The sequence below is a fragment of the Zonotrichia leucophrys genome, unplaced genomic scaffold, assembly GCF_028769735.1.
Source record: "Zonotrichia leucophrys gambelii isolate GWCS_2022_RI unplaced genomic scaffold, RI_Zleu_2.0 Scaffold_105_152488, whole genome shotgun sequence".
NCBI lineage: Eukaryota > Metazoa > Chordata > Aves > Passeriformes > Passerellidae > Zonotrichia > Zonotrichia leucophrys.
This window is the reverse complement of record NW_026992310.1, coordinates 714-144,137: the sequence shown is the minus strand read 5'-3', so window position 1 is coordinate 144,137 and position 143,424 is coordinate 714. Positions and strand designations below refer to the sequence as shown.

At 50.6% G+C, this 143,424-nt stretch overlaps 1 protein-coding gene and 1 pseudogene across 1 annotated transcript; one reads left to right on the top strand and one right to left on the bottom strand.

The window, feature by feature from the left end:
• Positions 1-54,741: 54,741 nt before the first annotated feature.
• Positions 54,742-127,548, bottom strand: LOC135460817 (uncharacterized; annotated as a pseudogene).
• Positions 127,549-140,167: 12,619 nt separating this feature from the next.
• LOC135460818 (zinc finger protein 239-like) lies at positions 140,168-141,076 on the top strand. Its single transcript, XM_064737755.1, has one exon. It carries the CDS (start codon positions 140,168-140,170, stop codon positions 141,074-141,076), a length of 909 nt encoding a protein of 302 aa, XP_064593825.1.
• Positions 141,077-143,424: the final 2,348 nt, after the last annotated feature.

Genomic DNA, 143,424 nt, shown 5'->3' with positions numbered 1-143,424 from the left:
GCGTGGATTTTAAAGAGCCAGCCGGCCATTAACAGCCACAGGCCCCCGAAAACTAACTACAGCCCTTTCCCCTGGCAAATAAAACTCCCCCGCCCCGCTTCTGGCTGGCAGATTGCAGGAGACACTTGCCTCTATCAAACCAGCCCGACTCGGCACTGGTGCCACCTTTCATCTGGGAACCATCCTGCGTATCGTGGATTTTCAGGAGCCAGCCGGCCACTCCCAGCCACAGGCCCCCAAACACAAACTACGGCCCTTTTCCCTGGAAGTAAAACTGACCTGCCCATCTTCTGGCTGGCAGATTGCAGGAGCCACTTTGTACTATCATACCTGCCCGACTTGGCAGTGGTGCCACCTTGGGTCTGGGAATCATCCTGCGTATTGTAAATTTTCAGGAGCCAGCCGGCCACTCCCAGCCAAAGGCCCCCAAACACAAACTACGGCCCTTTTCCCTGGAAAAAAAAATCAGCTGCCCCGCTTCTGGATGGTAGATTGCAGCAGCTACTTTGTACAATCATACCAGTCCGACTCGGCACTGGTGCCCCCTTGGGTCTGGGAAGCATCCTGCGCGGCGTGGATTTCCAGGACCCAGCCTACGACTGCCTTCCACAGGCCCCCAAACAGAAACAACCGCCCCATTCCCTGGAAACAAAATTCAGCCGCCCCGCTTCTGCATGGCAGATTGCAGGAGCTACTCTGTATTATCAAACCATCACGACTTGGCACTGATGCTACCTTTGATCTGGGAACCATCCTGCGTATCGAGGATTTTCAGGAGCCAGCCGGCCACTCCCAGTCACAGGCCCCGAAACACAAACCACGGCCATTTTCCCTGGAAAAAAAACTCAGCTGCCCGGCTTCTCGATGGTTGATTGCAGGGGCCACTTTTTACTGTCATACCAGTCCGACTTGGCAGTGGTGCCACCTATCATCTGGGAATCATCCTGAGTATCGTGGACTTTCAGGGGCCAGCCGGCCACTCCCAGCCACAGGCCCCCAAACACAATCTACGGCCCTTTTCCCTGAAAGTAAAACTGACCTGCCCATCTTCTGGCTGGCAGATTGCAGGAGCCATTTGTCTCTATCAAACCAGCCTGGCTCGGCACTGGTGCCACCTTTCATCTGGGAACCATCCTGCGTATCGTGGATTTTCAGGAGCCAGCCGGCCACTCATTGCCACCGGCCCCCAAAAATATACTGCGGCCCTTTTCCCTGGCAGTAAAAATGAATTGCCCATCTTCTGGCTGGCAGATTGTAGGAGCCACTCTGTACAATCAAACCAGCCCGACTTGGCACTGGTGCCACCTTTCATCTGGGAACCATCCTGCGTATCGTGGATTTTTAGGAGCCAGCCGGCCACTCCCAGCCACAGGCCCCCAAGCACAAACCACGGCCCTTTTCCCTGGCAAACAAAACTCACCCGCCCTGCTTCTGGCTGGCAGATTGGAGGAGCCGCTTGGCTCTATCAAAGCAGCCCGACTCGGCACTGGTGCCACCTTTCATCTGGGAACCATCCTGCGTATCGTGGATTTTCATGAGACAGCCGGCCACTCCCAGCCACAGGCCCCCGAACACAAACCATGGCCCTTTTCCCAGGCAAACAAAACTAACCTTCCCATCTTCTGGGTGGCAGATTGCAGGAGCCACTTCCCTCTATCAAACCAGCCTGACTCGGCACTGGTGCCACCTTTCATCTAGGAACCATCCTGCGTATCGTGGATTTTCAGGAGCCAGCCGGCCACTCCCAGCCACAGGCCCCCAAACACAAACTACGGCCCTTTTCCCTGGAAGTAAAACTGACCTGCCCATCTTCTGGCTGGCAGATTTCAGGAGGCACTTTGCTCTATCAATCCTGCCCGACTTGGCACTGGTGCCACCTTGGGTCTGGGAATCATCCTACGTATCGTGGATTTTCAGGAGCCAGCCGGCCACTCCCAGCCACACGCCCCCAAACACAAACTACGGCCCTTTTCCCTGGCAAACAAAACTCACCCGCCCCGCTTCTGGCTGGCAGATTGCAGCAGCTACTTTTTACTATCATACCAGTCCGACTCGGCACTGGTGCCCCCTTGGGTCTGGGAAGCATCCTGCGCGGCGTGGATTTCCAGGAGCCAGCCTACCACTGCCTGCCACAGGCCCCCGAACAGAAACCACGCCCCTTTTCCCTGGCAAACAAAACTCACCCGCCCTGCTTCTGGCTGGCAGATTGGAGGAGCCGCTTGGCTCTATCAAACCAGCCCGACTCGCCACTGGTGCCACCTTTCATCTGGGAACCATCCTGCGTATCGTGGATTTTCAGGAGCCAGCCGGCCACTCCCAGCCACAGGCCCCCGAACACAAACCATGGCCCTTTTCCCAGGCAAACAAAACTAACCTGCCCATCTTCTGGGTGGCAGATTGCAGGAGCCACTTGCCTCTATCAAACCAGCCTGACTCGGCACTGGTGCCACCTTTCATCTGGGAACCATCCTGCGTATCGTGGTTTTTTCAGGAGCCAGCCGGCCACTCCCAGCCACAGGCCCCCAAACACAAACTACGGCCCTTTTCCCTGGAAGTAAAACTGACCTGCCCATCTTCTGGCTGGCAGATTTCAGGGGGCACTTTGCTCTATCAATCCTGCCCGACTTGGCACTGGTGCCACCTTGGGTCTGGGAATCATCCTACGTATCGTGGATTTTCAGGAGCCAGCCGGCCACTCCCAGCCACACGCCCCCAAACAAACTACGGCCCTTTTCCCTGGCAAACAAAACTCACCCGCCCCGCTTCTGGCTGGCAGATTGCAGCAGCTACTTTTTACTATCATACCAGTCCGACTCGGCACTGGTGCCCCCTTGGGTCTGGGAAGCATCCTGCGCGGCGTGGATTTCCAGGAGCCAGCCTACCACTGCCTGCCACAGGCCCCCAAACAGAAACCACCACCCCATTCCCTGGAAACAAAATTCAGCCGCCCCGCTTCTGCAGGGCAGATTGCTGGAGCTACTCTGTATTATCCAACCATCACGACTTGGCACTGGTGCTACCTTTGTCCTGGGAACCATCCTGCGTATCGTGGATTTTCAGGAGCCAGCCGTCCACTCCCAGCCCCAGGCCCGGAAACACAAAACATGGCCCTTTTCCCTGGAAACAAAACTAGACCAATCTGGGACTTTTTTACCTACTAAAATTGTTTGCATAGTCTGGTCATTATAATAGATTTCTACAAGGAATTTTTAAAATCTTTCTTAGAGTTCAGAAAGTCCAGGACTGAGGTCTTTTTCTTCCCTTATCAATTTTGCAACCAAATTGATAAATAAAGACCAACTCTTTATTTTTCTTTTTATCCCAAGTAGATAATTCCCATTCATTAATCCATTTTGTGGACCAATATTTGCCATTCTGATATAAGTTGTCACTTCTTTACAATAGACCTTCTGTGACTATGTTGACATGTCTTGGGTGATGATCCTAACTGGTCTTAGATACACATAGGGGGAAATTTCCTCAGCCAGTGTCAGTCCTAAGCATGCGTATCAGAAGATCTTTCTATAGCTGGGAATTTTCCCATGAAAGGGATTCAGTTAGGGAAGAGACACTTGTCCCAGAGTTTTACATTCTTCTTGAACACTGCTTAAGGAACATGGATCCCATGTCCATTTGGATCTCTGTCTGCACAGAACTTTGTCATGCCAGTGCTTGAAATGCATCTCGAAGAGAATTCACTACACAGAATGAATGAGAGTGGTAGGGCTCAGTGGGGCTCACCAGGCCCAACCCCCCTGTTAAAGCAGGATACCTAGAGCCTCTTGCCCGGAATTCTAGCTGGGTGTACTTTTAATGTCTTCTAAGATCCAGGCTTCAGAAGCTTTCTGGGCAGTCTGTGCCGCGGTTCTGTCACCCTCACAGTAAAACATCATTTGGTGATGTTCATAGGCAATCTCCTGTATTTCAGTGTGTGCCCACTGCCTCTTGTCTTTTCACTCAGCATCACTTAAAAGACACTGGTTCCCTCCCTTTTGCATTATTGCTTCCCGTATGTATGTGTGCAGCCATGTAGAGAAATGTAAAAAACCTCCCTGAAGGCCACGCAGACAATATTCCCTTCATCTACCAGTCAAGTTGATTCATCAGAGGTGTTGAAAAAGTTGTTCAGCATGAAATTCTCCAGGAAAATCCATGCTGAGTACATTGCTTTGTCCTCCTTCATATGCCAGGCAAGGCTTTCAGGAATAGCTGCCCCATCAACTTCGTGGGGATAAAAAAGAGGCTGGCTGATTTGTACTTTTCCGAGTCCTCCTAATTGTCATTTTTGAAGAGGGCAGTCTTTTGCTTTCATGCATTCTTAGCTACGGAAAACTCCATACTTTCGTCTTTAGCGTTTCTTGTCCTCTCCAAATTCGCAAAAAGTTTTTCCACTATGTCTGGCAAACAGAATCTGGGTCAGGGCTGAAAACATCTCCCATGGTGTTGTACATGTTGCAGAGAAGTCTGCAGAGTGTTTTGCAGGAAGAAAAAGAAAGTTGTCCAAAACACCTTCCAACCGAATGTTCATGTGTTTGGAAAAGCTAGGAGAGTAGTAAGGTACTGTTTTCTATCAGTTTGCAAGCTGCGCACACTATCCCAGTGTTGTGCAGCTTCATTCTTCACCTTTGGAAAGCAGCGGCTCACTCCGGCTCCCGGAGGCGAAGAAGCGGCTTCTTCGCGCAAAGGCGATTGTGCCGGTCACAGTGCACTCCAGTGCGGCGGCTTCTGCCGAAATGTGCCCGGGACCGGGCCATAGCTCCGGGGAGCTGCGTACCTTTGTCTTTAGCGTCTTTTGTGGTCTACATCATTGCAAAAATCTTTTCCACTATGTCTGGCAAGGAAAAACTGTGCCAGCATAGAAAACATCTCCCATCGGATTTTACATGTTGCAGCGAAGTCTGCAGTGTGTTTTGCAGGAAGAAAGAGTTCCAAAACACTTTCCAACAGAATGTTCATGTGTTTGGAAAAGGTGGAGAGCGGTAAGGTACTGTTTTGGATCAGTGTGCAAGGTGGGCACACCATCCCAGTGTTGTGCAGCTTCATTCTTCAGCTTTCAGAGGCAGCCGCTCACTCCGGCTCCCGGAGGCGAAGAAGCGGCTTCTTCGCGCAAAGGCGATTGTGCCGGTCACAGTGCACTGCAGACGGCGGCTTCTACCGAAATGGGCCCCGTATCTGCTCATAGCTCCGGGCGTCTCTGTACCTTCCAATTCCGTTTTTGGTCTTGGCAATGCAAATGGTTTACTTGCAGCAGTAGGACGGGACAGTGAACTGGACTTTTTGCTTTTACAGAGAAGCTAATGAAAAAGTTTCACCAGGATCAGAGCAGGTTGCAAAACAAGAAAATTGTCATGAAAAGAAGCCAGCCTTGTCCCCTTAGATTTGCTAGCTGTGTTTGAACAAAATGAAATGTGTCAACTCGGTGTTCCTTGGTATCACATCAGTAACAGGTACTTCAGTTGCTGAATTTCTCTCGTCAAGTTAAGAAGAGAATCCAAGGAATTGTGATTTCATGCTCACAATTCACCCTATGGTGCCGAAAGGTGAAAAAGGGGTGGAAGGTGCACGGGTCAATTAACTTGAATGGCCTATGTAAATCAGCGACCACTGATTTCCTGAAGGCTTCAACAGGTCAGTTGCCTATATTTTTCTTGGAATTGTTTTAACCTTCGGTCATGTTTTTCTTGGGATTCTTTTACCCTTTCCCTATTAGTTCAGCCTTTGGTCTCCAGCCTTTGCTGACATTTCAAGTATCTCGGTAGCCTGGAAATGTGTTGTCATAATTGCTGACATCATTATTCCCTTCAAAGGGTTGTTTGCCTCAAGTCTCAGTTTTGCTGGTTTTCTGCTAGTTGATTGTCAGAGGGCAGCAGGTGTTGTGTAGGAGCAAGTACACAAACCCATAGCGTGCTTTTCTTTTGATTTGGCCTGTGTAGCTAATGGAATGACTGAACATCTGTGAGAGGCTTTTCTCTCCCCGTTAGGTTTCACTGGAAGGGCAGATGCAAATCGTCTACCTGAAGTCTTGGCACAGAAGAAAGTAGTGGTTTGTTGCTGCATCTAGCTAGAAGCTTACAAAAGGAAGGCCTTGGGCTGAGGCCCATTCCATTGGCTAAGTAGAAAAGGACTGTGGGAAGGTGAGGCAGCTGAATTAGAGGTAGATCAACAAGTTCTAGAACGGTCGTGTGTTCAAAGCCTGGTGTATGGTGGTTGGTTGAATGGTGTTTGTTATGGCTTAAAGCTATGGAACTGATAAAGGCAAAGTTGCAAGAAAGCAGCTCTCCTTTGCATCTTGCTGGGGACTCTGCTTCACCAGGGACCCTCAACTCCAAGTTTGCCAAGGAGATGATCAGTAGGACTGTTGCAGAGCTGCTGTGTGCATCTGAATGGAACGGCAGAGAGTGAAGCGCTGGACATTTCTGGCTTTAGTACGATGCTGCTGCATTGGTGCCAGTTTAGTTGGTTTTCCATCAGTGGCCTTTCTGTCTAGAAGTACACTGCCCAGTGTACTTCTTTCCTAGTCTTTCTAGCATGTGATGCCATTTCCTTCCTGTTGTTTTCATACCTTCCTTCAGTTGAAAGGATGATACAATCTTTACATTTTGAAGATCCCTGTTAGGAAACACTATGCAAGAGGAGTCATCGCTCCCTTTTCTTCTGCCTCCTTTGTCATTTTCAGAGACTCATTTCAAATTTCTGCTAATGTCAAGAGGAATACTGAGATTACCTAGCAGGGTTGGCACTCTCAGCTGCTTTCTTCTTTCATGCTGCTTCATACTGGATGTGACTTAAAGGCCTCGTTTTGTCATCTGCATTCTGCTGTGATCCAAAGCTAAATATTCCAGGCGTGTGAACACAAAAAGAACTCCTAGGCTTTTGCAAGAACTAGCCCAGAAGGATTTGTGTTCAATTTGATCTCTACAGTGTTTCAGAAAAAAGGAGATTGTACTGTCTTCGTGTGTACTCTCTTCTTGTGCTCTCATGCCTTGCATGTCCTAGTTAATCTACCGGCGTGACTCATTTGGCATCATCTCATGGTACAAATTCTGCATAGTTTCGTGTCCTTACAAATCCCAGTTGCCAAGGAGCCTATCTGACCATTCAAGGGGCAAAGAATTGTAAGGCTGGCAAGTTCAGTTGCTGAAACTGTAAGTCATGCCATATCAAAGTGACAGAGGAAATCCATTGATCTAGGACTTTCAGCTGGACACCTCTGAGAATAGCAGCGTGTCAGCAATGACACAGCCATCTTCCATGCTGTATTCCAGAAAGAGGAAAGGGACACCTTCAATGATTAATATGTTTGGCATGAGAAAAACCCAAGAAATGCACCGGAAATTACTTTAGTCAGATAAAGTGCGTTTCTTTAGTGAGAATTTTGCACTTGCTCTTTCTTGTCTGCGCCTCTACTTTTCACAGAAGACAGGGGAGCTATTCGTTATTATTGTTCTTTTGTTTTCTTTTGTTGGCCTCCCTCTTTCCACCTGCAATTAACAAATTTGCCTTTCTTTACTGGCTTCTCTTACTTTACTACGAGAATTTTACATTAGGTCAACTTACATAATGGTCAAAGTTCTCAGACAGTGGAGAGAAGTAGAAGGTACAGAAAAAAGAACAAAACAAATCCAGAAAAATAGACAAATTGTAACAGTCTTCTGTGAGAACTTTAGGACACAAGATTTCTTTGAACTGAGCAACGCAGGGGATATTTGACGCAGTAAAATCAGGCCGATATTGCACTGGAGCAAGCATGGGTCTGGAAACCATCCTGCGTATCGTGGATTTTCAGGAGCCAGCTGCCCTTACCAGCTACAGGACCCCAAACAAAAAAGATGGCCCTTTTCCCTTGAAAAAAAACTCAGCTGCCCCGCTTCTGGATGGCAGATTACAGGAGTCACATGGTAATACACGACTTGGAACTGGTGCCACCATTCATGTGGAAACCATCCTGCGTATCGTGGATTTTAAGGAGCCCGCTGGCCACGCCCTACCCCTCCCTCCAAAAAAAAACCCGCGGCTCTTTTCCCTCTAAACGAAACTAACCTGCCCCGCTTCTGGACTGCTGATTGCAGGAGCCACATGGTTCTATCAAACCAACCTGACTTGGAACTGGTGCCACCTTGGGTCTGGGAACCATCCTGCGTATCGTGGACTTTCAGGAGCCAGCCGGCCACTCCCAGCCACAGGCCCCCGAACACAAACCACGGCCCTTTTCCCTAGCAAACCAAACTAACCCGCCCCGCTTCTGGCTGGCAGATTGCAGGAGCCACTTGGTACGATCAAACCAGCCCGACTTGGCACTGGTGCCACCTTTCATCTGGGAACCATCCTGCGTATCGTGGATTTTCAGGAGCCAGCCGGCCACTCCCAGCCACAGGCCCCCAAACACAAACCACGGCCCTTTTCCCTGGAAGTAAAACTGACCTGCCCATCTTCTTGCTGGCAGAGTGCAGGAGCCACTTTGTACTATCATACCTGCCCGACTTGGCAGTGGTGCCACCTTGGGTCTGGGAACCATCCTGCGTATTGTGGATTTTCAAGAGCCAGCTGGCCACTCCAAGCCACAGGCCCCCAACACAATCCACGGCCCTTTGACCTAGCAAAGAAAACTCACCTGCCCCGCTTCTGGCTGGCAGATTGCAGGACCCACTTGGCTCTATCAAACCAGCCCGACTCGGCACTGGTGCCCCCTTGGGTCTGGGAACCATCCGGCGCGGCGTGGATTTTAAGGAGCCAGCCGGACATTCCCAGACACAGGCCACCAAAAAAAAACCACGGCCCTTTTGCCTGGCAAAGAAAACTCACCCACCCCGCTTCTGGCCGGCAGATTGCAGGAGACACTTGCCTCTATCAAACCAGCCCGACTCGGCACTGGTGCCACCTTTCATCAGGGAGCCATCCTGCGTATCGTGGATTTTCAGGAGCCAGCCGGCCACTCCCAGCCACAGGCCGCGAAACACAAACCACGGCCCTTTTCCCTGGAAATAAAACTGACCTGCCCATCTTCTGGCTGGCAGATTGGAGGAGCCACATGGCTCTATCAAACCAGCCCGACTTGGCACTGGTGCCACTTTTTATCTGGGAACAATCCTCCGTATCGTGGATTTTCAGGAGCCAGCCGGCCACTCCCAGCCACAGGCCCCCGAACAAATAACACGGCCCTTTTCCCTGGAAAAAAAACTCAGCTGCCAAGCTTCATGATGGTTGATTGCAGGAGCCACTTTGTACTATCATACTCATCCGATTTGGCAGTGGTGCCACCTAGGGCCCTGGAATCATCCTGCGTATCGTGGATTTTCAGGAGCCACCCGGCCACCCCCAGCCACAGGCCCCCGAACACAAACTACGGACCTTTTCCCTGGAAGTAAAACTGACCTGCCCATCTTCTGGCTGGCAGATTGCAGGAGACACTTGGTACTATCAAACCAGCCCAACTCAGCCCTGGTGCCCCCTGGGGTCTGGGAACCATCCTGCACGGCGTGGATTTTCAGGAGCAAGCGGGCCACTCCCAGCCAGTGCCCCCGAAAACAAACCACGGCCCTTTTCCCTGGTAAAAAAAATTCACCCACCCCGCTTCTGGCTGGCAGATTGCAGGAACCATTTGGCTCTCTCAAACCAGCCCGACTTGGCACTGGTGCCACCTTTCATCTGGGAACCATCCTGCGTATCGTGGATTTTCAGGAGCCATCCGGCACCTCCAAACCACAGGCCCCCGAACACAAACCACGGCCCTTTTCCCTAGCAAACAAAACTCACCCGCCCCGCTTCTGGCTGGCAGATTGCAGGAGCCACTTGCCTCTATCAAACCAGCCCGACTCAGCACTGGTGCCACCTTTCATCTGGGAACCATCCTGCGTATAGTCGATTTTCAGGAGCCAGCCGGCCACTCCCAGCCACAGGCCCCCAAAAACTAACTAGGGCCCTTTTCCCTGTAAGTAAAACTGACCTGCCCATCTTCTTGCTGGCAGAGTGCAGGAGCCACTTTGTACTATCAAGCCATCCCGACTTCGCACTGGTGCCATCTTAGGTCTGGGAACCATCCTGCGTATCGTGGATTTTCAGGAGCCAGCCGGCCCCTCCCAGCCACAGACCCCCAAACAAAAACTACGGCCCTTTTCTCTGGAAGTAAAACTGACCTGCCCATCTTCTGGCTGGCAGATTGCAGGAGACACTTGGCTCTATCAAACCAGCCCGACTTGGCACTGGTGCCACCTTTCATCTGGGAACCATCCTGCTTAACGTTGATTTTTAGGAGCCAGCGGGCCACTCCCAGCCACAGGCCCCCGAACAAAAAGTACGGCCCTTTTCCCTGGAAGTAAAACTGACCTGCCCATCTTCTGGCTGGCAGATTGCACGCGTCACTTGGCTCTATCAAACCAGCCCAACATGTCACTGCTGCCACCCTTCATCTGGGAACCATCCTGCACGGCGTGGATTTTCAGGAGCCAGCAGGCCACTCCCAGCCACAGGCCCCCGAACACAAACCTCGACCCTTTTCCCTGGCAAACAAAACTCACCCGCCCCGCTTCTGGCTGGCAGATTGCAGGAGCCACTTGCCTCTATCAAACCAGCCCGACTCCGCACTGGTGCCCCCTTGGGTCTGGGAACCATCCTGCGTATCGTGGATTTTCAGGAGCCAGCCGGCCACTCCCAGCCGCAGGGCCCCAAACACAAACCATGGCCATTTTCCCTGGCAAACAAAACTCAGCTACCCCGCTTCTGGCTGGCAGATTTCAGGAGCCACTTGCCTCAATCAAACCAGCCCGACTTGGCACTGCTGCCAACATTCATCTGGGAACCATCCTGCGTATCGTGGATTTTCAGGAGCCAGCTGGCCACTCCACGCCGTAGGCCGCCAAACACAAACCGCGGCCCTGTTCCCTGAAAACAAAACTCACATGCCCAGCTTCTGGATGGCAGAATGCATGAGCCCCTTGGTACTATCAAACCAGCCTTACTTAGCACTTGTGCCTCCTCGGGTTTCTGAACTATCCTGTGTATCATGGATTTTAAGGAGCCAGCCGGCCACTCACAGGCACAGACCCGCAAACACAAACCACGGCCCTTTTCCCTGGTAAACAAAGCTCACCTCACCTGCTTCGGGATGGCACATTGCAGGACCCACTTGATACTATCAAACCTGCCTGTCTTTTTACAGGTGCCACCTTCGGACTGGGAACCATCCTTGCTATCATGGATTTTTAGGAGCCAGCCGGCCATTCCCTGACATAGGCCCCCATACACAATCCATGGCCCTTTCCATCGGTAAAAAAACCTCACATACCCCGCTTCTTGATGGCAGCTATCAAGAGCCACTTGGTAATGTCAAACCAGCCCAACTTAGGACTGGTGGCACTTTGGGTCTAAGAACCATACTGCATAATGTGGATTTTCAGGAGCCAGCTGGCCACTCCTGGCCACAGGAGCCTGAATTCGCTCCCTATATTCAGACGCCGGATGGCCACTCCTAGCCACAGGCCACCAAACACAATCCTCGTCCCATTTCCCTGGCAAAAAAAACTCACATGCCCACCTTCTAGATGGCAGAACTCCGGAGCCCCTTGGTACTGTCAAACCAGCCTGACTTAGCACTGGTGCCAAAACCTGCGTTTAGGAACCATCCTGTATATCGTGGATTTTAAGCAGCCATTCGGCCAGTCGCAGTCACAGGCACGAAAACACCCAACAGGGCCCTTTTCACTGGCAAACAAAACTCACATGCCACGCTTCTGGACGGCAGATCGCAGGAGCCACTTGGTACTATGAAACCAGCGCGACTTAGCACTGGTGCCACTTTGGGTCTGGGAACTATCTTGCGTAATGTGGATTTTCAGGAGGCAGCTGTCCACTCCCAGCTACAGGCCCGCAAACACACCCCACGGCCATTTTCCCTGGCAAACAAAACTCACCTGCCCGCTTCTGGATGGCAGATTGCAGGAGCCACTTGGTACTATCAATACAGCCTGAATTGGCACAGGTGCCACCTTGGGACTGGGAACCATCCTGCGTATGGTGGATTTTCAGGACGCAGCCGTCCACTCCCAGCCACAGGCCCACAAACACACACCACGGCCCTTTTCCCTGGCAAACAAAACTCACCTCGTCCGCTTCTTGATGGCAGATTGCAGGAGCCACTTGGTACTATCAAACCAGCCTGACTTAGGAGTGGCACCACCCCGGGTTTCGGAACTATACTGCGTAGCGTGGATTTTAAGGAGCCAGACGGCCACTTCCAGCCACAGGCTCGAAAACACAAACCACGGCCATTTTCCCTGGCAAACAAAACTCACCCGCCCCGCTTCTGGATGGCAGATTGCAGGAGCCACTTGGTACTATCAATCCAGCACGACTTGGCAAAGGTGCCACCTTGGGTCTTGAAACCATCCTGCATAATGTGGATTTTCCGGAGCCAGCCGGCCACTCCTGGCCACAGGCCCCCAAACACTCACCTCGGCCCTTTTCCCTGGAACACAAAACTCACCTCGCCCGCTTCTGGATGGCAGAGTGCAGGAGCCACTTGGTAATATCAAACCAGCCCGACATGGCTGAGGTGCCACCTTGAGTCTGGGAACAATCCTGCGTAGAGTGGATTTTCAGGAGCCAGCTGGCCACTCCCAACCACAGGCCCCCAAACACAACGCACGGCCCTTTTCTCTGGAAAAATGAAACTCACCTGCCCTGCTTCTACATGGCAGATTTGCCAATGTTTCTCTGATTTTCTAAAGGTGCCAGTAGAGGCTTTTTGATTGTTTGGAGCTCCTGATAATCTCTTGCTGTTATTTCTCCAGTGATCTCAGCCAGAGGACACAAACAATTGTAATTTCTTTTAAATATCTCCTTGAGAGAGTTGTTTGGGGGATGGGAGCAGGGCTTGTCTGTCCTGCCTGGTACAGCCCAGGCAGGGCTTTCCCAGCCACATTCCACACTCCATTTCCCAGCTGGAGCCCCTGGTTCCTATGAGTTGTGCTGCCCCAGCCCCAGGGACACTCTCCTTTTTTGCCCATTCCCCCACAGTCTCTGGGCAGGGATGGCCTCAGTGGGGGCTGCTGACATCCTCAGCACCTTGGAGGCTGCTGCTGAATTTTCCTGCTCCAGAGGCTTGTTCAGCCTTCAGCTCTTCAATGCAGGAATTCAGTGTCCCAGGGCTCATTAACATTCACAACACCTGAACAAGCCAAGCCTCTGGGGATAATTTGATTTCAATTTTCAAATTCTTTGTGGTTAAGTAGATCTCAGTAGGGTATTCAAAGTGAATATATTCTATTTTAAAAGACAGTGAGAAAAGATTGTTTAGGTCCTGTTTATGTTTGTTTTCCTGTTAATTATTGATATGTGCAGTCTTCATTTGACTTGCAGTTGGAATGGATATGAACATCAAGACCCTTCATGGCTGACAATCAATCAGACTCTGTCCCTACCCCCACCCCACCATTTCCCCCAGTCCAAGCCCTGGCACTCAGAGTAGCCTTGTGCAAATCTGAGCTCCCTCCAGCCCAGGCTGCACCTGCAGCTTTCAGCTCCTTGGCTCCAGCTCCCACCTGCTTTCCTTGCAGAAGGAGCTGCCTGAGACACAGAGGGATGTTCATTTCTTGCCAGCCAAAAAGCCAAGGGAAGGCACAGCTCCATCAAATGCATAAGTCATTCCTCTGCTGGATATTAAGTCCACTTTCCACAGCAGACAGCCTCAGAGCAATGGAAAATACCTTCTGTGCCCAGCAAAGATCCCAATGTCCCCTCAAACCCTCACTGCATCAATTCTGCCCAGAATTGCTCTTTGCACCCACGAGTCACAGGCTGAAGTCAGGAGCTCCTTCCATGCCCGGAGGGAGAAAAAGAGAGAAAGTGGATGAAGAGCTCTCCTGTGCAGAGCCAAGGTCCAAGTGTCCCTGCAGTGGGAACCACAACTCATCAGGTTTGTGTCCTTTGGGCTCAGGGCCTGGTGACACTCAGAGGCACAGAAAGATTTCTTGCCAACAAACACAAGTTGAACATTTGAACAGTTTAATAACCATCACAGCTCTTCCATCAGCTCTATGGGATGTCCCAGCAGTATCTGACATGTCCACTATCTGCAAAGGATTCTTGTAGAGGAACAATTTTAGACATAGATACAAGAAAAGGTAATTCTGTGATAGATATAAAGACAATTAAGGTGTCGCCTTATGTGATATTTTTATAAACTTCAGAAAATTTGGGCAACTCCCTGAAGCTCAAAACATGAAACAAGTTAGTTGAGAGGCACTTGAATGACCAGGGAGCATCTGGTGGAGGAAATCTGGGACCAATGGGAAAAACAAATATCCAGCTAATCAAGTGAACAGATGTCCTTAGACATGGCAATTAAACCAGGAGAGATGGAAGCACTTGATGGAAAAGAGAGAGATTAAATATTATACAGATTATTGGTGACAGAAGTAGATGGGAAGATCAGAATTTCTTCTCCTGCCATCAGTACACTTCCAGGAAACCCCTTTTCTGGTGGGAAAACATTGCCATTCCTTAAGAGTACTCAAATGACCCAGATAATAAAGATTTGCTTTTATATTATGAAACTAAAAGGTATTAAAACCTGTGCCCCTTTCCTGACAGAGAGCACCTGAGGGAGAGCAGAGCACCTTGCAAGCTGCAGGTCCCTAACAGCCCCACAGGGCTCCTGTCCCATCAACATCTGCTCTGTTCCAGTCTGAAACAGGGCCCAGCATGGTGCCGGGACCATCAGAGAGCTGAGGTGTGTGCTGGAATTCAATGCTCTCCCCATTCCACAGCAGCCCTGCATTTCCCTCCTGCAGCCTTGGTCTCCAGCCCAGCCATGGAGGCTCTTTGGGCTCTGCACTGTTGCTGCAGCCTCCAAGGGCAGCTGAGCTCTGCCTTTGGCACAGTCAGGCCTGGCCAGCGCAGGCCATGCTCAGCAATTGCTTGTGTGTGCCCAGCCTTGCTGTCAGCCCCGGCAGTGGCCGCGTGGCCCCTTTGTGGCCCTGTGCTGGCCCAGCCATGGTGGCCCAGCCCCTGTGCAGGCCCAGCCCAGGCCAGGAGCATTGCGGCTGGGAATGGCCACTGTGCCGTGGTGCCCACAGCAGCCTTGGGGCTCTGTGCCCCATGGCCTCCCTGCTGGGCAGCCTCTGCCAGCTCCTGCAGAGCCCGTGGCACCTGTGGGGCTGCACAGACAGGCCTGCCCTGGGCTCTGAAGCCTCTGGGCCAGCAGAGAGGCAGCCAGGGCTGGCCATGGCCGGGAACAGGCCCTGAGCCCCGCAGGAGGATGGAGCTGGGCCCCAGCCAAACTCAGCCCAGGCCAAAGCTGGGCTCAGCAGCCAGGGCTACCAACACATGGGCACAGAGGCTGGCGCTGACAAATGTCCTGGGCCCCCTCCCTGCTCTGTCCATGCCACCAAGGGCACAGAGCAGCCTCTTCTCTGGGCCACTTGCCTGTTTGCAATGCCTTGCACAGGTGCTGGCCCTGCCCCACAAGGTCTGGCCTTAGTCCTGCCCCTGCACGCTCAGCCAGGCTGAGATGGACACTGATGGTTTCTGGGCCAGGCTCTCTGAGCCCAGCCCGGCTCCCTGCAAGCTCTGCCAGCTGCCCTGAGCTCTGGGCAGCACCAAGGGCCTCTCTCCAGCCCAGCCCAGCCACCTCTGGCCCCACAGCTCTGGTCAGGCCAGGCTGCTCTGGGCACTGCCCCACGGCCTCAGCCCCTGGCAAGGGCACAGCAGCAGCTGCAGCTGCCACAGAACTCAGCCCCAGCCATGGGGGAAGATGCTTGGCCAAGGCCAAAGGAGGCTCCCTGGCTGCCCTGCTCCCCTCGGGCTGAGGTGCTGAGAGCTCTGCAGCCCCTGCTGCCATCCCATCTGCCCAGGGCAGCACAAGAGCTGCGGCCTTGGGGCCCTCAAGAGCTGCTCCTGCTCCACGCCCAGGGCCCATCCCAGAGCTGGGGCAGCCACAAAGCTCTGCCCATTTCTCTTCATTCCTACTGTGATAAGAATAGTATAAAATTTTTTACAAAGTGGTTGCATATGCATTTATTTCACCTAGATACAATGTGAGACTCTCTTCTTACACAATTTGTCTGGGTCACACAAGCAGGAGGGATAATTAAATTGAAGGGAGTGGATAAGAGCATTTCTTTTATTATAACAGAATCAGAAGCAGAAAGCAATTTAAAATATATTTAAGGGCAGACTTGGCCTCTCATGATATGCACTGAGAGCTTCTGACAGAGGAAAGCAGGCCTTCTGTGGCTTGTTCTGGTGGGTTACCTCTTCTGAGTCCATGTGCCTACCAAGCCACTCTAGCACTCCCCTCCTTGGCTGCACAGGGGAGAGAAAATGTTATGGGAGACTGTGGTGGTTTGACCAGGAAGGAGTGGGAACTCTGGGAAGCTGTGGTCAAACCAATGAAGGTTTTGGGTTTGAGACTGGCACCCGGTGTAGCCAGTGGGGTTTGGACACACCTCCGAGAATACACAGGGGTTAAAAGCAGGGCACTGCCCTTGGCACTCTCTCTTGGGACATCGCGGCGAAGAGGTCAGATCTCTCCCCCGTCCAGCCCGCTGCTGCTGGGCGGGGGAGGGGCAGCCATGCGGTAGGCCCGGGGCCTGGACAGAGATGGGGGTTGAGGGGGCTTCGAGGATGGAAGGGTGGAAGATCCCAGAGAGTCAGCCCTCGGGCAGCCAGCCCCCCCCCCCCCCCCCCCCCCCCCCCCCCCCCCAGGAGGGAGAGAGAGAGAGAACCGGCGACACCGAATGTGATAGCAGCCGGCCCAGGAGGAGAAGGGGGGAGGAAGAGTGCCCGGCCGGAGCGGCAGCGTGTGGGCAGCGTGTGTGGGAGTGCCACTCCGGGACAGATAGAGACTGAAAACTTTTAACCCTTTCTTTCATGATTGGGGCCTTGCAAAAAAATGCTAATCCTCCTCGAAGCTGAATAAGAAGGGAGATAAGAGATGAGAGGAGACAAGGACCTGGCCCGAAGAACGTGGAGATGATTGAATGGGGAGAGATGATTTGGAGTGGCCTTTTGGCTGGACTTTTCTTGTGGCCATGGACTCAGTTGTTCCTGTGACACAGACTGCACTTAGGGGGAAGCAGTGGCTCAGAAACCAGGAGGGTTCATTCGTGAGGACCCCCCGGCCCCAGGGGGTTGGAAAAATATGGGGGGGACAGATGTCCCAAAGCAGAGACTGTGCCTTTTTGGAGTGAGACAAGGCATCCTTGAAAGACAACCCTAAAAGCAGCTCTGGCCATGCGCAGTGGTGAGAGCACTGGGCATGGAAGGAAGATGTCACAAGCGGCAAAAGGACTTTTTTCCGGGCGGTGCCGAAGTGACAAGGAAGCACACGAGGTTTCAGTGTGTTTCCAGGAGAAGCCTATGGAACAAGAAGGACTCCTTTCCTCTTCATGAACTGCAGTTTGAGTATACTAAAGTGTGGGGCCAAGGCTGGGCAGTGATTTGGGAGAATGTATCGGATTGGGAAAGTCAGGTAGTGGGGAGGGGGAAAGTGGTTTTTGTAAGGTTTTCAATTTTTTTTTCTTTTCCTTATGGTCTTTCCCTATTTTCCTGTAGTTTAGGTAATAAAGTGTTCTTTATGTTTAAGTTGGAGCCTGTTTTGCTTATTCCTGGTCACATCTCACAGCAGACATCAGGGTGAAGGCAGTTTCATGGGGGGCACTGGCTCTGTGCCAGGCTCAAACCATGACAGAGACAAATTGTGGACTGAGATAAGGCAGTTTTCTATAGGAAAAGGGGAAGTTTTTACAGGCACCAGCAATGAGGAAAACCCCAATAATTTTATTCTCTTCTTCTGTCAGCAAGTGATGTTCAGCCACTTCCCAGGATGCAGAACTTCAGCAGGTGGAGTGGTTTATCAAGAAGACAAACACTGTAAATAGGAAATGCCCCCTATTCTTCCTCCTTCCCTAGCTTTTATACCAGAACTGGTGCCATACATTCTGGAATATCCCTTTAGTTAATTTGGGTCTCTGGCCTGCTGTCCCTTCCCAGGACCTGACCCACTTGAAACCCCTTGAGGGAAAGAGACATCTGAGAGACGGCAGGAGCCAAAGCAGGGGTGTGTTTCCAGCTCCTTTGTGGCTCCCAATGCAAAGCACTGTGAGGGCTCTTATGGGACAATGAAAAGGCTGAAAAGCAGCCAGTCACAGCTTTCCTGAGAGATTCCTTGAGTTGCTGGTTCCTTGGGCTGTAGATGAGGGGGTTCAGGGCTGGGGGCACCTCCGAGTACAGAACTGACCCTGTCAGATCCAGGGATGGGGAAGAGATGGAGGGGGGCTTCAGGTGAGCAAATGTGTCAGTGCTGAGGAACAGGGAGACCACGGCCAGGTGAGGGAGGCAGGTGGAAAAGGCTTTGTGCCATCCCTGCTCAGAGGGAATCCTCAGCACAGACCTGAAGATCTGCACATAGGAAAAAACCATGAACACAAAACAACCAAAACCTAAACAAAAAGTGACCACAAGAAGCCCAACTTCCCTTAAGCTGGAATGTGAGCAGGAGAGTTTAAGGATCTGGGGAACTTCACAGAAGAACTGGCCTAGGGCATTGCCATGGCACAGGGGCAGGGAAAATGTATTGGCTGTGTGCAGCAGAGCATTGAGAAAGGCACTGGCCCAGGCAGCTGCTGTCATGTGGGCACAACCTCTGCTGCCCAGGAGGGTCCCGTAGTGCAGGGGTTTGCAGATGGACATGTAGCGGTCGTAGCACATGATGGTGAGAAATGCAAATTCTGATTCAATGAAAAAGGCAAAGAAAAATACCTGTGCAGCACATCCTGAGTAGGAGATGGTCCTGGTGTGCCAGAGGGAATTGTGCATGGCTTTGGGGACAGTGGTGCAGATCATGCCCAGGTCGCTGAGGGCCAGGTTGAGCAGGAAGAAGAACATGGGCGTGTGCAGGTGGTGGCTGCAGGCTACAGCGCTGATGATGAGGCCGTTGCCCAGGAGGGCAGGCAGGGAGATGCCCAGCAAGAAACAGAAGTGCAGGAGCTGCAGCTGCCACGTGTCTGCCAATGCCAGTAGGAGGAAGTGCCTGATTATTGGAATATGAATCCCAATATAACCAGTTAGATTGTGCCTGGGTCAGTGTGACCCTCGCTGCTGAGCCAAAGGCGGCTTCTGTGGTGCTTTACCCCAGAGATACCTCGGCTGCTGGAGATTGCAGCGGGGCACAGGCGCAAGTCCAGGCTTGTCAGGACTCCGTTTACCTCAGGAGAGAGGGCTTCTGGCGATGGTGAAGAGAAGAAAGGGAGGATTCTGTTGGAGGGTTGCCAGATGTTTATTCCATGGTTACAGAGGTCTGAAGCGGGGCAACTGCTGCCAACAGAGTACCAGCCGCATGGTCTGATTAACCTTATAAGCTCGGGGACAGGGGAAGGGGAGGGGACAGGTGAGCCACCAACCAGGTGAAAGGGGCAGGGTCTCAAGGGAGGATGACACTTAGACAGGCCAATGACCTCTGGGCATAGGGGCATCTTTTGAATCTGACTAATCACACGACGCCTTGCTGGAATCTTAAGCCTGATTGACAGGACTCACTCAGCAAGGGGGCGAGGGGGAAGGGAGAGGGTATAGGCACACCTGGGAAGGGACCCGGAAGTTTAAAACAGGACATTGCAACACACCGCAACACCTGATGGAGCTGCTGTTGGACATTTCTTCACTCTGGGCATCATGGGCTGTTGAAAGAAGACACTGATAAGCTGAGAAAGAATGAATTGTGTTATACTTATCCTTTTTTATTATGAATCCCCTCAAAATTACTTCCATTTTTGGGGCACTTTGCTGAACTTTTTTATCTCTGAGCTCAGGTTTAGGCTGCTGGCTCATCTTCAGCATTGCTCTCTGCCAGAGCATCGGGAACCAAGAGGGAAACCAGGGCTCTCTGTGCCCCAGTGAAATCAGACCTACTCATCCCAGACAAGTGCCCTTTGCTCATTTCACCTCTCTCTGTTTTAGGGTGATTGCACTTATAATTTGATTGAACAATATTGTGCAATTTTTGAACACTCCAGTTTAAAAATAATTATCTCCAAATCCTTCTCTCTTTCCCTGTGCACCTGAAAAGGAAGGGATACCAAGGGTTGGTCTGGCTCTCTGCTGCCTGGAGTTGTGCCTACTGGGAGCTGTTTCTCTCTATCCAAGCTTTGTCCCTGCCAGTGCTGCCCGAGCCCAGCCCAGCCCTGGGGGTTCAGCTCTGCCCTGCAGACCCCTCCCAGCACAGGGCACGGCCCAGGGGCATCTCCCTGGCACCAGGGCCTTAAGGCAGGGCAGACAAACAGAGATGCTTCAAACCAAGGTGCTGCTGCTGCTGTCTGTAGGAAGAGGAGGCTGAGGAAGCACTGTCTGAGGGAGATCTGAGCCCCATCTGCTGATGCCCAGGGTGACAGTGCAGGAGTCTCAGTGACACAGCCAAAGCTGACAGCCCCTTTCCTTTCCCTTGAGGAGAAAGGTGAGAGCAGCCCTGGCCATGCAGCACCATCTCCACAGCAGGAGGAATCTGCCCTGATGGGGGTGGCTCCTTCCACCTTCAACTTCTCCCCTGCAGCATCCATGGGGAGCTGCCAGGCAGGCTGAGAGCTGCCCCTGGCAGGTGGCACATGCCCTGGGCTGGCCAAGAGCCCTGAGGACTGCAGGAGCTGCTCTGCAGGACAGCCCTGGGCAGCCCTGGCTGCAGCCCCAGCTTCACCTGCTGCAGCCGTCCCTGGCAGCAGGAGCCGTCCTGCCCTGTCCCTCTGATGGTGCCCAGGGCAGCCCCGCTCTGCAGCACATCCTCCTCCTCCTCCTGCTCCTCCTGTGCCACAGAGAACATGGGAGAGTCCTCCTGACACATCCCCCAGGCTGTGGGGTGTGCTGCCTTCAGGAGATCCCTCCAGGAGCACAGCGGACATTGCCCTGCACCCACACACTCACCATGCAGAGGGCTGTGAAGATGTTTCCCCGAGTGAAGTCTCAGCTCAATGTCTTCCCAATCCTGATTGCCTTCAGCCTGTCTCTGCCTGCCTGCTGTCCCCTCAGTGCCTGCAGGCAGAGCCCTTAGCCCTGCTGGGCTGGGAGAGAGCTGTTCCTGGGAAGAGCTGTTCCTTTAAAGCTCAGCAGCACAGACACAGCACAAGGACTTTAATGAGCCTGTAGGGGATTTGGTGTTGTTTACATCAGACTCAGCCCCTGAGAGTGTCTTCAAAAAACTTCTCAAGAACTCAAAATTAAATTTAAACTCTGAAGTTTCTAAAAGTTTTAATGGGTCCCACTGAAGAACGCAACTGGGAAAGTGCCCCCAGGTTCCAGTTAGAGCAGAACACTGGAGGCAGTGATGACAGCTGGGGACAAACAAGGCCAACGTGCTTCTGGTGCTGAGCAAAGCTGGATGTGTTTGAGGAATGCAAAGGGCCAAGGCCTGAGCCCCAGCCCCTGGCCAGGCAGATCCTGTCCCTCCCTCCTTGCTCAGGGCTCTTCCCGGGATGGGCACTGGCATGTGGGGATGTGCAATGGCAAGGGCAGGAGCATGGGGCGGCCCCTGCCAGGCTGCTGAGCAGGGACAAGGAGGCAATGAGGCCCCAGCCCTGCAAGGGTCACTTGTCCCCTCGTGACCTCAGGCCCAGGCCCAGCAGCCGTGGCCAAAGTGCTGCCCGAGGTGGCTCTGTCAGGGCTGTCTTGCAGCTGCTGCCCATCCCTGTGCCCTGTGCAGCCCAGGCTGTCCCATGGTGTCCCTGTCCTGCGCCTCTGTCCCTGCAGGCTCTGGGAACAGGTCCCCCTGTACGTTTTGGACACATTCTTTGGCATATTGGAATGTTGTCCAAGTGTGATGGTGGTCACAAGGGTTTTCAGGGTGAGAGAGAGACAAGAATGTTGAATCCATGTTCAGAAGGCTTGATTTATTTTTTTATGACATATATACTATATTATGACTATACTAAAAGAAATAGAAGAGAAAGTTCCCAGAAGGCTAGCTAAACTAAGGACAGAAAAGAATGAATAAAAAAGGTCTGTGTCCCGGCAGAGAGCAAGAGCAGCTCTGCCATGAGTGGTCAGTAAATACAAATATCTACAGGAGACCAATCATGGATCCACCTGTTGCATTCCACAGCAGAAGATATCCATTGTTTACATTTTGTAAAAAAAAGAGGCCACAGCTTCTCAGAAGGGAGAAAAATCCCAATAAAGGATTTTTCAGAAAAGATGTCTGTGACACACATGGATGGCTATAGGAGACCAAAGCATAAATTCTCATCCCTTTTTTCTGAAACTATAGGATCATAAGTCCCTATACTATCCTTTGGTGGTGTTAATTACAATGAAACTGACCTTTCTGAAGAGAAGGGTGTCCTTCTTTGTTCGTAATATCCAATAGAAATATAAAAATAATTAAGAATCATTTTAGGCATTGGAATTCATGACCATGGCACTCCAGAAAGGGGCCTAGGAAGAATCCATGTATTTTTCAGTACAAGTATTGTTCTGGAACCATGAAATATAACTGAAGAGGACAACTGGAAAGTGACTTTGTCCTGCAGCCTTATGGTGCTTCTTTTTTAAGAAATTCATGTGTAAAATTATAACTAATCTTATGTCACCTGTATTTTTAGAGGGAAAAAGGGGTCATTAAGGGTAGCTAAGGCCTATCCATAAGACATTCTATAAATGTTCAGATTATTGAGCCCCAAAGGATAAGTTATCATGGTATACCATGATAAAGGGTACCTTTATCAACATCATATGGATCACTGTTTATCTGGCCCCAGCTCCTCCCGGGGCCCACGGAGGACACACCTGGCTCGGCCACTCCCTCTGCCTCCGCTGCGGCTTCCCCGGCCCGAGCTCCACTGCTTGGCAGCGCAGCCGCCGGCCCTGAGCCACTGCTGTCCCGTTCCCGGGAGCGAATGCCTGGGCATGGCGAACCCTTTATTAAATTCTCTTTGTCCAGCTGCACAGGGGAGTGAGTGAGCAGCCCACATGGATGCCTGGCATTTGGCCTGGGTCAACCCACGACACCTTGGTACCACAGGGGTCACAATGGACCCTTGGCTCTATGGGGTCTCATTGGTTCCATCAGGCCCTGCAGGGCCACCTAATTCAACAAAGCCTCAAAGTTTCACAGTGGTCTCCAGGATTCCAAGGGGCCCTGCAATGTCAAAATGGACCTTTAGATCCCTGGGGGCCCACGGTGTCACAATGGACTCTGTTGGTTCTATAGCTTCACAATGGCCCCTCGGTTCCATGTGTCCTGCACTGTTCCATGAATCCTTAGTTCCATGGGGTTCTGTAGGGTCACAATGGTCTCCTTGGTTTCGTGATGCCACAGCTGCCATAATTTCCATGGTATCACAACTGTCCTTGGATCCTAATAGGCCCTAGAGTGTGACAATTGCTTCCATGATACCCTGTAGTGTCACAATGGTGTCCATGATTCCATCAGGCCCTGCAGTGTCACCGGGGAGAGTTGGTTCAATGACACTCCACACTGTCACCACGGCCCTTTGGTTCCACAGAGCCCCACTGTGTCACTGTGGTCCCTTTGCTTCCAGGGCTCAAAAGTGCCAGAATGACCCTTTGGTTCCATCAGGCCTTGAAGTTTCAAAATGGTCTCCATGGTTTCATGTGTACCCCCTGTGTCACAAGAGACTCTTGGTTCCCTGAAGTTCTCCAGTGCTACTATGGGCCCTTGGTTCCAAGAGGTTTGGTAGAGTCACAATTGACTCCTTGGTTCCATGAAGCCCTGCTGTGTCACAATGCCCATGGTTCCATGAGTGTCCATGGTGGCACCATGGTCTCCTTGGATCCCCAGTATCACCATAGTCTCCTTGGTACCATCCAGGTCTTGTAACAAGAGATAGGGAGCCATTTTGTGCCTTAGATGAAAGGCTGCAGAACTCATGGTTGTGAGGCTGTGTAACTGACAAGAAACAAAAACCACCTGAATCTGAACGCCAAATATCATCTCAAGTACCTTCAATCCCAGCCTCGACAGAGGTAGAAAATACAAACAGAGATTCCACACGAAATCAAAAACAGGGACCATATTTGGAATGCAGGCAAAATGCATTCAAGTGCATTCGAATGGACTCACTATGATCGGGAGGTGATGATCCCCTATTCCAAGAGTGAACTTAACAAGGGCTAACTATTGAAGGAACTGCAGAGAACCACAATATAGGAAAAGCAGGTGCCATATGTAATTCTGGGATAGGCAGACCAGAAAGCAAGAGCAGGTGAGCCAGTGCAGTCGCCACCCAGAAGATCACATTCACATGCTGTGGGCAGCAACCCCATCAAGCCATGCCACCATCCTCTGGTACAAGGGGGGTCACGATGGTTCATTTCACGGACCTCAGGGTGCAAAGACACACAGCAGGGGACTTTCAGTATTAACCAAAACAAATGCACCTTTTATTGAGTGCCCACAGCAGATGCAGCAGAAGGATTAGAATGGGGATAAAGGATAGAGAGACAGAGAAAAGGAGGGGGGGAATAGCTGCCAACAGAGGGATGAAATCCTCGTGGGCCAGCCAATAGTTCCGTCTGGTCACGTCAGGGAGAATCTCAAAGCCTTTGGTTAACTCAGGGCTCTTTTATAATCTACCGCCTCGAGGGGAGCAGGATGGCACATGGAGGGAACAGCGGAGAATAAATCCATTGAGAACAGGCACAGACAGTCCAGTTCTGAACAGCACAAACAGGTGCCAGCAGTGAGCGGGGCCTTTCCCCTAGGAACCTGACTGGTTCCTAGGGGAAACCTCCTGCTTCCCATGGCAGACATCCCACTCCAGTCAGGCCAGCACTCCCGGGTTAGAATTTTAAGGGTCTAAGTCTCAGTCCTTGGGGAGGGCTTCAATCTCCGTCCTTGACGGAGATTGACGTCCTTGTGAGGCAGATGAGGGATCTTTGGATCGTCTCTTACAGACTGACATCGCAAAACATAAAAATAATTATTCATCTCCCCTTAAACGAAAATTACTGAATTGATAAAATTATAATGATTTTTCTTATTTATAGTATTGTTATGTTTGCCCAATTATCCCATCAAAAACAAAACAAATAATATTTAAGGTAGCAACAATTTTAATTGAATAGTTTAGAAAATATATAAATAAGGGATAATTTGGTTCAAATAATAGCGCATAAGCAAAAACAACCGCGGGGTACGGAGGGCAGGGTTCTTGACCCTTGCCACTTCACGTACGAGCTTGCCAAGTAAAAGTCACCCCTTATATGCCATGTGTCAATTCCATCTCCTCCCATTTTCAGTTCGTCACTTTTCTGCCTCCGCCCTCATTACCACCTTTACCACGCATACACCACCACTCGGTTTGGTGATCGCACAAGTCTTTGGGGGTCGTCACTGATGAAGGCCCTGTAGTCTTCTTCGTTGTCCTTTAATTCACCTTTGGGTTACACATGCGCACCAAGCCAGTACAATGTAAGCCAAGACTAACATATCACTGCATCTACATATCAAAACAATAAGTCCCTTATAATTAGCATTTCTTGGACCCAACCAGGTTCTTGGTCATTTTTAGCACCGGTATCTTCAGCTTCTTTCCTGTGGTCCTTGAGAACATCTGCTGGGAAGGGGGGGTGGGTGGAGCCCCTCCTCTCCCTCTCTTCTTTGGCATTACAACTTTAAACTATTAACTGTTTATTATTCTCAAATATTAATTACTGCATCAATATTGATTACTGTTTCAATTTTTATCAGCACGAATCATACCTCTTTACCACACTGACACCCAGTGCCACATCCAGGCTTTGTTAAACACACCCAGGGATGGTGACTCCACCACCTCTCTGTGCAGCCATTCCAGAACTTTATCACCTTTCTGTAAAAACTTTTTCCAGATATCCAACCTGTATTTCCCTTGGTGCAGATTGAGTCTGTGTCCTCTGGTTCTGTCAGTGCTGCCTGGAGAAAGAGCCTGTGGGAACCCAGGAAATTCATCTGGTTGTCCTGAATGACCCAAGACTCTGTCAGGGGGCTCAGAGGCCTTGGCACAGAGCCCAAGACCCCTGTGCCTTTGATTCAGCCCTTGGAAAAAACAATTACCAACCTTGTATGAAGAATGACAAGCCGCAAAATTTTAAGTCGAATGATAGTGAATTTATCACAGAGTGGAAAAATAGATTTTTGGTGGTTTTAGAATGGGGGTTCAGGAAGCAAGATGGAGGAATCTGGGCTTGTCCAGCCTTTCTCGTTCTTTTCCTTGGCCTCCATCTTCTGCTGTGATGTTGGCACTTACAGATTGGTTTAGAGTAGAAGCTCACTGTCTAACATAGGTGATAGGTACTGGGAAGTAACTGTAAATAGTGTATACACAGTTTTTAGAATAAAGACATAACAGCACGTTGGGGCAGGCAGAGTGCTTCTGAGTGTCCTGCTGAGCAGATCTCAGCAAGTCAGAAGAAAGAATTTTATAGATAAGATACAATAAACACCCTTGAGCCTGAGAACTGAAGAGTTCTGCCTCATTCTTTGAGCACTGGGCTGGGAAAAGAGACTTTCTAACACATCTCAGGGTCACTCTGAGCAGCGAGAGACCCTGAGAAGAGCCCAGCCCCAGCTGAGCACAGGCACATTTCAGGAGCTGTGCAGAGTGATGGGGGAAGCCCTGAGCATCCTTTTCTCCAGGCTCAGCACCCCCAGCTCCCTCAGGGCTTCCTCACAGGGTTTGTGTTCCCAGCCTCGTTGTCCCCTCTGGATGTGCTCAGTGTCCCAAAGTCCTTCCCAAACTGAGAGGCCGGGGCTGGGCACAGCACTCAGGGTGTGCTCTCAGCAGTGCCCAGTGCAGGGGCAGAACGACCTCCCTGCTCCTGCTGGCCTCACCATTCCTGATCCAGGCCAGGAGCCATTGGCCTCCTTGGCCACCAGGGCACTCTTCTGGCTCATGTCCAGCCTGCTGTCACCAGTACCTGCTGGGAAGGATGAAAGTTTGACAAGAAAGTGTCACAGATATGTGTGCTTGGCAGAAAGATTTTTGCATGTAGAGTCTGATAAAGGAATAGAGATAGAAGCATATTTTGATATAGAAGAAAAGAATTGCTGAACCACTCTTACTGGATAACCAAGGAGGCAAAATGTGTGTTAGTAAGAAGAGGTTTTTCTGGCTGAAACCCACCTCAGAAAAGATGTTTTTACCAAGCAGAATGATAGCACAGGCAAACGAGTCAGCAAATGTTGCAAGTAGAAAATAGGTCTCAGAATTTTCCACTGCAAGAAAACTGAAAAATATCTTCTAGCTTAAACTGTGATGTCCAAAATTTTACTGATTGGAGAATAGTAACATGAATATGGTAATTATAGTAGTTATGACAGGCTATAGATAAAAGTTAAGGTATAGATTGGTTTTACGGTATGAAAATGCTCAGCAAAGAAAAGTATCTAATGCATTGTAACCAAAACCAAAGGGTATCCAGGCCTGCCTGCAGCTGTAGCTGACAGCTGTAGGCACAGCTCTGTCACCCACAACCCTGGACTGCTGTAACCTCTTGAATGGAATAAATTGCATTTTGTACACAATAAATTGCATTTTGGATGGAATAAACTGCATTTTGGATACAATAAACTGCATTTTGGAGAGCCCTTGGAGTCCCACATCCCTCATTTTGGCTCTTACAAGTACCCCCAGCTCCCTTTCTGCTCCTGAACACACAGACAGGCTCATTTCATCATTTCCTGGCATTTTCCCTCTTTATACCTCTGCCATGTTCCTGGGAAAGTCAGACAGCTGCACACAACAAAAGCTGATACTTTTTGGGATTTTTAGCAAATGAAGCCAAGCAGGGATCTGATTACTAAAAATTAACAGAAAGAAAGGAAAACCTGGGTTGGGTCCCAGGAAAATGCCAGCTATAAGAGATTTATTCCTTTGATGCGTAAATATAATATTATGTTCATTTTGGCTTGTATTATGCTAGCTTGGTGCACATGCGTAACCCAAAAGTGAATTAAAAGACATCGAAGAAGAAGAGAGCCTTCATCCACAGACGACCCCCAAAAAGGGGTGCAACCAGCAAAACGAGTGGTGGAGCACGCGCAGTAAAGGTGGTGATGAGGGCGGGGGTAAAAAGTGTGATGAATCGAAAATGGGAGGAGATGCCATTGACATATATATGGCATAGAAGGGGAGAATCTTCACTTGGCAAGCTTGTACGTGAGGTGGCAAGGGTCCAAGAACCTTGCACCTCGTGCCCCGTGGTTATCTTTTGCTTATGCCCTATTATTGGAACTAAATTATCCCTTATATTTAATCAAATTATATTGTCAATATTTCAAGTGTATCCAATTTAATATATTTTCTAAACTACCAATTTAATATATTTTCTAAACTATTCGTTAAAATTGCTGCTCCCTCTAATATTGTTTGGTTTTTCTGATGATAGGATGATTGGGCAAACATACCAACGAGCACAAAGCCTTTATTTCTGCAAGCTCAGGGATGCTGGGGAGATCTTTGCACCATCAGGCTGTGGTACAAGGCTCTGGATCCTCCAAAGGAACACAGCTAGCTCCCTTGAGTGGGAGAAGGCACCGCCTCAGTTGCAGCCCTGGGTGCCTCTTGTGGGCCAGGGCACGGCCCTGGCTGTAAATGTGTTGGGCTGCAGCACAGGGCCAGGGCGGAGCTCAGAAGCCTCATCAGAGCCCAGGGCCGCGGCCCTTCCCTGCCGGAGCCCGAGCCTGGCCTGGCCCCGCCCGGCCAGAGCAGCCCGGCCTGGCCGCAGGGGATGGGCCCCGCCCGCCCGCTGTGCCCGCAGCCAGGCCCAAGGCTTTGCAAGAGGCTTTCTCCCAGCTTTGCAAAACCTCGGCCAAGTGACCCTTTGCTGTGCTGAGAAGAGTAAAAATCCCCCTCAAATGTAACCCCGCTGCACACCTCATGAGGCATCCCTGCACACCTTAGGAGAGGCCATCAATACTCCTTTGTAATTCATGAGAGATCACTGCACCCCTCAGCAGGGACCCCAAAATATCCATGCCTGCCTCATGGGGCCCAGGACCAGATGATGCCAGGGAAGGAAATGTGCCCTCAGCTCAGGGACGCTCAGCATGGGCTCCCCCAGCCCTCAGGACCCCGCCGCTGGTCACCGCAGCCCCTGCTTGGCTCCTGCCTGCCCACACCGTGGGCATCCCCGGCTGCTCCTGGCCATGGAGCTCGGCCTGTGCTGGCTTTGATGGTGCTACCACCTGGACAGATCTGTAACAACTCCATTTCTTTATTAAAACATCAAATGCGGACCAAGCCTGCCCTGGCAGACAGGGGCTGGCCAACTTCAATCCTGGCTGGGGAACAGGACCAGGGGGCTCAGGGGCAGAGGCTCTCGTTTGGGAGGGGTGGGTTTTGGGAAGGGCTCATGATGGTGCTGGAGCCATGGCAGGGCAGAGAAGGGCACACATGCAAAATTCGGATAACAGGTTCAGAGCATTTTACCTGAGTTGTTAGGCTCCTCTTCTAGAGATGCACGGGAGCTCCTGTGGGGAGAGAAGGTGGCTGAGGCCCCAGCAGCCAGTGGCACACAGGGACCCTCCTGCACAGCAGCACCCAGAGCTGGCAAGGCTCCCCAGCATGGCTGGAGCTGCTGGCACAGCTTGGCCCAGCTGCACAGCTGTCCCTCAAGGCCCCGGCCAGCAGGGCACGGCTCTGGGAAGGCTCCCTGGCCAGGGCCGCGCCCCAGAGCACCTCCACCTTTCAAGGGCAATCTCGTCCCTGCTCTTTCTCCTCCCCACCGTGCTTTCCTCTGCCCTGTGCCCCTGGGGCTGCTCTTGGCCAGGCAGCCTCAGTGGGAGCCAGCACTGGCTGCAGCCCCAGCGGGCCCCCCAGGACAAGGCCCAGCAATTAGGAGGCCAATGAAAGCTCTGAGCAGCAGCAGAACCCTCAGCAGAGTTCTTTGGACAACATGGACTGGCCACACCTATAATGCAGCCTCACTGAGAATGTTTCCTGTCTGAAGTAGACTTTCAATTGAAGCTGTTTGAGGGAGTGGTGAACTAAACCCTCACCCTTTTCTCTTCCAGCAAGTCCAAATTCGAACAGAGCATAGGATGAAGATCATCTCTAAAATAAGCAGGCCTGCCAGTAACGCCAGCCAGAAGCCTGTTCCCTTACAGAAACCATTTCCAAGGCCCTGCTGGGAATCAAGAACACGTGCTGTGGTTCCAGCTGCACCTGTGGGAGCAATGGGGAGCGTCAGCCCGTGCGGTGCTGCACTGCTGAGCTGGCAGCACGGTGGATGCGGGCAGGACGTTCTCCATTTCCCTCAGAGCTGGGGCCAGCAGGCATATTGCTGCCCCTTGGCACAGGCTGTGCCACCCAACAAAGCCCAGCAGGCCAGGAGGAGAGCCCGGGGGCAGCACAGCTACTTGGGCAGTCACTGCTTGGAGGGACAGGGGCCAAACCCATCCCTGAGCAGCCCCTGCCAGCCCTGGCCCTCCCTGCCCCGTGACAGCTCCCCAAGCCCCAGGGCACAGAGTCAGGCCCTGTCAGGACCCAGTGCAGGCCCTGCCCAGCCAGGAGCCAAGGCTGGCTCTGGCCCTGGGGTCATGGCAGGGCTCCCGCTCGCGGCAGGGCTCCTATGCCTTGGGCCTCTGGGCACTCAGGGCCAGCTCCAGAGCAGCTGCAGCGGGAGGGACATTGATGCACGAGTCCCCTTTCCCCAGGGCTGTGAACAAGCTCCAGAGGCGCCTCCAGATTTGGCTGCGGCCAGGCTGTGCAAGGGCAGGCCCCAGTGGAAGAGCTGCAGCCACACAGCCCTGCCAAGGGCTGAGCCCAGCTGAGCCCGGCACAGCAATTACCTTCTGAGCCTGTGCCCATGCCCATGCCTGTGTTTGGCTTGGCCTTCCTTCCTGCAGCAGGGGCTGTCAATCGGCCTCTTCTTCGTTGGGGAAACACCTCCTTCTGTCCTGCCTTTTGGCCCATCACTTGAGAAACAAAATGTACACCTTAACAGACGGAACAATTCTCCAATAATTTGATGGCATGTTCAGGACGTCATGCTTATGCCAAATTGGGTAAAATCAACAAATCATCTAGGCTTTTTCTGCTGGGCCAGGGCCCACCCTCCTCCAAAGAGCTGCCAGTGCTGAGCAGAAGTTGTGAGTGGATCATGCAGGGCGAGGGCACACACGTGCATGGCTCTGTTCTGGCACCTGCAGCGATGCCCCCCTGGCCGAGCTTTGGGCTCTGTGCTGGCAGCTCTCCCAGGGGAAAGGCCTTGACCTACCCTCACCATCTCCCAGAGGCTCAATCCTGAACGTGGGCTGGGAAGCCAGATCACCTTCACCAACAGGTTCAGCTGCAAAGAAAGGCAGGACACAACAGCTCCAATGGCACTGCTGAAGATTCTCCTTCAGGCTTGAGTGGCAGTGAGGGCACCTGGGTGATTGGTGCCCTCCAAGGCACTCCCTAGGCTCTGCCTTCCACTCAGGAGCAGGGCCAGGGGGACCTTGTGCCTGCAATGGCCCCACACTGGGATGGAAGGAGCCCCTTGTGGGGCAGTCGGGGCAGAAAGGACTCCCTGGAGCTGCCAGCAGCTCCAAACCCAGCCCCAGGCAGGGCCAGGCCTTGGCAGTGGCAGGAGGAGCAGCTCAGGCTCCCTGGGGGCAGCAAAGGAGCTGAGAAAGGCTCAGCCCCGGGGCACAGCCTTGGGCCTGGCCCCTCCCCGTTCTCCTCTTCTCTGTGGCTGCACAGAGCACACAGAAGGACACAGTGGCATTGCACGTGGGAGGAGGATGGACAGCTAAATGCTCATTCCTCCCACTGACAGGGATCCTGTGGGATCCCTCAGGGCTCCAGAATGGAGGAGGGCAAGGTTTCCAGAACTGATCAGCCTTCAGAGGAACTTAAGGAAACTGGCTCATGAGTGAGCTCTTGCCACACTGGCACAGATTATTCTGTCAGGAAAGGTACATTCAGAACCTGCCTCCAACATCTGGCAAGGTCTTCAAAGCACGATTCACCAGCATTTCCAACTACTCCAAGTCATCATCCCAGTTGAGAAGGGAGCACAGATGCTACAGAACTATTTGCATGGTGTGCTGGGATCCCCTTCTCCCTTGGGGAATTGGGCACTGCAAGGGGGTGGGGTAAGGCTGTGGGAGCCTGTGCCTTCTGGTCACTCTCCACGCTCTTTGCAGGTCCTGTGCAACATGCCTGGAGGGGCAGCAGGAGCAGCCCAGGGCCCTGGGGCTCTCTCCCTCCCACACAGGAAACCCTCACTAAATGCTTGAGGAAATCTGCAGTGCCACAGCTGTCTCTCCCAACCTGCGTCCCTCCCTCCTGCTGGCCCACCTGCCCCTGGAACAGCTCCCACAGCCCACAGGCACATAGCCAGGCCCTCTCAGGACACACTGGAGCCTTGCTCTCCCCCTCTGCCCTTTCCCCACCATGGGCACCCCGTGCAGCAGCTCCCAGGTTTCGGGACGTGTCTCCCATGGAGAGAACCCAGCAGGACAGCTCAGTTCCCGAGCACCCTGAGCCTGCTCAGGATAATTCCTCTGGGCTGTGCCCATCTTATCCGGGCTGTGCCCGCAGTGCCAAGCAGCAGAGAGGGCAGTTCAAGCCTCAGCAGGGCTCAGGCCCAGAGGCACAGCAATTACCTCCTGTGGCTGTGCCTGGCATTGCCTCGCTTTCTGCAGGAAATGCCACCTTCCATAGAGCCCCTCTGTCCATCCCTTGAGAAAGGAAGAGGCACAGCTGGATCAGATGGAATCATTGCACATCCAGGAGGTGGCCTCTTCAGGAGGCAATACTTGTCCAAAACATGGATAAGGATCAGGAAAATCCTGATCCTCCCTAACCATTGGGGCTGGCTATGCCCCTCCCTCCTCCAAGCAGCCACACCTCAGGATGTGACTGGGGACCAGGAAAATGCAGGGGATCCCTGGTGAGTTTGGGCTGCGTAGCAGCTGATGCCCAATGCCTTCCTGCAGAGGCTGGGGAGAAGCTGCAGCCAGGCCAGGCTGGGAAACAGCCCTGCAGGGCATGGAAGCAGCAGCAGGGCAGCGAGGCTGCCATGGATCCCTTCCCACTGTTCCGGGCACGGCGTGTCCAGATGTGCAGCCAGAGCCCTCGGCTGCTGAGCCCCAGGACAAGGCTGAGGGAATGCACCCACCATCCCCTTTGAGCAGTTCTGTCACAATGTGCTTCAGGATGTATTTTGGCCCATGGTGGGGAAAGAGCAGAGGGGGAGCGGGGCTGCCATGGATCCCTTCCCGCTGTTCCGGGCTCTGCTCTGACATGGGGGACCCTGGTTCACTCTAGGATCTCTCCCAGGTCTCCTCCCAGAGCTTCATCCCACAGCTCAGCCCCAAGGGCCAGACAGGTATTAGGAATTTCACAGCCTACCATTGGTGACTCATAGTCAGAATGCACAGGAAAACTCTAGCTGTGTTTCAAAATACCAGATGCTGTGTTGTTTCCTTCCCACTGCAGATTTCCCATTGCCCCAGCCTCAGCCCCTAGCAGCCTGCCTGGATGTTCTCCCCACGCCGCTTCTGCAATCCCACTTGTCCATGTCCTCCTGGTTCTGTGGGCAGCTCTTTGCGCCACTGAGGCCCTGTTCCTCCTTTGTTTGTGAGGATATCTGAGTGAGAGATGATTCAGGGGCTCAGCACCAAGGCCTCCAGCAGCAGTGGTCAGTTCCTGAGCGCACTCGAGGGCCACAGGCAGCTGCCCATGGCTCTGGCAGGAATGTGAAGGGGAGGCCGTGCAGGGGAGCAGCCCCCATGGCCCAGCCCTGCCCATGGGGGTCTGCAGCCCGAGGGGATGGAGCAGCAGTTTCTGGGGTGACAGAGCCAGCAGCTGGGCACTGCAGCACACACTGCACACATCTACTGCAGCAAGATGTTAGCAATATTGTGTATACATCCACTCCAAACTGAAAAATTTCAGGCTAAGTGGAGCTTAATTTCAGAGGCATTAAAGAAGAATTATTACAGCTGCTTGCCTGGCTGAATTTTGGAACATTATACTTTTTTTTAATACTTTGTAAAAACAATCTCTGAGTCTGGAAAGGGAGTTTTTCAACCACAAGGGTTCTTGCTTCACTCCAGGAAAAATGTAATTCAGTATACAAGGGAGATTTTCTCTTCACATATTGCTGATTTCTCATGCTGCCACTCATTAGTAGAGAGGAAATAATTTGTCACTGTTTATGTTTGATTTTTGTTTGGAAACAGTAGGGAAAAAATGTACCCACTGTCAAGATTTGGTTCATGTGGATGAGTTATTATTTCAGTTGCCTAAGTTGAGGGAGGAATTCACAGAGGTTATCCCAGGCAGAATCTGGTGCTTGTGCCATTGGAGTCTGGAGTGGGCGCTTTCCTAGCACAACTCACCACACTGAGCTGCTCGGCATATCTCATTTGTTTTCTGGTTTTTACTACTAAGAGCAGCCAGCATCATTTACCAGTAACTAAAACAGATTTGTTGGTTCCTCTGAATCAACTCAAACTGAGGGTTGGAGTTTCTCCAGGTTTCAGCCTGGAGAAAAGGAGGCTCAGGGGGAGCTTCGTGGCTTTCCACAAGTCCCTGACAGGAGGGTGGAGCCAGGTGGGGCTCTGCTCCCATGGGAACAGGGACAGGACAAAAGGAAGAGGTCTCAACTTGCACCAGGAGAGATTTAGATTGGAAATTAGGGAACATTTCTTCTTGGGAAAGGTTGTAAAGCATTGGAACAGGTTGCCCAGGGCACTGGTAGAATCACCATCCCTGGAAGAGCTCAGAAGACATGTTGATGCGGGACTTGGGATGTGGTTTAGTGGTGAACATAGTGATGGTGGTGCTTGATGGTTGGAATTGATTATTGTGAAGGTCTTTCCCAACTTTAAGGATTCTCTGATTCCATGATTCTAAACAACCCAGTGATAACATAATCTAATCTCTCTTGGTGTAAATGACTTGGTTCACTCTCTGATGTTTTCTCCACATCCATGTGCCAATGCATCTTCCAGCACATGGAAGGAACAAACCAGGTGTGAAGACTGGAGAAGGAAAATGAGCCCATATCACTTCCTTGGGAAGAGAAGGGAAGATCTGGCAACTTCCAGAGGGGAGGAGAAATAGAAAAAAAGGTTTGAGAAGCTGAAGTAGTGGCAGAGGTACCAAGGAGAAGAAATAAGAGGTGAGAGAAATGGTGGCTATGAGTTGCAGGGCAGGCAGAGGACACCAGTGACCCAAACAGTTTGGCACCTCCTGGCCATTAGGCAGCTGACCCCAAAAGTTCATCTCTGCTCAAAGGGCATGCACGGCCTCGCCCACCCAGGACAGGTGCAGGAACAGCATGAGGAAATGGGAGGTGAATGTCATAAACAACCTAAATACTGTCGTGCATTTCCAGCAGGTTTTGCAGCCTGTACTGAGCATCCCAGTCCTGGCTGCACTGTTCCCAGACACCAACACCATTAGATCAGAGGGAGCTGATTTAATCAGTTGTTAAAATAATCAAATCATTTCAATTTGAAGTCAAGTCATTTGAATGATATGGACCATTTAAACCTTGCTACTCACAAGGCAGAAGATTGGGCTGAAGCCAGAGCTTTGAGGAGCAGTCAGACAGGGACAGGTAGAGCCAGGGAATGATAACATGGCACCCACCTCAGTTTGGGAAGAATCATTTGCCCAGCAGGAGCCCAGCTCCAAAGCAACATCCCTGAAAACTCTGCATCATAAATAGCAGGGAGTTCATTCATACAGCAAAAGATTTCCTGGCCCTATTTACCCTTCCACGTTTGCTGCAGCTCTTCATTTCAAAAGCCATGTGAGTACCCTGTGCTGGAAGGCTTGTCCTTCCCCTGCTCCTGGTTCTGCACCAAGATGTTCTCTGTTCTGCTGCTGACCAATGCATCTCCTGGCTCCCGACCACTGAAGGAAAAGAAATCTATTTACAAGACACAAACAGCTTTGTGTAAATCACAGCCATGGGCTGCCAATTGTGTGCTCTCCCAGGCCAGCAGTGCCTCCTTCCCCCAGCACAGAGTGCTGCACTAGCGCAGCTCCAGGCACGTGTTGCTATTAGGTCATGTCACCAGGGACTGGAAAGCACCAGACTATGCCCTGTGTCTTTAAAATCCAGATGTGTGATGATTATCTCATGATAGCCATCATAGATCCTGTGGTAATGCTATTTCTAATCATTTAGCCTTCATGAGTTCTTAGGCTGGGATGAGCCCATGCTCCGAGCTGGAGCAAACTGTGTATTCGGGTCTACTGTGCGAAACAATCATTGTGGTCCTAGTGCTGCCTCCTCCCTGAAAAGATGGAGCTGTTACATTCTCCTGAGTCCACATGGTGGAACCAGGTAATTTCTAGTTGGGAGGATGTACAGCAATGCTCAAACCACTAATATCACTAAATATAGTTGCATGAAATTAAAGAAGAATACCCTTACTTTCAATTATGTGAGATGCACAGCTGTGTTTCATGTCAGGTACAAACAGGCGAAGTATGTACTTGGGAATGCGAAATGTGTGGACATTGACAATGGGAGAGCTGTGAATTCTAATAATAATTGAGGAAAATAAAGCATGGAAAAAGGCCTTTGAATCAATCTATTGTTTGCAATTAACCCTGGTTGATTAAGGAGCATTGGAATTAAGGTGTTAAAGATGTTGCTTTTTGCTTGCATTTAATCCATAAAAAGCTCTGCAAAAATAACCTTTTGAAGGATAATTTTAGAATATTACTTGTATCCTTGAAACTATGGCTTTGAATATATATAAAGGAAATATGCTTATCTCATGCCTATTGAAGCAGAGAAAAAGAGCTTGAGAAAGGAAGATGAACATCATCTCAAGGGTTTATGGTTTCAACCGAAGGGAAGCTGAACATCACTGTTATGAGATTTAGAGTCTCTGCAATTAAAAGGTGGACCCACATGTGGGGAGCTGGACCCCACCAGATGGGATTCGTCTTTCTTCTTTTGGAAACTGGACCGTCACCATCTGGGGATACTCCTTTGAGAAACATCCTGAGAAATTAAAATCACAATAGTGTATAGAATTGTGATGTAATAATTTTCGAATAAAAATTGCTGATGAGTAAAAGATTAGAAATAGAAAGTGCTGAAAAAAACTGATGAGTACCCCTATAAATACCTATAACCATCAATTATCGGTGTGCAATTGGAGGGAAAACATCTCCCACTGTACCCAGGGCTGTATTGCTCATACTTTACCATATTAAACAATAAATTGATTGCTACTTGAATATTGGCTGAGTCAAGCTCTAATTCATAACAATGACTCAGCCTTGTCTGTCGCGGCTCAGCTGGCTGCGCTGCTTGAGCTCTGTAGAGAGCTGACCCGGGAGGCTCTCTTTGCTGGGGCAACCTGAGCCAGCAGGGATTTTCCTTTTCTTTAAAATTTTTTTTCCCTTTCATTGCATTTTTTATCCTTTGTATAGATAAATATAGAATGTGTTATAATAGAGATAAATAAGAAAAATATAGAATGAATTATAATATACAGACTTTAAGGAGATTTCTTTCCTGCCCAGGGTCCGCAGGGCATAGGGGAGGAGGGGAAAAGGTGCTTGTGCTCAGCCAGCTGCCCAGGCATGCAGTGCTGCAGGGAAAATGGCCAGAAGCCCCTTGGCCTGTGGTGGCTCTGCTGAAGCCTTTGTGCTGGCGACAGAGCAGCTGGGCAGGGGCCGGAGCTGCGGGGATCCCTGTGAGAGCGGAGCCTGGAGATGGCCACAAGCCCTGTGCCAGGCAGGAAGCGCCATCCGTGTCCTCCTGCCCGTGTGCTGCTGGCTGCCTTGCTGAGGGCTCCCAGGTGCCCCTGGATGGGGCTGCTCTGGAGCTGCTGTGGGGCTGTGGCGCTGCTGCCGGGCAGCTTGGCCGGGCTGGGGCAGCCCCTGAGGGGATGGGGCACTGGCAAGCCCTGGGCAATGGGCTGTCAGAGGCCACAAGCAGCCCCCCGGCAGCCGCCTTGATCCTGACAGAGTTGACTTGCAAGACGGATCCCGGGCACTCTGGAACTAACAGCATCAGTATTGTTGGAAACCCAGATGCAGGGAAATCTCAGACCTTTGGTCTTGTCAGCAAAGCTTAGAATTAAACACAGGATTTGATTGGAGACCTTGGAAACGGCTTCCAAACTTAGGTGCTAGAAGCGAGAATGCAGATTTCTTGTTTATAGCAGAGACACGGGGAGCAAAGTTGAAGTGGAGGAAAGTTTAGCGCTTTAGAGTTCAGGATCCAGAAAAAATCAAATCAGTTACAATGGTAAACAAGAAGTTTAGGATGCAGTGTTGTAGGTTTGTGTGTCATAGCATGATTGGCTAAGGAGGCTTACACTGTAGCATGATGTGGGAACCCAGGAAATTCCTCTGGCTGACTCTGTCAGAGGGCTGAGAGGCCTTGGCACAGAGCCCAAGATCCCTGTGCCTTTGATTTAGCCCTTGGAAAAATCAATTACCAACCTTGTAGGAAGAATGACAAGCCACAAAAGTTTAAGCAGAATGATAGTGAATTTATCACAGAGTGGAAAAATACATTTTGGAGCATTTTAGAATGGGGCTTCAGGGGGGAAGATGGAAGAGTCTGGGCATGTCCAGCCTTTCTCCTTCTTGGCCTCCATCTTCTGATGTTGGCACTTTTAGGCTGGTTTAGAGTAGAAGCTCACTGTCTAACGTAGGTGATAGGTACTGAAAAGTAACTGCAAATATTGTACACGTAGTTGTTTTTAGTATAAAAAGATAACACTGCCCCGGGGCAGGCAGAGTGCCTTAGACTGTCTTGCTGAGCAGACTTCGGCACGACAGGAGAAAGAATTTTATAGATAAGTGTCATGGTTTGAGCCTGGCACAGAGCCAGTGCCCCCATGAAAATGCCTCACCCTGGTGTCTGCTGTGAGATGTGACCAGGAATAAGCAAAACAGGCTCCAACTTAAACATAAATAACACTTTATTACTTAAACTACAGGGAAATAGGGAGAGACTATAAGGAAAAAGAAGAAAAAGAATTGAAAACCTTACAAAAAAACCATTTTCCTCCTCCCCACCACCTGACTTTCCCAATCCAATACATTCTCTCAAAACAACTGCCCAGCCCGGCACGACACTTTAGTATACTCAAACATCAGTTCATGAAGAGGAAAAGGAGTCCTTCTTGTTCCTTAGGCTTCTGGAAACACACTGAAAACCTCGGATGCTTCCTTGTCACTTCGGCACCGCCCGGAAAGTCCATTTGCCGCTTGTGACATGTTCCTTCCATGCTCAGTGCTCTCACCACCGAGACATGGCCAGAGCTGCTTTTAGGGTTGTCTTTCAAGGATGCCTTGTCTCACTCCAAAAAGGCACAGTCTCTGCTTTTGGGACATCTGTCCCCCCCATATTTTTCCAACCCCCTGGGGCCGGGGGGTCCTCACAAATGAACCCTCCTGGTTTTGAGGCACTGCCTCCCCCTAAATGCAGTCTGTGTCACAGGAACAACTGAGTCCATGGCTGCAAGAAAAAGTCCAGCCAAAAGGCCACTCCAAATCATCTCTCCCCATCCAATCATCTCCACAATCTCCGGGCCAAAGTCCTTATCTCATCTCATCTCTCATCTCCCTTCTTATTCAGCTTCGAGGAGGATTAGCATTTTTGTAAGGCCCCAATCATGAAAGGAAAGGGTTAAAAGTTTTCAGTCTCTGTCTGTCGAACGGCTCCCACACACGCTGCCCACACGCTGCCGCTGCGGCCGGGCAGTCTTCCTCCCCCTTCTCGCTGGCTGCTCTCCTGGGGGGGGGAGGGCTGGCTGCCCGAGGGCTCGATGTCTCTTGGGGCTCCTCCACCCTTCCATCCTTGGAGCCCCCCCCCGAAGCCCCCTCTGTCCAGGCCCCAGGCCTTACCGCATGGCTGGCCCCTCCCCCGCCCAGCAGCAGCGGGCCGGGCGGGGGAGAGATCTGAACTCCTCGCCCGACGAGGTCCAAAGAGGAAGTGCCAGGGCAGTGCCCTGCTTTTAACCCCTGTGTATTCTCGGAGGTGTGTCCAAACCCCACTGGCTACACCAGGTGTCAGTATGAAACCCAAAACCTTCATTGGTTTGACCACAGCTTCCCAGAATTCCCACTTCTTCCTGGTCAAACCATGACAATAAGATACAATAAACAACCTGGAGACCGAGAAATGAAGAGCTCTGACTCCTTCTTCGACCGCTGGGCTGGGAAAAGAGACTTTCTAACTTATCTTGGGGTCACTCTGACCAGCTAGAGACCCCAAGAGCATGAGTCCATAAGATGAAATATTGGAGATTGGGTCCAAAACACAAATATCCTTGTTGGCTGTGTCTTCTTGCCCAAGAAATCCTTCAAAGCTCTTGTAACTACAAGTCTTGCGGCCCTGTGAGCCATGCAGGGGAGATGTGGGCCAAACTCACCCTTTCTGTCTATGTAGAAAAGAAGAAAAAGCAATGGCATCATCTAAAAAATTCAGAGGTCTGCTCTCTAGCTTGTTCCAAACTCCTTCAAATCCGCCAAAGTGGGATTTAGCTCCAAAGAGATGACAAGGACTCTTAGTGCTGCCTCTTTGACTCCAGAGCGGCTGCTTTAGAATCTTTCACTTTACCCTGGGTAGTTATGTGCCAGCAATGTCTCATTTGAAGAAACTTTCCAAACTGACTTGCATGGAGATTTGTTTGAAGGGTATTTGAGGAGAAAAGCTCCCAGCAGAGGTCTGGGCTTTGGTCTAGCTGTGTCCCCTGCTGATTGTGAAGTGTGCCATCAGCTGCAGGGCTTTCTGGGCTGAAAATATCATCAGGACACTTGGACTTGCTCTTTTTGGCCTATAAAAGCTGGATTTACTTTTGGGGCAAATTTGGAGACCTCATCTCTGAGGGGATGGACGACCTCGGATTTTCCCAGTGTCTGGGAATTGTTCCCCAGGTCCTTGGTGTAAAATCAGGCTCCCCAGGAAGTGCAGAACTGCAAGATGATAAGCAATTTAGGCAATTGATGATGCATCTTTCTAAATTGCTCTCCTTTCTCTCCTTTTGTGAAATGCAAAGCTGTGTTTTGTGTCAGGTACATACAGGTAACGCGTGTATTTTTGATTGTGATATGTGTGGAAACCGAACATGGGACACTTATAAAGATGAATTCTAATAATAACTGAGGAAAGTAAAGCTTGGAAAAAGGCCTTTGAACCTATCCTTTTTTTGCAACTAACTTTTATAAGTCTTAAGTTGATTTAGGAGCCTTTGAATTTAAGCTTTGAGGATGTTGCTTTTTGACAGGAACTTTCTGTTTGTAGCTAAGCCTTAAAGAGTTTTGCAATAATAACCGTTTGAAGTATAATTTTAGAATATTGCTTGTAGTACGGATCTTTGAAACTATAGCTTTAGAATGTATAAAAAGGAAACATGCTTATCTCACACCTGGACCAGACAGTGAAAAGCAGCTTGAGGAAGGAATATGAACATCAACTCAAGGACTAAAAATTTCGACCAAGGGAAGCTGCACATCACTGTTATGAGATTTATAGTCCTTGCAATTGTGGTAAATAGGTATGATTCGTGCTGATAAAAATTGAAACAGTAATCAATATTGATACAGTAACTAATATCTGGAAATAATAAAATAAGTTAAAAATAGTAATGCCAAAGAGAAGAGGGAGAGGAGGGCCTCCATCCCCCTTTTTCCAGCAGATGTTTTCAAGGACCACAGGAAAGAAGCTGAAGATACAATTGCTAAAAATGACCAAGAACCTGGTTGGGTCCAAGAAAATGCTAATTATAAGGGACTTATTGCTTTGATATGCAGATGCAGTGATACGTTAGTCTTGGCTTGCATTGTACTGGCTTGGTGCGCATGTGTAACCCAAAGGTGAATTAAAGGACAACGAAGAAGACTACAGGGCCTTCATCAGTGACGACCCCCAAAGACTTGTGCGACCACCAAACCGAGTGGTGGCGCATGCATGGTAAAGGTGGTAATGAGGGCGGAGACAGAAAAGTGACGAACCGAAAATGGGAGAAGATGGCATTGACACATGGCATATAAGGGGTGACTTTCACTTGGCAAGCTTGTACGTGAAGTGGCAAGGGTCAAGAACCCTGCCCTCCGTACCCCGCGGTATCTCTTGATTATGCGCTATTATTTGAACCAAATTATCCCTTATTTTAATTGAATTATATTGTATCCAATTTTATATTTTTCATTTTAACTATTTAATTAAAATTGTTACTACTTTTAATATTGTTTGGCTTTTTTTTTTTATGATGGGATAATTGGGCAAACATAACAATTTTGGTGCCGATACCCCGGGAGACTCTTCTAACTCCGGGGAGGTGGATAGCTTCTGGGAAGGAGCTCCCCACCAGACTTTTAAGTGGTCCCAAGGTTAGAACACTCTGCCTTGGGAAAAGAGAGGGGTTTTTTTCATAATAACGCATAAGCAAATTCGTTTTTAAGAGCGCGCAAAAAAGGCTCCCATCAGACTGCCGGCTTAGGAGAGAGAGTACCCATAGAAAACTGCTTTGTGCACGAAGACCCTCGTGAGAAAAGGAGGCTGTGAGTATCATGGGGTTTTGGGTCGGGGGGCAGCTGTATGCATGTGTGTGTAAGTGTGTGTGGAGTGTCTGAGACGGGGGCTGGGCAGTCCCGGACCCCCGAATTGATTGGGACCTCCCAGTACCGTGTTTTCGCGTTCACCGTGAGGAGACCGACCGGAGAAGGAGGGAAGCGAAAGAAAAGTGAATGAGTGGGGACCCTGTGGGGGTTTGACCCAGGGGGAAGGAGGGGATCCCTGGTCCAGGCACCTGTGGGAAGGCCCTTGGGCAGGAGGGATTTACTCAGTAGGGAGACTGAGAAAGGGAGTGAATGAATAGGTTCAATTTCCTTGGAGGGGTTGGTAGCAGGCAATTTAGTATGTGATTAGATGGTGAGAGGACAGGGCTAATAGATTTAGAAAGAGGGAGAGATGAGTGGAACAAATAGATTGCAAAGGGAGAAATAGGAGTGAAACAAGTAGATTGAAAAGGCAGTGTGACAGAGTAGTAAGTGAGGAAGTTGAGCCACGGGGTGAGTGTGGGAAACTAAGACTCTCCTGGTACCGGGGATTTCTTAGTTTGTTGCCGCCAGAAATGGGTCAGGGAAAAAGTAAGTTCCTTGACCCAGGGGCTGCGAATTTTGTGAAAAATTCGCAGTGGTTTGAGGTATCTTGGAACCGTGAGGGGGGTTCTCAGGGGGGGGGTGTTCCTCAGGACAGCCCACTGGGGATGATAATGCGGTTCTGGGATGAATGGGAATCCCGAAGGGAAGAAAATCAAGAAATTCCAAGGGCAGTGCCTAAAGGACATAATATAGGAAAAGTTTTGAGTGAGCATCAGAAAAAAAAAATATGAATCACCGGCAGAATGGTTAAAAAGATTAAAAAGAGACTTGCAATTATATTCAGGTATAGATATTAATACTGCAGTAGGGCAGGTTTTGTTAAAAATTCCGTTTGTGACTGGATCTTGCAGTGACATTAGGAAAAAACTGGAAAAATTAGAAGATTGGCAGGACAGGGGACTGCAAGAGTTACTGAGAGAAGCACAAAGGGTGTTTGTAAAGAGAAATGAGAAAAAGCAGAAAGCAGATGCCAGAATTTTGGTGGCAGCAGTTTAAGAAATGCAGGCAGCTTTGAATACAGAAAAATCTGCAGGGAAAAACAAACTACAGATATCAGGATCTTTTTTAGGAACAAAAGACCTGTGCATTTTTCCCGCCACAAGAAGAGACACTTAAAAAAATCTTGCCCCACTTTGAAGGGTGCGGGACCCACCTGTTTTTATTGTCATAAAAAGGAGCACCTGCCAAAAAAATTGCAGAAAGAAACAGCAAGATGAGAAAACTTCTCAGGAGAATCAGAGAGGGCATGAGCTTTGTTTCATGAAGAGGACCGAATTACACCCAGAAGAGGCCTTTGTAATAAAGCTAAGAGTAGGTCCTCAGAGTGAAGAAGTCGTATTTTTAGTCAATACAGGAGTTTCTCGGTCGACAGTGACAAAATTACCCCAGGGATGTGAGATAAGTAGTGAGCGAGTTTCAGTAATCGGAATTACAGGAGAGGCTTTCCCTGTTCCTGTAATAAAAGGAGTGCAAATTGAAACAGATGACAAATTTGAAGTAAATGATCTATTGTTGATAACAGAGGCTGAGAATAATATGTTAGGCAGAGATCTAATAATAGCCTTAAATTTACAGATAAAACCCTGTGAAGGAAAACTTAAAATTTATTCTTTAACTGAAGAAGATAATCTAGAAATTAATGACACGGGTTGGCATTCAGGTGAAGTGGGAAAAGTTTAGGGTAAAGGAGTCTGGTCCCCTTAGTCCCTCCTGGTTAGCACGAGCCTGTGAATTTTATATATATTACATTGTGCACTATTAATACTAAAACGGCAAAAAGGGACTATTTATACAGACTCCAAATATGCTTTTAGTGTAATACATACATAAGAAAAATTTGGAAGGAAAGGAGGGGACTTATAAACACTCAAAGGAATGGGTAAATCCATGGGGGATTGATAATTCAGATACTTGAAACTTTAAAAGGCTCAAAGAAAATAGCAGTAGTTCATATAAAGGAACACCAGAGAGGGAGGGATATTAGAGTCAGAGAAATAATTTGGCTGATAAGAAGCAAAAAGAGCACCCCTAAAAAAGGGAGATATTAAAATCATGACCTTATAAAAAAAAAAAAAATAAAAGAAATTCAGCAGGAGACACTTTCCCTACTTTCCCTTCCGCTAGCAGAATTGGCAGCTATAAAGAAATTAAGAGCAACATTTAAGGAGGGAAAGAAAGTTTTTCCTGATGGCAGGATTATGATGCCAAAAAGCAGTGGCAAATTAGATTTTAGATAACTTGTATAGACAGACACACTGGGAAACAAGGGCCTTTTGTGATCACTTTTTAAAATTTTATGGGTGTATAAGGATATTTGAAATTGGAAAATAAATTACCCAGGAGTGTCTTACCTGTTAAAAGGTAAATAAAAAGGTGTTAAGTAGCCCTCCCTTTGGAGGATGCAAAACAGCCTACAGGCTATTTGAAAAAAATCCAGGTTGATTTTATAGAATTGCTGAAAGTGGGTCGGTGAAAATATTTGTTAGTTATAATAGATCAGTTAACTCAGTGGGTTAAAGCATTTCCAACAGCTCAGGCTACAGTTCAAACAGTAGCTAAAATATTGTTGGAACATGATTTATATTAACCCTGATTTATTAAGAAGGAACTAAGCATCCTGGAGTGGCTGTGGACTGCAATTCCCTTGATCTCAGAGGCAGAAAAACACCGGTGGAAAAAGAATAAAAGACTTTCAGAATCGGTGGGAACAGCCTAAAAAGATCGAAGGTCTCCTCCAGGATCACCCACCAGCAACATTATTAGAATTGATTACAGAACTGCAATTCCAGAAACTGAGATTGGTAACACCTGTTGTTAAAAGAGCTCAGAGACAAAAATGTTGGGAGTGCAGTAAACATGGTTTAGGGTGTCATCCACGGATATGTATTGTTTGCACACTCTGCTTTAACTCAAGGTGGAAAGTAACTAAGAAAGAAGAGAAGGAGAAACAATTGATTTGCTTGCTTTGCTATAATTATGTATTTAGTCAGCTAATTATAGAACACATTGCTAGTAATTTTTTTTTGATGCCTTTGAGACTGGGAGACGGAACCCTTCCAGCAGCAATTAGGATAATAGGGAACTTAGATCAATTGGTTTTTGCTATATTGTCTATAGCACAAATAAGAGAAGGAGCAACTCATAATATTATAGATGAGTGTCTCAAAATTAATAGTTGCTGTGGAGAAGAAGTTTATATACCGCATAATAGGCACATTGCAGGGGCATATTGGTGCTGCGAGTTTGCCTATTGGAGGCAGTGACTTAATGAACTCCCCGCCCTTGAAGCAGAAAATAATTAGAAAAATCTTATTGTGGTTGGCACATCCCGGAAATTTTGGAAAATACAGGTTTATGGTATTCTGGCCTAATCTTTTCACTGTTCTTTTTGTTTTAATTATTGCTTCTTAACCAGCTAGAACTGGGAAATGGCATTTAAAAGGAGACAAGCAAACTCTGTGGGGCTATGGGTACCAAGGAAACTAAAAGCACCAGTGACTAGATCCCGGGATATTACCTTTGCTACCGAGAAGACTGGTATCTCGGCCCTTGGTTGCAACCCAAGGGGCCTTGAGAAAGGTAGAAAGGTGGATTTCCTAAGGATTATTTTCACTATGATCATTCTGGTACGCTTGGCAGTTGGCCAAAGCCAGAAGGCCACACTGGACAGAGTTTCGGCAATGAAAAAGCAAACAGGGCAAAAACCAAGTCCCAGCAATTTCAACATTTGTGACTATTGCTTTCAACCTGTGTGTATTAAGGACAAGGTGGAATCTGTGTTTGTAACACACCTGTATGTTAGTTCTGCCTGCTACAATTGCAGCAGTGTTATAGAGGTTTGTATTAAGGAAGAAAAGATGTATTGAGTAGAGAAAAATTTGAGATATAATGGACGAGCTCCTTATCCCCATGGTGATCAAATTTGTCCTCAATATGAAAGATGCATTTATTTTAAAAGAGATGCTAATGGAAAGGATCCAAGTATTGGCATGGGAAATCGGGCACTAAAAGAAAAATTGAAAGAGAAAATAAAACAAGAAAAAGAAACAAAGGGAAATAGAGAAAAGAACAGGAGAAAAGAGTCAACAGAATTGGCTGAATTGTATAAACAGCTAAAACAGTATTGCAACGATTGGGATTTGCCAGCCTCGAATAAGAATCTGTTTGTGGGATTGATGCAAAGGATTGCTATAGAATTGGAATTATTCACATGTGGGATTTGTGGAGGTCTAAAAATGGCTGAAAGATGCCCATGGAAAGGTGAGAGCTTAGCTCCAGAGCAATTTTTAAAGTGGAACCACACCCAAATTTCTGGAACATTGAAGAGACCTGAAGGATGGATTTTAAGTCATCAGGCAATTGGAATCATTTGTATAACTCAAGAAGGAAAGAAATTTAATAAAGTAGTAGGGCATACTCCTTGTAAATCCACATTGGTTGTTAATATAGATAATTGTTTAAAAATGTGGCGACCAGAAAACCCTGCTGGATATTGGGGACTCATATTGCGCATATGTAACCCAAAGGTGAATTTAAGGACAACGAAGAAGACTACAGGGCTTTCATCAGTGACGACCCCCAAAGACTTGTGCGACCACCAAACCGAGTGGTGGGGCATGCATGGTAAAGGTGGTAATGAAGGCGGAGAGAGAAAAGTGACGAACCAAAAATGGAAGGAGATGGCATTCACATATGGCATATAAGGGGTGACTTTCACTTGGCAAGCTTGTACGTGAAGTGGCAAGGGTCATTGAACTCTGCCCTCTGTACGCCGCGGTTGTTTTTGCTTATGCACTGTTATTTGAACCAAATTATCTCTTGTTCATATATTTTCTAAACTATTTAATTAAAATTGTTACTACTTTTAATATTGTTTGGCCTTTTTATGACAGGATAATTGGGCAAACATAACAAAAGAAAGGGCAAAAGAGCTCAGCATCCGCTGCTTCAGACCCCCAGGGCACAGGCCTGCATCTCCACAGGGCACCAAGTGTCTGGGCAGCAGCCAGTGGCCGTGGCTGTGGGCACAGAGCCTTACATGGTCAAAGAGTGGCAGGAGCGCCTCAGCCAGCTGCAGGGCCATGGGAGTGGGTATTGGGGCACCATTATGCAGGAGCAAGTATCTGAGTAGAAGAATGGTCATCCTGATCATGTCGCTATCCTGAGGGGCTACGGGAGAAGCTGGAGAGCACAGCCCAGCCCTGCGCTGCCCAGGCAGGGAGAGCCCCGGCATGGCCCAGGGGATGGAGCAGGGCCAGTGCGGGGTGTCTGCCCGGCCCCTCTTCCGTCCTGTCTTTGGGCACGTCCCCAGGGGATGGCAGGCATGGCATGGCATGGCATGGCATGGCATGGCATGGCATGGCATGGCATGGCATGGCATGGCATGGCATGGCATGGGGCCAAGCTGGCTGCAGGCACCAGTCCCACAGTCAGGCTCTGCCACTCACCCTCCTGCGGTGGCTGGAATGGCACCACCTCCTCGGTCTCCTGTGATGGGGCAGCTGCAGGGCCTTCTTCCTCCTCCTCCACCCAGGCCAGCTTGGGCACTAGTGGGGGTCTCTGCTCTATATCTTTGACTGGATTTGTGGCTATTTGAAGGAGAGATGCCTTTCACTGGTTTTTCTTTTGTATTATTGCATGTATTTTCGTTTTGGTTTTTTCCTAATAAATTGTATTTCTGACTTGGCGTCTCTCACTGGTTTTGCTTTCAAACCAGAACATAAATTTTGGCACCCAATGAGAGGCAGGAGATACTGAGAAAAGTCAGAATTAAAATTTTGCATTGCAGAAGCCACCTATTCGCTATGATGCTCAACATGTTTATATGGGTCTTATACCTAGCTCTCTATATTTTTCCGCACATAGGGTATTATCTGCCAATTATAATGCTCCTGTGTAAACCAGGGTATGGTTTACACAGCAAGAAAAATTGCTTTTTTGGTCTGTTATGTCTATTGCATGATTACCTCCAAGGCTATTAACATAATTTGGAATATGTACTCAATTTTGTTTGCTTGTCCTAATCTAGGCTGCTATGTCTGGGGCCTCACCAATTACACCCCGCTCCTGGGCGGAGGGGTAAAGAATTACTTTTTCCAGCCTACTTTTTCCAGCCTCTCAGGCTTGACACGGCAGTTTTTGAAAATGCTAAGTTCTCTCTGGATGACAAGGACAGCATAATGTTGTTAGTTCTGCTTTGTCTTTTCTAAGCCTGCGACATGCTTAGAAAAAAAACACTACATGGTGTGGTGCAGCATTTTCTCGAGGGTGGGGAAAAGAGAAGCAAAGCAACAGTGTCCATGTCCGCACAGAATGCCACAGAGGAGGAAAGAACCAAATGCCAAACAACAGCATCCATGTCTTTGCAGACTGTCACAGCTGAAGAAGAAACCAAAAGCAAAGCAACAATGTCTGTGTCTACACAGACTGTCACAGAGGAGGAAGAAACCAAAAGTGCCATCAGTGTCTCCACACAGATCGTCACTGAACCAGAACAGCCTGAACCAGAAGCAGTTGCCCCCGTTGAGAAGAAGAAATCAAAGAGCAAATCAGTCTGCACAGTGACTGATGAGGATGTGGCAGGACCCTCACACCCAGTGGAAGAGACAGAGCCAGAAATCATCACTCGCTCTCTATCCCTGGGTGAGCTGTGTGACCTGCGGAGGGAATTCACCTGCCAGACGGACAAGTCCATCCTGACCTGGCTGCTCCCATCTGGGATGCTGCAGCCAATGACACCATTCTTGATGGAAGTGAGGCCAGGCAACTGGGATCGCTGTTCCGGGATGTGGTCATTGACCAAGGGATCGGGAGAACACAAGAAACTTTCAGGCTCTGGCAGCGACTGCCTGTGAGTGTGAGGGACAGATGCCTTTGTAAAGAAGGCCTCCAGGTACACCAAGGAAAATGGAGCACAATGGAACTAGGTATCTGATGCCTGAGAGGACTGGCTGTGCTGGAGATAATTTTCTCAGAAGACAAGAGATTTCATATAAGCCCACATTGTGTCCAGTGCACATTGCAAATGTGGTTGAGATTTGCACAGCTTGGACCAGAGATGTACTCCCGCTACCTGGCACCACTACAATGAAGGGAAGGTGAGGACTGTGGGAACTCAGCACATCTCTCCAGATGTCCAGAGTTGCCAAGGACCCTGTTGGGGGCCTTGGAGAACCTGGCATGTGGCCACAGACTGTGTGTGTCAATGAGGGTCTCTGCTTTTGGTGGCTTTGAAGGAACTAAAGGATCTTGCAGCAAAGTTTTCTGCAGAGATGCCCTTTTGTTGCCTTCTCGGGAGCTGCAGCAGCAATGTCTGTGTGCACAGCTGGGGCAGATCAGTGCTGGCACAGCAGCTGTGCCCAGCAGCAGCAGCACTTGGTGTTGCCAGTGCTGCTGTTGTGGCCCTGCCCCACTGCCCTGGTGGCCCTGCTGTTGCTGCAGGGCCTGAGTGCTCTCGGGGCCGGGCACAGCCCTGGGGGTGGCAGTGCCGGGGCTGCAGCAGGGACAGGCCATGGGCACTGCTGGGGCAGTGCTGATGCCTCAGCCCAGGGCCTGGGGACTCCAGGCTGCTTGCCCAGGCTCTCTCAAGAACACACCCAGGCCAATGCTCAGCACAGAAAGGCCCCATGAGCAGCCCCAGGGTGGTCATGGGCAGGCTGGGGACAAACAGCATGGCTGAGGCTCTTCAAGGGCCCTGGGGGAGACGGGAAGGAGCATCCATCCCCAGTGCGCTGGACCAGGGCAGCGTCCCAGACCGTCCTCATGGAGCTGCCAACAACATCCCCCCTCTGCAGCCCTGGCCTCTCCCCCAGCTCACACAGGTGCCCCATCCTTGCAGGCACAGACACGGCAGCACTGGCTCAGCAGCCCCTGTTTGCATTGCACAGAGCAGGGGGAGCACCCCCATGTTGTTGGTGTGGGGACATGAACCTGAGGGAGCACAAATGCCATCAGCCCCTGGGGCCAGCAAGGGATAGAGAACTCGAACACCTTCCCCCAAGGCTGGGGCTGAGTCCTGTGGCAGCTGCAGCTGCTGCTGTGCCCTTGCCAGGGGCTGAGGCTGTGGGGCAGTGCCCAGAGCAGCCTGGCCTGAGCAGAGCTGTGGAGCCAGAGCCAGCTGGGCTGGGCTGGAGAGAGGCCCTTGGTGCTGCCCAGAGCTCAGGGCAGCTGGCAGAGCTTGCAGGGAGCTGGGCTGGGCTCGGAGAGCCTGGCCCAGAAACCATCAGTGTCCATCTCAGCCTGGCTGAGCATGCCAGGGGCAGGACTCAGGCCAGGCCTTGTGGGGCAGGGCCAGTGTCTGTGCAAGGCATTGCAAACAGGCAAGTGGCCCAGAGAAGAGGCTGCTCTGTGCCCTTGGTGGCATGGACAGAGCAGGGAGGGAGCCCAGGACATTTGTCAGCGCCAGCCTCTGTTCCTGCTGGCTGATGTGTTCCTGTCACACTGTGACAGGAAGATCCTTTCTCTGCTTCATTGCTCAGGGCTCTTCCCGGGATGGGCACTGGCATGTGGGGATGTGCAATGGCAAGGGCAGGAGCATGGGGCGGCCCCTGCCAGGCTGCTGAGCAGGGACAAGGAGGCAATGAGGCCCCAGGCCTGCAAGGGTCACTTGTCCCCTCGTGGCCTCAGGCCCAGGCCCAGCAGCCATGGCCAAAGTGCTGCCCAAGTTGGCTCTGGCAGGGCTGTCTTGCAGCTGCTGCCCATCCCTGTGCCCTGTGCAGCCCAGGCTGTCCCACGGTGTCCCTGCCCTGCGCCTCTGTCCCTGCAGGCTGTCGGCATCCCCCGGCTGCCCCACCTGGCTGGGCCCTTCCATTGCTGACAGCTCTGCCTCCTGCCTGCCTTTGCCTGCCCACACAAGGCCTGTGGCTGCTTCAGACTTGTCCTGGTTTAGGACAAATTAGGGGAAATCTCCAAAAGGGAACCCCCCAAAACAAAACAAACCTCCAACCACCCCTCCCCCAACACCGGGTTCGGGAAGGAATTTCTCGGAGGAGCAAATTGGAAAACAAAACCTATTTATTTACAAGTAACAAAAGAACACTCCCCAACACAAGAAAAGAAAAGAGATCAGACTGTGTTGTGAAGGGTGCTGAGCTTCTCTCACAAGCTCCGGGTGTCCTGGAGCTCTCAGGTCAGGTCCGGAGCCGGTCCAGTATCTTCAGGGGAGGGTGAGAAAGAGGGAACAAAAGAAAAGGAAAAAAAACAGCGCAAAAAGCAGAAAGCAAGCAAGCAAGCGGCTAGCCAAGCCAAGCAGCCAAAAGCCAAAAGCGAAAGTGCCTGGTCACACACTCCCTCCTCTCTTCCCCGCCCCGCCGCAGCAAGACGGCTGGGGGTGGGGGGGCGGGGAGAGAGAAAAGGCACAGCTGCCAGGCACAACACACGATATTGGGATAAAGGCTGTCACCCCACAACACTCCACCCCTTATCCCATATCGTGAACATACAATAAAAAACTTTCATTTCACTTACTCACACCTTTGACACTTACGCATTCCTCTCATCTTATTTGCTCAGACCTTTGACACTTACAGTTTCCTTCTGTCTCACATTCAACAAACAATGACATTCATATATGAGTCTCATCCCACAATCAGGTCTCCCTGAGGTACACACTGTGTTGTTCCATCTTTCTGCATTATCCACCATGTATAACCTGGTCCTTGAGCAAAGACAATCCCACGGATGGGTTTGTCTGTACTCGAGGCAGGGTTGATCCATACTGTCTTTCCCAACAAACCTCTGACATGGTCCACTGGGGCTTTATCCCCATCTACTATATGAAGGAGCTCAGACTGAGCAGGACCCGCTCGGTTGGTGGAACCTCGAGTGTTAACTAACCAGGTAGCCTTTGCCAAATGCTGCTCCCAGTTTTTTAAAGATCCCCCACCCAATGCTTTTAAGGTGGTTTTTAACAATCCATTTTACCTTTCCACTTTCCCTGCAGCTGGTGCATGATAGGGAATATGGTATACCCACTCGATGCCATGTTCCCTAGCCCAAGTATTAATAAGATTGTTTTTAAAATGAGTTCCATTATCCCACTCAATTCTCTCGGGAGTACCGTGCCTCCAAAGGACCTGCTTTTCAAGGCCCAAGATAGTGTTACGGGCTGTAGCATGAGACACAGGGTAGGTTTCCAACCATCCTGTGGTGGCTTCTACTATGGTTAGTACATAGCGCTTGCCCTGGCGGGTTTGAGGCAGTGTGATGCAATCAATCTGCCAGGCCTCTAGACCACCGCCCCCCATACCAGAGGGGCTTCACTTGCTTGGCCTGCTAATGGCAGCGCACGTCTCACAGTCACGAATAACCTGAGAGATACTGTCCATGGTTAGATCCACCCCTCGGTCTCGTGCCCACTTATAGGTGGCATCTCTACCCTGGTGGCCTGAGGCATCATGGGCCCATCGTGCTAAGAATAACTCTCCCTTATGCTCCCAGTCGAGATCTATCTTCAACTCCCCTATCTTTGCAGCCTGATGTACTTGCTGGTTGTTTTGCTGCTCTTCATTAGCTCTACTTCTGGGGACATGGGCATCTACATGGCGAACCTTCACAGGTAACTTCTCTAACCAAGTAGCGATATCTTTCCACTCTTCCGCAGCCCAAATTGGTTTTCCTCTGCGCTGCCAGTTGGCCTCTTTCCATCTCTTCAGCCATCCCCATAGAGCGTTGGCTGCCATCCAAGAATCGGTATACAAATAGATCCTTGGCCACTTCTCTCTCTGCAATACCTAGGGCCAGTTGAATAGCTTTGATTTCAGCAAATTGACTGGATTCACCCTCTCCTTCAGTAGCCTCTGCAACCCGTCGAGTGGGACTCCATACAGCTGCTTTCCACCTCCGTTTCATCCCTATGACGCGACAAGAACCATCAGTGAATAGAGCGTAACGTGTTTTTTCTACTGGCAACTGATTGTATGGTGGAGCTTCCTCAACCCGGGTCACTGGCTCTTGTTCCTCATCTGCGATACTAAAGCTTTCACCTTCGGGCCAATTTGTAATTATTTCCAGAATCCCAGGGCGATATAACTTCCCAATTCGAGCGTGCTGCGTAATGAGGGCAATCCACTTACTCCAAGTAGCACTGGTGGCATGGTGGGTAGAGGGAACCTTTCCTCTGAACATCCATCCCAGCACCGGTAGTCGGGGTGCCAGAAGGAGTTGTGCCTCTGTACCAATCACCTCCGAGGCGGCTTGGACTCCTTCATAGGCAGCCAAGATCTCCTTTTCTGTTGGAGTATAGTTATCTTCAGACCTCCTGTAGCTCCGACTCCAAAATCCCAATGGTCGGCCTCGGGTCTCGCCAGGTAGCTTTTGCCAAAGGCTCCAGGACAGACCATGGCTCCCGGCTGCAGAGTAGAGCACATTCTTCACACCTGGTCCCGTCCTGACGGGACCAAGGGCTACAGAATGAGCGGTCTCCTGCTTGATCTGGACAAAAGCTTGCTGCTGCTCAGGGCCCCAGTGGAAGTCATTCTTCTTGCGGGTAACCAGATAAAGGGGTCTCACAATCTGACTATACTCAGGGATGTGCATCCTCCAGAAACCTATAGCACCTAAGAAAGCTTGTGTTTCCTTCTTATCAGTTGGTGGGGACATAGCAGTGATTTTGTTAATAACATCCGCAGGAATCTGATGCCGTCCATCTTGCCACTTCACCCCCAAGAACTGAATTTCTCGGGCAGGTCCCTTGACTTTGCTCTTCTTAATGGCAAATCCGGCTTCCAGGAGAATATGAATTATCTTCTCTCCTTTCTCGAACACTTCTATTGCCATGTTCCCCCAAACAATGAGGTCATCAATATATTGTAAATGTTCTGGAGCCTCACCCTCTTCTAGTGCAGCCTGGATCAGTCCATGACAGATGGTAGGACTGTGTTTCCACCCCTGGGGCAGTCAGTTCCAGGTATACTGCACTCCCCTCCATGTAAAAGCAAACTGAGGCCTGCTGCCAGCATTCTGCTGCCAGGGGGATGGAGAAAAATGCGTTAGCTATATCAATGGTCGCGTACCACTTTGCTGCCTTGGACTCCAGCTCGTACTGCAGTTCCAGTATGTCCGGTACAGCCGCACTCAGTGGTGGAGTCACTTCATTCAAGGCACGATACTCCACAGTCAATCTCCATTCTCCGTCAGATTTTCACACGGGCCAGATAGGGCTGTTAAAGGGTTAGTGGGTTTTACTGAGCGCCCCTTGGCTCTCCAGCTCTCGGATCATCTTGTGGATGGGGATCACGGCATCTCGATTCGTCCGGTACTGCCTGCGGTGCACTGTTGAGGTGGCAATTGGCACTCGCTGCTCCTCTACCTTCAAGAGTCCTACTGCAGATGGGTTCTCTGATAGTCCAGACAAGGTATTCAATTGTTTAATACCCTCTATCTCCACTGCAGCTATTCCAAAAGCCCACCTGAATCCCTTAGGATCTTTGTAATAGCCATTCCGGAGGAAGTCTATGCCCAAAATACACAGAGCCTCTGGACCAGTCACAATCGGATGTTCCTGCCACTCCTTCCCAGTCAAGCTCACCTCAGCTTCCAACAAAGTCAACTGTTGTGATCCCCCCGTCACTCCAGCAATGGAAACAGGTTCTGTCCCCACGTGTTCCAATGGCATTAAGGTACACTGTGATCCAGTGTCAACCAATGCTTCATAGTCTTGTGGCTCTGATGTGCCAGGCCATCTGATCCACACCTTCCAAAAAACCCGGTTCTCCCGTGCCTCTTCCTGGCTGGAGGCAGGGCCCCTCTAAGCCAGATTGTCCTTCTTTCCTTGGGCATATGCCTTAGAAGTTCCTTCAAGGGGATCGGACATGTCATCGTCATCATCATACTTAACATCTCGGTTACGAGCGACCGGAGCTGCTATCTTTTTGGTGATACTTTCTCTTTTCTTCAAATCACGCACCCGTTGTGCCAAAACAGCGGTGGGTTTTCCATCCCATCTCCTCATGTCTTCTCCAGACTCACGCAGAAAAACCCATAACTCAGCCCATGGGATGTACCTTCTCTCCCCATCAAAGGAGCGCCAGCGTTGGACACCAGGGCCTCTAATTTGTACAGCTGAGATTTGAATAAGTTCCTCCTTAATCTCTTCCCAGAATTTCTTATGATTCTTCTCTATTTTGTCCTCTAGTTTCTGCAGTCGGGTTTCCACTGCTGCAATTCTGGCATGAGTTGGGCCATGCACAGCATCTGCATACGCTTGAAGCTTCTTTGCCATATCGAGCACAGTCTCATATGTATCATCCTGCTTCATTATTGCTAGGGCAGAAGCGTATTCAGGTGGCCCAAGTCGCACAAGTTTCCTCCACATTACAGGAGTGCATGGTACCAGGTCTGGATTCCTAGTTGTTGTGTCATCTGAGAAAATGAGCTCTCCCACCACCATCTCTCTCAGGCGTTGGATCCCCTGTTCTATGGTCTTCCACCGTGTCTGCTGCATATAGAGATCATCTGTACACAGGTATCGTTCTGCTACGCTTCTTAGAACCCGTTCCCAGAGGCTGTGAGGGTTAGCCCCCCTCATCATACCTTGATTTGTCGTCTGTAATCCTTTCTTAGGCCTCTGAGGTCCTTCAGAGAAAAGGAGTCAATATTAGCTCCAGATTCTGTGCCCCTTGATGTGGCCTCTGATTTTGGTGAGGGTCCTTCTCCTGCATCATTGTCATCATCCTCCACCTTTCGATTGGTCGCATCATCCTCATCATCCTCCACCTTTCGATCGGTCTTGCCTTTACACTTTCCACCTCTTGTATTAGCTGCAACAGCCATGGTTTGGGGCCTATTGTCTGATTCAGCTGCTAGCCTGGAGCCTGGGATGTTAGCTGCAGCCTGGGTCACTGGGATAGTAACTAACTTATCTCCCTGTTCCCTTTCTGCTATCTGCTGCTCCACAGTATCTAGCAGAGTACGGTAAACAAACGCCAAGGCCCAGCTCACTGCAGTAATCCTTTCTTCCTTAGTATTACCATGGCACTTCTCCCTCAAATACTTTGCCACCTCGACTGGATTCTGAATTTGATCAGATGGAAAGTCCCAGTCTATAGGATCAGAAAATTCCTTTAAAGTCTGGCCCATATCCTCCCATTTCCCACTCCAGTCAAGATTTTTCCTGCTTTGTTTTACTCCTGAATCAGGAGTCTGTCTAACCCCTCTAGAAATCTCAGCTTTCATTTTATATACACTCCAGACAGTATAGAAAAGGCTTAATAAATTAAATGCCAGAAAGATGGTTTCTTTCAAACTCAGGGGAAATTCAGTATTTTCTAATAGAGATGTCAACAATTTGGAGGTAAAGAAGGAAGACAAAGGCTGAAAAACCCCTTCCCCTTCTTCTCCCCAAACAAACTGACTACACAGCCATAACAACAATCCATACATTCCTGAAATAAAGTCCAGCATTTTTATCCGACACATCATCACACATAAGACCAGCACAATGACTACTCTGGTTAGTGCCCCCTGCTTACAAAAGCTACTTATTAGGGACAACACCAGAGCTATTTTTGGGTAAGGAAATAACCCTAGGGACCACAAAGGTATTAAAACTTCAAAAACCCCTTGGGACCAGAAAAACCGGCAGGCTTCCACTCCAAATGACATTATGAATCACCAATATGCCCACAAAACAACCAAAACCAAAATATTATTGTTATAGGTTTTTTTTTCCACTGCTTTTGGCCTCCGTTTCCCGGCCAACGCACCAAAAAATATACTGTCCTGGTTTAGGACAAATTAGGGGAAATCTCCAAAAGGGAACCCCCCAAAACAAAACAAACCTCCAACCACCCCTCCCCCAACACCGGGTTCGGGAAGGAATTTCTCGGAGGAGCAAATTGGAAAACAAAACCTATTTATTTACAAGTAACAAAAGAACACTCCCCAACACAAGAAAAGAAAAGAGATCAGACTGTGTTGTGAAGGGTGCTGAGCTTCTCTCACAAGCTCCGGGTGTCCTGGAGCTCTCAGGTCAGGTCCAGAGCCGGTCCAGTATCTTCAGGGGAGGGTGAGAAAGAGGGAACAAAAGAAAAGGAAAAAAAAACAGCGCAAAAAGCAGAAAGCAAGCAAGCAAGCGGCTAGCCAAGCCAAGCAGCCAAAAGCCAAAAGCGAAAGTGCCTGGTCACACACTCCCTCCTCTCTTCCCCGCCACGCCGTAGCAAGACTGCCGGGGTGGGGGGGGGGGGCGGGGAGAGAGAAAAGGCACAGCTGCCAGACACAACACATGATATTGGGATAAAGGCTGTCACCCCACGACAAGGCTCCTTCTGGGGGACCTGCTGCACCACAGCCCTGCCCTGGCAGGGATATTCCTTTGTTTGGTGTCTGGTCTGGACCCCACCTTGGCAATAATTCTTCCTTTCTCCAGATGTTCACTACTATGTCAAAAGGATTCACAATCTCTGATACCACCCTTCAATCCCTCCCAGGGCTCTCCTCTGCTGTCCCCAGTCTCCATCCCACTGAGCACAGAGCTCCTGTGTCCCTATACAGTGGTCAATTCCTGATGCCAGGAGCACCTGGACAAGAGGGACAGTTCTTTTCTATAGGAAGGAAACCACAGAACCCCAGGGTTTGAAGGCAGATGAGAGGCAGTCACCAGAGGCCAAGGCCAGCCAGACATGTCTGTCCTTACAGATTTTGTCTGAAAGCAACCTTTGGATATATGGGGAGTTTTGGGGGTGGAATTCCATTTCAGCCATGGGTTGCTGGAATGGAATGACAGTTCTCCATAGGAAGGAAAGGGCAGAGCCCCAGTGTTTCAAAGGCTGATTACAAGTGGCCCCAAGGAAGCCAAAGCCAGCCAGACCTGTTGTCAGGGAAGAATCCTTGGAGAGACAGAATTTGGGAGGCCAAAACCCACTTTTGTCTATGGGCATCTGGATGAGAGGACAGTTCCATAGGAAGGAAAATATAGAGCCCCAGAGTTTCAAATGCAGATGAGAGCTGGCCCTCGGGAAGCCAAGGGAACCTGAACAGTCCTGGCAGTTTTTGTCTGGGATCTGTCCTTGGATATAAAGTATTTCAGAGGCTGATTCTAAATTTTGGCAATAGATGCCTGGACTTGAAAGACAGCTTTTTTCATGGGAAGAAAAGCACAGGCCCTCAGTGTTTTGAAGGCAGATGAGAGGTGGCCCCCAAGAGGCCAAGGCCAGTCAGAGCTGTCTATCCTGGCAAGTTTCATATGGGAATAATCCTTGGATATAATCAAATCCCAGAGGCCATCACAGAAATTGCCTCTGGAGTGTCAAATCAAATTAAAAAATCCACCAGGAGAAATAGAAACCAGAATTTCTTGACTCCCTCCATTGCTTCTTCTGAGCAGCAGCAGCAGGAAACGCAGATGCCCAGAGGTGTTTTGCACTGCTGCTGCCCTCAGTTGAGCCCAGGCTCTGCCCAGTCCCAGCGGGAACCTGAGCCCAGCCCAGGGAGCTCAGTGCAGGCGGGGCCAGGCCCAGAGCCCCGGGCATGGCCACCCATTGCGGGGCAGCGGCGCAGATGGAATGTCCTGAGGCCCAAACCTCCTGCTCCTGCCACACAGCGCCAGCCTTCTCCCCCTCCTCCTCCTCTCCCAGCACGGCACAAATTCCAGCTCAGAGGAGGCTGCCCCAGAGAGGGCTCCGGCTCCTGTTCCAGCCTGAATGTCCCTGCAGAGCAACAGGGCATCTTTCAGGCACTTCCACAAGCTCAGGTTTCTCACTCCATGGGGAATCTGGGATGCAAATGGCCTTGCTAAGAAAGACAAAAGCCAAGGGAATGGATTAGTTGATATTAGAAAAAGATCACCTTTCTTCCAGGCAAGGTTCACCCCCGTCATTCCCTGCATTTCTCCTTTTCAGATTCTTTCAGCTGGCTGCTCTGAGAAGTCCGGCTTGTTCTGGTGCTTATCATGAACTGATTGTGCTCTTGATTTAAGCACCAAGCACCAGATGTGGAATCACCTACATTGAACTCAGAAACAAACTCCCTCTGTCAGAGCATTTTCACATTCCAGATAATTTTCAAGATTTCCACTGACAGGTTGGAATGATTATCACACAACTCTCCACTTGTGGCTGCAGGCTCTGGAGATTCTTTCTCTGCATTCAGCCAGGCTTGTACTCCCTAACAATTCCTGGTACCACCTCCTGTTTTCTTAGCCTAGAACAGTAACAATGAAAACCTTACCCATGGCAAAACTTCCCATTCCACCAGGAAAAGAAAGGACAAGTTTTCAAGTCCCCAAAACCTTTGTCCTGCTTTGTTGCAAGAGTCCTGCTGCATGCACAGTGTGGAAAGCCAAGAGAAGCTGCAGGTGGTGGCACATCTTGTGACAGGAGCTTGACTTCATTCTCCAGGAAAGGTTCTTGAAAAGAGCAGACAGGATTGCAGAGAAGATTCCTGGAAAACTGAAACAGCCTGAAATGAAAATTGAAAGAAACAATCCAAAATATTTTCCTCAATTTATTTCTATGCTCCCTTTTCCATCTTGCACTACTTTCCCATCCAGTTAATTCCAAATGGATCTCACCTCTGAGATTGGTGACTTAGTGAGTTTTAGACACTCTAAAATACCATGAGCTACACACAGTTTACCTTCCCCTGTTTTGGTTGGAAAGCAATGCTGGAGCCATCAGTGCAGTGCTTGGGTCAGGCACGAATCCTGCAGGCAGGGAATGTGCCCCGGCAGTGTGTGACCCTCAGCTCAGCAATCCTGCAGGCAGGGAATGTGCCCCAGCAGTGTGTGATCCTCAGCAGGGACAATGCTCAGCAATCCTGCAGACAGGGAATGTGCCCCGGCAGTGTGTGACCCTCAGCAGGGACAATGCTCAGCAGCGTTGCTGTGCTCGGTCTCCATGGAACCATGCCAGGAGCAGCTGCTGACCTCAGAAGCCATCGCAGCCCCTGCCCTGCCCCAGAGCCCCTTGGCAGGGTGGGCTCCTGCCCTGGCTCTGTGTGCCAGGAGCCGGCAGCGCTGGGGGCAGGGAGCCCAGGGAGGGCACAGAAACGCTGAGTGAGAAATGCTGGGGCACAGCGAGATGGGCGAGTGCAGCCGGCCAGGGCAGAGGAGCAGCACGCACAGGGGGCACAGCCTGCAGGACAGATTGCCATGGGGAGAAAACAAAAAACTTCGCAGAAGGGTGGAGAACAAACTTTTAGTTGCAAACTTCAGAGAATTATGTACTTGGGAAATCTTAAACAGCATTGAATTACAGTAAATCACTTGACGGAGATTCACAGTCAGTCTTGGATCTCAGCTGCTGTGAGCTCTGGAGCCATGGGATGCATCAGTCACACCCGTGTCACAGCCTGACCTGCTCTGGTCCGTCTCCCAGGTGGGGTTTTCGGGGTGCCAGGGGCTTGGCAGCCACTTTGGGGCTGCACCAGAGGCTGCAGTGGCTGGGGTGGGACAGTGACCACCCCACCTATGCAGAACTCCCCCTGCCCCCAAACACACACTGGAGATGTCTGGGGCCATTCATCATTTCTCTGCTCTCCAGCACTGAGGCAACAGACTCTGGCTACAGCTCTGAGCTCGTGCCCAAGGCAACCACCCCTGGCAATGGGGCTCCATGGAGCTGCTCTCAGGAAACCCCCAAGAGCCGGGGAGTGCCCAAAAAACACCTCAGAAATGTGAGATACCTCAAAATCTCTTCAGGAATGTGGATTATTCAAAAACTCACTCAGTGATGGGCTCCCCCTCCCTTCATCATCCCCAAACTTTGGCTGTCTCATTCCAGACCCCAACCCACCTCCCCAATCCCAACCCCAACTCATCCCACCACTCCTGGACATCAAGACCCCCTTCCCAAGCCATATTTCCCCCATTTCCCACCTCCCAAACCCCATTCCACCCATCCTGCCCCAACTAATGCCCATTCAACTCTCCTGATTTGAAGACCACTTTGCTCAATCCCCTTCCAACCCCATTCCACACCAAAGATCTGTGGAACTGAGGAATTTTGGGGTGGTTTTGAGTAGTTTTCAATGCTTTTGAGGTGACAGATTGAACCCTCTTGCCTCTTTCAGTGCCAAGAAAGGGAAACAAGTACACCAAATACCCCCCAAACCCCCAAATTCTCCCAATTATCTCCCTGAATTCCAGAATCCCCTGAAACACAAGTAAAAAGTGAGGCTTTAGATGCCTTTGATGAATTTATTGATTTTTACTCCAATTTTCTCTGTTTTAAAGAGATGAAGATGAATCCAAAGAAAATTAGGGCCAAAATAAAAGAATAACCAGCCCAGTGTCTTCCCAACATGGATCACAGGGAAAGTGGGTAGGAACAAAGTGTAATTGATTGTCAGCCATGAAGGATCTTGATTTTCATATCTATTCAGACTGCATTTCAAGGGGTTAGGGGTCAATATCAATTGGACATTGCTGATACCAATCTATAAACAAGAAAAGAAAACTGGACAAAACCAGTTCTCTCTGCTTAGTTTTCAATATACCGTATTCACATTAAATACACCTCTGAAATCTGACTAATTAACCACAGAAGAATTTAAAATTTCAAATTTTCACAGGGGTTTTTCTTGTTTAAATGTTTTAAACAAATGTTTAATAGCCTTTTTCACTGAATTCCTCAACTGAGTAGCTCAAGAAAGAAGAGGCCTCTGGAGGAGTAAAATTCATCAGCAGCCTCCAAGTGGCTGAGGATCCATACCCATCAGAGCAGCAATGAACAGAAATGGGCACAGCTTTGTGGCTTCCCCAGCTCTGGGATGGGCCCTGGGCCTGGAGCAGGAGCAGGAGCAGCTCTTGAGGGCCCCAAGGCCGGGGCTCTTGCGCTGCCCTGGGCAGATGGGATGGCAGCAGGGGCTGCAGAGCTCTCAGCACCTCAGCCCGAGGGGAGCAGGGCAACCAGGGAGCCTCCTTTGGCCTTGGCCAAGCACCTTCCCCCATGGCTGGGGCTGAGTCCTGTGGCAGCTGCAGCTGCTGCTGTGCCCTTGCCAGGGGCTGAGGCCATGGGGCAGTGCCCAGAGAAGCCTGGCCTGAGCAGAGCTGTGGGGCCAGAGCCGGCTGGGCTGGGGAGAGGCCCTTGGTGCTGCCCAGAGCTCAGGGCAGCTGGCAGAGCTTGCAGGGAGCCAGGCTGGGCTCAAAGAGCCTGGCCCAGAAACCATCAGTGTCCATCTCAGCCTGGCTGAGCGTGCAGGGGCAGGACTCAGGCTAGGCCTTGTGGGGCAGGGCCAGCACCTGTGCAAGGCATTGCAAACAGGCAAGTGGCCCAGAGAAGAGGCTGCTCTGTGCCCTTGGTGGCATGGACAGAGCAGGGAGGGGGCCCAGGACATTTGTCAGAGCCAGCCTCTGTGCCCATGTGTTGGCAGCCCTGGCTGCTGAGCCCAGCTTTGGCCTGGACTGAGTTTGGCTGTGGCCCAGCTCCATCCTCCTGCAGGCCTCAGGGCCTGTTCCTGGCCATGGTCAGCCCTGGCTGCCTCTCTGCTGGCCCAGAGGCCGGCAGAGCCTGGGGCAGGGCTGTCTGTGCAGCCCCACAGGTGCCACGGGCTCTGCAGGAGCTGGCAGAGGCTGCCCAGCAGGGAGGCCATGGGGCACAGAGCCCCAAGGCTGCTGTGGGCACCACGGCACAGGGGCCATTCCCAGCCGCAATGCTCCTGGCCTGGGCTGCGCCTGCTCAGGGGCTGGGCCACCATGGCTGGGCCAGCACAGGGCCACAAAGGGGCCATGCAGCAGCTGCCAGGGCTGACAGCAAGGCCAGGCACACACAAGAAATTGCTGAGCATGGCCTGCGCTGGCCAGGCCTGACTGTGCCAAAGGCAGAGCTCAGCTGCCCTTGGGGGCTGCAGGAACAGTCCAGAGCCCAAAGAGCCTCCATGGCTGTGCTGGAGACCAAGGCTGCAGCAGGGAAATGCAGGGCTGCTGCGGGATGGGGAGGACATTGAATTCCAGCACACACCTCAGCACTCTGATGATCCCAGCACCATGCTGGGCCCTGTTTCAGACTGGAGCAGAGCAGATGTTGATGGGACGGGAGCCCTGCGGGGCTGTCAGGAACCTGCAGCTTGCAAGGTGCTCTGCTCTCCCTCAGGTGCTCTCTGAGAGATCCAATCCCAGCTGGGCACCTCAGGGCACAAGTGGCACAGCCTGTTCATGGGCACACAACTGATGTCTGCCTGGAAAGGGGCACAGATTTTAATACCTGTTAGCTTCTAATATACAAACAAATCATTATTATGTGGATCATTTAAGTACTTCTAAAAATGCCAAGGTTTTCTCACCTGGAGCAGGAATTTCCTGGATCTACTGAATTCTTCTACTGATGGCAGGAGAAGAAATACTTATCTTCCTCTCTATCGTTGCCCCCAACATTCAGTGTAATATATCATGACCCTCTTCCTTCTGGTGTTTCCAGCTCTCCTGTTGAAATGTGATATGGCATCTAAGGACATCTCTTCCTTTAGAGCAGCTATATCTATGTCCTTCCCCTTGCTCCCAGATATCTTCCTCCAGATGCTCTCTGGTCATTCCAACACATCTCCTTTGAGTGACACCATGCTTTGAGCTTCAGGGTGTTACCCAATCTTTTTGAAGTAAAATAAATTTCAGATTGGACAACATCCTAATTGCATTTATATCTATCACAAAATTACCATTTCTTATGCCTTTGTCTAAAACTGTTCCAGAACAGAAATCCCTTGGGGACAATGGACATGTCTGATGTGGCCAGGACATCCCAGAGAGTTGAGGGGAGAGCTGTGATGGTTATTAAACTGTTCAAATGTTCAGCTGGTGTTTGTTGGCAAGAAACCTTTCTGTTCCTCTGAGTGTAACCAGTCCCTGAGCCCAAAGGACACAAACCTGATGAGTTGGGGTTCCCACTGCAGGGGCTGCACTTGGACCTTGGCTCTGCACAGGAGAGCTCTTCATTCCCTTTCTCTCTTATCCTTCCTCTGGGTATGGAGGGAGCTCCTGACTTCAGCATGTGACTCGTGTGTGCAAAGAGCAAATCTGGGCAGAATGGGGGCAGGGAGGGTTTGGGGGGCCTTGGGATCTATGCTGGGCACAGAAGGTGTTTTCCATTGCTCTGAGACTGTCTGCTGTGCAAAGTGGACTTAATATCCAGCAGAGGAATGACTTTTGCATTTGATGGAGCTGTGCCTTCCCTTGGCTTTGTTGGCTGACGAGAAATGAACACCCCTCTGTGTCTTGGGCAGCTCCTTCTGCAAGGAAAGCAGGTGGGAGCTGGAGCCAAGGAGCTGAAAGCTGCAGGTGCAGCCTGGGCTGGAGGGAGCTCAGATTTGCACAAGGCTACTCTGAGTGCCAGGGCTTGGACTGGGGGAAATGGTGGGGTGGGGATAGGGACAGAGTCTGATTGATTGTCAGCCATGAAGGGTCTTGATGTTCATATCTATTCCAACTGCATGAGGAGGTACCTGAATTCAATGTCAATTGGAGACTGCACATATCCATGCATTAACAGGGAAAAGAACCTAAACAGGACCAAAAAAAAGTTTTCTCACTGTCTTTGTAAATATAATACATCCACTCTGACTGCCCTTCTGAAATCTGTCGAATTAACCACAAAAGACTTGTAAACTGAAATATAATTATTCCAAGAGTCTTGGCTTGTTAAGGTGTTGTGAATGTTAATGAGCCCTGGGACACTGAATTCCTGCACTGAAGAGCTGAAGGCTGAACAAGCCTCTGGAGCAGGAAAATTCAGCAGCAGCCTCCAAGGTGCTGAGGATGTCAGCAGCCCCCGCTGAGGCCATCCCTGCCCAGAGACCGTGGGGGAATGGGCAGACAAGGAGAGCGTCCCTGGGGCTGGGGCGCAGAACTCTGGGGTGCCACTGGAGGCACCAGTGGGTACAGCTGGGAAATGGAGTGTGGAATGTGGCTGGGAAAGCCCTGCCTGGGTTGTGCCAAGCAGGACAGACAAGCCCTGACTCCATGCCCCAAACAACTCTCTCAAGGAGACATTTAAAAGGAATTCCAATTGTTTGTGTACCCTGAGTTGGATGCACTGGAGAAATACTGACAAGAGATCTTCAAGAGGTTAAACAAACAAACCGCCTTTACTGGGAACTTGGAAAATAAGAGAAACTTGGCAAAAGGTTTAATACAGCATGTAATCAATCAAAAAGACTTCTCAAAACATTACTTTGACCCATTCAAGTTCACAAACTCCTATCTCATTTAATTTTAAGTTACTCAAAATTTGCAAGAGTAAGGAATCAGAAGACACAGAAAGAGAGAAAGAGAAAAAAGATTTAGAGGAGCACACACAGAGCTACCAACTCCTGCATTCAAGCACAGTTCAGATGGAAATTCCAAGAGGAGGTAGGGTCAAGATGTGTGCTTGCCTTTTGGTCAGCCCTCAATATCCCTTAATTATCCTGGGCCCTTCCCCCAGGTGGGACTTGGGCTCATTTGGTCTCTCAGGAGCTGGGCTGGGGGCTGCAGAGGTGGCTGTGGAGCATTGCCTGTGCTGTGCCAGGGACTGGCAGCCACTGCTGGGCTGGGATGGAGGCTCTGGGGGGATTGGGGTTCCAGGAAAGGGCAATGTTGGGCTTACAGGGCCTGGCAGGGCTGGACCTGCCCCTTCCTCCACCTCATACAAAATGTTGTCAGCCAGCAATCTCCTCCACTTTGTCACAATAGACAATGTTGGAGGTCAAAATCCCAATTCTGGCCATGGGCACGTGGATGACAAGAGCAGTTCTATTCCATAGCACAGAGCCCCAGTGTTTGGAAGGCAGGTGAGAGCCTCACTGGGCAAAGGCCAGCCAGACTTGTCAGTAAAGGCAGATTTTGTCTGGAAGCATTCTTTAGACATAGGGAATTTTGGAGGTGGAAGCCCAATCTTGGCCATGAGTGCCTGGAGAAGAAGGACAGTTCTTTCCCATGGGAAGGAAAGCTTGCAGACTTCCCCCGTGTTTTGAGGACCAATGAGAGGTTACCCTTGTGAAACCATTGCCAGCCTGTCATGGTTTGAGCCTGGCACAGAGCCAGTGCCCCCCATGAAAATGCCCTCACCCTGGTGTCTGCTGTGAGATGTGACCAGGAATAAGCAAAACAGGCTTTAGCTTAAACATAAAGAACACTTTATTACCTAAACTACAGGAAAATAGGGAAAAACTATAAGGAAAAGAAAAAAAATTGAAGACCTTACAAAAAAACCACTTTCCTCCTCCCCACTACCTGACTTTCTCAATCCGATACATTCTCCCAAATCACCAACTGCCCAGCCTGGCACCACACTTTAGTATACTCAAACTGCAGTTCATGAAGAGGAAAGGAGTCCTTCTTGTTCCATAGGCTTCTCCTGGAAACACACTGAAACCTCGTGTGCTTCCCTGTCACTTCGGCACCGCCCGGAAAAAAGTCCTTTTGCCGCTTGTGACATCTTCCTTCCATGCCCAGTGCTCTCACCACTGCGCATGGACCAGAGCTGCTTTTAGGGTTGTCTTTCAAGGATGCCTTGTCTCACTCCAAAAAGGCACAGTCTCTGCTTTGGGACATCTGTCCCCCCCATATTTTTCCAACCCCCTGGGGCCGGGGGGTCCTCACGATGAACCCTCCTGGTTCTGAGCCACTGCTTCCCCCTAAGTGCAGTCTCTGTGTCACAGGAACAAACTGAGTCCATGGCCACAAGAAAAGTCCAGCCAAAAGGCCACTCCAAATCATCTCTCCCCATTCAATCATCTCCACGTTCTTCGGGCCAGGTCCTTGTCTCATCTCATCTCTTATCTCCCTTCTTATTCAGCTTCGAGGAGGATTAGCATTTTTGCAAGGCCCCAATCATGAAAGAAAGGGGTTAAAACTTTCAGTCTCTGTCTGTCCCGGAGCTGCGGCGCTCCCACACACGCTGCTGCTCCGGCCGGGCACTCTTCCCCCCCCCCCCCCCCCCCCTTCTCCTCCTGGGCCGGCTGCTATCACATTCGGTGTCGCCGGCTCTCTCTCTCCCTCCTGGGGGGGGGGGGGGGGGGGGGGGGGAATGGCTGCCCGAGGGCTGCCTCCTTGGGATCTTCCACCCTTCCATCCTCGAGGGCCTCCTCACCTCCCATCTCTGTCCAGGCCCAGGGCCTACCACGTGGCTGCCCCTCCCCCGCCCAGCAGCAGCGGCTGGACAGGGGAGGGAGATCTGACTTCTTCGCCTCCACGTCCCAAGAGAACCTCCCAGGGCCAGAGCCCCCCTTTTTAACCCCTGTGTATTCTCGGAGGTGTGTCCAAACCCCACTGGCTACACCAGGTGTCAGTATCAAACTCCGAACATCCATTGGTTTGACCACAGCATCCCAGAATTCCCACTTCTTCCTGGTCAAACCACCACACAGCCAGACTTGTCCTGGCCATATTCCTATGGGGACAATATCTGGATATAAGGAAATTTGGAGGTGAAATCCTAATTCTGGCCCTGGGTGCCTGGAGGAGGAGGAGAGTTCTTTTCCATGGCAAAAAAAAGCATGGAATCCCCGTGTTTCAGCAGCAGAAGAGAAGAGACCCTCAAAACGCCAAGGTCAGCTGGACCAGTCAGGTGGCTCCTGGGAGGCCAAACCAGCCAGACCTGCTCTGTGTTCCCTTGGTTTTTTGGGGCCCTATAGAGCCACAATGGTACCTTGGATTCATGAGGCCCCACAGTGCAAAAATGGTGACATGTTTCCATAGGGTCCTACAGTGTGACAATGGTCCCTTGATTATAGGAAGTCCTTTGGTGTCACAACGGACACTTGGTTCAACGCGGTCCCACAGTGTCACAATGGTCCCTAGGTTCCAGAAGGCTCTGCAATGTCACAATGGTCCAAATGATTCCATGAGGACTTGCAGTGTCACAGTGGTGTCTGCGGTTCCCCAGGCCCCTACAATGTCATGACTCCTGTGTTCCATGAGGCCTGCAATGTCACAATGGACTTTTGGACCCGGTGAGTTTGCAGCATCACAATGGTCTCCTTTGGCTCCACAGTGTCACAGTGGACCATTGATGACAGGAGACCCCTCTGTGTCACCCTGACACTTTGGTTTCATGCAGCCCTGCAGTGTCACAAAGGCCTCTTGGTTTCACGAGGCCCCAAAGTGTCACAATGGTCCTCTTGGTTCTGTGGGGACCCTCAGGGTCACAATGATCTTACTGGTTCCATGCGGCCTCACAGTGTCACAATGCTTTGCTTATTCCATGAGCCCTCATAGTGTCAAAACAGTCTCCATGACTCAATGAGTCCCCTCAGTGTCACAATGGCCCCTTGGTTCCATGACACTCCACAGTGTCACAATGGCCCCTTGGTTCTATGAGGCTGTGAAGTGTTTTAATGGTGTCTCCATGGTTCCATGAGGCCCTGCAATGTCACAATTGACCTTTGGCTCTATTGAACCTTGTAGTGTCACAATGACCCCTTGGTTCCATGGCACCCCAAAGTGTCACAATGGCCTCCAGCGTTCCATGAGGCCCCGTGGTGTCACAAATGGATCCTTCATTTGATGGAGCGTCTCAGTGTGGCAATGATCCCTGCATTTCATGGAGTCACACAGGGTCAGTACAGTCCCCTTGGTTGCATGAGGCCCAGCAATGTCACAGTTCTCTCCATGATTCCATGAAGCCCCACAGTGTCACAATCGTCCCTTGGTCTCACAGGGCCCCCAGTGTCACAATCATCCCTTGGTTCCATGGGCCCTGTGCTGCTGTATTACCCCCTCCCCTTCTCAGGCTGCCCTGCCAGCTGAGAAATGCTCCTTGGGCCTCAGCCTTGGCCAGGATCCCCTGGGCTCAGCTCCTCTGCAGCTCATCAGATACACTGTCTGCTCCAGGCACTGCTGCTGCCCAACCAGATCCTGGTTCCTGTAGGAGCAGCCCTGGGAACTGTTTTTGTTCCCTCCGTGGCACAAGATCCCTGTTCTCACACTGCCAAAGAAAGCTGTTGGTGCCAAGTGTGGCCAGGATGAACCATTGCTGTGACTGAACCGCCTCTCTTGGGGCCCTGCAAACAGCGCTCCAAAAGGAGCCCTTGGAGCTCTCCTGGGCCAGCGACTCCCTCTGAGTGGGGCCTCTCCCAGCCGGGAACTCTCCCATTTGCTGCACTCGGGGATCCCCAACAACGACGGAGCCTGAACAACCAGAGAGCCTGGGCCGATCCCCCCACTAATCCAGGCTCGGCCCTTTGTCCTTTGCTGGGGAGATGCCAAAGGATCCTCAGGGAGCATTTCCTGCCCACTGGGGAATTGCTCACAGGTGCCTTGCACTGACTCTTTGTGTCTGTGCGCACACAGGAGTGCCTGTGCTGGGGAAATGTGGCAGAAATGCTGCTCTCTGAGGGGTTTGAGTGCCTTGGATAGCTGAGTCAGTCAGATATCCAGATAGCTGTAAGTGAGGTTAAGTCATGAGGTCTAAGCTAAGTTCGATTCTCCTAAGAGCTGATCTTTTGCAAAATTGTTACATTTAATTTAAGTTATTAGATAAGTTAAATATTGTTAAGTGTTATTCCTCATTGAAATGTCTAAGTCATAGGTTATAAGTAAAGTTAAATACTGTTAAGTTCTATTCTTTTGCTATCATAGGTTATAAGTAAAGTTAAATACTGTTAAGTTCTATTCTTTTGCTAAACTTTGATGTTTAAGGTATCGGTTACATTTAAGGTGTAAGTTAAGTCCTGTTAAGTTTGAGGCCAGTTAAGCTTTAGGCTATATTCCTTTTATCCTTGCCCTCACTCTCCTTGTGTCACACACACAGAGGGACATTTCTTGGTTCATTTCTGGTTTGACTGCCTGGATTTTGTTTGGTTTTGTTGTTGCTTTGTTTCCTTGGTGTGCCGGAAGTGTCCAGTCAGGAGCAGAGTGACTCTTGGCAAGGAACTTTGTACTGCTGTCCCTTAATATTAAATCTGGGTTTTGCTGATCCCTTGCCAGGGATTTTTCTGCGCTCTCAAGTCCTCGTTCCTAAGAGGGTGAAGGAGCCCTGGCCCAGGCTCCCCCACGGGGGACACGGGGACACTGCCAGGGGGTCCCTATCCCCCTGTGCCACCCCCAGGGCCCTGGCCCCCCGTCCCCGTGTCAGGCTCTGGGGTCGATCTCATGGAACATTCTCTGGGGGAGGCTGCGGGGCTGGGGGACCTGGGGGGACCCCGCTGTGCACAAGCAGGGTTGGACTGCTCTGGGGGGAACTGTGAGGGGAGCTGGGGCACAGTGACCTCTTCAGTGACCTCACACAGCCCCTGTGATGTCATACTGACCCTGTGATGTCGCACTGCCCCTGTGATGTCACACAGCCACCTCTGGGATGTCAGCCAAGAATGTCAGGCAGTTGTACTGTGATGTCACAAAAGACTCTATGATGTCAAAAAGCCACAATGTGATGTCAGAATGTGTTCTGTGATGTCACAACCTGCTCTATGATTATTGGAATATGTATCCCAATATAACCAGTTAGATGGTGCCTAGGCCAGTTCTGACCTTCGCTGCTGGGCCATAGGCAGCACTGTGGTGTTTTACCCCAGAGATACCTTGGCTGGCGGCAGAGTGCAGCGGGGCACAAGACACGACTCCGTTCTCCTCAGGAGAGAGCTTCTGGCGATGGTGAAGAGAAGTAAGGAGCGGATTCTGCTAGAAGGTTGCCAGATGTTTATTCCATTGGTACAGAGATATCTGCACTGGGCCACTGCTGCTAACAGAATGGAGGCCGCATGGTCTCATTAACATTTTAAACCCAGGGCAGGGGAAGGGGAGGGGACAGGTGGGCCACCAACCAGGTGAAGGGGCAGGGTCTCAAGAGACTAGGGACACCTATCACACGACGCCTTGCTGGTATGTTAGCCTGATTGACAGGGCACACTCAGCGAGGGGCGAGGGGGAAGGGAGAAGGTAAAACAGGATATTGCAACACACCACAACATCTCCCCCTAGTTTTGTTTAAAAAGAAGAGGACTGTGTTTATGGTGCACAATGATTGCCAAACCATGGTTGGTAAATCAGTTCTTCTTCTACAGGAGGGTCAGTGTTTTCCACTGAGGCCTCTAGGTCATCCACTGGAGCACTGAGGGCTTCCAAATGGTAGACCTCAGGAGGGGGAGATGAGCTTGAGATTAACTTGAGAACCATGCGTCTGATTACTCCAAAAACAATGCTAAAAACTACAATAACTACAACTAAAATGAACAGCACTAAAATTACAGTTTTCAGAATAGATCCCAACCAGCCCGAGAGTCCCCAGCCATTGAAAAGTCCACTCAGCCAGTCGTCAGTTTCTCTCTTGATGTCGTTCACCATAGTTTTCATCTTGTCAATTGTGGCATGGACATTCTCTGCCTTTGATGACAAGTCGAGACAGCAGAGTCCTTCAAATTCTTCACAGCGATGGTTGTGCAGAAGGAGCAGATAGTCTATGGCTGCCCTATTTTGAATGGTGGCTTGCCTGGTAATTTCCTCATCTGATAAGAGGTCACTCAGGGCAGTAGAAGTGAGGTTTGCCTGTTTTGCAACCCAACATTCCAATCGGCCTAATTCTCCCATAGTTTTTGCTGCCGAGATCCACGGCAGAAGGACTGTAATTGCAGTGGCCTTTAGTCTGGACCAGTGAACAATTTCTGAATTACAGTCAGGGTCTAATTGCCTTAGGTCTCTTTTTTTGATAGCCAATGTATGTGTGTTGTTTTTAGTTTGCCAATGTATTAGGTTTGTTCGATTTGGTGTTAACAGGCTCAGCTTGCCAAATGTACACGGACCTCCGAGCAGACGAGGAGGGAGACCTGCCCATGCTCTGTCTCCACATATTAAAAACACACCTTTTGGGAGTTCACGAGGCTTGTAATCACCACCAGATGAGTGCATAACTAGGACTGAATTTTCACACCAGTTCTTGTCTGTGTAGAGTGGGTTGCTAGGGTTAGGATAGGTGTTTGGTTTAGCTTCATGATATGGTAAGCGGGAATTGAATTTAAAGTGAATGCAAAAGGTTGCATTCATGGAGCCTAAGAGATGGAACTCTTGTGGCTCTCTTTTTGACACTGGTAACTTTCTCGCCCACTCCTGCCAAAACAGCAAAGGATTGTCAGCAGGGTAACGGCCAGGGGAAGGTGCGAGTAAGTTAACTTCATTTAAAGCACTCCACATTTCATTCGGGAATTCTGAGGATTTAAAAGGAACTCCCACCAGGCAAGTTGACAGGGGGTCCGAGGCTGTCTTGGTGGAGAGGCATATGTGATCTTGTCCAAGGGCTCTGGCCAGAGTGGTCCATACATTTGCTTTGGGCTGAGGGACTAACCAGGAGATCGCTGGAGAAATGATCGCAAGTAGGACGAGAAGCAGGCTCGGTCTCATGGCGTCTCGAGACTGCACACGAACAGCAGGATCTAAATCGGTAAAAGGAAACTTAAGACAAACATATATTACAAACTATTCCAGATAGAAGGCTTAAATGGAATTTCCTCCAGAGAACGCGTGCGGCGTTTTCTTCTCCAGGCAGCGTGAGCAACCTGGGGTGCTTCTGCAGATTTCTCTGAGACCTTGGGAACATAGGGCTTTACCCATTTGGAAGGAACCCACCTTAAACCAGAGGGGGTGGACACACAGGCGTATCCACGTCCCCAAGTAACCAATTTGTAAGGTCCCACCATTTTCCAAGTCTCAGGGTCCTTTACTAAAACCGGAGGTTTTTCTTATATCAACCTGTGACTGCTCCCCCCAAAGTGGCGTAGGATGGGTGGGTTCAGGCTGTCAAAAGAACAATTCAGAAAATTGATTGTGAATAGTGCCCTGGATAACCGGATGTGGGGAGGTTCTACCTTCAGAACCTGTTGTTGCTGGTCCAGGACCTTTTTAATATCACAGTGAGTTCTTTCTACAATGGCTTGACCTGTAGGGGAGTAGGGGATGCCAGTTTTGTGCTCTACTCCCCATTGCTGCAGGAAGCTCCCGAATTCCTTGGATTTATAAGCAGGCCCATTATCAGTTTTCAGCTCCTTGGGGATGCCCATGAAAGAAAAAGCCTGTAAGAGGTGCTTAATAGCATCAATAGATGATTCTCCTGTGTGGGCAGAAGCATAGACCGCTCCAGAAAAGGTATCTACACTAACATGAACATATTTCTGCAGTCCAAAAGACTGTATGTGTGTTACATCTGTTTGCCACAGTTCACAACTGTTCAGTCCCCTTGGGTTTGCTCCTGTACTCACTGTAGGGAGTGCATGTTGTTGGCAATTTGGGCACGTGGCCACAATTGCTTTGGCCTGTTCTCGAGTGATGTTAAACTGGCAAACCAGGCCAGGTGCATTTTGGTGGAAAAGCTGGTGGCTGATTTTTGCCTGTTCAAAAACATTTGGGAGAGTGGCCATCACTGCAGGTGCAGCAAGAGCATCTGCCCTTCTGTTGCCTTCAGCGATAAACCCTGGCAAGTCAGTGTGTGACCTGACATGCATCACATAAAATGGTTGCTCTCGGTGAGTGACTAACTTTACCAGTTTGGAAAACAATTCAAAAAGTGCGATGTTAGATACATCTTGCAGTATTGCTTGATCTGCTCTGGATACTACTCCTGCCACGTATGCAGAGTCTGTAATCAGATTAAATGGTTCTGAGAACCTTTCAAAAGCCCTAACAACCGCAGCCAATTCAGCAACCTGAGGTGAACCTTCCACCTCAGCAATGTCCGTCTCCCACTGTTGGGTTTGAGGATCCTTCCAAGTCATAACAGACTTGTGGGACCTCCCGGACGCATCTGTAAAGACAGTTAGAGCCCTTTTTAAAGGTCTCCTACTTAGAGCAGTTCTTAATTTTAAAGTAAATTGAACATCTTGTTCAAACAATTTGTGAGCGGGCCGCGCTACCGAAAATTGTCCTGAGTAGGAATCCAGATCAAACTGCAACACTTCATTTTCTTGAAACAATTGTTCCAGTATTTTCATAGTATTTTGACCTAATTTTAGCTCAACTGGAATGTGAATGCACTTAAAATCACATCCTGCTAACTCCCTGATCCGGGTCCTTGCTTTCCGGATCAGTTCCGCTAACAGCTCCTGAGGCTTTGTCAGTCTCTTGGACCTTTTGTGACTGAGGAAAACCCATTCTATGATCAAGAGAGAGTCCCTCTGGTCCCGGTCCTTTTTTGGTGTGTTCTTTGCCTTAGGTGTTTGTTTTTCCTCCCACTGGAAAATAATTCCATGGAGGTGTGGCAACTTACCTAGGATGATAAATTTGAATGGCAGGTCAGGCCGGCATCGGTGGGCCTGTCTTGTGGACATTGCAATCTGAACCTTTTCTAGAGCTTTCCGTGCCTCTGGGGTAATAGACCTAGGAGCACCTGGGTCCTCTCCCCCTTTCAATAAATTGAAAAGAGGGGCAAGGACTTCATTAGTCAGACCAAGCCATGGTCTTACCCAATTCAAAGACCCACACAACTTGTGGACATCCGCAAGGGTCTTGATCCTTGGATTGATTTCTAGTTTTTGAGGAAAAATGGTCCTGTTTCCAATTTCTAAGCCCAAATACTTCCAAGGTGGCATCTTTTGAATTTTCTTTTCCTGGAGCTCGAACCCTGCAACAATCAATGCATCGATCGTTAGGTCAAGCGCATGTGTGAGTAAATCATCATTGGGGGCACACACAAGGATATCATCCATATAATGATAGATGATGGCCTTCTCTGTGGCTGCACGCATTGGAGAAAGCAGGGAAGAGACATACCACTGGCAGATAGCTGGAGATACCTTTAATCCCTGAGGAAGAACGGTCCAATGGTACCTTTTCATAGGAGCTTCTAAATTGATAGAAGGGACTGAGAATGCAAAACGCGGTGCATCGTCAGGGTGCAATGGGATTTGGAAAAAACAATCTTTAATATCAATAACAGCTAATTTCCAATCTTGGGGAAGCATTGTTGGGGATGGCATACCAGGTTGGGGAGAACCCATATCTTCAATTACATTGTTAATTTGTCGGAGGTCACAGAGGAGTCGCCACCTCTTTTTGTCAGCTTTTTGGATGACAAACACTGGAGAGTTCCATGGGGACATGATCTCCACAATGTGGCCCTTTCTTAGTTGCTCTTCTACTAGTTCCTCAAGCACCTTTATTTTTTGTTTACTGAGTGGCCACTGTTTCACATCAACTGGTTTGTCTGTTTTCCACTTCAGTTTTTGGGTGGGGCGCTGTTGTTCAATGACTGCTGCACAAAAATGCTGTGGAGAGTCTGGAATATTAATTGTGACACCCCACTGGGCCATTAAATCTCTCCCTAACAAAGGTTCTGAATAATCTAACACAAATGGACGGATATTTGCCAATTGTCCGTTTGGACCCTCGAATTGAATAATGCTTTTGGATTGTCTTGCCAATTGCAGACCTCCTACACCTCGAAGGTGACCAGCAACATTTTGTAAAGGCCAATGTGCTGGCCAGTCTTGTACTGGAATCACTGTGCAGTCTGCACCTGTGTCTACAAGCATCTCAATGCGTTTAGACTCCCCACCCCCACTGACATTGCACCACAATTTCGGTTTATCTTTCCCAATAACTTGGACCCGGGTGACTGTGGGCCCTTGTTTTTTGATATTTTCAGGTAAAGATGGCACAGGGATAGCTTGAGCAACAATTTGTCCCTTGGGAAGAAACAGGGGTGGGTGGAAACAGTGCAGGCCGAGAACAAATTGCTTGGGATCTGATGTTGTCATTCCCGGAGCAATTTTGATCTCTTGTGGTGTGTGTTTGGTGTCCCCAATGACGATGTACTTACAACGAATTTGGTTCCAAGTACCCTTCTGTTCAGGATTTACAGAGACAAAATGCCAGTCAGTGTCCTTCAGGTGGAGTGACTCTGTCAGCTGCAACCTGTAAGGCTCATTGACAGAAGATGTGGTTAATACAGGATCACTTAAATCACAACAAAGGTTATTTTGTTTCACTTTCAACAGTGGACCAGCAGACTTGGTCTTTGAAGCACCTGCTTCAGTTACCCAAATGTTAATATTATTGCGCACTTGATTTGTTTTGCTACCCTTATTCTCTTGACCTGCTCCTTTTATGTCTGCACGCCTGGCAGGCTGGCACTTTATTTTCAGTTTTTTTGTTGTTGACCCCCAGGGAGGGCTTGTAGTTCTCCTCCCCTGCCATTTCTAAATTCATCAAATTCCTTTTTCAGGGGGCACTGGTTACTCCAGTGTCCTAGCTTATTACAAAGCAGGCATGGTTTAGTGGGCTCAACCATTGCTGGTCTCCGCTGCTGCCCAGGGTACTGCTGTGCTGAGGAAAAAGGTGCAGGGCTGGCAACAGCGACACGCTGAGGTGGTCTTGGCAGCAGCCTTGGTCTGGTGTCTTCAGCCACAGTCATCAGAGGCACTTTCCTGTTACAGACTAAAAGCATATCTTTTAGTGTAGGGGGAGGTTCCATAGGAAGGCTCAGGATTGCCACTCGACACTGTTCATTTGCATTTGTAAACGCTATTTCCTCTAAAATTGCTTCCCTAGCATTTTCCTTTTTAACCTGTATTTCAATGGCTCTAGTTAGCCTTTCTACAAATTTCAAAAAAGAATCTGATGGTAGCTGTTAAATTTTACTATAGGGCTCCAAAGGCCCCTCAGGTTGGAGGGAAAAGAATGCTTTTTCAGCTGCTTCTTTTACCTTCTCGAGTGTTTCTGCCGGAATTGCAGTAGCTTGGACTTAGGGAGAAGACCACTGGCCCTCACCACAGAGGTGCTCAATGGTGATAGGGTTACCACTGCTGTCTTTTGCTGTGTTTGGACCAGCCTGTAAGCCTGGGAGAGCATCTTTTAGCAGTTGTTTCAATGCTGATTCCCATAATTTGAATTCTGTGGAGGTCATGAGGCAGGAAAAAAGCTGTTTTAAATCATGTGGGACTACCACAGTCCTACTCAATTCAGAATTTAAAAGGCCACGGAAATATGGACTGTGTGGACCATATTCTTTATGAAATTTACAGATCTCTTTAATCAATTGTCATCCAAAGGAGCTCCAATTAGCAGTTGGAGCTGCCCCGGCTTGAGCTGCAGGCTGAAACGTAACAGGAGCTACTGACAACATGGCACCATGCATTGGGTCTGCTGTCCCCTGCTCTGTATCCCTGGAATCAGAAGCATTGGGATCACAGCTACAGGTTTGGGGACAGGCAGTGGGTGTGTCCCCACCGTGGGAACCCGGGGAGGGGGCGGGGACAGGGAGCCAGCAAGGGGCAGGGAAACCATTGGAACAGGGGGCGGGGTCAAGGGGCTGGCAGGGGGCGGGGACGCCTGGTGACATCACGTCAGCAGCCGCCCCCTGGGAGGAGTAGAGGGGCGGAGCTGAGGGTACTGCAGGAAAGGCGGGGGAGGGGGGAAGGTGTCACGAGGAACAGGAGGAGAGGGGGATGGGGCAGGAATTTTGGGATGCTTAAGAGAATTTTGGGAAGAAGAAGACCAGGTTTGGGAAGATGCCACGTGGCATCCACCATTTTGCGGACCCCCTAGGGACTGGGGGCCATTTTGGACATCACTGCTCTCCGGAAAGCTACCAAGTTTTGGGTAAAGAGGTTTAGGGGTTTTTGAGCTAGGAGAGGGAGAAACAGGGTGAGCAGAGGTACATGGCTTTACATTTGGCCTTTTCTCCATTTCCTTTTGTTTGAGCAATGCTGTTCAAATTTGTAAACTCCAGAACACAAATTTAGCTGAGGGTGATTTGCCAGATTGTCCTGAGGTTATCAATTCATTCCCAACTTTATCCCAGAATTGAATATTGTGGATTTCTTCAGGGGACATGTTTGGGAACTGCAGAAAAAGCCATCTTATAAACTGTTTCAATTTTCCTTTAGATAATTTCACATTACCTTTGACTAAAATGCTTACAATATTCTAATACACTTCTTTATGTACAATGCTAAGTTTGGAACCCATGTTAGATGTAAAAGGCAAAGTACTTAATCCCGCCTGACCAAAAACAAAGCTAAAATCAGCTACTAATTTCAAAAAAAAAAAACACAGATAGAAAGCGATAACGAGCAGACAAAAGCTTCACAATGCAGCTGTATATACTGCTTTTAAAATTCCCGGGCAGCAGCAGCAGGGCACGCCCTGCCGAACCGAGGCAGACACAAAGCCTCCCCCGCCGTGGAATGCAGCCCCCCTCGCGGAGCAGAGAGAGCAGCCACTCCACGTGGCAAGCCGAAACCGGGGCCCCTGCACCGCGTGTGCAAAGAGCACTCCCCACCCCGCACCGAGAGAGATCCCCCGGCCACGTGGAAAGAGAGCCCCCCTCCCCCGCACCGAGAAAGAGAGAAAGTCTCCTGACCACGTGTAGAGAGCCGAGCATGCTGCCGAGCCGGGGGGGAAGGGCAGAGAGCGATCCCGCTCCGGCGCGAATTCCAAAAGACAGTGAAACACGCGGCAGAAAGCTAAAGCTAGAACGCTCCTGTCTGTGGGGCTGCGCAGCCAAAAATGCAAAAGTAAAAAGGAACAGAACTCACGGCAGAGTCTGTTTTTGAGCTTCTGCTCTACCGAAAGCAGATATACTCACGTGAAATGGAAGCTGTAGGTGGCTGGGTCTAGGCAGGCAGGTCTCCTCACCAGGAAAGGACCTCTCTCTGGGCAAGAGAGGCTACCCTCTTCTTCCTCTGGAAAATCTGCTCACCACAATGGAGCTGGGCTTTCCAGAGGCGCCGAACAGTCCACGAAACTTCTTCTGGGAATATTCCCAAAGTCTCTAGCTGAGGGCGATGCAACCAAAGCCCTTCAAGCTGGATGCACGGCTGCCAAAAGCTTCTCTGAGGTACTGCGAGTCCGTTCTCGGGCTGCGGAGTCGCTTCGCCCACCCAGGGATGCCAAAATATTGGAATATGAATCCCAATATTACCAGTTAGATGGTGCCTGGGCCAGTTCTGACCCTCGCTGCTGGGCCAAAGGCGGCACTGTGGTGTTATTCACCCCAGAGATACCTTGGCTGCTGGAGATTGCAGCAGGGCACTGAACAAGTCCAGGCTTGTCAGGAACTCCGTTTACCTCAGGAGAGAGAGCTTCTGGCGATGGTGAAGAGAAAAAGGAGAGGATTCCGCTGGAGGGTTTCCAGATGTTTATTCCATGGTTACAGAGGTCTGAACCGGGGCAACTGCTCCAACAGAATCCCGGCCGCATGGTCTGATTAGCCTTTTAAGCTCAGGGACAGGGGAAGGGGAGGGGACAGGTGAGCTACCAACCAGGTGAAAGGGGCAGGGTCTCAAGGGACTAGGGACACCTATACGAGCCAATGTCCCCCAGGCCTGAGGAGCATGACCAACCACACGACGCCTTGCTGGAATGTTAAACCTGATTGACAGGGCACACTCAGCAAGGGGCGAGGGGGAAGGGAGAAGGGAATATTGGCACACCTGAGGAAGGGACCCGGAAGCTAAAAACACACCACAACAACACTGCAGAGTACCATGTAACCAAGGGAACATGGAACAGATCTGGCTAGCTTGGCAACCCAGGGCCCACTTGACAGGCCCAGCTGATCTTTGAATGTTGAAGGCTGCCTCTCATCAGTCACTGGAGAACTGGAGCCCAGTGCTTTCCTTCCTATGGAAAAGAACCATTTGTCCTTCCAGGTGCCCACAGCCAAAATAGATACTCCCCTCAAAAATTCGATGTATACAAGAGTTCTCCCAGACAAAAGCTGCCAGGACAAAGAGCTCTGGCTGGCCTTGGTCTCTGGTGGTCACCTCTCATCTCAAGGAAGCCCTGAGGAAAGTATTTGAACAGGTTTGACTGCTGGGACATCAATGAGTCTCACGCTCTTAAAAACTCAGATGCTCTTCTGATTATGTGTCCTTTCTTTCTTATTGTGTATTATGTGTAAAGTATTATTTTCAGCTAAAAATATTATTCTTATCACTTTACCCAAGTTATCTGAAACAAAACAGCTCATCTACATATGACCCCAGGTCACCTGTATAAGCAAACACAAGAAACAATCCAGCAGGAATGATTTGTCCCTGCTCCCATATATCACATCTCTGGAGCTGGAGGTGCAGCACCAGCACTTGGCAGGGCTCAGGGGCTCACAAGCTCAGCTCCCAACCAGAGAACTTGAAGACCCTGGGCTGCACTTCTTGGTCTCTGCACGATCAGCCAGGCTGACACGGACACTGATGGTTTCTGGGCCAGGCTCTCTGAGCCCAGCCCGGCTCCCTGCAAGCTCTGCCAGCTGCCCTGAGCTCTGGGCAGCACCAAGGGCCTCTCCCCAGCCCAGCCGGCTCTGGCCCCACAGCTCTGCTCAGGCCAGGCTTCTCTGGGCACTGCCCCCACGGCCTCAGCCCCTGGCAAGGGCACAGCAGCAGCTGCAGCTGCCACAGGACTCAGCCCCACCATGGGGGAAGGTGCTTGGCCAAGGCCAAAGGAGGCTCCCTGGCTGCCCTGCTCCCCTCGGGCTGAGGTGCTGAGAGCTCTGCAGCCCCTGCTGCCATCCCATCTGCCCAGGGCAGCACAAGAGCTGCGGCCTTGGGGCCCTCAAGAGCTGCTCCTGCTCCAGGCCCAGGGCCCATCTCAGAGCTGGGGCTACCACAAAGCTGTGCCCATTTCTGTTCATTGCTGCTCTGATGGGGGATGGATCCTCAGCCACTTGGAAGTTGCTGATGAATTTTACTACTCCAGAAGCCTCTTCTTTGCTGAGCTTTTCAGTTCAGGAATTCGGTGGCAAAGGCTCAGAAACTTTTGCTCAAAACACCCAAACAAGAAAAGCCCATGGGAATAATCTAAGTTTTCAATTCTTCTGTTGTTAATTAGACACATTTCAGAAATGTATTCAAAGTGAATATACTGTATTGAAAACAATGCAGAGAGAACTGTTTTGTCCTGTTTTCTTTTCGTGTTTATAGATTGATATCAGCAATGTCCAATTGATACTGACCCCCAGTACCTCCTCATGCTGTCTGAATAGATATGAAAATCAAGACTTTTATGGCTGACAGTCAATCACACTTTGTCTCTACCCCTTCCCTTCTGTTATGAATGAAGTTCTAAATAATTCAATAAACAACAAAGTTGAATTTAGTAGCTATTTTAATTGAGCAGTAATTTTATATAAAATAATACTATCAAATATAATCAAGCAGATACAAAAAAATTTGGCAGGGTTCTGATAAAGCGTAAGCAAAACCGATTGATCAGGGTACAGGGAGGGCTTTTCACCCTGCCTCACGTACGAGGAACAAAGGAATCCAAACACAGCTTATATACAGTATGTTAATACATATTCATCAGTATTTTCCTGTAAATCTCTTCCTATTTTCGATTCTTGAAATCTACATCACCACACTGCACAGCACATGCTCCCACTGTTGATAAGGGGTCTTTTGGCTCTTTGGTGGTTGCACCTGACAAGGGCTTCTCCTCATTGTCACTGTTCTTTGAACAACTCCACAGGTTGCACATGCGCCCCAAGTCTTGTGTTATAGAAGCCAGCATTATACTAAAAAAAAGCCTGATTATTTCATAGATATCTGGAATCATCCCAATTTTGTCCATTTCAAGGCCGATTGTCTATTCCCGGGCCTATTCTGTTTTGGAATTTTACTTATCTCAAAGTACATCCTGTATCCTATTTTTTCATGAACATCTGTTTTGTGACACTAATTAAATATCCTTTGCTCCATTACTTTTTCTAAAATATCGATATACTTACCATTGATGGCATGAATCATATTCATTTACCACACCACCATTTCCCTCATCCAACCCTGGCAGTCAGAGCAGCTGAGGAATGGAGTCACATCCAGGGGTGTCCCCAGGGCTCAGGATTGGGGCCAGGTCAGTGAAATCTCTTTATTGCTGATCTGGATGAGGCCATCGAGGACACCCTCAGTCAGTTCCCAGGTGAGCCCAAGCTGGGTGGGAGTGTGGCTGTGCTGGAGGGCAGGAAGCTCTGCAGAGGGATCTAGACAGGCTGGAGCCATCCATGGACCCAGGACAATGGGATGAGGTTCGCCAAGGCCAAGGGCCACGTCCTGCCCTGGTCTCATAACGTGGTTCTGTGATAGATATAAACACAATTAACTTCTTGTATCAGGATGCTCATGCTGGAGTGGGTGCAAAACAGCTCAAACAATTCCTGATTTGCAGAGTTGTCAGTGGTGGATGGAGAAGGGAAGTCAGGCTGCTTTTGGTGTTGGGTAAATGCTGAAACCAGCCTGACTCATTTCATCTCCTCCTGTCCTGGCTGATCTCCCCTCTTTCCCCTTCCACCCATTAGCTTTTGTCTCCTCCCAGCCCCCTGTGAAGAGCCTGGCTCTGTGTTCTCCATCCCCTCCTCGCTGGCACTGCCAGGCTGGCATGAGGAGCCCCTCAGCCTTCCCTGCTCCAGGCTGGACCAGCCCAGCTCCCTCAGCCTCTGCTCACAGCCCAAGGGCTCCAGCCCCAACTTGGAGGCCCTTCCCAGACCATGCTTCAGCTGCCAGACATCTTTCCTGCCCTGGGCCACCCAAACCAGGCCACAGTGACCTGGATAATCCCCGTCCTGGATGTCCTGGTCACACAGTCCTGGGCCCTTGTCACCTGTCAGTCTCTGGGGTGGATCCTGTGGAACATCCTTTGGTGGAGGCTGTGGCTCCAGGTGGGCCGGGGGGATCCTGGGGAACAGGGACCCTGCTGGGCATGATCAGCATTGGACTTGTTGGGAGAAACTGTGAGGGAGAGCTGGGGCAGAGTGACCAACCCAGTGACCTGACACAGCCCTGTTGGGATGTCACACAGCCCCTCTAGGATGTCACAGCCTGCTCTGTGATGTCACAGCCCAGTCTCTAATGTCACTCAGCTGGTCTCTGATTTCACACCAGAGTCTGTGATGTCATAGTCTGCCCTGTGATATCATAGCTGGACCTCTGATGTCACAGATATGGCCTATGATGTAATAGCTGCTCAATGACCTCACATAACTCACTCTGGGATGTCATAGCCCACTCTATGACCTCATGTTACCAGATAATAAATTGTCTCCACCAGCAGAGCTCACACCTGGAGCTTGTTCTCCACAACTCCAGGCCTGTGGAAACCACACAATGCCCATTGTGTGAGAAGGGGAACTGGAAAATCACCACCATCAGTGTCCTGCCAGCCCAGCCAGGCCCACAGGAACATTGGGACCAACGACCATCCGGGACCAACAGAGAGAACCCCAGGACAGAAGAACACATGGGTTAGGGGGAGGGGAAATATGTTAATGATTTTGGAGACATGATTATCACATGTGTGAAAAAGAATAGAAAATCACCAAATTTGCAGATGACACCAAGCTGGGTGTGAGTGTGGATCTGCTGGAGGGTAGGAGGGCTCTGCAGAGGGCCCAGATCCAACAAGGTAAGGTTTAACAAGTCCAAGTGCCGGGTCCTGCACTTTGTCCACAACAACCCCTGCGGCTCTACAGGCTGGGGACAGAGTGGCTGGAGAGCAGCCAGGCAGAAAGGGACCTGCAGGGACTGATGGACAGCAGACTGGACATGAGCCAGCAGTGTGCCCAGCTGGCCAAGAGGGCCAATGGCTCCTGGCCTGGATCAGGAATGATGTGGCCAGCAGGAGCAGGGCAGTGATTCTTCCCCTGTGCTCAGCACTGCTTGGGCAGCACCTCAAGTGCTGTGTCCAGTTCTGGGGCCCCAGGAAGGACAAGGAGGGGCTGGAGCATGTCCAGAGAAGGGCAACAAGGCTGGGGAGGGAGCACAAGAGCTTTGACGAGTGGCTGAGGGAGCTGGGGTTGTTTATCCTGGAGGAGGCCCAGGGGAAACAAGGCAGTGTCAGGGCACAGGGTGGACTCAATGATCTCCATGGCCTGTTCCAACCTTGCTGATTCTGGGATTCTCTCAAAGAACCCTTGAAGCAGTTGCAGGATGAGCTCTGGGCCTCCTCTTCAGGAGCTCCAGCAGCCCAGGTACCTCAGCTTCTCCTGCCAGGCCCAAAGCCCATCCTGTCAGTCCTGCTGAGCCTCTGCAGCTCCTCCTCACTGCCCAGAACAGGGAGCCCCAGAGCCAGACATAGCAGCCCAGATGTGCCCCCTTGGCCTGGGGTGCCTCTGGCAAGGGAGCAGCACCAGGCACTGCAGGAGCCTGCAGACAATTCCTGCAGCACTTGTAGGATGATCCTGCTCCCCAAGGGACGTTCCCATGGTGCCAGGTCAGGAACTGCAATGGGGAGTGGGGCCAGAGAAAAAAGGGCAAACAGGGATGGGCTGTTTGCAGGGGAGGGAACAGGAGTGGGCAATGGGAAGACATTTGTTTCAGGACGAGGAAAGAAAGCAAAGGTGAATCCCAGGAAATGCTCATGGCAGTTTGGGGGTGCCTGCCAGGTAGCCCTGGCTCTGAGCAACAGCCTCTGCAGTGGGACAGGAAACTCCCAGCTGATGGGAACAAACTTTCTGGCTGAGTGCAGAGGCCAGGACAAAGCTGAGTGGTTTCCCTGGTGTCCCCCAGCCCTTGCTGGCCCCAGGGGCTGATGGCATTTGTGCTCCCTCAGGTTCATGTCCCCACACCAACAGCATGGGGGTGCTCCCCCTGCTGTGTGCAATGCAACAGGGGCTGCTGAGCCAGTGCTGCCGTGTCTGTGCCTGCAAGGATGAGGCACCTGTGTGAGCTGGGGGAGAGGCCAGGGCTGCAGAGGGGGGATGTTGTTGGCAGCTCCATGAGGACGCTCTGGGACGCTGCCCTGGGCTGTGCAGTGCACTGGGGATGGATCAGCCCCTGCTCTGCTGCTCCTTCCCATCTGCCCCAGGGCCCTTGCAGAGCCCCAGCTGCTGTTTGCCCTCAGCTGCCATGGCAACCATCAGGACAAGGCGGTGCCAGGGCTGTTCCAGGTATAATTGCAGTGACACTCCTTGGTGCCACCAGGTGCCATGGCAACAGCGAGGGGACCCGTTCCTTGGTTTGGTGCCATGGCAACCAATGCCCGGAGCCGTTGTGATGGTTGGTGGCCATGGAAAGCTGCCCTGGCCCCTTGCTCAGGGCTGGTGTCAGTGCCCAGAGCCAGAGGGGATCCCTTGCTGGCGGCTGTGCCATGGCCACCTGCCCTGTGCCGCGCTGGCCGCTCAGGCACCATTAACCAGCAGCCACCGGCACTGCCAGGGCCAAAGGCCAGGCCAGCCAGACAGAAAGGGGCAGGGCTGGTCACTGTTTCCATGGCAACCGGCACTGGGGGGACACCTGGGTCACCTGGCCTGGCAGTTGCCATGGAAACCCCTGGCAGGGACTGAGGGCACAGCCCCTGGCACTGAGACACTGCTGGGCCGGGTGCTGAGCACAGGGCTGAGCACGCAGAGATGGTTTTGTTCTTGCTGAGCTGCAGCACAGCCAAGGCCTGTCCCTGCCCCTCGTCAGCCATGCTGGGGAGGGGCTGGGGCTGCGGGGGAGCTGGGCAGGGGACACAGCCAGGACAGGGGACCCCAGCTGAGCCCGGGCATACACCAGACCAGAGCACATCATGCTCAGGGTATGAAGGGGGGAACAGGGAGGAAGGGGGGAATTTTAGAGGGAGGACTTTTGCCTTCCCAGGGAACACTTAGGCAAGAGGGGGCCCTGTTTCACCAGTGGGCAGGGTCACTGCCAAAGACACAGACACCAACTTAAGGAACTGTGTCATTGTCATGGTTTGAGCCTGGCACAGAGCCAGTGCCCCCCATGAAAATGCCCTCACCCTGGTGTCTGCTGTGAGATGTGACCAGGAATAAGCAAAACAGGCTTTAGCTTAAACATAAAGAACACTTTATTACCTAAACTACAGGAAAATAGGGAAAAACTATAAGGAAAAGAAAAAAATTGAAGACCTTACAAAAAAACCACTTTCCTCCTCCCCACTACCTGACTTCTCAGTCCGATACATTCTCCCAAATCACCAACTGCCCAGCCTTGGCACCACACTTTAGTATACTCAAACTGCAGTTCATGAAGAGGAAAGGAGTCCTTCTTGTTCCATAGGCTTCCCCTGGAAACACACTGAAACCTCGTGTGCTTCCCTGTCACTTCGGCACCGCCCGGAAAAAAAGTCCTTTTGCCGCTTGTGACATCTTCCTTCCATGCCCAGTGCTCTCACCACCGCGCATGGACCAGAGCTGCTTTTAGGGTTGTCTTTCAAGGATGCCTTGTCTCACTCCAAAAAGGCACAGTCTCTGCTTTGGGACATCTGTCCCCCCCATATTTTTCCAACCCCCTGGGGCCGGGGGGTCCTCACGATGAACCCTCCTGGTTCTGAGCCACTGCTTCCCCCTAAGTGCAGTCTCTGTGTCACAGGAACAACTGAGTCCATGGCCACAAGAAAAGTCCAGCCAAAAGGCCACTCCAAATCATCTCTCCCCATTCAATCATCTCCACGTTCTTCGGGCCAGGTTCTTGTCTCATCTCATCTCTTATCTCCCTTCTTATTCAGCTTCGAGGAGGATTAGCATTTTTTGCAAGGCCCCAATCATGAAAGAAAGGGGTTAAAACAGTCTCTGTCCTGGAGCTGCGGCACTCCCACACACGCTGCCCACACGCTGCCGCTCCGGCCGGGCACTCTTCCCCCCCTTATCCTCCTGGGCCGGCTGCTATCACATTCGGTGTCGCCGGCTCTCTCTCTCTCTCTCCTGGGGGGTGGGGGGGGGGGGGGGAAATGGCTGCCCGAGGGCTGACTCCCTGGGGTCTTCCACCCTTCCATCCTCGAAGGCCTCCTCACCTCCCATCTCTGTCCAGGCCCAGGGCCTACCACGTGGCTGCCCCTCCCCTGCCCAGCAGCAGCGGCTGGACGGGGGGGGGGGAGATCTGACCTCTTCGCCGCGACGTCCCAAGAGAACCTCCCAGGGCCAGAGCCCTGCTTTTAACCCCTGTGTATTCTCGGAGGTGTGTCCAAACCCCACTGGCTACACCAGGTGCCAGTCTCAAACTCAAAACCTTCATTGGTTTGACCACAGCTTCCCAGAATTCCCACTTCTTCCTGGTCAAACCACCACAGTCATTTATATCATGCACAGCTGCAAAGAATTACAAAAGGATAAGCTAAGCAAAGCACATCATCATTAGCAAAGAATTACAAAAGAAGCTCAGAAATCCATCATAACCTATCATTACATTTGGATGACTAACCCCTTGGTGAAACACTATAGGTGTTTGTGGCAGACTGTCGCAGTTGAGGCGGTCATGACATAAAGCAGAGACCACAAGCAGTCTCAGTTGGTAACACTTGGCAACAGTTTATTAATGAAAATGGCTGATCTTTTATACACTTTCCAGTTGTTTACCCTTCTTCTACCTTAGCTACTTGGCCACAATAATTCAATACCATGCCATTGGTGAAAAGTTACTCTGACTCCACCTAACTTTCTAAAAACACTTCATCCAGCTGCGGAATGCTCTTATCTTCCTTCTCTCGATCTCCTTGGTTACGGCCTTGGAGAAAGCTCCTTATCAGCTTCTTCTTCTTCTTACTTCTCGCTCCTTTAGCTAACAGGCCCACTGCTAGCCCCTTCCACAATTCCCCCTTTTTGTTTTTGAACTGTAAATACAGCTGCTATGGATTTTTGCAGGGCCCTTTGCAAAAACCCAAGCAGACAGGGGACACACAAAATCACAATCACAACCATCAACAAAATTCCCACTCTTAATACAATTGTTCCTGTCCTTCATCCATCTTCAAATACCGATATATGGTCTTAGCCAGTGTCATCCGCACGTTCTGCTTCAGCTGTGGAACCATCGATCCTGTCCTTTCCCGCACAGTCTCGGTAAGGTTTGACACAGCGAGCAGGAACCCATCGAGGACCATTATCTGTCAAAACACAAGCATAACCCCTTCCCCAGGTTATCAGTTCCACTGGACCAGACCATATACCAGTGATCAAATCCTTGACCCATACCTTGACATTTCTATGGAAATTTGGTTGCTTAGAATTCAAAGAAGAAAAATGGCAAAAGATTGGAGATAACTGTGAGTCAGTTAGGGGACATAAGAAGTTTAACACATAAACAGCTTTATCTAATCTCACTTGAGGTGGCTCCTGTTGCATTCCCCCTTTTTGTTTTTGAACCTGACGTTTAAGAAGTCCGTGAGCTCTTTCAATAATTGCTTGGCCCGTGGAGACATGTGGAATACCTGTTGAATGCTCAATGCCCCAAGCACGAAAGAATGCTTGCATTTTCTGCGAAGCATATGCTGGGCCGTTATCTGTTTTTACATGACTCGGAACACCTAGAATAGAAAAGGCATGATAAAAATGACGAATAGCATCTTGAGTTTTTTCTCCTGTGAATGCTGAAGCAACCATTGCATGAGAAAAAGTATCAACTGTAACATGAACATACCTAAAGTGACCAAATTCTGGCATTTTTGTAACATCAGTTTGCCATTCTTCTAACACAGAAAGACCTCTAGGGTTGGTACCATAATACTGAGTAACATGAGTCATATGACAGTCGGGACAAGAGGAAAGAATAGATTTTGCTTCAGCAGTAGACAATTTGAATTGCTGCTGTAAAGCTTGAGCACTGATGAAAAAATTGATGGGATAAAATTGCCTGCTGCAACACATTGGGTACAGTTTTGATTGCAGCAGCAGCTACTAAAGAGTCTACATAGGCATTGGCTTCAGCAAAAAATCCTGGTAATGATGTATGGCTGCGAATGTGCATGATAAAGTAAGAATGTTTTCGAGCACCAATAACTGTCCACAACATCACTAATATGGTAAACAATGGTTTCTCTTGAATATTATACAACACTGCTTGATCTAAATGCTTAACCAAATTGGCAACATAAACTGAATCAGTAACTATGTTTACAGAACCAGGAAACAAAGCAAAAGCCAAAAGAACAGCAGAAAGTTCAATCAGTTGAGGAGATCCCTGTTGAATCACTGTCTGATATTCCCAGTGATCATCCTTTCTCCAAGCCACAGCTGCTTTTCCGGTTTTCCCGGACCCATCTGTAAAAACTGTTATACCTTCCACTGGAACAGGAGAACAAATTTGCTTGCCTTCAAAAGGGATCTCTTTAGCCAGTGTTAGAACAGGATGAGAAGGCAAATGATACGAGATTTGGCCTGTAAAACAAGATAAGGCAGATTGCAATTCATGATTATTTTGAAAGCACCATTTGAAATACCACTGTTGTACAGGTACCATTTGAAATACCACTGTTGTACAATGGTCACAGGGTCCTGTCCCAAAATCTCATGACAACGCCTGCGACCCTTGATGATAATATCTGCAAAAAGCTCATAAAGTCCTGGAGCTGTTTTCCGAGATCTGAAAGATAAAAATATCCATTCCAGAATATGCAACTGATCTTCCCAATTATCATTCCATTGACACAGTATTCCACATGGTATTTCATGGTCTTTCAAAATAAACAATTGAACACCAACAGAGGGATCTATCCTTTTAACAAATTTGTGTGCTAGGGCTAATTCAACTTCTTCTAGAGTCTTTTTTGCCGCTGAGGTCAATTGCCTCTCATCAGTGGAGGAAGCGATGCCTGAAAGCAAATCAAACAATGGCTGCATCTGATGATTAGTTATGCCTAAATATGATCGAATCTAACCAACCAATTTCTGTACATCAGTAGCAGTTTTAACATCAATGTCTAACTTTACAGGTTGAGGCATAACTTGAGTGTTGGTCACCAACATACCTAGGTATTTCCAAGGCATGTGTTCCTGCACTTTCTCTGGAGCAATGATCAAACCAAAGGCTTTCAAATTTGTCACAGCACATTGTCTAAGAGCTGACAACTGCTGTTTGTTGTCAGATGCCAACAAGATATCGTCCATGTAATGATAGCAGTAGCAGTTTTTAAATTGCTCCCACACTTTTGACAAGGCCTGTGCCACAAACCATTGACAAATAGTTGGCGAATTTTTCATGCCTTTTGGGAGTACCTTCCATTGATATCTTTTATCAGGTTCAGCATGATTTATAGAAGGCACTGTAAAAGCAAATTTTTCTTTGTCCTGCTCAGCCAATGGAATAGTGAAGAAACAATCTTTTAGATCAACGACAACTATTTGCCATTCCTGTGGAATCATCGTGGGTGTAGGAAGGCCTGGTTGCAAAGCTCCCATTGTTGCCATTACAGCATTTATCTGCCATAAATCATGTAAAAGTCTCCATTTTCCTGATTTCTTTTTTTTTACAAAAACAGGGGTGTTCCAGGAACTGAATGATTCCTCAATGTGTCCGGCTTGCAATTGTTCTGTAACTAACTCTTGCAGGGCAGTAAGCTTTTCAGTAGTCAGGGGCCACTGGCGAACCCGGACAGGCTTATCTGTCAACCATGTCAGGGGTACAACTGGACGTTCATTGCCCTGCAACACAGTGGCCCCCATTAAAAATCCGTAGTAATTTTGACACCCCATTGAGATAAACAATCTCGTCCCCACAAACTTTGAGGAGCATCGGCAACATAGGGTCTGATGTTAGCTTGTTGGCCCTCAGGATTTTTCACATTAATTACAATGGCTGACAGGCCACCTGTTGTAGCACCACCCACAGCATGACAAGGGTCGGGTTGAGGCAACTGCATATTTGTTAAAGCAGTGCGCTCAGCCACTCTCCTCCAAGTTTCTTGAAATACACCATATTGTACTGGCTGGAATAGAATTTTAGCAAGATGAGTGATGTCATAAGGTGCAAGCAAATCTGTGTTAATCACACGTATTAATTGCATTACCTCTGAGGAATTAATACCATACTGAGCTACTTTCGATTGGAGGTCTTGCCCAACCCTCCAGGCGAAGACATGATGACTGTCGTTCTGTCCTGTTCCAGGAGCTGCTTTGAAAACTGGAAAAGCCATAGGGTTATCACAAGCAACATTTGCATTGGCACTGTTCTCCTGAGGTACTCTTGGAGCACCTAACCTTTCTATGATGTCCCAATTCTTTTCTTCATCTGCTTTCCTCCTAACAAATTCCCAAAACTCCTGAGGGTGTCGAGGAAGCACAGTGACTTGGCATGGAGGCAAAGTCCATGGGGCAGTAAGGCTAGAGCTCTTAGAAGATGAAGGGACCAGAGCTCCTTGCCCCAACACAGGTGTTACTGCGGGAGACTCATCAGTTAATTCACTGTTGCTGTCACTGTCACATAGAGGAGGATACGGCCTTGCAGGTTGTTCAAGCATCTCAGAGGGGAGCGGGGAGGCAGACGGCTGGACCAGAGAGGAGGGAAGCGGGGGGGCAGATGGCTGGGCTTTTCTCTCTGCTAGAGACATTTCAGCTAACTGGCGTAGCGGTGTAGTATGTACAGGCACCATCGCGAGCTGCTGCGCAGGTGTGAGATAAGGAGGCTTAGGGGTCTGATAAGAAGAGGCTAGGGCAGGTTGCCCAGAAGTTTTGGCAGCTTTCCCAGAAGCCTTGGCAGCTTTCCCAGAAGCTTTGGCAGCTTTCCCAGAAGCTTTGGCACCCAGCCCAGAAGCTCTGGCAGCGCGCCAGGTAACTCCCATGGCATCTGAACTTTCTTCACCAAGTTCCCCATCAGAGCCCCCTTCTACCTCAGAGGCCCTCTCTGCCTCAGCCCCCCCATCAGATTCTGTTATCAGCCCCGACTCTTCATCCGCATCTTGCTCCGTTTCTCTCTCTACTTTCCATTGTTTTAAAGCCTCAAAGAGCGAGTTCCAGGTTACTGCTAAATCAACAGCTTTTTTATCTCCCGCTCAAATAACTTGCCAAAGTCTGTCCCCGACTTTCTTCCATGCCTTAACACTAAATGCTGTGTCGGGATCAGTGCCAAGATTCTGTGATTTAGCCCACAGCAATATATTACGAAGCTCATAGTCTGACGTATTAATTCCCTTATTTCTTAACAAAACTTTCCATGTAGACAGAACACTTTCTTCCTCTTTAGATAAATTTTGTCCCATTATTACTAGTTGGTGGCTCACCTACTTCCAGGTGTCTTGATTGGAGGGAATCAGGTCCGGACCTCCCTGTGGCTTCCACCTGCCACTCTCAGCTGCACCAACGCCGCCTCCCCCACTATGTCCCAGTGGGTCACGGTTGCCAATTGCTAGGACCCCGTATGGGCCCCCACCGACTATGTTCTTATCACGTTGGCGGTCACCAGAATGTCGCAGTCGAGGCGGTCATGACATAAAGCAGAGACCACAAGCAGTCTCAGTTGGTAACACTTGGCAACAGTTTATTAATGAAAATGGCTGATCTTTTATACACTTTCCAGTTGTTTACCCTTCTTCTACCTTAGCTACTTGGCCACAATAATTCAATACCATGCCATTGGTGAAAAGTTACTCTGACTCCACCTAACTTTCTAAAAACACTTCATCCAGCTGCGGAATGCTCTTATCTTCCTTCTCTCGATCTCCTTGGTTACGGCCTTGGAGAAAGCTTCTTATCAGCTTCTTCTTCTTCTTACTTCTCGCTCCTTTAGCTAACAGGCCCGCTGCTAGCCCCTTCCACAGCAGACAAAGATTCTGGCTGACTGTCAAGGTACACCTTACAGACATCAGTAGTACTTTAGTGACACTGTTCTTCATCCTTTTTTCTCAATCTCATTCCAATTAGGAACAAGAATTCTGTTGTGCATGGAGCTGACACCTTTTTAATTCCAGACTAATGCCCCAAGGCCCTCTGCTGTTCAGCTTTACCATGCTGTCTGTGGCTAGCAAGGCTTGGGGGGCCCTTTCCCCTCTGGCTGGAAGGGGCCGGGTCCCAGTCCCTGAGGGGCACCCAGGCTCCTGGATGGAATTCCTGTGCAAGTCCCTCAATGTCACAGCAGCCTTCACATGGAGCCCGTGGATCGGAGCATTTCCCAAAGGGGCCCTTGAGGCAAACAGGGACTTTTGGTCTGGCAGGATGTGTAAAACAATATCCTGCCAGATCTCCTTGTTCTCACACAAGGCTGCAGGGACAAATTCCTATTGTTCCTTCCCAGGTTTCAGGACTCGGAGTTGTCTTTCCTAGGAGCTGCTCCTTCAGCTGCCTTGGGAGGGCATTTTGGCCTCCGGACCCACACTTTGGCTGCATTATTAGGGCTGCTGGATCCAAACCCTTTATCTCCACAAACAGTGGTGACTGGAGGTGGATCTCCTTTTTGCAGAATCATTCTTAAAATTGCAAGATCAATAATGGTGCTACCCTGTCATGGGGTTGAATAATCCAATCTTGTTCATTATTGTTTAACAGAAGTACTGTAATTTCTCCGTGATATTCTGCATCAATTCCTCCTGCCATGACAGGAACACTTTGCAAGGCCAAGCTCCAAGGGAGCAGTTACCAAGGCAAAGTGTCCTGGAGGAATCTGAATTCCTGTTTCAGAACTGATAGGTCTCATTTGCTTCAAATTTCTCCACATTAATTACAATGCATGAAGGCCCAGCCCTGCAGCCTCTGGGCTGGCCCTGCCAGGGGCCATCAGAGCCAGAACAATTTCCCAGGCAGCCCAAGTCTCACTGCCCATGGTTGGATTTGCAAACTGGGGGCAGCCGTGCACAGCCAGTGGGTTCCATTTTTCCAGTGTGCCATTGCTAAGGGCTTGGAGCACATCTGGGAGATGGGTTCTCCATGGGCAAAGGTTCCCATCTCCTCATTTTTTCAACTGCTCTTTTAAAAACCCCTTCACCCTTTCAACCAATCCTGCAGCTTGTGCATAGTCTGGTACATGAAAAACTCTGCAGGCTTAATCACTGTATTTTTCACAGGAACAGACAAAGCACTCTGCATCACAGTATCAGCACACCCTGTAAAAATCGCCAATTTCCTCGCTTCCTCCCTTTTTCATTGTATACAATCTCACAAAGCTGACCACTGACATTAGGGTCCTGGCCAATCCTGTTCTGCAGGGTATTTAGTGTTACATTCCTGAGCAGCCAAAGCTACCAAATTAGCATTGTCAGCACTGTTTCACATCATTATTATTTTATATGTAGATAGTGATATAGAAATAGATAGATATAGGCATATATACATATATATATTAATATATTATTATATTAATATATATATGAATTATATATATATACGTCTTATTATACTATAATTATCTATATAGATATTTATGATATCAATATTTCACTTGTACAAATGCATATCAGCTCAAGATTAAAACCTTCTTCTATTGCTCCATGTGGGAGCATTCCAACAATAACTGTTCCATCTGAAGTTGCTGTTTCCTATGTACTCTCAACAAATTCATCTTTGTCTGCCCAAACCCACAAGGTCTTTTCCTTTTCCATTTGCAATTTTTGGATGCATTTGAAGACATCCAGGGGTGCAGCTTCTTTTACCCGACTGCCCCACTGCTCACACGGGGCTCCGAGCTCAGCCCTCTCCAGAGCCAGGGAACTCCAGGGAAGGGTTTCCCAGCTGGGAATTTCTGATGGCACTGATTCCTCACATTTACACTGAACAAGTGACATTTTGTGTGCATCTGGACAGACTGTGCCAGTTTTGCTTTACCAGTGGGCACGGTCAGCACCACGGACACAGACACCAACTGAAGGAATCAGTGTCATTTCCTGCAGCTCAGAGCAGCAAAGAATCACAAAAGGAGCAGCTCAGCAATGCACCCAACCATCCCCACCAAAGATTGCAGCAGTGATTAAGAAAGATCCAGCAGCATTTACCCTCAGCCTTTACCATCCCCCAGACCCACACAGCAGCTGGGGAAGCTGTTACAGCCAAGGGCTGCAGAGCCACTCCTGGGCACTGGGAATTCCTGCAGGTGCCTCCAGCCCCAGGTGAGGCTCCAACCCTGCTGGGAGAGGGCCCAGCTCTGACAGTGCTGAATGAACAAACTGACAGCACTGCTAGTGTGGCAAAATCTGCTTTCATCCTCCACTTGGGTCCCTCCCAGAGCCTGGCCAGGGCTCAAGGAGGAACCAAGGGAGGTGACTTTGACCATAGAGCCCCAAACAAGGCCAGATGTCAGATTTCATGGCTTTGTCTGGCTTCTAAATACACAAAGGTCAATACGTGATTCAAAAATGAGCGGCTACATCTATCTCAGTGCTAATGACCATGCATATTTCATTAGGGAGCAAATATAAAGATAACCTTTGCTTGGAAGGTTCATCCAGAGGCCACCTTTGGTTCAGGGCCTGCTGTCCAGGCCTCACTCAGGCTGGTGTCCAGGCCTTGGCACTTCAGGGACGTGGTTTAGTGCTGGGCTTGGCACTGCTGGGTGACCGACTGCACTGGCTGAGCTCAGAGGGCTTTTCCAACAGAAAGGATTCTGTGATTCCATTATTGTATCCACTGCATTCAGCTGGGCCTATTTTAGCAGCATCCTATGCTCCAAAAGTCTCCTCTTGCCCAGCTCCTGTGGCCTGAGGCTTCAGCTCCTTCAGCTCCTGGTGCTGAGCTGCTCATGCTGAACAAGACGACTCGGAGAGAAGAACACAGTCCATGCAATTCCTTCTGGGACACGGAGAGGGGAGGCTGTGCAAACAGGAGCATTGTTTGCTGTGGCCTCCTCTCTGCCCTTCACACCTTTCAGCGCTTTGAACCAGCCAAGAGCTTTCTCCAAGAGTGCAATGGAGCAGCTGTTCCTGCTCCTGGGTCTGGCTCTCTCCAGTCTCTGCCCTTGCTTGGTTCTGTCCCTCGTGCTGTGCCCTCTGTTCCCCCAGGGCTCGCTGGCTTCTGCCCAGGACTGTGGCACGGGCACAGATCCAGTGATCCAGAGCCTCCTTTCTGTGCCCTTGCAGCTGCCTGGGCACAGCAGCTTTTTCCATCTGGAAGCTCCCCATGGACAGGGAGTGCCCAGTTCCATTCCTTGCACAGCCTCCAGCAGCCCAGGGCTGCCATCTCCAGTCCCTGCTGGCACTGGGGGCTCCCAGGTGCCTCAGGCTGCTGTGACACCGCTGCACACGGGAGGGAAGAGGGGCAGGGGCTGTGCTCAAAGTCAGCTCCATGTGCTGCTGCTGCTGCTGCTGCTGCTGTGGGGTCATTTGTGCAGCCCTGGCCCAGAGTCAGGGATCAGATCCTGCCAGTCTGGCCAAAGGCAGCTGCTGCTGGTCCCTCTGTGTGTGCCCGTGTTCAGCAGTGCTGCTCCATCAGTCTGTGCCCAGCAACGGGGAAAAGCCTCAGCCCTGCAGGGCCAGGAGCTGCCGGGCTCTGCCTGAGCAGCTCAACCAGCAGGAAGGGAGTTGCTCCACATGGGAACCAGGAGCAAAGGACATTTCTTCTGTAGGACATGTTTTCTATTGAAAGGGCAAAAAAGGAAAAAGTAATAAAAAACTATATAAAATGTGAAAGATAAAAACAAAACCCAAGTGTGCAGTGAAAAATCTTCTCTAACTTTGAATTAAGAGGTAACTGATCTTTTGAAACAGAACTCAGTTATTTATTTTGTAAAGGTGCTGATGGCATGGATCCATCTTACTGACATCAGCAGGCTTTATAAAAAGTTTTTGGGGATTGTTTCCAATATTGTTATTTTAAATTGTGGTCGAAGCAAGAGGAAATTGCTTTCTGCCCTTCCAGCTCCAAGCAGGACTGGAAATGGAAACTCTGTCAAAGCCCAAATCCTTTACAAGATGACCTTCCCTCTCACCCTGCGAATGAGCTGCATATTCCCTTTCAAACTGTCAGGGATTTCTTAGAGACACAAAGTTCCACTTACAGCTTTTTGCTCTGGTTTGGAAGTGCAGAAGGGCAATTCTCCATCCACCAGCTCCAGACTGCACTGCCTCAGGAGCACGGCCCACTCGCCAGCTTTGGCCCACTCGTGGCACTTCTAGAGGAGGAAGAAAGTGCAATTGCACAATTCCAGCCAATCAAGAAGGAAGAACAGGACAGACAAAACCCCAGCAACGGGGAAAAGCCTCAGCCCTGCAGGGTCAGGAGCTGCCGGGCTCTGCCTGAGCAGCTCAACCAGCAGGAAGGGAGCTGCTCCACACGGGAACCAGGAGCAAAGGACATTTCTTCTGTAGGACATGTTTTCTATTGAAAGGGCAAAAAAGGAAAAAGTAATAAAAAACTATATAAAATGTGAAAGATAAAAACAAAACCTAAGTGTTCAGTTAAAAATCTCTAACTTTTAATTAAGAGGCAACTGATCTTTTGAAACAGAACTCAGTAATTTACTTTGTAAATGTGCTGATGGCATGGATCCTTCTTACTGAACTCAGCAGGCTTTATAAATGTTTTTGGGGATTGTTTCCAATATTGTTATTTTAAATTGTGGTCGAAGCAAGAGGAAATTGCTTTCTGCCCTTCCAGCTCCAAGCAGGACTGGAAATGGAAACTCTGTCAAAACCCAAATCCTTTAGAAGATGACCTTCCTTCTCAGCCTGGGAATGAGCTGCATATTTCCTTTGAAACTGTCAGGAGTTTCTTAGAGACACAAAGTCCCACTTACGGCTTTTTGCTCTGGTTTGGCAGTGCAGAAGGGCAATTCTCCATCCACCAGCTCCAGACTGCACTGCCTCAGGAGCACGGCCCACTAGCCAGCTTTGGCCCACTCGTGGCACTTCTAGAGGAGGAAGAAAGTGCAATTGCACAATTCCAGCCAATCAAGAAGGAAGAATGGGACAGACAAACACACTGTACAGATCCAGGTGTTCAGCTGGGACTGTGGAGAGTTAGGGTCCTTGTCAGTTGGATGTGTGTCCCCAGCTGCAATCTCTGGGCCTGCAGCAGAGTCTCACTCAACTGCCAAAGCAGAAAGCTCAGGCGCTGTGCTTACAACGGGCTCGTCTGATGCAAAGCTGTGAGAGCAATGTGAGGGCAGAGCCAGCCCAGCTGGGCCCAGGGCTGAGCCCAGAAGAGCCCTGGCAGAGCCCAGAGCAGCCTCAGCACCCGCAGAGCCCGGCTGCAAGGAGAGAAAGCAGAAACCGCCCGTCAGCTGAGGGCTCCTGTCCCCTTGTGCCAAGGCCTGCGGTGCCCAGGCCATGCTGACTGTGCCCAGAGCTGCCCATCCCTGCTGCCTTAGGCACAGAGCAGGAGGGCAGGACATGTATTGAAGTGAAGGGAGACGACCCATCTTAATTGATCAGCATCGAGCTCCGGTTTATTGATTCAACCATTCACTTTTTATAACAGTGTTAATTAAGCTCGTACATATTGCAAAATCCGAGCTCATCATAGGCCACAGAGCAAACTCTAACCCCTCCTTTTGTTTTCAATACCTGTGGTTTGTTTATTGAAACCAAGATTTGTGTTCTCACCCTGATATGAGTGGTTCTCAAAACTCACTTTTTACTTTCCCAAAACAGACAACAATAGAATGTTCACCTGTTATGAGAAAACTGTCTGAGAACCCTGCTGTTTATAAAAATGTGCCTGAGAACTTAGTTATTTACAGAAGCAGGCTTGGGAATTGCTGCTTACAGCTGCCTTTTACTTTTCCATCGGCTGTATATTTTCATGGCCTTTTTTCCTTCAAGACATGTCTGAGCAAAATTCTCCAACATATTCCCACTTTTTTTTTTCTTTTTATCATAAGGAGGTTAGTATGCCGGGTTTCTCTGTCATTCTACTGACCATATCCTAAAATACAACCAAAGATACAAAGCAAAATAAGTAAAAGCATTATAAGCACTCTTAGTATCTCTATAAGGTAGTCCCAACAAATGCAAATCATAAAATAAACATCTAGCATAAATCAAACTTAACAGCACTTAAAATATTTAAAATATTTAAACTTAACAGACTTATTTACAAATCAACAGAACTTACATGTAAAATCACTTAAATCTAATAAAACTTTAACAAAAATCAACTGACTTTAAATTCTACATAACTTAAACCTAATATAATTCAAACTTAACAGAATCTAACTTTACTTAAACCTAATATAATTTAATCTTAACAGAAAATTTAACAAAAAACCTCAACAGTATTTAACATCCAATGGCACTTAATAGATAATTCAATCCAAACTACTCAACAACAAACAAAACTTACTATAAAAATAAAATATAGCATCCACTACAACTTACTTACAGGCCTGACTCCAAAATACTAAGCTAAAACAACTCCCCTCACGTATTTGCTGCAGCATTTATACCAAAAAGCACACTCATACAATCGCTTCCAGACATCTTTAACATTTTTAAATTTCCCAAAATACAATTTTGGAGTCTGATGTTCTACCAATTGAGCTGTCCGGGCTTCTGATGTTTTAAAGTCTCTGTCAATACAGGTGATCTCAAGACAGCACAACCAATGCTGAGCCAAAATCAGCCGAAATTTGACCCACGCATTCACTGCTGATTCCTGTTTCACAGTCTCTGCTAGGAAGAACAAAAGTCCCTTTAACCTGGCGTCGTTTGTTTATTATCACTGGTTTCCCAATTGCAGCAGAGATCCCCTCTTTTTGCTGACAAAAGTCACAACCAATACGGTTGTTATGTCTCAAACTGTAGCTTTTGCCGGCTGCGGGGCGGAGAGACAAGCGCTGGCGCTGCAAAAGTGCTCCGGTCCCCCGCCGCTTGTATTGGAGAGGGCGCGACCCCCCCGCGCTGGATGCGGCGTGCGCTCCGTCCGCGCTGCAGCCGCGGCGGCGCAGGTCACTCCCACCGCAGCGGTTCCGCTTTCCCCGCAGCGGCTCCCTGTGGTGTCGGGTCAGAGACAGAAGAGGGTGCTGATGCTGCAGCGATGACTTCTGTTGGTGCCTGGTCACTGCGGTTCGTACTTCCTGGTCTCTGCTTGCAGGCACTCGTATTGTGGGTGTCCGAGCAGCATTTTTGGCCCCAATTAGCCGTCGGAGGCAGTGCTGCTGACATCTGAAGAGGTGCAAGAGCAGCTAACACCTGACTTTGCGAGGATTTTGCCTGTTCTTGTAGGTTTAGCCCTACTTGTTTGATTGCATCTACTACAAAGGCTTCTGCTCCTGTTGGCACCAAAGCCATCCTTTCTAATGCCTCCTCCATAGTCCAGTTGGCACCCAGAGTATTAGTCACTCTCCTAGTAGTAGAATTGCAATTTTGGAGAGCACACTCCTTGAGCAATGCCCCCCTAAGATATTCGGGCACCCCAGCTCTTTCAATTGCAGCAGCAGCCTTATTAATAAATGACCCAAATGACTCTTCTGCCCCTTGCTTAATTCCCAAATACATGGGTACCCCTCCTGGGTCCTTTACCCTTTCTATAGCGAGTCTAACTAATCTCATAGCCTCCCGGCACTTCTCCTGGCCCAATAGAGCTTGTGCCTTGGTATGAAGGTCCCAGGCCCATAAGCTCATTAACAGTAATACCATGGGGAGGGTCACCCGGCTGCCTCTGAACTGCCACACACTCATTAACTAGTGCTTGCCAATGAGCATTAAATAACAATTGCTGATGTTGGGTAAAAATCAATTTAGCTAATTCACGGCAATCATTAATCAGCAGGAGGCTAGTATCAAAAATGTAATCTAGCATCTGTTTAACTGGTTCACTTTTAACTCCAAACTGACTAACAGTAGATTGCAGTTGAGACAACAATTTCCAATCAATAGCGGTAATGGTTGCCTGCAAGCCCCCCCCGTCCTGAGGACTGAAGATAACTGGGCAAGCCAGCTCAGTGGCCACACTTATGACCTCCTGATCTCCTTTTTCCATTGCTTCTCTCACCAAAGCAGCCCACACCTCCCATCGGTCCCTCGCGATAGCCGCCGCTAGGTCGTTTTCCGCCCCAGGGATCGGCTGATTGCTTCTCGGGAACTGACTGGGCGGTTTCGGCCATGGCTGTTGTTGCTGAGAGAGTGCAGGAGTTTTAGAAGCGGTCTGTGTAGCCTGGCTTGCCGGGCTCGCCAAAGGAAGCGGTGAGGCAGGTAGTGAAACCGTCCTCATTGCGGGGGCTAACGGAATTCCCCCTCCTTATCAAATTCCCTATCTTGGTCGAAATCTTTATTACAGTCATGAGTGGCAGTAGCCTGCTGAGCAGCCTTCTTTTCAGCCTGAAACTGCAGCAATTCATTGTTAACGACCCGTCATAATTTACCCCACTTTTTGGCAGTTTTATCACCATCTAAAGTAGCCTCCCATAATAAATCACCGAATTTACGCCACTCCGTTAACTCGTGAACCGTATGGGGGTTAATAAAAAGTCCTCTATCATAACCATAAGCCAAAAGTCCCGGTAATTCTTTCTGCAAATCTATCCCTTTAATCTGCCTTTTCTGCAAAAAAGCAATAAAAAGATCATATGCGGCTTGCCTCTCCATACCTATAAATCATAAGTGCTTTTGCAGCTCCTCAAGGCTGCAGCCGCACGTTTCGGCCAGGCTCCCCTTTACGATCACCCAGAGCATGGCAGGTCTCGGCATCTTTTTTCTCCGCTTTTCTTTTTCACGCTTCTGCTGTCCTGGCTGCTACAGAACCCGACCCAGTTTTCACTTCTTCGTGGTGCTTCGCAGTCTCACGTCGGGCAGCCATCTTCCAGCCCTGCTGGCGGCCTTTGCCAGCCACTCTGCCCAGGACTGGGGCTGGGCTGGGGCAGCCAGCCCGACCAAAACCCCCATGGGTGGGGGTAGCAGAGAGAGGGGCGGGAACCTGTGCCCCAGCCGGTTTGGTGTGCAGACGAGAGGAAGGGCTTGGACTGCTCCACTCACCCTGTTTGCCTTGGCTTCATAATATTTTTGGGGCAATGCAGGCACGGAGGATAAGGGCATGTTTTTTCCCCAGCACAGAGGGGGTTTTTCCTTTGCTTGTCATGGTTGGGCCTAGCCAGGACTGCGCTCTTCCAACACCAGAGGCTTCTTTTCCAACCCTGTTTGTGCATAAGTCCAGGTGCTGGCGAGAGGGCAGTGGTCACCCTGTGTGCCCCTGATGCAGCCCCCACAGGCGCAGGGATGCTGGGGCCAGGCTCTGGGAGCTGCAGCATCCCCCTGATGAACTCCATCTGTATTCCATAGGAACACTGTCCTACAGCCCCCCGGAATGGAACGACTTTGGGTGGTACCGTGGCGAGGCAGCAACGGTCTGGTGTCTGGGCATCCTGCTGCACCAGATGGTCTGCGGGGAGCACCCTTTCAGGAGGGGCTGGAACCTCAGCTGGGGCCACCTCCTGCTGCCACAAAGGCTCTCTCAAGGTGGATCCTCTTCTCTGGGCACTGGGGAATCCCAGTGCTGGGAGCCAGCAGGGGGCTCGTGAGCATCCCACTCTGGCAGCTGCTGAGGAGGTGGCACATGTCCTGCTCTCCTCCAAAACAGGGAATTGATGGGAAAGTTTAGGCCCAGCTCTGAGTGCATCCAGCATGGCCTGGGCACGGGAATAGTGAGGCAAAGCAGACAGGAGCCTTCTCTGGCTGACCGGCAGTTTCTGCTTTCTCTCCCCAGAGTGCAAAGATCTGATCAGGTGGTGTTTATCGGTGAACTCCTTGGACAGACCCACCTTAGAAGACCTGTTCTGTGATCTTTGGATGCAGGATATTCCTCTGCCATAGAAGAAGGGAGAGAGCCACAGGCACACTTTGATCCAAGGCCCTGGTAAGTTCCAGCTCCACACATGCCTTGGCAGTCAGAAACAAAGGAACCCAGAGCTTTTTGTGCTGCCTGTGTTACTGAACCAGGCTCATGGGATGGGAACATGCAGCCCTTGTGCTGGAGCTGAGCTGCTCTGCCCAGCACTGGTGGCGGCCATCCCAGCTGTTTTTTCTTGTCCTGGTTCCTTGACAGCTGGGGCCCTGGCCAGAGCCATGAGAGCCTGGTCTGCCAGCAGGGAAGGAGAAGGACCCCTGGAGAAGCTGTACCAGGTGGGGATGTTGCTGCTGCTGCTGCTTCTGCTGCTGCTGCTGCTGCTGGAGACAGCGAGGGAGACATCAAGGATGACTTCATCAAGCTATTCCCCAGCCTGGCCACGGGAGGCTGAAGGTGATGGACTTTGATTCTGGCACTTTCTTCAAAGCCAAACTCCACACGGAATTTGCAGATGAGTCTCCACCTGGGGAAATGCTGCCAGATTTGGGCATTGCCCAGTGTGGCAGGGAACTAAAGGCTTCCCCTTTGCTGGGGCAGATGCATTCTTCAGTCACTGCCCAGCTGCTTTTGGCAGGGCTGGGGCATGGGCTGGGGTGGGTACGAAATGGGAGTGGGCTCCTGGCCCTGCCAACAGCCCCCAGCACCCACCGTGCCCTGGGCTGGGGCTGGGGCAGCCAGCCTGACACAAACAAACCCCATGGTGGGAGCAGAGGTGGGGCTCCAGAGCCTGTGCACAGCTGCTTTGCTGTGCAGGCAAGGAAGGGCTTGGGCTGCTCCACAGCCCTTGTTTGCTTTGGGATCACCGTGATTTTGGGGGGCAGTACAGGGGGGAAGACAGAAAGTGTGGGCTTCCCTCACCCATGGCTGGGTTTTTCCCTGGCATGCAGGGGATGGTCCTTCCTCAAGGCCCTGACAGAGGTAAGAGTTTTTACCATTTTTCTTGTTTTCCCATTTTGCATCTAACCTCTTTTAATTAATGTATTGTTTTTTTTTCCAGAGGAAGTGTTCCAGATGGTCCAGTGTGGATGGGGAAGTGCTGGGGAGCAGCTGTGGCGTGGATGGGCCGTGCCCTTGGAGAAGGCTGAGGACATGGTTTGGGAGCAGCTTTTCTTGCAGCCGTGGGTGGCATGAGGTGGGTCCCTGTGTGCTTGGCAGGGTGGGATCAGAGCCCTGCTCTGAAGCAACTCAGCTGAAGACTCAGTGCCCTGACTGGCAGCAAAAGGGAGAATCCCCGCTGCCACAGCCATCTTGGGCTGTGAGATGTTGGGCCATGAGATGTCAGCACCGGGAGCACAGCCCTGCGTGCGCTCACCTACAAAGTGAGGTGCCACAGCCAGGTGGCTGCGTGGGCTCACCTGCAGGTAGGTGCCACAGCCAAAGTCTATTAGTTTGGCCTGGCCGGTGTCCAGGTCAACCAGGATGTTCCCTGGTTTGATGTCCCGGTACAGGACCCCGCAGCTGGTGCAGTGCCACACGGCCTCCAGGACCTGGCGGAACAGCTCCCGTGCCTCCTCCTCGGGCAGGAACCGCCGTGCCCGAATGAAACGATGCAGGTCCTGACACCGCTCTGGCCGCTCCAGCACCATCACGATGTCCTTGGGGAGCTCGAGCCACTCCAGCAGCTGGACCACACCAGGGAAGCCAGTGGACACCTTGGCCAGCAGCACAATCTCTAGGGGTGAGCTGGTGCCGTCGGGCTGCGGGAGGAGCACGATGCCGTCAGTGGGGCTGATGCCGTGCCAGACCTGGGGAAGCCCTCAGCCAGCCCGGGATGCTCTGCGCCCTGCACTGGGCCCACGCCCGCTCTCCCTCGGGGCGTCCTGGCGGCTCCCACCGTACCGGGCCCCGGCTCATCCCCGCCCGGCAGCCCCGGCTGCTGGCCCGGCTCACTCACCAGCTCGCCCCAGTGCCGGACGCGGTTCCATGGCGCCCTTTTGATGGCCACCTGCTGCCCCGCCGTTCAGCGGGGCGCCGTCCGAGAGCCGCGTGGCCGAGTCGACGCTGCCGAAGTCGCCGCGCCCCAGCAGCGAACCCAGCCCGTGCCGCTCCTGCAGGGCCTCCTGCGGCGTCCCTGCGGGCCAGCAACGGCCCCTAAGAGCCCCTCACCCGCCCCGGGCCGGCCATGCCCAGGCGTTCCATCTTCGGAACGCGGCACGGGAGGCTCGGGGCCGGCGGCCGCGCTGCCGAGCGGCGGAGCTCGGGCCGGGCAAGCCGCAGCAGAGGCGGCGGGAGCGGCCGCGCCGCGCGTGTCCTCCGCGGGCCCAGGGAGAAGCCGGGGCCGGGGCCGGGTCCGGGGGCGGGGCTGGGGTCGGGTCCGGGGCCGGGCTCGGGCCAGGCGGAGGCAAAGGGCGGCGATGCCGCCCCGGCCCCAGGCACTGATGCCTGCCCGGCAGCGCCACCGCCAGTACGGCCAGAGCCGGGCGGAGGCGAGACGGCGGCGGGACGGCCGGGGCCGGGCACGGGGCAGCCCCGCCCGGGGTCGGGGGCGGGCCGGGGGCATGGCCCAGCCCGGCAGGGGAGAGGGAGGCGGGGAGAGGAGAGGGACGCCGGGTAAGGGACTCTGAGAGAAGGGTGCCCGACAGCGGGAAAGGGAGAGAAAAATAAAGAAAAAGAGAAAGAGGAAGAAAGAGAGAAAGAGTATTCAAAACTATCTGTTTGCTGATGCCGCTGCCGCTGGTGCTGCCGCTGCCGCTGCTGCAGCTGAGGCACCAGGGCTGTTCGTCCCCGTGTCCGTTCCCCGCTCGCCCCACGAGCCCCACGTTCGAGCCCCGCGCGCCCCGGGGACAGCCCCTCCATCTGTCCAAACACGGGAACTTTGTAGCGCCGAGCCCAGATGCAGAGCCCTGACTCCTGCACACCGGCACAGCGATCCCCTCGCTCGCTGCTGGGCATTGTCCTTGCTGAGGGTCAAACCCAGTCGGGCCACCTTCCCTTGGGATAGGATTCCTACCTGAGCCCAGCACTGCGCTTTCATATCCAGTGTTGCTTTCCAGTAAAAACAGGGGAAGGGAAACTGTGTGTGGCTCATGGGATTTTAGAGTGTTTAAAAATCACTAAGTCACCGATCTTAAAGGTGAGGTGCATCTGGAATTACTGGGTTGCAACATGGAAAAGGGAAGCACAGAAATAAATAAAGGGAAACATCTTGGATTGTTTCTTTCATTTTCATTTCACTTCTGGAAAGCTGTTTCAGTTTTCCAGGAGTCTTCTCCTGTCTGCTCTTCCCAAGAACCTCTCATTGAGAACAAGGTCAAGCTTCTGTCACAAGATTTTCCATCAGGAAATTATGCCACTGGTGCAATTTTCATTGTGACTGTTTGTGCTGGTTTAGGGCAAATTTTGGGAGGAAATCTCCAAAAGGGGTCCATCTAGAAAGCAAGTTCAAGCGGCCTCTCCCCCTGCTAGTTCAGGAAAAGATTCGAGAAAACTGAAAAAAAAACCCAGTTTATTCAACAAGTAAAGTATTCGCAAACATGGAAAAAGAATAATAATGAATAGAACCTCTGACAGTGCTGAACAGATGGCAAATTCAGGAAGTCCTTTTTGTGGGTTGTAGTTGGCTCACTCGGTCTCTTCTAAGTCCCTCTGCAGCTGGAATGCAGCGTCCCAGAGCTCGGGGGGCCACAGGTGTGAGCTGCCAGTGTTTGTCTGGGTTTTCAGTGCAGAGCAGGTTTAAACAGTTCCAAGAAAAAGGAAAGTCACAGTCCAAAGACACCTCTCTGCCTAAGCTAGCTAAAACCAAATTGCTAGACCTAGGCTGTGAAGGCACCGGGAAATTTCCAAATCTGGGCACTGGCGGTCCCAGCGAACACCAGAGCTGGATGGTGCTGGAGTTAGAACCTGGAAATTTCCAAAATTTTAGATTTCTGTGCTAGCAAATCACTGGACTTGGGCTGTGCGGGCACCAGGAAATTCCCAAATCTGGGTACTGGTGCAGCAAACACAAGATGTGGGAGGTGCCAGACCCAGTAGCAGGAAGTGTCCAAGTTTTGGATTTCTGTGCCAGCAAATTGCTGCATTTGGGCTGTGCCAGAGTAGGGAAATTTTTGGATCAACACACTGGCAATGCCAGCAAACCCCACATTTCAGGAAGGATTGGATCTGGACCCTTCCCTTCCCTTCCCTTCCCTTCCCTTCCCTTCCCTTCCCTTCCCTTCCCTTCCCTTCCCTTCCCTTCCCTTCCCTTCCCTTCCCTTCCCTTCCCTTCCCTTCCCTTCCCTTCCCTCCCTCAACAAGGTGCCAGAGGGGCTGGACAGCAGCCAGGCAGAAAGGGACCTGCAGGGACTGATGGACAGCAGGCTGGACATGAGCCAGCAGTGTGCCCAGCTGGCCAAGAGGGCCAATGGCTCCTGGCCTGGCTCAGGAATGGTGTGGCCAGCAGGAGCAGGGCAGTGATTCTTCCCCTGTGCACAGCACTGCTTGGGCAGCGCCTCAAGTGCTGTGTCCAGTTCTGGGGCCCCCAATTTAGGAAGGACATGGAGGGGCTGGAGCGTGTCCAGAGAAGGGCAACAAGGCTGGTGGGGCTTCTGGAGCACAAGAGCTGTGAGGAGTGACTGAGAGAGCTGGGGTTGTTTATCCTGGAGAAGAGGAGGCCCAGGGGAGACAAGGCAGTGTCAGGGCACAGGGTGGACTTGATGATCTCCATGGCATGTTTCACCCTTGCTGATTCCAGGATTTTCTGAAGCCACCCATGGAGCAGATGCAGGACGAGCCCTGGGCCTCCTCTTCAGGAGCTCCAGCAGCCCAGGTCCCTCAGCTTCTCCTGCCAGGCCCAAAGCCCATCCTGTCAGTCCTGCTGAGCCTCTGCAGCTCCTCCTCACTGCCCAGAACAGGGAGTCCCAGAGCCAGACACAGTAGCCCAGATGTGCCCCCCCCGGTCTGGGGTGCCTCTGGCAAGGGAGCAGCACCAGGCACTGCAGGAGCCTGCAGACAATTCCTGCAGCACTTGTAGGATGATCCTGCTCCCCAAGGGACGTTCCCGTGGTGCCAAGTCAGGAGCTGCAATGGGAAGTGGGGCCAGAGAGGAAAGGGCAAACAGGGATGGGCTGTTTGCAGGGGAGGGAACAGGAGTGGGCAATGGGAAGACATTTGTATCAGGAAGAGTAAAGAAAGCAAAGGTGAATCCAAGGAAATGCTCAGGGCAGTTTGGGGGTGGCTGCCAGGCAGCCCTGGCTCTGAGCAGCAGCCTCTGCAGTGGGACAGGAAACTCCCAGCTGATGGGAACAAACTTTCTGGCTGAGTGCAGAGGCCAGGACAAAGCTGAGTGGTTTCCCTGGTGTCCCCCAGCCCTTGCTGGCCCCAGGGGCTGATGGCATTTGTGCTCCCTCAGGTTCATGTCCCCACACCAACAGCATGGGGGTGCTCCCCCTGCTGTGTGCAATGCAACAGGGGCTGCTGAGCCAGTGCTGCCGTGTCTGTGCCTGCAAGGATGAGGCACCTGTGTGAGCTGGGGGAGAGGCCAGGGCTGCAGAGGGGGGATGTTTTTGGCAGCTCCATGAGGATGCTCTGGGACACTGCCCTGGGCTGTCCAGTGCTCTGGGGATGGATCAGCCCCTGCTCTGCTGCTCCTTCCCATCTGTCCCAGGGCCCTTGCAGAGCACCAGCCATGCTGTTTGCCCCCAGCCTGCCCACGGCCAGCCTGGGGCTGCTCACGGGGCTTTTCTGTGCTGAGCACTGGCCTGGGTGTGTTCTTGAGAGAGCCTGGGCAAGGAGCCTGGAGCCCCCAGGCCTGGGCTGAGGCGTCAGCACTGCCCCAGCAGTGCCCATGGCCTGTCCCTGCTGCAGCCTTGGCACTGGCACCCCCAGGGCTGTGCCCGACCCCAAGAGCACTCAGGCCCTACAGCAACACGAGGGCCACCAGGGCAGCCAAGGGAATCTAGATAGCCCTGGCAGCTTATGTCTGGGAGGTACCATTGAAAAACTGTATAAGGAATTTTGGAGGCAGATTCTCAATTTTGGCCATGGATGGCTTGACTTGAAAGTGTTTTTTTCAATGGGAAGATAAGAACGGGCCCCCAGTGTTTTGAAGGCACATGAGGGGTGGCCCCCAAGAGGCCAAGACAAGCCAGAGCAGTCTGTCCTGGCAGGTTTCATATGGGAATAATCCTTGGATATAATCAGATTTGGAGGAGGAATCCCAATTTCAGCCTCGAATCCCTGGAGGAGAAGGACAGTTCTTTCCCACAGGAAGGAATGCACAGAACTCCAGGGTTTCAGGGGATGATAAGAAGAAACTCTCAACATGCCAAGGCCAGCTGGACCAGTCAGGCAGCCCCCAGGAGGCCCAGCCACCCAGACCTGTTCCATGTTCTTGGATCCTTGGGGCCCTGCAGCATCAAAATTGCCCATTGGTTCCACGAGGCCCTGTAGGATCACCACAGATCTTTGTTTCCATGAGGCCCAGTGATATAACTATGGTTTCCTTGGCTCTGCAGTGGCACAATGGCCTCTTGCTTTCCATGAGGCCTTGCAGTGTCCAAATGGTTTCCTTCTTGCCATAGGACTGCACAATGCCACAATGGCCCCTTGCTTCCATGAGGTCACAGTGTCTCCAAATGGCCCCTTGGTTCTATTGGGTTCCCTGGGATCACAGTGTCCCCTTGGTTCCAGCAGGCCTAGATGTGTTACACTGGCCCCTTGTTTCCATGGGGACCCACAGTGTCCCAATGGCCCCCTGCTCCCACGAGGCCCTGGGATGTCACAATGGTCTCATCGCTTCCACGAGGCCCTGCTGTTCCACAGTGGCCCTTGAAGTGTCACAGTAGTCCCAGTGGGTTCCCCCGCTGGTTCACAATGGCCTCCTTTGTTCTGTAGTGTAACAATGGTATCCTTGGTTCCATGGTCAGAATGGCCCCGTGGTCTCATGGAACCCCACAGCCCCTTATCGAGCTCCACAGCCCCTTATGGAGCTCCACAGTGTCACTTTGATCCCCTTGAGTCCATAAGGCCCTGCCATGCTACAAGGACCCCTTGGTTATACAAGGCCCTGCAGTGTCACAATGGCCCCTTGGTACCAGTGGTCCTGAAGTGTCGTAATGGTATCCGTGGTTCCATGAGGCCCCACAATGTCACAATGGACTTTTGGTTCCATGAGCTTTCCTACTGCCAACAACAGTCTCCTTGGTTCCACAGTGTCATAATGGACCCTTTGCTCCATGAAGTTCATTGGTGTAACATGGACGCCTTGATTCCATGAGGTTGTGTAGTGTCACAATGATCTCCTTGGTTCTGGGGCCCTGCTGTGGCTGCTGTGTAACAATGGATCTGTGGTACCATGAGGTTCCATAGTGTCACCATGGTCCCTTTGGTTCCACAAGGTCTTGCTGTGCCACAATGGCCCATTGGTTCCATGAGGTTCTGTACTGTCAAGAATGATCTCCTTGGTTCCGCAGTGTCTCAATGGATCCTTGGTTCCATGAGGAGCCTGGCCTCCCACAGCCCCTCACAGCTCTCCATGGCCCCTCACAGCCCCTCATGGCTCCCTCACAGCTCCCCATGGCCCCTCACAGCCCCTCATGACTCCCTCACAGCTCCCCATGGCCCCTCACAGACTCTTACAGTCCCTCTCAGCTCCTTGCAGCCCCTCATGGCCCTTCACAGCCCCTCGTGACTCCCTCACAGTTCCCCAAGACCCCTCACTGTGGATGCTCTGGAAGAGAGAGAGAGAAACAGCAAGTGTTTCTCACAGCAGCATGTGAGAATTTTTAGGGTATTGCAGGGATGTGATAACTTATTAAGTATAAACAATCTGCACGTGGTGTTCTACTTCGTCTTTCTGTTCTTCTCAAGGACAGTGTAATGTGTTTTTGTTAACCAGCCAATCAAATAGAATAAATCATCTCACTCTATAAAAACCGCAAGGTTCTCTTGAATAAAACCTTTCACTCTCTCTGCAAACTGCCTCACGCCTGTTCCTGTGTCATTCTCGACTCAAGAGTGACACCTCACAGCCCCTCATGGCCCCTCACAACCCCTCACAGTTCCTCACATCCCCTCACGGCCCCTCACAACCCCTCACAGTTCCCCATGGCCCCTCATGACCCCTCACAGCCCCTCACGGCCCCTCACAACCCCTCACAGCCCCAGACGCGGGGCGCCTCCCAGACAAGGAGGGGTCGGGCCCTGCTTGCTCTCCTTTCATTTCAGTCCCTTCATTACAGCGACAAGTAAACAAAGGCTGAAATGCAGCCTTTCCCCAGCGTTTCCCTCGGTGTTAATTGCCGGCTGAAGCTCTGTGCTGGCCCGGGCCCCAGCGCCACCATCCCTGCAGCCGCCAGGCCTTTGCTGTTCCCCCGTGTCCGTTCCCTGTTCCCGAGTCCCGCCCGGCTCTGGCAGCAGCAGCAGCCGCAGCGCAGGGGGCGCCGGCCCGGCCCAGCTGGGGCTCCCGGCCGGGAGCAGCAGCAGCGCCGGCCCCTTCCCACCTGCTCCTGCCTTGGCTCCCAAGGGCTTTTTTCAGCTCAATTCTGGAGCAGAGCAACCAGCACCTACACACAGCCCTGACTGCTCAGGGCCTGCCTGTGCTGCCCTGAGCCAGCCCTCAGAGGAAGAAAGGATCGGGTTCCAGAGCTGTTTACAGCACTGTTTTACACACCCTGAAGTTGCAGCAGGAGGCTCTTGGTGCCTTTGTCTTGGGAACTGGGGATCATGGCTGCTCTTGGCTCTCTTCTACTTGCCACCTGAATTTTATCCATGAGACTGCAAGTGCCGCTTTCAGTTGGTGCTACCCACGATGCTTTCATGACAGTGGTCGGTATTTTTGTCTCGGACATAAAGATCAACAGATACTGGAATGCTCACCAGCCCCTGAACACTAAGATGAGGGGAATTAAAGCTTCACAGTCCACATTTGCAGTGGTCAAACACAGCCCTGTTGCTGGCACTAATGAAATAGAATAAGATGACAGAGGCCATCACAGAAATTGCCTCTGCAGTGTGGAATTAAACCAAAAAATCCACCAGGAGAAACACAAACCAGAACTTCTCGACTCACTTCATGGCTCCTTCCCAGCAGTGGGAAACAGAGATGCCCAGAGGTGTTTTGCACTGCTGCTGCTCCCAGTTTACAGCCAGGCTTGTATTCCCTAACAATTCCTGGTACCACCTCCTGTTTCCTTAGCCTGGAACAGTAACAATGAAAACCTCACCAATGGCACAACTCCCCAGTCCATGAGTGTTGTGTGTTTTTAGTTTCCGGGTCCCTTCCTCAGGTGCGCCAATATCCCCTTCTCCCTTCCCTCTCGCCCCTTGCTGAGTGTGACATCCCAGCAAGGCGTCGTGTGATTGGTCAATTCCTGGGGGACATTGGATAGGTGTCCCTAGTCCCTTGAGACCCTGCCCCTTTCACCTGGTTGGTAGCTCACCTGTCCCCTCCCCTCCCCTGTGCCTGAGCTTAAAAGGTTAATCAGACCATGTGGCCGGTATTCTGTTGGAGCAGTTGCCCCGGTTCAGACCTCTGTAACCATGGAATAAACATCTGGACATTCAACCCTCCAGCGGAATCCTCTCCTTTTTCTCTTCACCATCGCCAGAAGCTCTCTCTCCTGAGGTAAACGGAGTTCCTGACAAGCCTGGACTTGTTCAGTGCCCTGCTGCAATCTCCAGCAGCCAAGGTATCTCTGGGGTGAATTACACTGCAGTGCTGCCTTTGGCCCAGCAGCGAGGGTCAGAACTGGCCCAGGCACCATCTAACTGGTAATATTGGGATTCAATATTCCAATACACGAGCAAAAGAAAGGACAAGTTGTCAAGTTCTCCAAACCTTTGTCCTGCTTTGCTGCAAGAGTCCTGCTGCACGCACGGTGTGGAAAGCCAAGAGAAGCTGCAGTTGGTGCCACATCTTGTGACAGGAGCTCGACCTCATTCTCCAGGAAATGTTTTTGAAAAGAGCAGACAGGATTACAGAGAAGATTCCTGGAAAACAGAACCAGCTTTCTAGGAGTGAAATGAAAATGGAAAGAAGTAATGTGAAATGTTTTCCTCAATTTAATTTCTGTGCTCCCCTTTTCCATCTTACACTACTTCTCCATGCCAATAATTCCAAATGCATCTCACCTCTAAGATCAATGACTTAGCGAGTTTTAGACACTCTAAAATACCATGACCTGCACAGTTTGCATTCCCCTGTTTTTGTTGGAAAGCAACGCTGGAGACACAAGTGCAGCGCTTGGGTCAGGCACGAATCCTGCAGGCAGGGAATGTGCCCCGGTGGTGTGTGACCCTCATCAGGGACAATGCTCAGCAATCCTCCAGGCAGGGAATGTGCCCCGGCAGTGTGTGACCCTCAGCAGGGACAATGCTCAGCAGCGTTGCTGTGCTCGGTCTCCATGGAACCATGCCAGGAGCAGCTGCTGACCTCAGAAGCCATCACAGCCCCCTCCTGCTCCAGAGCCCCTTGGCAGGGTGGGCTCCTGCCCTGGCTCTGTATGCCAGGAGCCGGCAGCGCTGGGGGCAGGGAGCCCAGGGAAGGCACAGAAACGCTGGATGAGAAATGCTGTGGCACAGCAAGATGGGCGAGTGCAGCCGGCCAGGGCAGAGGAGCAGCACGCACAGGGGGCACAGCCTGCAGGACAGATGGCCAAGGGGAGAAAACAACAAACTTCTCAGGAGGGTGGAGAACAAACTTTTAGTTGCAAACTTCAGAGAATGAGGTACTTGGGAAATCTTAAACAGCATTGAATTACAGTAAATCACTTGACAAAGCACTGACTTCGCAAACTCTAACCTGTCCAACTTCAAGTTATCCAGATTTCGATAAAAGGAAGTCAGGAGAAGAGAGAGAGGGAGAGAGAGATCCACAGTCAGTCTTGGATCTCAGCTGCTGTGAGCTCGGGGACCGTGGGACGTGCCAGTGTCACACCCGTGTCACAACCTGACCTGCTCTGGTCCCTCTCCCAAGTGGGGTTTTTGGGGTGCCAGGGGCTTGGCAGCTACTTTGGGGCTGCACCAGAGGCTGCAGTGGCTGGGGTGGGGCAGTGACCACCCCACCTATGCAGAACTCTTCCTGCCCCCAAACACACACTGGAGATGTCTGGGGCTGTTGATCATTTCTCTGCTCTCCAGCACCAAGGCAACAGACTCTGGCTACAGCTCTGAGCTCATGCCCAAGGCAACCACCTCTGGCAATGGGGCTCCATGGAGCTGCTCTCAGGAAACCCCCAAGAGCTGGGGAGTGCCCAAAAACTGCCTCAGAAATGTGAGATACCTCAAAATCTCTTCAGGAATGTGGATTATTAAAAAAACTCACTCAGTAATTGGGTCCCCCTCCCTTCATCATCCCCAAACTTTGGCTGTCTCATTCCAGACCCCATCCCACCTCCCCAGTCCCAACCTCAATACATCCCACCCCTCCTGGACATCAACGCCCCCTTCCCAAGCCATATTTCCCCCATTTCCCACCTCCCAAACCCATCCCACCCATCCTGCCACACCTAATGCCCATCTCAACACTCCTGATTTGAAGCCCACTTTGCTCAATCCCCTTCCAACCCCATTCCACACCAAAGAGCTGTGGAATTGAGGAATTTTGGGGTGGGATTGAGTAATTTTCAGTGGCATTGAGGTGACAGATTGAATCCTCTTGTCTCTTTCAGTGCCAAGAAAGGGAAACAAGTACACCAAATACCCCCAAAACTCCCAAATTCTCCCAATTATCTCCCTGAATCCCAGATTCCCCTGAAACACAAGTAAAAAGTGAGGCTTTAGATGCCCTTGATGAATTTATTGATTTTTACCCCAATTTTCTCTGTTTTAAAGGGATGAAGATGAATCCAAAGAAAATTAGGGCCAAAATAAAAGAATAACCAGTCCAGTGTCTTCCCAACATGGATCACAGGGAAAGTGGATGGCCAGGGCTCTGACCAACGTGGGTCCTGCCATAGGGGATGAGGCTGGAGCAGAGCATGAAGCTTCTCCTGCAGTTGGGGCACTCACAGGGCTGCCCTTAGTGGTGAATCTGTTGGTGTCAGGTAAACAACGAGCGCTGTCAGAAGCTCTTCCTACACTGGGGACACTCGTAGGACCTCTCCCCACTGTGGATGCACCGGTGCCTGATGAGGGTAAAGTTGTGCTTGAAGCCCTTCCCACAGTCAGGACAGCAGAAGGGCCTCTCCTCTGTGTGAATGCGCTGGTGCAGGAGGAGATCAGAGCTGGTCTGAAACCTTTTCTGACACTGGGGACACACGTAGGGCCTCTCCCCAGTGTGGATGCGTTGGTGGGTGATGAGGGCGGAGCTGCAGCTGAAGCCCTTCCCACATTCCCCACACTTGTAGGGCCATTCCCCAGTGTGGATCATCTGATGGCTGATCAAGTCGGAGCTCCATCTGAAGCTCTTCCCACACTCCAAGCTGTTGCAGAGTGGCTCTCAAGTTCAAACTTCCTTTAGGTCCCTGTTCGGGCAGCCATTTGTTGCAGAATGAGGCCTTTGTCGGGGATGAGCCATTTGTCACTGAGGGGAGACTCAGACACTCAATATGAGTGATAAGCAAGTTCCGTTTATTGAAGAGAGCATCAGACACTTATACAGCGAGCATTAAGCTTATGAATATTCTGTAAGCCAAGCGATCTATTGGTTAAACTATACCATCAACTCTTCCTCATTCCTTTGGGCCTACATTCCCTATTTCCCACATTTCTCTGTCCACTTGTAATCATACCCAGCTAGGCCTAAGGAAAGCAGTCGCGCTTGGAAGGCCCTGGGATCGGGCCGCTGCTGCTCGTGTCGCTGTGGTGCGGTGGGTTAACAGAGCTGCTGCAGGACGCAGCACAGCATTTCGGCAGCAAGAGTCGCGGCCCCACGGCGGGGGCCCCACCACCGCGCTGCGCCCTCTTTGCGCTGTTGCTGCTGCCGCTTCAGGCTGCCAGCAGGGCACGGCGGGCCCCGCCACGGGCTGCCCACCCGCCGCTGAGTTCCGCACACCCAGCCTGGCCAGTGCGCACTGCACCGCGGGCACGGCACCACCCGCCTCGCTCGGGCTCCGTGGCTGTTCGTATTGTTGCTTGCTGAGTGCCAGCCGGCCGCACCAAGTTTTGCGCACCGGAGACACTGCCCATGGCGGCGCCGGCTGAGCCACGCAGCTATGCTTAGAGTCTGTTAAGGTACAGTTTGTTTAGATTGCCAAGTCGAAACTAAGGCCTCTGCCGGCCGCGGGGCGGAGGGAGAAGCGCTCGCGCTGGAAAAGCGCTCTGGTCTTGCGCCGCTTGTGTCGGAGCGGGCGGCCCCACTGTGCTGGGCTTCTTGTTTCGCGAGACGCGCTGTAGGCTGAATCTTTGCGTGTGCCGGACCCAGCGCTGCATCCGCAGCAGTGCGGGTCACTCCCCCCGCGGCGGCTCCGCTCCCCCCGCCGCTGCCTCCGCTACTGCCGCTGCAGCGCAGCATCTCAGGCGAGCCGCCCGCCGTGGCTGCTCCCCATGGCGCAGCGCCCATGCCGAGTTCGGAGCAGCACAGCCCCGCAGGTGCTCCGAGACATGGCTGCTGCCGCCATTGCAGCAGGGTCGCTGGCCCACTGTGCGTATACTTGCAGTGCCAGAACCACAACACACATTTTTGCAAGTCTATATGCAGCAATCTCGGGAATTCTCTTCCCAAGTCGACAGCCTATAGTCCCCGCTTTTCTAAAAAGCATTTAAAAGGAATTATATGACGCTTTTCCCTGTATTACCTTTTAACTTGTCATTCATTCAGTGCGCTGCAGCCTTTCCAGGACATCCGCGGCATTCAGTCAGCTGGACTCTCCTGTGAGGTCACCAGGGCACCGAAGCCTGCCCTTTCGCCTTTTTCCAGGACTCCTCTATAGGGTCGCCTGAAGGCAGGGCCCGCTTTTTGTGCCTCCCAGGCTGCGTCGGGACTGACACCCAAATACTGCACCGACCGTGGCTCGCAGGCCCAAATCTTCTGTAAAGTCCGTAGGGTCTGTAGGGTCTGTAGAGTCCGTAGGGTCTGTTTTGTTGCAGAATGGCTCTCAAGTTCAAACTTCCTTTAGGTCCCTGTTCGGGCAGCCATTTGTTGCAGAATGAGGCCTTTGTCAGGGATGAGCCATTTGTCAGTGAGGGGAGACTCGGACACTCAATATGAGTCATCAGCAAGTTCCGTTTATTGAAGAGAGCATCAGACACTTATACAGCAAGCAATAAGCTTATGAATATTCTGTAAGCCAAACGATCTATTGGTTAAACTGTACCATCAACTCTTCCTCTTTCTTTTGGGCCTAAATTCCCTATTTCTCACGTCTCTCTGTCTACATGTTATCATACCCAGCTAGGCCCAAGGACAAGCTATCTTGCAGGTGCAGGACTTGGAATTAGCCACGGCCTTGTACTTTTCCAGTCTAGTCAGCTAAATTCCCAACACACGGGGACACTGCTGGGGGTCCCTGTCCCCCTGTGCCACCCCCAGGATCCCGGCCCCCTGTCCCCATGTCAGGCTCTGGGGTCGATCTCGTGGAACATCCTCTGGGGGAGGCTGCAGGGCCAGGGGCGGGGGGACCCAGGGGGGACAGGGGACCCCGCTGTGCACAAGCAGGGTTGGACTGCTCTGGGGGGAGCTGTGAGGGGACCGGGGCAGAGTGACCTCCCCTGTGACCTCACACAGCCCCTGTGATGTCACACAGCCCACTTGTGATTTCACGACGCCACCTATGATGTCACAGATCCTCCCTGTGATGTCACCATGTGATGTCAATCAGCTGCTCTGTGATGTCACAGAAGATTCTGTGACGTCACAGAGTCACCATGTGAAGTCACTGTCCTGTGATGCCACTGTCTGTTTTGTGATGTCACAGCCGGCTGTATGATGTTACACAGCTATGCAGTGATGTCACAACTCACTCTGGTGTCACAGAGCCACCTTCTGTGATGGCAGAATCCCCTCTATGGCCTCACACCCTACTCTGTAGTGTCACAACCCACTCTGTGATGTCACAACACCCTCAGCGATGTCACAAAACCTTCTCTTCAATGTCATACTGCTGCTCTGAATTGTCACAGCACACCTTTTGAACTCAAAGCCCATTCTAGGATTTCACCGTCATGCCATGATATCACAGCCTGCCCTGTGATGTCACAGAATCCCCTCTATGATATTGTAGCTGCTCAATGACCTCATACAACAAACTCTGTGATGTCTGTGACCTGGGTCACACCGGTGATGCCGAATTTTGCCCCAAAAGGCGAGAATAACTGCCTAAGAGACTCAAGTAAGTCAGCATAGACAGGAGGTATTTTATTACGACGCGTCGGAGAAATCACAAAAGGGATTTCTAGCTATCTCATGACAGAAGCAAGCTTTTATACAGTCTTGGGTGCAAGGTTACATCATATTCATAAGAGGCGTGGTGTGGGCGGAGCGTGGGCGGAGACATCTATTTTGAGGATTATTCTTGGTGGTCCTTCCGGTCCTTCATCGTGGGCAAGGGTCTTCTGATGAGTCTTCCTCTTTAAACTTTTGAACTCCTATCCTAATATGGTCAATTCCCGGTGTACTTGGCTTGGTTCCCATGGCTTGGCACGGCTCTTAGGGTCAGTTTGACACTGGCACGGCTCTTAGGGTCAGTTTGACATTATTAGCTCTGATCATGCTTAGCTCGACAATTCCCTTATCCCTATCTCTCTTTATTGTTTGCCCTGCTTACCAAACTTCAAACAGAAGGATCCACCAGGATTGCTTCTGGATTAATGAATAACCTATCATACAGCATTATCAATAATTCCAGGATTGCTTCCGGATTAATGAATAACCTACCATACAGCATCATAAGCAATTCCTGAGTGTGGATGGGGGCGAATCCCCTTGTACCTAACATGAGACCACCCGCCGGTGATACGGGATATGGCTCTAGTGTTAGGGGTCGTGTGAGTAGCTAATGGGATGGGAATGGGATAGGACTGCTCAGGGTTGATTCTCAGTCTGTGGCTCTGCCTAAGCATTTTGATAACAAAGTTATGTTCTTGTGCAGTAGTAAAATGCTGATCGGATGGGCAGTTTGGGGCTTCACCGGCCCAACCTGTGACCTCACACAGCCCACTCTGTGCTGTCACACAGCCCCTTGCTGACATCCCAGCTGCTCTGTGCCTCTATGACACAGCCACAGAGGTGCTGCTGTGACACAGCCCCCTCTGGGACATGCCACAGCCCCTGCCAGTGCTGAGCCCCTGTGTGCTCTGTCTGTGCCCTGCTGGTGTCCCTGAGGGGCCCTGGCAGTGCCCCAGCCCTGCTGGGCCATGCACAGGAGCTGCTCCTGGCCAGAGCTGTCTCTCTGCAGCGCTCCCCTTGCCAGGAGCTGCCTCTGGGCCAGGAGCCCAGCCCAGCTCAGCAGCACAGACACAGCACAAGGATTTAATGAGCCTCTGGGGCTTTGGTGTTCTTTGCATCAAACCCAGTCCCTCAGAGCATGCACAAAGAGCTTCTATAAAACTCAAAATCAGATTAAAAGTGCAAACTCTCTTTGACTTTTCATGGGTCCAACAAAGGGACACAACTCACGTCAAAGTGTCCCCAGGTTCCAGGGAGAGCAGAACCCTGCAGGCAGGGATGGCAGCTGGGGACAAGCAAGGCAAAGGTATGTCTGGTGCTGAGCAAAGCTGGATGTGTTTGAGGAATGCCAAGGGCCAAAGCCTGAGCCCCAGCCCCTGGCCAGGAAGATCCTGTCCCTCCCTCCTTGCTCAGAGCTCTTCCTGGGATGGGCAGTGGCATGTGGGGATGTGCAATGGCAAGGGCAGGAGCATGGGGCGGCCCCTGCCAGGCTGCTGAGCAGGGACAAGGAGGCAATGAGGCCCCAGGCCTGCAAGGGTCACTTGTCCCCTCGTGGCCTCAGGCCCAGGCCCAGCAGCCATGGCCAAAGTGCTGCCCAAGTTGGCTCTGGCAGGGCTGTCTTGCAGCTGCCACCCACCCCTGTGCCCTGTGCAGCCCAGGCTGTCCCACGGTGTCCCTGCCCTGTGCCTCTGTCCCTGCAGGCTGTCGGCATCCCCTGACTGCCCCACCTGGCTGGGCCCTTCCTTTGCTGACAGCTCTGCCTCCTGCCTGCCTCTGCTTGCCCACACAGAGCCTGGGGCTGCTCCAGGCTCCTTCTGGGGGATGTGCTGCACCACAGCCCTGCCCTGGGAGAGAAATTTCGCTCTCCTCATGTTGCATCTGGGCCTCTCCAGCTGCCCTTGGTGCCATTATTCCTTTCTCTGGCTTTTTCACACAAAGAAGAAAAGCTCCAGCCTCTCTGAAACCACCCTTCCATCCCTCCAAGGCTATTCCTGTTCTGTCCTGTCTCCACACAACTGAGCACAGAGCCCTCAGCCTCTTCCTGCTGTTTATGTGATGAGGCCTCCAAACCCCATCCTAGGAGATTTTTGTGTCCTCTCCAAGAGTTGTGAAATGGAAAAAAGTGATCAAAGTTATTTTCTCCCAAATCCTGCTATGACAGAAGAAATGTCAATATTTGTAAATTCAATGAGGGTGGATTTACATTTGTTAGGAGAAGTAAATGTTTTACAGTTATGAAAGTGGCAAAAAATGGGAAGTGTTTTTCCAGAGACATGGATTCCCCATCCCAGGAATTGTCCCAGATCAAGACAATTTGTGCAACCTGACCCAGTGAAACCCTCTCATCCCCAGTGACAGAATTCCTGTAGTGTGGGTTCTGTGTTGTGCTGGGTGCCCTCATAACGCTTCTGGCCAGAATGTCTGCTGAGGGCAGCCAGGATGCTGCAGGGGCAATGACGTCACAGCCATCACCATGGCAGCCCTGTGCCCTGGGCCTGGCTCTGCCCTTTCCTCTGGCCCTGCCTTGGCTCTGCTGCCATGAAGAGTTTTGTCATTAATATCTTGTCCCCAAGGTGCTGGGGCAAATGGCTTCCCAGTCAGGCTCCTGGCACAGAAGTGGCTTTTCAGAGCCCAGCCAGGAATGAGCCCTGAGGCAGCAGCTCTGCAGTGGTGCCCACCAGGCCGTGCTGCCAAGGGAGGCTTTTGGCCATGGCCTGCAAGCAGCTGCTGCTGCCAAGGTGCCTTTGATGCCTCAGGTTCTCCCTGGCACAGCTCCCAGCACAGCACTCTGCCCTTGTGCCCGAGCCCGTCCCTGTGCTGGGGCTGGCCTGGGGCTTTTCCTGCACCGGGACCTGCCCTGCTCATGGCACAGGAAAGGCAGTTCCTGCTGGAGAAGGAAGCTCTACCTGCAGTGGGCTCCAACAACTCCAGACAGGCCCTGTTGACTTCAAAACTGCTTCCTAGAGCACTATATTCTAATAATTGTTATAGCTCCTGAACTGTGGAGTAACCAACTGTGCTAGTGATCTTTCCATCTGATCATGATCAGAATAAGCCAGAGACATATTTATATAAATTAATCTGTTATTCTATCATTAATCCTCTGGGACAAATTGGGTTAAAGTTCAATTCCACCAGTTCAACCTTTTAAACATTTGACAAAGTCTTTGGCCGGGATTGGATCCAGCCACTCCCAGTCTCCTCTCTTAGAAGGAATTTTAGAAGTCTACGGGCCCTGCAGGGGTTTGAGGAACCATGTTGGCTACGGGGTGTCATTTCTTCACCGCATGACTCATCAGAAGTTTCTCCAGTAAAGAAATCAAGCTTTTGCCTGAAGCTCCCTCTGTGCCCATGACAGGAACCCCTGTGAGTGTCTGGGACATCCCAGCTCTTTGGCAGCCTGGGGACACCTGGGATGTCAACGTGGAGCCCCAGTGAGTGCCTGTGACAGATCGGTACCTTTGCAGCCCAAGGTGCCCTGGGATGTCACCATGGAATGGCTGTGACTGCCTCTGACCACACGGCTCTTTACCATCCCAGAAAGCCCTGGGAGGTGTCCATGCGGCCCCTGCCTGTGCCTGTGACATTCCAGCTCTGGAACAGCCTGGAGACTCTTGGAAAGTCCCCATGGAACCCCTCTGAGGGCCTGTGACAAATCTGATCCTTAGCAGGCAACCATCACCAGGACCCTGTTGCTATGGTCAGTTTCCATGGCAACCATCACAACCCCTGTTGCTATGGTCAGTTTCCATGGCAACCATCACTAGCCCCTGTTGCTATGCTCAGTCCCTTGGCAGCTCCATGGAGACCCCATGCCAGGGGTGGTTGCCAGGGAAACCAGCTCAGGCCTGCAGCCACAGCCCGTTGCCATGGCAACCATTGCCAGTCTCATCCCCAGCCTCTTGGGATCCCAGAACCACAGAACTGGCTGAGCTGGGAGGGACCCATCAGGATCCTCCAGTCCAACTGCTGGCCCTGCACAGGACACCCCAACAATGCCAGCCTGGGCCTGGCAGCGCTGTCCAAATGCTGCTGCAGCTCAGAGAGCCCTGGAGCTGGGACCCTTCCCTGGGAACCTGGGCAGGGCCCCAGCAGCATCTGGGCAAAAACCTTTTCCTGACATCCAACCTGAGACTGCCCCAACTCAGCTGCAGCCGTTCCCTCCAATCCTGTCCCTGGGCACCAGGGGGAAGAGGTTCCCACAGTCCCAGCCAGGGACCTGCTCCCTAGGCTGTTGCCATGGCCACCAGGGCTGGCACCAGCTGGGATGCTCGGTTTCCACGGGTCAGGGTTCAGGAATGGGATTCCCCAATTTCCAGCTCCTGCTAAAACCGCGCTGCCCTCACTGCCCTCCCACCTCCCCTGGAAAGCACAAAAGGCAAAGATCCTCGGCTGGGATAAGAACAATTTACTGGGAACAGCAACGAGATAAGGAACAAACAGAAACAGAAATAATATTGATAACAGAAGGGATAAGAAAAACTGTTTACAGGGAAGACTAATACATCAACAACAGGCTCTTCCTGGCCATGCATTTCCCCTGCCTGGAAAGGACACCCTTGACCTCAGAGGGAAGTAGGAGAGTCCCTTTCCTGCCCCTAACAATGACCTGAGGTGGGAGTAAATGTAATGACAAAGCCATGGCCAGACCCTCATGTTCTTCCATCCCACATCATGTCTTTGGCAAGGGCAGGAAAAGGGACAGGTGTCTTCCCAGATGGATCAGAGGGAAAAACGGATGACCAGGGCTCTTCCTAATGTGGGCCCTCCAATGGGGGATGAAGCTGGAGTGGTGCATGAAGCTGTTCCTGCGTTTGTGGCATTTGCAGGGCTTCCCTTACTGATGGCTCCGGTGGTGTCTGGTCAAGTGAGAGCTCTGGGTGAAGCTCTTCCCACACTGGAAACACTCGAAGGGCCTCTCCCCGGTGTGGATGCGTTGGTGGGTGATGAGGGTGGAGTTGTGCTTGAAGCCCATCCCACATTCAGGGCAGTGAAAAGGCATGTCATCTGTGTGAATCCGCTCATGCAGATGGAGATTTGAGCTGGTCTGAAACCTCTTCCCACATGTGGGGCACTCGTAGGGCCTCTCCCCGGTGTGGATGCATTTGTGGGTCACAAGGGTGGATCTGCGGCTGAAGCCCTTCCCACACTCCCCACTTTTAGGACCATTCCCCAGTGTGGATCATCTGGTGGCTGATCAGGGTGCTGCTCTGCCTGAAGCTCTTCCCACACTCCAAGCATTTGTGGGGCTTCTCCCCATCATGAAGCTGCTCACGGGCCACCAGCTCGGAACTCTGGCTGAAGCTCTGTCCACCTTCCTGGCTCAGGGTGAGTCTTTTCTCCTCAGAGCACACTGGGCTGGGTTTGGAGCCCCTCCTCATGTGGGATGTCTGAGGTTTTTCTTCCCTGTTGGATTCCTGTGCACTAGAATCACTCAAAACGGCCTCTTTCACAAGGTTCTGCCATGCAGATTTTTCCTCCCTGGTCTCCATCCTCAGCTCCTTCCCTGGGGAAGGAAGGAAGGACAAGGAAAGGATGGGATTTGCCTCCGTGCCACAGGGAAGGGGAAGGAGATCCCACCAGTGCATCCCCAGAAGGACGGGGTTGGCAGCGGGATTGCCCTGCAGCTGGGGGGCGTGCTGGGCTGGGAGATGGAGCAGGAGAGAGGGGGAAATAGGAACTGACTTCCTCCTCACCTGCCTGGGTATCCCAGGGATCCTACCTCTTCCTCGCAGCCTCCTCCTCCATCCAGTCAAGATCTGGGAATGGGAAATCCTGTTCTGGGAAGAAAACAAAGGGTGCGCACGTTGTCTTTTGTACTGGTTTGAAGGTAAACCTGGGGGAGAGTCTATGTCAGAATTACAATTTAATAGGAAAGTGAAGACCAAGGCAATGATACAGAAACCCTGCCTTAAACTGGCAGAGTCGGGATATAACCTGACACCCTGTTGGTCAGGGTGGTGGCTACAGTCCCATTAAATGGTGGCTGCAGTCCTCTTGGAGTGATGGAGGTCATTCTGTCAGAGCAGTGATCCTGCAGAAAGGTTTGGTCTTCCTCTGAAGGTCCAGTGGTGGTTCTGGAGCTCATGTCCTCTGGGAATCCAGTAGGCAAGTTGCTCCTGGTTGTAGCAAGGCTCAGCTTATATCCAGGTAGGAATGCTTAGATCCTCCCCCTGGGCGGAGCATCCCACAATGGGATGATGGAATTTGATCAGTCCTGCAGTGACACTCAATGGCCCATTCACAGAAGATATCTCCCCTGGAGGGTGTTATCAGGGCTGAGTCATGGAAGAGATAAAGAACACTGCCTCACCTGTTTATAGCAGTTGATGAAGATGGGGATTGAAAATCTGCGTTTGGTTACATCTTGCATGGCAACCTGAAACAGTGGGGTAATCCCTGCTCAGGGGGTGAACACCACCCCCCTTACCCAAACTGGCTCAGGTGTAAAACCCCCACCCTGGGAAGGCCACACACACAGGGGACAATGTCACACTTGCCCTGCTCCAGGGGAGGTCTCTGTCGCTGTCACTCCCTTAGTCTCTCCCCTTTTCTATTTCTTTCACTCTTTCTCTCGACCTCACATTTACTGTTCAATAATGTACACTTTGGATGTGGCCTCATTAGCACCTTAATTGGGCAGAGGAATCTCTATAACAATTTGAGCAACCAGATTGCGACATTATTTTGGCACAGTGAATTCAGGACACTTGTCTGACTCCAAGTGCCTTTGACAAGAGCATGGTTCCCTTCTCTGAGGAGGTTGTGGTTTTTTCTGGAAGAACACTTGGAAACTTGGGCACAGTCCCTCCTTCTTCCTGGGGAACTTATGGGAGAAATGATGAGGAAAATGGCTGTTGTGAGTGGCCAGTGAAAAAGAAAATATTTTCTTGTCCTTCCTTGAAAAGTTTGTTAAAATCACTGGAGGAAAGAGAGAAAATGTTACCAGCGAGACTGACAAGGTTCATTCACTCCAAGGTGAAGAACATAAGGGGCTGCTGAAAGTCCCACAAGACACCCAGCTCAAGTAGATAAATTCCCAAATAACTCCAGAATTCACAGGCTTGGGGGCTTTATCAAATTTGAGAATCATTATTCTCTTCATTCCTGTCACCTTTTTGACAGCTACACTGAGTTTCTCCTTCCTTTTAATAATATTTGTATTGGGCCAAATTTGCGCTTTGCTTTTATTGGAACCTGCCAGCAGCTGAGCTGTAGCTATGCAGGAACCAATGTAACTTGGAATTGCAACAGAATTGCTTCTATTGTCAGTTTATTCATGTTTGGGATTTGTGTTTTCATCACATGTGACTTATGGGAAATCAAATATTCGTCAAGGTATTTTATGCAGGATAAAGTTTTATTTCCGCCAAGTTTATTTGGTCCAGTGCCCAGAGGATGCTCAAGGGGTCTCTGTGCCTCTCACCCTGGGGATGCTTGGAGGGGCTGGGGCTCTCTGACTTTCTCACACCTGGGGAGGACGGGGGGCTCTGGTGTGACCCCACCCAAACATCATTGGGGTCAGAGGGACAGAGACACCCCAAACCCCCAGAAGGGCTGAACCTGGGATTTGGTTTGGGGCTGAGGATTTAGGAAGGGGCTGGAATTGGGGCTGGGCTTGGAGTTGGGGCTGAGATTTGGATTAGAGCTGGGATTGAGGTTAAGGCGAGACATGGGATTGGCTTTAGGGCTGGGGTTGAGATTGGGTCTGGGGATAGATTAGTTTGGGACTGGGATGAGAATAGTGAGAACAGAACTGTGAGTGTGTCCAAACATGGAGTGAGATTGAGACCAGGGTCAGGGTCAGGTTTGGGACTGAGCTCACCCAGAGCGGGACAGAGGGGATGTCGCTGCAGGATGTCCCTGGCAACCTCCCAGCCCTCCTCAGGCACCTCCAAACATGGGGGGCAGCTGGGTGCCCCAAGATCCAGGTGCTACCACACTGCCCTTCCATACCAGGCGAGCATTCCCTGAGGGCAGCCCTGACTGTGACCCTTGGGGCTCTGGGATCAGCCCTCATATCCCTGTGGGAGAAGCTGCAGACAGGATGAGAGATTTTCCCCCCTCTTTCCAGAGGAAGGGTGAAGCCCAGCTGCCCTTTTCTTCTGGTGCCTCCTCCTCTCCTCAGCTGAGGATGTCAAACTCCCCAGGAGCAGGAAAATCCCCATTCCCTCTTTCCTTGTGGCTGCAGCCTGGAACATCCACCCAGAGTTAAGGACTTTTTGACAGCCCTGCTGAATGACACTGGCAAGAGGTTTGTGAGAAGGGGAAGAAATTGTATTTTGATAGTAACTAAAAGATGCAAAATTATTCCTTTCTGTTATATTCCTTTTCAGTCAGTTCTGGTCTGTTTTCAGGGTGCCACCTTCTCAGCTGATTGTGTTTGTGCCCTCCTTTCTCTCCTGCCTCTCTTCCCCTGCTCTGTTTCTCTCTCGGGGTCTCCCTTGACCCAGGGCAGCTCACACCAAAGACCGTGCCCGGATTTAATTTCCAAATCAGGAGCTACAGCAGCCATGGGTGAAGTTAGGAAGGCTGGCAGTGAAATGCCACTGTAAGATCTTGCTCCACTTGGGTTTTGGCTCCTTCTTGACAGCTTTGCCCTCAAGGGCAGGAACATCTTTTCATAGCTGAGAACTGGAATTCCAGACCCTGGCAGTGTGTGCCGTGGATCCCAGAGGGGCATTCCCGAGGCTCCCAGGGTGCTGCTCCTGCCGTGCCTCCCAAGGAGCTTCTCTCCCAAGGGGAGAAGATCCAGCAGCTCTGTGGGCTCCCAGAGCACACAGCAAAGGTGGCTTTGATGGACATTTTCCACCACCTTCCCCTCTGGAAGCAGAGGGAGGGAGGAAATAGAAGCGAGTCCTGGAAGGACTGGGGTGGGAAGGGACCCTGCCCATGGATTACGACCCCGCGAGGGAGAGACGCCTCTGCCCCAGTGAAGGAGCGAATGAGGGCGTGGGAACGCAACCGACGATTATTGAACGTGGACTGAACGGAACAAGAAATGGGGAGGAGAAAGGGAGAGAAAGAAATCGGGAAGAGGACTCACAGAACAGAAAGAAACTGAAAAAGGCTCCCGCCTGGACTCCGCAGCTCCCAGGGACACCGGCAGGGCGAAGCGCCTTTCACATATCCAGCCAATCAGAAGAGGCGCTAACCAATTTCCAGCCAACCAGAGCTTTTCCCGCTGATGACTCACCGGTTGCCAGGCGGGCCCGCAGAGCCCGGCGGCCCCGGAGCGGAATTTGGGGCTCGGGCCGGGGGGACGAATCCTCCCCGGGGGGGTCCCCGAGCGCCTGCCCAGCCCTGGGGCCGATCGGGGGCTCCCCCACCCAGCAGCCGGTGCTGCGGGGCCGCGGGGCAGAGCGGTGGGAAAGGGGGGTCCGGGCTGGGAGCGGAGGAAGTGCGGGAGGAAGAGATGGAGCGGGAGCGGGAGAATCGCGGCGCTCGCAGCGCCCGCACGCCGAGCCTGCAGCACCCCCTGCCCCGGGAGCATCGCCCCCAGCCCCGAGCCGCAGGGGAGGGCGGAGGCCGTGCTCGCCCCGGCTCCAGCCAGGGGTCTCCGGGAGGATTTTTTGGAGAGTGTTCGGAGCGGGCAGATCCCGGACTCGAGCCCCGGATATCTCCAGGTTCCCTAAGAGGAGCTTTTTCGGGGGGAGAGGAGCCGCGATCGCCCCTCGGGAGGGTCCCGGGGGGTCCACGTGGGGATGGCCCGGTACCGACGGGGCGGGACATTGGTTTTGGGGATCCCCGTGAGAGCCGGGGCTGTGGAACGGGGGACCCCCGGGGCGGGGAGAGGGGAAGGGGCGATACCGGAGCTGGGGGACCCCCGGCAGCCCAGAGATGAGGTGGGGACGGGACCCCCTGACCCTGACTGGGGTGTCCTGGGGTGACTAAATGATGCTCGTACCCCCATCGGTCTGTTTAGCCCAGAAATGATTTCTGCACATTTAAGGCTGGTTCTGAGAGCGAAGCGAAGGAGGAAGAAGCTGCAGTTTGTTTTCAGAAACTGCACTCACTTCTCCACATTCCAGCTGCTGGATGGACAGACAGCAGGATAGAGCTCTCCTTTGCTTTTAAACAGTTTTTAGGTCTCTGAGGCAGAGCAGTTCCCTGGACTTTGATTTTTCTTTTTCTTTGGAGCTGTTTAAACCTGCTCTGGACTGAACAACCAGAATACCACCAGCAGCTCCCACCTGAGGCCCACCGGGAGGAGCCTGGGCCGAGGCATTTCCAGCGCTGGACGGACTGATAAGAGATTGATAATAGACTGATAAGAGACTGATAAGCCACTGATAAGGCACTGATAATACGCTGAGTGCCCGAAGCTACAACCCAAGGAGGGACTTTTGGAGTTTGTCATCTATTTTGGAGCAGCAGGAGGTTTTATTGCTTAATATTGTTCAAATTTTGGCTGGTGAATGATTTGCCCGTAAAATAAAGTTTTTTTAGACTTTTCTCCCCGGAAATATTTTCCCAAATTGGCTGGGGGTGAGGCTGCTGAATCGGCATTCTAGAGGAAACTCCTTTTGGAGGGTTTCAACCAAATTTGCCCTTAACCAGGACAGGGTGGTGGAAAGAAGGGGAAACCTCAAGTTGCTGGATTTAGGGGAGGCTGGAGAGGGGGGCCTTGGGACCCCAGAACCTCCCAGAATCCAAAAGCAGGACCCTGGAGAAGAGGGATGCCCAGGACACATGGGATCCCCACCATCCCTGAGATGGGGCACCAACCATAACCCAAGAGGCATGAGACTGGAAATAGGAAACTCCTGGTGGCTTTTTTTTTATTCACTCTTGATTTTTGGACATCAGGTGACTTCTAGAAATGGACATGGGTTGGAGGAGTCCGCAACCCAAGGCATTCACACCTTGTTTTTCTCCAAACCAGGATTTTCCCCAAACCTTCCCACCGTGACATCCCCCCTGTCCCACTCTGGGTGAGCTCAATCCCAAACCTGACCCTGATCCTGGTCTCAGTCTCACTCCATGTTTAGACACACTCACAGTTCTGTATTTAATCTCATCCCAGTCCCAAACTCATCTATCCCAACCCCAGCCCTAAAGCCAATCCCATGTCTAGCCCTAACCCCAATGCCAGCTCTAATCCAAATCTCAGCCCCAACTCCAACCCAGCCCCAGTTCCAGCCCCTTCCTAAATCCTCAGCCCCAAACCAAATCCCAGGTTCAGCCCTTCTGGGGGTTTGGGGGTGTCTCTGTGTTGGAAAAGAAATGAAATTTGGCAAAATGTTTTATTATAGTTTAGTTATGAGTTTTGTGTGAATTGGTTTGTAAGAATAATTTTGTAGCCGTTGATATTATGTGATTGAGTTTTGTGTAACCCTGGCAAGTAGCTTTAGAAACCTAATAAACATTAAGCCAGGGTAGGAGAGTAAGAAGACTAACCGGTTTGGGGATAGCATACAATAGGACAGGTAGAAGATTTATGATTTTGTTCGTGAACTAGGGAATGTATTACAAGGGTCCGTAGTTTGGCGAAGGTCCACTGTTTCTTGGAGACTTTGCGAAGGGCCACTGTTTCTTGGAGACTTTGTTATGAATTGCATGTATATAAAAGGAAAACACCCATGTGTGAATTTCGGGGTTCTGTTTTTGGGGACGCTAGTCCGCAGGCCCCCGGGCCCTTCAATAAAGCGCCGCACAAAACTTATCCGAGTTTTGTGTCCTTTTATCAATCGGGCAACAGTTCTCTGGCGACCGCGGCAGGACTCCGAGGGTTGCTGGGGCGGTTCGCGTCTCGATCCACTCCAAGCCGGCGCCGAGCACTTCTCGGAGGAGTCATCGGGTCGTGCCCGACCCCCCGCGCCTGTCGGACGACTGCAGAAGGTAAGCCCGAAGGCGCTTTATATTGGAAAAAGGTGATAATTGGATTTGGTTTGGTGGTTAATGGAAAAAGCCTAGGCTCCGGCCATAAGACGTCTAGGGTACGCAGGTCCGGAATTCGCCTCCTATTGTTTTTTTTTTTCTTGGGGAAGGATGGCGAAAAGGTATATTGGTTTATTGGGATTAAAGTTGGAATAGAAAAAAAAAAAAAAAAAAAAAAAAAAAAAAAAAAAAAAAAGAAAAATTAAAGGCTGTAATATGATGTCTTTTAAAACTTTTAAAACTTTGGTGCAGGCCAATGGAAAAATACCTGGAAATACGCCATTAGGTTGTATATTGAAAAGGTGGAAAGGCGAAGGCTTTTCTCAAGAGTTAGATAAGAGCAAAATGATAGATTATTGTAACCGTTGGTGGCCTGAATATGAGATTGGGGAAGTGGGATGGCCAGTGAATGGTACACTGGAATTGGGGATAATGGAATCCTTGATGCACTTTTTAAGGAGGAATGAGAAATGGGATGAAATAGCATATTTAGATTTGTTTTTCGTTTTATATCGGAAAGAAGAATGGCAAAAGGAGTGTGGTATTTTGGTTTTACAGATGAATGATGAGAGCAGGTGTGTTGGATGTAGAGAAAGAAAGGAGCGTGATTTGTATCCCCCGATTGAAGAAGATTTGTCCTATTGTGTAGCACCTCCGAGGGGTCCGGTTGTTCCTAATGTACCTTTTGCTCCTCCTGCTGACATAACTATAAAAAGGGCATCTAGTGAGAGTGACAGTGATACTGAAAAGAGTGAAAGTATTAAAAGGACTCCGTTAGCAGAGCGGACTCGCCAAGGAAGGAAGGGGCAGAAGGGGCCACAGTTAATTGCGCCGTTAAGGGAAGCTGTGGGACCACAGGGAGAAAGGATACTTATAAAGGTGCCTTTCTCTCCAGGGGACTTGGTAATATGGAAACAATCGGCTGTAAGTTACCGGGAGGATCCCGAAAGGGTAGCAAGGGTGGTTAAAATGGTGATAAAAACTCAGAATCCGGACTGGAATGATTTACAGGTATTATTGGATACTATAATGGATTCTACAGAAAAGGAGATGGTTATTAAAGCTATGAGAGAAAAGGCTCGTGAGGAGATTAGGTTGCGACAACTAAATGAAACAGTTGATGAATTGGTGCCAAGTGAGGAACCCAGGTGGGATCCAAACTCTACGGGAGGAATAAGGGCTGTAAAACGATATCAGGAATTGTTGGTGGAAGGAATTAGAACAGGAATACCTAAGACTATGAGTTGGTCTAAGCTGTATTCGGTCAAGCAGGACAAGAATGAGTCTCCGTCTGCCTTTTTGGAACGGTTAAAAGACACGGCTCGGAAGTTTACTAATTTAGATGTAGAAGATCAATCAGGGAAACTTCAATTGGCATTATTGTTTTTAGGGCAATCACAAGAGGATATTAGGAAAAAGTTACAAAAGCTGGAAGGGGAGGATACTCGGAATTTGGATAAAATGTTGGAGGTAGCATGGAAGGTATACAACAACAGGGAAAAAGAAACTGCAAAAAGACAACAAGCTAGTATTTTGGCTGTAATGCAACAGACAGGGGCAGGAGGAAAATTCATTAGGGGACGAGGTCGGGGAGGAGCTAATCGCGGACAGAGGGGGATGATGAGAGGTCGGGGAGGATTTGGGTTTGCACCTAACACGGGGAGGTTGGATCCAAACCAGTGTGCATTTTGCCGACAATTGGGGCACTGGAAAAATGAATGCCCGGTTAGAGGGGGGAATATGGGGTTAGTTGGGAATACTCATGTGGGAGGATTTACGGGAGGACCAACAGAGGCAGCTCAAGCACTAGTTTTGGGAAATTATCAGAATCAAAGCTGACTAGACAAAGACCTGAGGGTAGTTTTAGAGATAGATGGGAAGGGTCAGGAATTTATGGTAGACACTGGAGCTACATATTCTGTACTTAATAGATTATTAGGACCTTTGAGTGACACAACTGTACAGGTGGTGGGGGCAACAGGGAAGCTAGAGGAACAACCATTTTTACAACCTTTAAATCTTAGGTTCGGGGGGAAGGAATTGGATCATCAATTTTTGTATATGCCAAATTGCCCCACACCCCTTCTTGGCAGAGACCTATTGTCCCGACTTAATGTGAAAATAATATTTGAAGGGGGAAGGGTGAAATTGGAGATACCTGAGGAACAAATAGCGGGCATTTTTGTGATTAAGGAAGTGGATGCCTCTCCTATTCCAGAAGAAATTGAGCAGGCTGTAATACCCTGGGTGTGGGAGTCAGGGGTTCCTGGGAAATCTAAAGCTGCCCAGCCAGTAAAGGTGGAACTAAAGGAAGGGGCCCGACCAGTGAGGGTAAAGCAATACCCCTTGAAGCTTGAGGCAAGGAGGGGAGTAGCCCCGTTAATTAAACAATTTTTGGTTCAAGGAATATTACAGGAATGTGAATCGGAGTATAATACTCCAATTTTTCCAGTGAAAAAGCCTAATGGTAAATATCGTTTGGTACAGGACTTGAGAGCGATTAATGAAATAGTAAAGGACATACATCCAGTTGTTGCTTATCCTTATACATTGTTAACATCTGTATCGGAGGAGTTTAAATGGTTCTCTGTGGGATGCTTTCTTCTGCATCCCACTGGCAGTAGAGAGTAGGAAATATTTTGCCTTCGAGTGGGAGAGTCCTGATTCTGGGAGAAAGAGGCAGCTTACGTGGACCAGACTGCCACAAGGGTTTAAGCTCAGCCCCACTATTTTTGGAAATCAACTGGCCAAGGAGCTGGAGGAATGGAAGATAACCCAGGTAACAATATCTCCATCCTTGTATGTAGTCCTGCAGTACGTGGACGACATTTTTCTGGCCACTAAGGAAAGGGACATGTGTGTGGAATTAACAATTAAATTACTTAATATGCTTGGCCAAGCAGGGTATAAGGTCTCTAAGGAAAAAGCTCAATTGATCAAAAATAGTGTTATTTATCTCGGTTGTGAGATCACACAAGGGCAGAGGCGTTTGGGAGTTAACCGAATAGAGGCAATATGTGCTATTCCTTTGCCTCGTAACCATCAGGAATTGAGATCTTTTCTAGGAATGGTGGGATGGTGTCGACTGTGGATCATGAACTTTGGTCTCCTAGCCAAGCCACTGTATGAGGCCTTGAAGCAGCATCGGTTGGAATGGACGACACAACAAAAGAAGGCCTTCCAGGAATTGAAGCAGGCACTAAAGGAGGCCCCAGCCCTAGGACTCCCTGACCTGACCAAGGAATTCCAGTTATATGTAAATGAGAGGCAAAAACTGGCATTGGGGGTCCTCACCCAGAAGGTGGGATCATGGAAGAGGCCAGTAGGATACTTCTCTAAACAACTGGATTTGGTAAGTTCCGGGTGGCCCTCGTGTTTACGAGCCGTGGCAGCAACAATAATCCTTATTCAAGAGGCCCGGAAAGTGACTTTGGGGGCAAAAATGAAAGCGTTTGTTCCCCATATGGTCATGGCTGTTTTGGAGCAAAAGGGGGGTCACTGGCTATCATCAAGTCGAATGTTGCAATACCAGGCTATCCTGAGAGAACAGGATGATATTGAAATAAAGACTACTAACCATGTTAATCCAGCAGAGTTTTTACGCAGTGACCAGGAGGCTGGGGGACTGGTGCACGATTGCGTGGAGGTAATTGAACAAGTGTATGCCAGCAGACCCGACCTAAAGGATGAACCATTGGAAGACCCTGAATGGGAACTATACACTGATGGATCCAGTTTTGTTGAGAATGGGACTCGCTATGCTGGGTATGCAGTGGTAACATCGGATCAGGTAATAGAAGCAAAGGCTTTGTTACCTGGAACTTCAGCCCAGAAGGCAGAGGTGATTGGACTCACCAGAGCTCTGTACTTGAGCAAGGACAAAAGGGTTAATATTTGGACAGATTCTAAATATGCCTTTGGTGTGGTTCATGTGCATGGGGCGTTATGGAAAGAAAGGGGGCTTTTGAATTCACAGGGAACCAATATCAAGCACCGGGAAGAAGTGCTACAGCTACTGGATGCGGTACATAGTCCCAAAGCAGTTGCAGTAATGCATGTTAGAGGACATCAGAATGCAGAAGGAGAAGTTTACAGAGGAAATCGATTTGCTGATGTTACAGCACGGCAAGTGGCACGGGAAGTATGGACTCAAATGGCATTGGTACCGGTAAGAACAAATCCGGCTACCCCGTACCTGAATCAGGAGCCCAAATATTCAATAGAAGATGGAAAACTAATAAACTTGCTAGGGGCACAGAGGAATCAGCTCGGGTGGTATGTTACGCCGATGGGACAAATAGTGGTACCGACTCGCATAATGAAATTTATTTTGGAATCAGAACATAATAAATGCCATTGGGGAACAGAAGCATTGGTAAAATTTTTAAAGAATGAGATAATCTCTAATCAGATGTTAACAATGGCAAAAAGAATTAATGCAATGTGCCCGGTATGTTTGAAAAATAATCCAGTAGTTAGGAGACAAATACAAATGGGAAAGTTGCAAATTGGGCCACAACCAGGAGATTATTGGCAAGTTGATTTTTCTGAATTGCCTAGGGCACAGGGATACAGATACTTGTTAGTGTACGTATGTACGTTTTCAGGGTGGCCAGAAGCTTTTCCGTGTAGAACTAATCAGGCTAAGGAGGTGGTAAAAACCTTGTTAAAAGAAATAATACCAAGATTTAGAGTACCCTTAGGATTGTCGTCAGATAGGGGTCCACATTTTATAGCCGGGGTAGTGCAGGAATTAGCACGGATGTTAGACATAACCTGGAATTTGCATACTCCCTGGAGACCTCAGTCTAGTGGGCAGGTGGAAAGAATGAATCAAACTCTGAAAGGACAAATCAAAAAGATTTGCCAGGAAGCTAAACTGCACTGGCCTCAGGCTTTGCCTTTGGCCCTACTCAGGATTCGAATTAAACCGAGGGAAAAGGTAGGCGTAAGTCCATATGAGATACTATATGGCAAACCATATCATGCAACTGTATTAAAAGGGGAGGTACATGTGAGTGGGGATCAGGCAATTGCAGAATATGTTATGTCACTTAATAAAATCTTGAATTCTTTAAGAAATACGTTACAGTGGAATAAACCGCTCACACTGGAGAACTCTGTCCACGACATCCAGCCTGGGGACCAAGTGTACATCAAGAAGTGGATTACGGATCCGCTACGGGAATCATGGAGCAGACCCCACCAGGTGATGATGACAGCCTACACGGCGGTGAAGGTCCAGGGGATGGATGCTTGGATCCATTACACCAGGGTAAAGAAGGCACCGTTCCAATGGGAAACCCAGATAGTGTCTCCAACCCGGATGATCTTCCGCGCAAAGCCGCCTTCTTAATTATATTGCTGCTAGTAATCATGAGACTGGTACCCGTTCAAGGGTCTATTTTAGTACAGGCTAAAGAAACAAAGGTTACAGCCATGGAAGGGATGGATGTTCAATTAACTTGTGTTATGTTTCACAGCCAGAAAGTTGAGGCCAGTGAAGTTATTGCAATATGGCAACGGGGGGCTGAAAGAAGCCAAGGCAAGACAGAAGCCGGTTGGGATCAGGATAAACAACAAGGAAACACGGTACTGAATCTTACTAAGGTAACCACAAACGATACAGGAGAATATACATGTTTGGTCAAAATACGGGATAGTTTTGATTACAAAAGAGTGAGTATGAGTGTTTTGCCATGGGCAAGGGATCGTGCTGGGAAGAAGCAAAATAGGGAACTGACCTGGGACAGAGTAGAAGACGGGACGAGCTGGTGGGAGAAAGGAGGCAAAGGTTGTGGGTGGTTGAATGTCACTAATCCTAGAATAGGGAATGCATGGTGGAGGCATGACAGAATGATGTCATCCTCACAGGAACACGGTGGAAAGAGAAGACGGGAGGCTAATGATACAATAGAACGAAATGCTGAGCAGGAAAACCTAGTGGTAGGATTAATTAGAGATTTTGGGATCATGCAGAACGTGACTAAAATAACAGCTTGTCTGCCATTACCACAGGCTGCAGGTGAACCAATTCCCTGGGGAATAATACCGGTAACCAAAATGCCTGAATCATTCAAGAATGTTTCATAGTCCTGCCAGTCAGTTCCTAAACAAGTAGAGGTATGGAGGGATTTGTGCATGACCACTCGGGCTATGACTAAAGAGGAATGTGAAATGAAACCAAATCATTTTGGTTGGATTCAAAATACCAGGAGGTGTTTGATTGCAACCCCAGTAGATGAGCCATGCAATACAGTACGAATAAGAACAAAATCCCAACGAAATGAGATGAGTTGTCAGAATATCACACAGAATTTTGATACCTGGAAAAGTTGGAAGACATTGTGGGGACCCAGTGTTTTGGAACACTATAGTTACCTTGGGGAAGTACAATGGTGCATCCAATGGTCAGGGGTAAAGAATCAGTCACATTATAGGGCCATAATCACGTCTACATCTTCCCGGGAGTTCAGACCGCAGAAAGAGGATTGGAATTGTACTGAGGTTTTTACATGTGATACACCGGAAGACCGAATTGGATTGGTACCGGTGAAAATGGCATTAAAATGGGGATGCGAGTGTAAGGGGTATAATCACACGGTTACCAGAGACTCCATGGATGGACCTATAGATTGCAGATATACTACAGTGCACAGTCCTGGAAATCTAGTCTGGGTGTTGGGACACGGACAGTGGACCACACATTTATCTTTAGATGGATCAGTAACACAAATTACCCTAGGGGTTCCCACATTGTGTCCATACTGGAAGCAGAATAGATTGATTCAAAGGAAAGGACTCAAAAAGAGGGAAGAATCCTAGAGGAGCAGTGGCATGAACCTGGCACAGGAGTACAATTTGGGTGGATATTAGAGTCATTATTCCCTCCGATAGCAACATATCGAAATAGGGAAATGCTCAACAACTTGTTAGGACAGACAGAAAGATTGGCAGCAGCTACTAAGAAGGGATTTAAAGACCTAAATTTGCAATTGCAAGCTACATCAAGAATGACCTTACAAAACAGAATGGCATTGGATTTGCTACTGTTAAAAGAACATGGAGTTTGTGGTTACCTGAGTAGGAGAATAGATCATTGCTGTGTACACATTCCAAATGTTACACTTGAAGTGGAGAAAGATATTTCCCAATTGGCAGAAGTGGAAACAAAAACCAAGGAAATTGAAAGGGAAGCACAGCATAATTGGATAGGAGCAGTATTTGATTCGTTGGGGCTTCACCTGTCTGGCTGGATTACTTCCGTTATACAGTATGTACTAATGCTTTTGGTATTTTTGGTGACTATATGGATTGTATACAGATGCCTTTTAGGTGTGATCGAAAAGGAAAGGAAGCGATCTATCCGGTTGCTGAAGGTGATGACCCGTGGGCGGCAGAACGAAGAACATCCCCCACCTTGCTATGAAGATGTTACTGTCAATACCGTTGGTTGAGCATCCTTGCAGCAGGACTGAAGGATGCTCAAAAGGGGGGAAATGTTGGAAAAGAAATGAAATTTGGCAAAATGTTTTATTATAGTTTAGTTGTGAGTTTTGTGTGAATTGGTTTGTAAAAATAATTTTGTAGCCGTTGATATTATGTGATTGAGTTTTGTGTAACCCTGGCAAGTAGCTTTAGAAACCTAATAAACATTAAGCCAGGGTAGGAGAGTAAGAAGACTAACTGGTTTGGGGATAGCATACAATAGGACAGGTAGAAGATTTATGATTTTGCTCGTGAACTAGGGAATGTATTACAAGGGTCCGTAGTTTGGCGAAGGTCCACTGTTTCTTGGAGACTTTGCGAAGGGCCACTGTTTCTTGGAGACTTTGTTATGAATTGCTTGTGTATAAAAGGAAAACACCCATGTGTGAATTTTGGGGTTCTGTTTTTGGGGACGCTAGTCCGCAGGCCCCCGGGCCCTTCAATAAAGCGCCGCACAAAACTTATCCGAGTTTTGTGTCCTTTATCAATCGGGCAACATCTGTCCCTCTGACCCCGATGATGTTTGGGTGGGGTCACAGCAGGGCTGAGAGGGACAGAGACTGCCCCAAGCACCCCCTGGCACAGGGGTGAGAGGGAGGGAGAACCCCCAGGCATTTCCTGGGTGAAAATGATGGAGACCCCCTGGGGAAAGGCCTGGGGTGACAGGGACAGGGACACCCCTGGGGAATGGCCTGGGGTGACAGGGACAGGGACACCCCTGGGAAATGCCTTGGGGTGACAGGGAGAGGGACAACCCCTGGGGAACGGCCTGGGGTGACAGGGACAGGAAAACCCCCCCCAAACCCCTCCCAAGCATTCCCCAGTGTGAGAGGCACAGGGACCCCTTAAGCATCCTCTGTGCACTGGACAAAATAAACTTGATAGAAATCAAACTTGACTCTGCAAAATCACTTTGAAGGATATATGCTCTTCCCACAAGTAACTTGGGATGAAAGCGCAAACAAATCTCAAATATGAATAAACCGACATTCCAAGCAGTGATGTGGCAATTCCAATATTCATTGCTTCCTGCACAGCTCCAGCTCAGCTGCTGGCCAGTTCCAATAACACGAAAGTGGAAATTTGGCCCAATACAGATTATTAAAAGGAATGGAAAGCACTGTGTAGCAGTCACAAACGTGACAGGGATAAAGCGAAAAATGATTCTCATATTTGGTAAAGCCCACAAGCCTGGGAATTCAAGACTTATTCGGAAATTTATCTACTTGAGCTGGGCTTCTTGTGGGACTTTTAGCCGCCTTGTGTTCCTCACCGTGGGGTGAATGAACCTTGTCAGTCTCGCTGGTAACATTTGCTCCCTCTCCTCCAGTGATTTTAACAATTTTATATGGAAACACAACAAATTATTTTCTTTACACTGGCCACCCATAAAAGCCATTTTCCTCATCATTTCTCCCATAAGTTCCCCAGGAGGAAGGAGCGACTGTGTTCAAGTTTCCAAGAGTTCTTCCAGCAAGAACCACAACCTCGTCAGAGGAGGGAACCATGCTGTTGTCAAAGGCACTTAGGGTCAGAGAACAGTGCCCTGAAATCACTGTGCAATAATAATATGGCAATATGGTTAGGAAAATTGTCAGAGAGATGCCTCTGCACCAATTAAGGTGCTAACGCGACCAAATCCAAAATGGATTTTATTGAACAGTAAATGTGAGGTAGAGAGAGAGATGGAAAGAAAGAGAAAAGATGAGTGACAGGGACAGAGACCTCCCCTGGAGCAAAGCAAGTGTGACATTGTCCCTGTGTGTGTGTGCCCTTCCCAGGGTGGGGGTTTTACACCTGAGCCAGTTTGGGTAAGGGGGGTGGTGTTCACCCCCTGAGCAGGGATTACCCCACTGTTTCAGGTTGCCATGCAAGATGTAACCAAATGCATGTTTTCAATCCCCATCTTCATCAACTGCTATAAACAGGTGGGGCAGTGTTCTTTATCTCTTCCATGACTCAGCCCTGATAACGCCCTCCAGGGGAGATATCTTCTGCTAATGGGCCATTGAGTGTCACTGCAGGACTGATAAAATTCCATCATCCCATTGTGGGATGCTCCGCCCAGGGGGAGGATCTAAGCATTCCTACCGGGATATAAGCTGAGCCTTGCTACAACCAGGAGCAGCTTGCCTACTGGATTCCCAGAGGACAAGAGCTCCATAACCACCACTGGACCTTCAGAGGAAGACCAGACCCTTCTACAGGATCACTGCTTTGACAGAATCACGTTGATCACTCCAACAGGACTACAGCCACCATTTAATGGGACTGCTGCCACCACCCTGACCAACAGGGTGTCAGGTTATATCCTGACTGTGTCAGTTTAAGGCAGGGTTTCTGTATCATTGCCTTGATCTTCATTTTGTTATTTAATTGCAATTCTGGTTTAGATGTTCCCCATGTTTGCATTTAAACCAGTACAAATCTCAATGTGCTCATCCCTTGTTATTCTGCCAAAACAGGATTTTCCATCCCCAAACCATTGCCAGATGGAAAAGGAGGCTGTGAGGAACAGGAAGGATCCCCAGGACACCCAGACAGGTGAGGAGGAAGTCAGTGCCCCTTTCCCCCTCTCTCCTGCTCCGTCTCCCAGCCCAACATGGCCCCTGGCTGCAGGACAACCCCGCTGCCAACACCATCCTATCGGGGATGCACTGGGGGGATCTCCTTCCCCTTCCCTGTGGCATGGAGGCAAATCCCATCCTTTCCTTGTCCTTCCTTCCCCAGGGAAGGAACTGAGGATGGAGATCAGGGAGAAAAAATCTGCATGGCAGAACCTTGTGAAAGAGGCCGTTTTGAGTGAATCTAGTGCACAGGAATCCAACAGGGAAGAAAAACCTCAGACATCCCACATGAGGAGGGGCTCCAAACCCAGCCCAGGGTGCACTGAGGAGGAAAGACTCACCCTGAGCCAGGACGGTGGGCAGACCTTCAGCCAGAGTTCTGAGCTGGTGGCCCATGAGCAGCTTCCTGATTGGGAGAAGCCCCACAAGTGCTTGCAGTGTGGGAAGAGCTTCAGGCAGAGCAGCACCCTGATCCGCCACCAATGCATCCACACTGGGGAATGGCCCTACAAATGTGGGGAATGTGGGAAGGGCTTCAGCTACAGGTCAGAACTCACCAGGCACCAACGCATCCACACTGGGGAGAGGCCCTACCAGTGCCCCACTTGTGGGAAGAAATTTTTGACCAGCTCCAATCTCCATCTGCATGAGCAGATTCACACAGAGGAGAGGCCCTTCCGCTGCCCTGAATGCGGGATGGGCTTCAAGCACAACTCCACTCTCATCACCCACCAACGCATCCACACTGGGGAATGGCCCTACGAGTGTGGGGAATGTGGGAAGGGCTTCAGCTGCCACTCCACCCTCGTCAGGCACCAACGCATCCACACTGGGGAGAGGCCCTACCAGTGCCCTATATGTAGGAAGAGGTTTCAGACCAGCTCAAATCTCCGTCTGCATGAGCGGATTCACACAGTGGAGAGGCTCTTTCGCTGCCCTGAATGCGGGTTGGGCTTCAAGAAAAAGTCCCAATTCATCACCCACCGGCGCATCCACACTGGGGAGAGGCCCTATGAGTGTCCCCAGTGTGGGAAGAGCTTCACCCAGAGCTCTGCCTTGACCCAACACCAACGGAGGCACCGGTAAGGGAAGCCCTGCAAATGCCACAAATGCAGGAACAGCTTCATGCACCACTCCAGCTTCATCCCCCATTGGAGGGCCCACATTGGGAAGAGCCATGGGGATCCATTTTCCCTGTGATCCATCTGGGAAGATACCTGTCCCTTTTGCTGCCCTTGCCAAAGACATGATGTGGGATGGAAGAACATGAGGTTCTGGCCATGACCATGTCATTACATTTACTCCCACCTCAGGTCATTGCCAGGGGCAGGACAGGGACTCTCTCTCTCTCCCTCTGAGGAGAAGGGTGTCCTTTCCAGGCAGGGGAAATGCATGGCCAGGAAGAGCCTGTTGTTGATGTATTAGTTTTCCCTGTAAACAGTTTTTCTTATCCCTTCTGTTATCAATATTATTTCTGTTTCTGTTTGTTCCTTATCTCATTGCTGTTCCCAATAAATTGTTCTTATCCCAGCCTGGGATCTTTGCCTTTTATGCTTTCCATGGGAGGCCGGAGGGCAGCGAGGGCAGTGCGGTTTTAGCGGGAGCAGGAAATTGGGGAATCCCATTCCTGAACCCTGGGCCCGTGGAAACCGAGCATCCCAACTGGTCCCAGCCCTGGTGGCCATGGCAACAGCCTTGGGAGCGGGTCCCTGGCTGGGGCTGTGGGAACCTCTTCCCTCTGGTGCCCAGGGACAGGAGTGGAGGGAACGGCTGCAGCTGAGTCGGGGCAGGCTCAGGTTGGATGTCAGGAAAAGGTTTTTGCCCAGAGGCTGCTGGGGCCCTGCCCAGGCTCCCCAGGGAAGGGTCCCAGCTCCAGGGCTCTCTGAGCTCCAGCAGCGTTTGGACAGCGCTGCCAGGCCCAGGCTGGCATTGTTGGGGTGTCCTGTGCAGGGCCAGCAGTTGGACTGGAGGATCCTGATGGGTCCCTCCCAGTTCAGCCCATTCTGTGGTTCTGGGATCCCATGAGCCTGGGGATGGGGCTGCAAGTGATTGCCATGGCAACGGGCTGTGGCTGCAGGCCTGAGCTGGTGTCCATGGCAACCACCCCTGCCATGGGGTCTCCATGGAGCTGCCAAGGGACAGAGCATAGCAACAGGGGGCTGGTGATGGTTGCTATGGAAACTGACCATATCAACAGGGTCCTGGTAATGGTTGCCGTGGAAACTGAACAGAACAACAGTAGGCTGGTGATGGTTGCCATGGAAACTGACCATAGCAACAGGGTCCTGGTAATGGTTGCCATGGAAATTGAACAGAACAACAGGAGGCTGGTGATGATTGCCTGCTAAGGATCAGATTTTTCACAGGCCCTCAGAGAGGTTCCATAGGAACTTTCCAGGAGTCTCCAGGCTGTACCAGAGCTGGAATGTCACAGGTACAGACAGGGGCCCCATAGAGACCTCCCAGGGCTTTCTGTGGATGTTAAAGAGCCCTGTGGTCAGAGGCAGTCACAGCCATTCCATGGTGACATCCCAGGAGTCCCCAGGCTGGCAAAGAGCCGGGATGTCCCAGACACTCACAGGGGTTCCTGTCATGGGCACAGTGGAAGCTTCAGTCAAAGTTTATTACAGAAGTTTCTGTTGGGTCACGAGGTGCAGAAATCAGCCCCAAATACCCCCAAGGATGTCCAGGCTTTCTAAACTCCTTCTGGGAGAGCCACATTGGAGCAGCTGTTTCCAATCCCAGCTGCAGACTTTTCAAGAGTTTGTGTGTAAAGAATTATAAAGTGGGAAATCAACCTTTGTAGAATTTGTCCCACAGGATTAGGGATGGCAAACCAGATATATTTATGTAAATATGTATTATCTATTATGGTAATTATTAGAGAAAATTGTCTAAATCAGAAATATTTAACCATGATTTAAGAGATGTATAATATATTATATGGAGCACTAAGAAATTATTTCAAAGCAACTGCATTAAAGCAAAATCTGTAGTTAAGCAGAGATTGATGTCACTCCTGCAGACCATTGACTGTGGCAAGTCCCTTTGGCTCAGCCAGGAGCAGTGAGCTTGAGGGGTGTCTCCACTGCAGGGAGGAATCCCCACCTCCCCCAAGAAGGTAAATATCAGGAGACGCTGCCGTTAAAATTTGGGAAGGGGCTTTTCTAGTCTGAGATGCTGCCCTGTCAGTCAGATGTGCCCAGGCTGGGCCATCCCAGCAGCTCTGCAGAAGCTCTCAGTGGTGTCACTTGGTTGTTCCTTTCTCGGGGGATTTTTCCAGCTCTGCCACAGCTTCAATTCCCTCTGAGGAAACTGAAATTTGGGATGGAGGAGTCAGGCTGGTTTCAGCGTGATTCACCCCAAAACCAGAGTGACCTCCCTCCTTCATTTCCCACTGGGGGCTTTGCAAACAGGGCCTGTCTGGAGTTGTT

What these genes read in the sequence shown, in the direction of transcription:
- LOC135460818 (XM_064737755.1), top strand. Translation starts at nt 140,168, where the DNA reads ATGGAGATCAGGGAGAAAAAATCTGCATGGCAGAACCTTGTGAAAGAG.